Consider the following 111,803-nt stretch of genomic DNA (forward strand, 5'->3'; position numbering starts at 1 on the left):
GAGTAGTTAGGCTCTCTCTGAACATTTTAGGCTCCCAGTATTATTTCTAACACTTGCTTTCACATTTAAGCTATGCCAGTACAAAATCTGACTTCAGACAATCTGATCTATCAAATAATCATTCTCTTTGACTCAATCAATTTACTCTGCCAGTGTATCATATTAATTGCACCTTTACAGATCTATATGGATCTTATCAAACTGAGATGTATCATAGGTGAAAATTTGGTATTGGGAAATAAAAATGTTCAATATTACCAATGAGAAACTTCTAATTCTTTAAAAGTGTGGAGGTGAGGTTTAGCATTGTCTTGAATTTTGAGTGGTTTAGCCCCTTCCCCAGAACCTCCAGGAAATAAAGTTCTCTTAGAGAACGCTTAGAGAAAAAGCTTATGCTTATTTGGTACAACTGTATGGGCTATTAACCCTGTTTCTCCCCTCCCATACTTATCAATTGCTGGCATCTGTTGCTTCTTTCTCTGTATTTGATTATAGTTTTCTTCATGTCTGTTTTCTAGGACCAAATATAGAAACTGCTTTAATTGGCAAATTAACAAGGCTACATGGCAGTTCAAAATTTTGCATGAAATGGGTGAATGCAAGCCTCAAGGTTTTCTATAACTTTTGTTTTCCATACCAATACAGTATTTAGGAGTAAGGCTAATAGCTATTTTTCTATTAAAATGAGATATTATGCCTAATCCCACTGCTCTCTTCATAGACTGGAAGTAAACAGGAAAAGGCAGTGGGGTATTTGCTGACACTCCCCATGGGACACTGAATCCTATTGTGAATTTCTAACACTGTGGCAGATGCCATGTTCATTATAGAACTACCAGTAAATATTGACATCAAAGACCAACTCATCCCACTTCTTCCCCAAGAGTGGGATTCCACAAATATTTTAGAAGTGGCTTAATTGATTTATTTACCAGTTATGTCTCCTATTGATGTAAATTAGGCATCCAGCTCAACTCACATATGCTGAGTAGTATACAAAATTATTTCACACTATAACAGTTTCAGCACTTTCCTTGACTCATCACAGTGGCTAGAATGTTTGAATAATTTCTAGTCTTTTCTGGTAATACTAGTCTTCTAGCTGAATTCTGTTCAGCTGCTAAATGCAGATTTCCAGTCCAGTCCACTCAAGCACACTCTGCTGGTGATATTACCTGGAGCCGTTCTTTGTAAGATGCCTAGCATTGTTTCTGGCACAATTCATACATATGAGGTATAAGGCAGTGAGCCACTCATAGGAGCATCATCTCTACTCTCTTCTTTTGTTTCATTATTTGATTTTAATTGGACTTGTGGCAAAAGAAAACAAAGTACCAATAGTAATAGGCAACTTTGGTGCAATCCGAAAACAACTAGAGCACAAGTTGAACAACTGTCCGCATTGATAAAGTCATCATCAGATAATTGCAAAAAGCAACTTTACTTGGATCAGCTTAGATCCTGTAACAATACCTTTAACACCATCAAACAACACCTGCCTACTCCAGGTCTTTGGGAAGGACTCCACAGGTAGCTAAAAATGACAAATTTGTCTGGTTGACTGTGCGATCAACCATAATAATATCAAAAATATTTTCCACAAAATAAATATCATTTATTGGTCTGATTGTGGTAATAACTGCATGTTTAAAGAACATCTGAAATGCTCTATTTACTGTACAGTAGTGGCCAAAATTGTGGAAACCTTTTGGGAAAAGTGTATTTTCTAAAACTAGCTAATAACACCACTTTTTTTGGGAGTAGTACCAGCAGTGAAATGCACTTACCTTCGCTACCAGTTCGGAAATGTGAGTGCATGCACCTCTTCTGCACATGTGTAGAAGGTAAAAAACAGAACTTAATGATGTCCCGGCGAGTGAGCAGAGCCTCTCGCCGCCAGCTCTACCAGTTCGTGCTAGCCGGATAGATCTGGCCAGATTTCACCATTGAGTAGTACCATAAAATTATATATCAATGGAAAGATAATTTAATAAAGAATGTAATGCAATAACTTTTATGAAGGATTTCCTATTAGAATAGCAGTTACAGTATAAAGAAGAAAAGTGAAACACATAGAAAAAACGAGATATACAAAAATTATAACCACAGAAAAAATTACGTCAGTTAATAGTTGGGTAACATTTAGCATGAATTATGGCCTTACAATGTCTTCCCATGGAGTGAACCAAGTCTTTTAGTCCTGCAGCTGTTATAATGTGAAACCAAGATTGAATGATTACTTCTATTAACTGGGTTTTATTGCTGGGTCGCTTCTGACGAACAAGTTTCTTTAGTCGGCTCCGTAGATTTTCAATTGGGTTAAGGTCTGGGCTATTCCTAGGCCATTTCAGCAGTGGAATATGATTATCTTGAAATTCCCTAAAAAAGTGGTGTTACTAGCCATCAAAACTCAAAAATATACTTTTCCCAAAAGATTTCCACAATTTTGGCCATTACTGTATGTTCTTAATCTTTTGAAGCATATATATTTTAATTCAGCTTGGTTTTCATGAAAGCTGGCTTTGAAAAATTGCATACATTACATGACCAATGTAATAGATTTTTGTTTTAGTGGATTTCTTGCATTTTGAATATTTTACACCCTATTCTGACTTGCACCAAAATGAGAGACTAGGAATACTATAGGAGTGAGCAAAGATGAAGAAATTGACTGTCAAATCCTGGCAGCTCAAATGGCTTTTCTCCACCTCCAGGTGAAGTGTGCTTGGTAGATAATTTAGGGTTCACACTTGTCATTCATGCTCTCTATTCCCTATCCCTGCTTTCCCTGGTGGTCTAATGTCAGCATTTTAAGCCTCACACCTTTTCTTCCTTGAGGAACCAAGGGAAGAAAACCTTGAAGTGTACAGGATAAAGCAGAAGAACTGATGCATAAATCAGAAGGATTTTAGCATCTGATGACAAACCTAATTCCTGTCAGAAAAAAGCTGAGCTGACCCCTCCCAAACTGTCATCAAAGCTAGTCCATAAAAATCATAGCTGTCACCAAAGAATGCCTGGCCGCTCTGCAGCATGCCATCCGGAGGAATCATCTGTTATGTTCATGGCCAAATTCCCAGCCCACAAGCACATTTCTCTTGACATTTTGTCACATCTTTCACTGCTGCATCTGTTCCAGACTCTCTTACGTCCTAAATCACTTATTCTCTTTTTCTTCTAGAAAAAATAAGGACTCACAAGATGAGCCCTTGATTTGAGAAGGCAAGGTAACTCTTGGTTTATCATCTAGTTAATTCCATTCATATTTAGATTTGTGAATCAGCAGGTTTCTGCAGTATCAAACAATTACTAATTGGCCCAACTGAAAGATCTAATTAATTTTAAGGTTTTATTTTGCAATGGTTTCCTTTTTAAAAGATATTAATCAACTTTGACAGTATCACTTTCAATCTTTTGAATGTATAAGGAGCATGGATCATATGGAAATGAGTGCAAAAAAAATCTTCCTAGAGCTTAAAACACCTATACACCCCTCCATCATATAGAAATTATTCTGTTAAAGTGGTTCACAAGTCCCTTTCGGTGAGATGGTAAGTTTTTTTCTTAGAATTTCAGAATTTATGTTGGGGTGAATTCTCATGAACAATAAACTAGTTTGTCTGGGAGTTCAGTCCAGAATCTTCCTTCATTATCTCTAAATTTATATTTTAAAAAATGTTCTATGAAAGATGATTTTTAATATATTTGTTTGAAATTTAAAAGTACAAAGATAAAAAAAATACAAACTAAGAATAAGAAGAAAAAAATAAAATGTGCAAAAAGGAGGGAGGGGAAAGGGGAAAATATGTTAAGTAAAAAATAGAATTAAGTTTCCCCCTTCATCAAGACAAATTTAAACATGTTCAATAGCTTAACACCTTTTCTAATATTTCAGCCAAAACTTTCACCCCATATTTCCTGTTTATCTATTGGCAAATAATAAAACCTCATCTTTCAATCATAAGAAGCGAAAGTCTATGAAGAGCTACCTGAAATAACAAATAACATTAAACAAGTAAATCAGTTTTATAATTCTTTCCTTTACACAACACCTTGTCATTTTGTCAAAAATGCAATGGGAAAAAAACCCAAAACTCTTCTTCCCATGTCTTACCTCATATCTATGAACACATTTTTAAAACCTTATCATTCAGACTTAATTCACTAATCTTCCATTAAGTGTTACTAGAAGCAATAAATTGAAAATTAATATTTTTAATTGGTTGCTACTAATAACACTTAATGGGATAATCCCCTCAAATGTCTCACAAATTATTTTTTTATTATCTTCTCTTCACAGGCGTTCTCTGTGGGTGACCCTACCCTCTGGAACGAGTTACCCACCAAGCTCCGGATGGCGCCTGATCTCCGTTCCTTCCGTCAAGGCCTGAAGACCTGGTTATTTCAACAAATGGGCTGATTCAGATTCTTGGGTTTTATTATTTATTATTATTTGATTTTAACTGGTTTTTATTCGGATTTTTATTGTATGTTTTTGCTTGTGTTCGCCACCCTGAATCCTCTGGGAGAAGGGTGGCATATAAATATGTGCAAATAAATAAATAAATAAATAAATAAATAAATAAATAAATAAATAAATAAATAAATTTCCTCTCGGTTTTAATAACATAGCTTATCACTTTCTCTAAAAATAAAAAAATTCCTGACATGGTCTACCTCAAAGTCAACATTACTGCAAACTCTTCTCAAAAAATAACAAATACTTTCGCTAAATAAAATATTTAAGTTTTACAAAACAAAACATAAAAAAAAAACAAATGGATAGTCTTCCCTTCCTCAGACTTAAAACTTAGTTTCAATATAAGTATATCTCCAGCCTGAAAGCTATTAAGTTTAAAACCCAAATAGTTAGAAAACAGATAACCAGTTCTGCTGCCATTCTTCATCTTGGCTGCATGCTGGTTTCTCCTCCTGGATCTTGTCTAGCAGAGAACAAGAGTAGCGTCATTCCTGAACTCAAGAGCGAGGATGCTGAAAGGGTCTATGGAGAGGAGGCTGGTAGGGAAGCAGGCACGGTTAATGGGAAGCCAAGCAGCATGAATGCTGCTGAAGATTGTGAGCTGTCCACTCAACCTGCACTGGTCTCTTCTTCACATGAAGAGGAAGAATTTAATCAGTTTGTAAGAACTATGCCAAACCAGGTATGTAATACCCTTGTTACTAATTTATTAACATCTCCACATACTGGGGCTTCAAGAACACAGACTAAGGTTGGAATAAACCTGGAATGAAATTTGTTCAGTGCACATTTGCTGTACATCTTTGAACTAATGTGCAAACTGAAATCCAGTTGCCGTTCAAGAGTGTGTAATTCTATGATTTTTTAGCTGAAGTGCAATATTTATATTAATTAAATTGTGTATAAAATTTCAGATGCAGTTTAGGTGGCCATGGATGAATCAAAGTTGCCTTCCCATAGGTTCTGACATTTTTCCATTCCCATCATCTTCCACACTGTGATGCCAGTGGAAAGCAACATTTTCTCGGTCAAATCACCTCACCTTCTTTATGCAAGCAATAGATTTGTTGACAGCCAGCCTCTTGTTCAGGGATGGAGGGTAATGTCTGGAACTGTTATAGATATAGATATAGAGAGATAGCTAGAGATATAGATATAGATAGATAATAGTCACATCCTATCAGAGAATGTTTCTTCAATTTATAATTTAAAGTGAGTTCTTCCCAGGAACTCATTGAATATTTAGAAGATATGTACAAGGTATTTATTAGAATTTGATGCCATGATCTAAAAGCTTAAGATATATTCTCTGCATGGATGTTTATAAGAATCTCATGGTGCCACAGAGGAGTCTAGGACAACTCACTGTGGGACGATTCAGTACTGCATTAATCATTTCAGGTACTTTTATTATTGGTGACCACATTTTTGTCAAAATTAGTGCAACTATTGTATTTCTGGATTGACTTTATTTTATTATTATTGGCCACAGTTCTGTGGAAATTACTTTAACTTGTATTTGTTGAATTGTCCTGCAGCCAGTTGTCCTGTGGCGGGTTGTCCCATGAGGGGTTGGCCATGGCAAGTTGGCTGCCACAAGTTGGTCATGATGAGTTGTCCAATTCCAGCCACAGAGATTGCCAAGAATGAACATCTAATAGTTTCTGTAAACATAACTCCAAGTTTCTTTTGTTTTGTGGTTGATTCACTTCATCTGTTTCCAATGAAATATGATGCTGTATATTCTAGAAATTACACCCTTAGATATAAAATCTGTTGGGAAGAGAAAGGGAAAATTTAGATTTTTATCCCAAGATTCAATATTTTCCAGTAACCAACTGAGCTGCTTGATAGTGAATTTTAAGCAGGGTCTGCCCCATCATCCTTTATTTTGCATAAAATATAGAGTGTTTCTTTTTAATCTCTTTTATATTGATTTTAAAACAAAAATTCTCAGGAATATCTGTCAAAAGAATATAAAATCAATAAATCAGTTTTGGAAGTCTCATCATCTTTATTGCTACTGTAGGAAGTTAGCACCCACCCCTTTCCTAGAAGGAAATATTTTGGGAAATATTAAAAACGCAGAATATTATGTTTCCCTGGATGAGAAATGGAGAAGCATGTTTTAAAGACAAAGCAGCTCCCACCTTCCTGCCCCCACCCTTTTGTTAATGGGCCAGAGGCAGAAACTCAATCTTCGTCAATGGACCTCATCTGCAAGACAATGGTTCCCATCTATAGGACAGAAACTCACCACATGGCACCGGGGAAGATTATATCAACCAGCAGAGCTAGCTAAGACCCCCACCCCCTGGAAGTCTGACAACCAATCAGGATACTCTTTCTGGGCCCCAGGAAGTTCAAAGCCAGAGAGAGCATAAAACCCGGAGACTCGCTGTATCTGCCCCTTTTCTGTTCAGGAACTCAAACCATGTGATCCTGTCCACCATTAAACCATCTTTCCAAGCAGTCTCCATGTTTCCAGTGTCTTTTTCCCCACTTGGAGCAGAACCCAGAAGGATATTTCTTCCTACACTACTATTCAGTTTTATTGGTTCCTTTGATATATCTTATTCAGTGGTGGGTTTCAAATATTTTTACTACCAGTTCTGTGGGCATGGCTTGGTGGGCGTGGCATGGATTGGTGGGCATGGCTTGGTGGGCGTGGCAGGGGAAGCATACTGTAAAATCTCCATTCCCACCCCACTCTAGGGGAAGGATACTGTAAAATCTCCATTCCCTCTCCAATCCAGGGGAAGATTACTTCCTCCTGATCAGCTGGGACTTGGGAGGCAGAGAATAGATGGGGGTGGGGCCAGTCAGAATTTTTATTACTGGTTCTCCGAACTACTCAAAATTTCTGCTACTGGTTCTCCAGAACTGGTCAGAACCTCCTGAAACCCACCTCTGATCTTATTCTACTTCTTCATATAGTTTCATATATTTTTTCCCAAATAGGATAGTAATTATTATTGAATAACCTGTTTATTTACATTCTTTGGTATGTTAATTCTTAAATTTTTAAATATCTCCTAGACTTCTTTGTGGCAGCTGAGAAGAATAGCAAAACAGCCACCCAATCTGGAGGTGGGATCAGTGCAAATGGGATCAGCTGGCACATGCTGATGAGTTAAGTAAGCAAGGTAAAAGTTTATTGGGCTATCTGCCTTCTGCAATTTTTTTAAAGGACATTGTAGTAAAATTAATTTGATGCTTTGAAGCAGTCTAAAACAACTCATTACTTGTGTACGAGTAAACAGGAATTGCAAAAGAATGAATTTTAACTCTAAGAAAATAGTAAAATACATGTTTAAATATTTCATAACTTTTAAATTATAATGTTTGTGAAATTAACATTATGCTGAATGTTTGCAGTAATAGATTTTCAGCTCTTAAAAATACCTCCCACTTTCTATATATATATAGTGCCATTTCTCAGCCTGTTTGCTGTGGGATCAGCAGCTGTCATTTGAAAAAAGAAACTACTTGCTGGTTACATGATCGCAGCTAGTCAGTCAATCCAATGATATCTCATAGCACATTTAACCAATCAGATCTGACAAACTCATCAAGGTAAATCCAAAGGAAGGCAGGGTGGCCAAAAGGGCATTTTTCTTCCAGTTTCAAAAATAATATTCAGTCTTTCAGCTGTAAAAATTCAGATTCCTCCACCCTAATCCTAACCCCAATTGAAATAAGTAAATTGGCAGAGGCTTTCGTGTGTTAGTATTTGAGAAAGAAGTTAGGGAATCCTTCCAGTGGAAGGATGAGAGAGTTCTTTTTCATATGTATTTTAAAAAGAAAGGTTTTTTTTTCTGGGTTAGTGATCCTATTTTTCTCAAATATTAGTTCACTATTTAAATGAACCCAAAATTATATAGTAGTAGTTTTATCAGTCTCATTGTGGCAGCAACTACTGTTTTCCTTATCTATTTTGGCTACCATTGCCTGCCAAATTTCTGCAAAGTGTATAATTTTATAGTTTCTCAAGGAAAGATCAGAAAAAAATATTAAATATTAATTTTAAATATTACTACTGGTACTTTTAAGAAAGAGTTGAAATGAATTCCAGGCACCCTTTGTTTTGTAATCTTCATGAATCCTATAAAAGCAAGTACTTTTTTAGCTGAGGATATTCTGTAATATGGAATTGGCTGAAAAAGTTAGTGCACAATATCATTGATTTCCACTAAAGAGCATAGACAGAGTATGTTGGACTGGAGAACAAATGACAAGTGTTACTGACATGAAATGAGCAGCATGCAAGGTTCCAGCTTCACCAGTCCTGCCTGTTCCTTTAGAGGAAAACATCCTGATTATTCATTGTTTGTCATAAAGATGGGGCGGGGGGGGGGGGGACTAGCTGAATTTTCACTCCATTACAGGATTTACAGTCAAGCTGCATTATAACAGAATACATTTCTCTCAGGAACTTGAAGTGCACTCCTGTCATTTGAGTTCCATTTGCATCCGTATGTTTGAAACTAAAATGATAGATCTTTTTTAAAAAGATCTAAAAAAGATTTGATGTCTTGAATACCATCCAAGCTTTTACTCAGAACTAGTCTTGATTAAAGGTAAAATTTCCTTCCAGATAAGCTTGATTTTGGGTGGACTTCTTGGATACCTCCATGTAGTCTTACACAAGGCAGACTGCAGTTTTTAGTTTTCTCAAATTTTGTGTTTTGAAAGGATAACTGAAAAAATCAGAGCTTGGTGTTTTGAGAGTAGGAATCCTAACCCATCCTCACCCCATCCCATTTGCCCATCATGCTGTCTCCCATAGCTGCACCTCCGGCTCTCCTTCCATTTCCCCTCATCTGGTGGTTTTTGGAATAATCTCATCCACCTGTTAAACCCAGGAATGTCATCTTGAATTTACAGCAGAGACTGGAAACAGGAAACGCCAGAGAAAGAATTTTAATTAAAGTCCTCTAATTGAATACATGTTTCTCCACTGGGGAAAGCAGCTGGTCGGAAAGGGCCCATGGTGGCATCAATTCTCCTCCTGTGTCGGTTTGGAAGAAATGGATGAATATCAGCAATGGGGGGAGGGGGAGCACCCAGAAGCAGTTCCCAGAGAGGACATTGCCTGGATCCACCTCAAGATGGTTAAAAGACCTTGTCCAATTTCAGCCTCACTATGATTTCTATTTGCATAAGTCCTTTCTTCTGCTATGTTTCACTATAACATTGAAACATAGGCCAACATATACTCAGTTGAAAATATTCCAGGATCCTAATAGCAATAACACTTAGACTTATATACCGCTTCACAGTGCTTTACATCCCTCTCTAAGCGCTTTACAGAGTCAGCATATTACCCCCAACAATCTGGGTCCTCAATTTACCCACCTCGGAAGGATGGAAGGCTGAGCCAACCTTGAGCCTAGTGAGATTTGAACTGCCAAATTGCAGGCAGCTGGCAGTCAGCAGACATAGCCTGCAGTACTGCACTCTAACCACTGCGCCACCGTTAATATTAAATAATGTTGGGCTGACAACATGGAGGAATCTTCAAAATGGTTTTTAAACTGGTATATTTCAATTGTGGCCACCAATTCTTAGGTGAAGCCTGCAAAATGTTGAAAAGCAAATCTACCACATGATCCAAGAATGTTTATATTTGACTAAGGAATGTGTTAACAATCATTTGATAAAAAATTGAATCTTCAAGTTAGGAAAAAAGAACATCTCTTTTCAGAGACAATATACACCAGAAGGCTAGATCTGGCTCAGGAAGGTTGTAGTGTTCCTGCCTCTGCCTAGACACAGAAAGGGGAACTAAACGGATCTCATCCAACCCGTAATATTCAACTATTTGTCATTAAATAGCATTGGCTACTGGTCACTATCTAATTGTATTGCTAAATTCTGCAAGGTTCTTAGAGTCCTGTTACATGTAAGCTATGCAATAGCAGCATTTACAGAACCATGCTGGGATCAGTTGGATGAGAAGTAAATCAGTATAATTTTAGTGAAACTTACACTCAGATAAGTATGTGGAGGATTGCTACAACTATTGAATCGTACTTTTTGATGTAAAATCCAATCCAATAAGGAGACTGTAATTATAATGGCTAGTTATAGGATCCAGGGTAATGCTATGTCAGGTTTTTTTTAACTTTCTTCCAACTCTGAGATGGCCATCAAGTGATGCTGGTATCTCTGATGAAGATTGCAATCTCTTTTGGCATGGGATAGGATTCTCCATGTGGTAAAATGGTGTGGAACCAAAAGAGAATTTGGTTCAGTGGTTCTCACATGAGAAAGTTCGTCTGTATCTAGGTCCACACAGTTTGAATGTTTTCAATTCAGAGGCTATAAGCAATCCTACACCACAAAAAAGTACAAGTATTCACATTCTAATGGGAATTGGAGGCATGGAAACTAAGAGCAGCATATTTGTCTGCCTAGAAAGGAAACAGAGAATGAAGGATTTTGACTTCAATCTCTATGACAAGTCCTTACAATCCAGACAGCTTTTGTCTGAACAAAAATGGTTTTTATGGGATTTTTTTCAAAAAACAGGTTGGGGCAGGGAGAAGCAAAAACAAAGAAAATCTAAGTTCAAAAGATCAGGTTTCGTTTTCATTGATGTTAGACTTGTAAGAGGTGCTCCATCAATCACAGTTGCCTAAAAAACCCCGTTAATGGCTCCAAATCTTGGAGTTTTCCATATGGTTTATCTTTGCAACATTTGGGCTTTTTCACTTGAACCAGCATGTGAATCTGTCAGTGTCAGAACCAGATGCTGGGCTTCAGCTCCCCTTCCCATGTTCTTAGCAATCGTCAAAAGAAATTGAGGAAGAAAAGAAGTTCATGGAATTGAGGAAACTGAGAAGTTCATATGATAAACCACTGCTTTATTTAGATGAGTATGTAGCTTATAGAATATCTCCCTTCAGAAGATTCAGCAGGCACAGAGTCCTGCTTAAGAAACTAAACTACAAATCAGTCTTGCCCAGTTAATTGACAATAATCTCACCAAGGTGCAATCAGGATTATTGAGTTAATAATCTTAGTGCTGTTTTCCAAAAAAGAATATGGGGTGTGTTTGGTGTAGTGGTTAAGGCATCAGGTTAGAAACTGGGAGACTGTGAGTTCGAGTCCCACCTTAGCCATGAAAGATAGCTGGGTGATTTTGGGCCAGTCACACTCTCAGCCAAACCCACCTCACTGGGTGGCTGTGGGAAAAAGAAGGGGAGGAAGTGGTGTTGGATATGTTCACTGCCTTCGTTAAAGGCAGGATATAAATTATGTGTGTGTGCGTGTCTCTGTGGGTGTGATGTTTAACATATCCCATATGCATATAACTAATTAGTAACCAGGTTTGAAGCAAAAGTGAAACAAATCTATACTCTATCAATTTTGTTGCCAAATGTGTAAGAAACTGGTGGTGATTCACAGTATTCTCTAACTTGATAGACTTCAATCAATATCTACTGCACTTCGTCCATAGCCTCAGATTTATCATTTCAAGCTTTTTTACCAATTCAGCACTTGTGCACTATTCTGCAATGTCTACCTTTGAGAAGAGAAAATTGAAAAAAGATATAGTAGCTTTTTTTCAAATATCTGAAAGGTTGTCAAACAGAAAAAGCTCAAGTCCTTCTTTCTGGTGTTACGGAGACTGAGTTACAGGATAATGAGTTTCAGAAAAGCAAATTCTGATTTAATACAAAGACAATATTCTATATCAATAAGAGAATTTCTTGTACAAAGAACAAATGAAGTATTTCAGGACATGCTCAGGGATTGATGTGGTATTCTATTTTTTCAAATATCTCTTAATATTTCTTCTAATATGTTTCACCAAAGGCAACAAGAACAAAACTTTCAATGTATTGAAAAAGAAGCTTGTTACGTAGACATGATCATGTTATAAATCAGTCAAGTATTTCTAGAGTCAAATTAAATCAGGCATTATCAGGAGCAACCCTTGACATATGCAACCTGCACTGCAGCCAGCAGAATCTCAGAATGTTCCATATTCATATTGTATGCATTTTTATGATACTTTATGATTTGGATCTTCTATGATTCTATGATCTGGATTTGAATCCTTCACAAGTTCAAACAATGCACAAGAACAACAACATGTTCTTTCTGTGCATGTTAAGAAAGTGTCAATAGAACAAATTATATGGACACTGTATGTCGTTTCCTTGTCAGTGTTGCAGAAATAACAATAATTTATTAAACTTGTACAATATCTGATCATGGTTCAGTTATTATTTCCTTGCAAATTAGAAATTTCTCTACATTTTTTTAAAATGGCCTTTTGATACTTGTTGCATTAATCATAATAAATTAAAAAAACAAATGTCTACAGAGTTTCAAAACAATTAAAGGCTCATGTCTATCTTGTGCTGTTGAACAGGAAGCACTGAAGGCATATATGAAAGAACAATGATTTTGTATATTGCTCATCAGGAAAAAATGGGTCAGTATAAGAAAAAAAAGTTAAACATTTAAAAATATTATTTAACATTTGCTCTTTATTCCCTGCTAGGCTTTCTAAGAAATTGAAAAATAGTAATAACTGTAAGCTTAAATACATTATTTTCTACTAAAGTGAATTTGTATGAATATTTGGCAAAATCCTGGAGAATAACCAGGAAAAGAAATTGGCATTTCAGTTAAAGCTGTAATCTCTTTGTGGTTTTTTGCCCCAGCAATTCAAGATGTTATAACATGTATACAACACCTGAAGACATAAATGTAAGATTTCAAGTGTGTTATTCAAAACTTTAATGGAAAAGCATTAAAAAGTCATTTTTTTCCTTTAAGTGAATGTGTTGTTTGGATAACAAATAAATTCAGTTCCTCAATATGAAAAAAATGCATGTTGTAAATCTATTTTTAAAAAAACCTGTAGGAAGTAAAAATTACCTAGCATACTTACTAAGTGGGCCTGGTGGCTCAGCAGACTAAAGCACTGTTATTAACATCAAGCTGTCTGCAATTACTGTAAGTGCAAATCTCACCAGGCTAAATTCAGTTCCTCAATATGAAAAAAATACATGTTGTAGATCTATTTTTTAAAAAACCTGTAGGTAGTAAAAATTACCTAGCATACTTACTAAGTGGGCCTGGTGGCTCAGCAGACTAAAGCACTGTTATTAACAATTACTGCAAGTTCAAATCTCACCAGGCTCAAGGTTGACTCAGCCTTCCATCCTTTCTAAGGTAGGTAAAATGAGGACCCAGATTGTGGGGGCAATAAGCTGACTTTGTATAAATATACAAAAGTATGAAGGCTATTGCTTAACGCATTGTAAACCACCCTGAGTCTCCGGAGAAGGGCGGCATATAAATCATTTTTTTTAAAAAAAGTGATATGGAAAATGTAGTAAACTTAATACTTCCTAACTAAACAGAATGTACTTATTGCAAGAGGTGACAATTTAAGATTTTTAGTAAACCCTGAAGCTTTAAGTTTTAGTACAGCATAAACTGTACAACATAGAAGCGTATCTCAAGAATATCCTCTTATTGTTTAATTTATATTTGGGATCTTTAGCATGTTAGAGTAGGCAGGTAGGGATATTTGCAATGTTATTCATTAACTCAAGCAGAATAAAACAATTGGTAATTATTGATGGCACACAATCTTCCTTACTCAAATTAACAAAACAAACTTTTGTCTTTGGAGACCTGGCTGAATACAATATACCGTAAATTGCAGTAAAACAGACCTCACCTAAGATGCCAAAATCAACTTTCTCTAGGCAGTTTCATTCCGGTAGAAAGGCAATAATTTGCCTTGGGCTGAGAATACTTAGTGCTGTATCTCAGAGAGATAAATTGTTCTGAATTGTTGGGTCTCACTTCATTGAATACTTAGGATAAAGTTAATGTTTAAAAATGACCATTGATAATGCCTATATTGATAATGCCTAGGATATTTGATTGTATATTCCTAACATTTACTTTTCGGAGGTTGAAGGACTTTCCTCCCATTTTCATATAGAAAGTTTCAGTTAGGAAAGAAGATTTTAATTTTCTAAAGTTAAGTTAATGTTGTAAAGTTTTTTTTAAGAGTAGTGAATGGTAAAGTTTTCCTATTTGTCCTCATGAGACATTTGATCTTTTCCTTTTGAAATTAGCATATTTGGTATACCTTGAGTATTGGATGAGATTAGGCTCCAATTACCTTGACATATATGAAATTTTCCTATCTATTATGGCACCAACAAGGTAGGTGTCGAATCAGATGAAATGTTATTAATGTGACAAAAGATACTCTTTTTTCATCTCTTTGAATAAGTGACAAGGTAGGTGCCAACTCCTGCCTGAACTTTATGATCATTTTAATTGTAAGAATTCCCATATTTTAAGAGTTCCAATATAGAACAGAGTAGCAGTATCTTCAAGTAATGTATCTTTTGACACCTAGATATTTGTCAGTCATCAGTGCTCCAGAACACTCTCAAGTAGTAAGAGATTCAATATGTTCTCTATAAAACAATATTCACAATACTAATATAAAAATGGTTAGGAGAATACACCAAGATAGATGTTTGGGAGCATAGGATGACATGAAATAAAGAACTAGAGTGATTATCACCACAAACATTTCAGAGAAAGACCATTTAGCACCTACTTTTTTAATTGATTTAAAATGTTTTGGTTTTGCTGGAAACTTGTTTTTTTTAAAAAAAGAAATGGGTGGATTTAGCTCATTGTAACTCAGCATGTAATTCCTATGGTGAAGGAGTCATACCCTACAGTTGCTCAGTTTGGGAAATAAATTATTTTTTCTGAAAGACTCATTGATTTTGTGAGTGAGTATGTCCTTATAAGTATATATTTACAGTTTGGAATTGTTGAAATCAACAGAAATGGAGGGAAACATATTTTTTCTCACAATTGTACAATGACATGCAGTCTCACAATGTTACTGTAGGGTCTCATTGATAAGTTTGGAATACATATCTTAATCAAATACATTTATATTACTAAATGCACTCAATAGCAATTTTCTTGTATGTGAGCCATACGCAAAACTAATGTGATTCTCTATATATGTGTTTTGTTTAATATATAGAATAGATTTCTTGTTCTTTTTGCTTTTGGAAAAGATTAAAATAAAATGTTTGTTATGATTTCAAAAGTATATTTGAACAGATAACCACCATCTCTTTCAACAGTGACTCCATAATTGCTATATTTCCAGAGCAGCACAAATTAGAGGATTATTTCCCACTGTGAGACAGTTGGCAGCCCAAACGGGAAACACTTGAGCAGCAGGTGGCTCAGAAATGTTGCCATGATGCCAATAGTGTTAGGAGTTCTAGTGTTGCATCAACACTGCAAAGCAAAGTAGCAAACAGCTGTATGGATTGAGCCCCGGGGGGGGGGAGGCAGTTGCTCTCTCCAACTAGACAGGTCAGCTGGGTTTCATTCTCTCCCGCTCAGTTGTGCTCTGTAAGGCAGAAAGGGGCTTGGGAAACTGAAAGTTCAGCTTTCTACAATATGCACCGCATGGCACTGGCATCTGTATAAAAAATATATACAGCAACAGCAATATATAGCTCAGTTTAGTTTAGTTTAGTTTTATTTGATTTGTATACTGCCCTACTCCCAAAGGATTCAGGACGGTGAACAGCCACAGGGTAAAAAACATAAATACAAAATTTAAAACTGAATAAAATCGAATTAAACAATTTGGCCAAAGACAGATTTAAAACATCCCAATAAATTAAAAACGAATTAAAATTTACATTTTAAAAAGGGAAAAAAGGGAAACAGTTAGGCCAGGCCAGCCTGATGGAATAAAAAGGTCTTGAGAGCGCGGCGGAAGGTGCGTAGATCCAGGATCCTCCGTATCTCCAGAGGGAGCTCATTCCAGATAGTAGGTGCCCCCACAGAGAAGGCTCTCCCCCTGGGGGCCGCCAGTCGACATTGTTTGGCCGACGGCACCCGGAGGAGGCCCTCTCTATGAGAGCGTACCGGCCGGTGGGAGACTACTGGTGGCAGCAGGCGGTCCCGTAAGTAACCAGGTCCTAAGCCATGGAGCGCTCTAAAGGTGGTAACCAAGACCTTAAAGTGCACCCAGAAGACCACCGGGAGCCAACGCAGCTCGCGCAGGAGAGGTGTTACATGGGAACACCATGTCACTCCCATAACCACCCGTGCGGCCGCACTCTGTGCCAGTTGGAGCCTCCGGGTGCTCCTCAAGGGGAGCCCCATGTAGAGAGCGTTGCAGTAGTCCAGGCGGGAAGTGACGAGGGCATGAGTGACTGTGTGTAGGGAGTCCCGATCCAGAAAGGGATGCAACTGGCGAATCAGGCGAACCTGATAAAAAATCTTCCCGGTCACGGCCGTCAAGTGCTCTTCTAAAGACAGCCATGAATCCAGGAGGACGCCCAAGTTGCGAGCCCTCTCCGTGGGGGCCAGCAATAGTCAGTGATGGCACCAACTGACTAAATTGGGACATCGGAAACCACAGCCACTCGGTCTTGGATGGGTTGAGCCTGAGCCTGTTTCTCCCCATCCAGATCCGCACGGCCTCCAGGCACCGAGACATCACTTCAAGGGCATCGTTGGGGTGATCCGGGGTGGAGATGTACAGCTGAGTATCATCAGCATACTGATGGTACTTCACCCTGAAACCACGGATGATCTCGCCCAGCGGCTTTACATAAATGTTGAACAGAAGGGGTGAGAAGACCGACCCTTGTGGCACCCCACATATGAGGCGCCTCGGGGTCGACCTCTGCCCCCCTGCCAACACAGACTGCAACTGGTCGGAGAGAAAGGAGAAGAACCACCGTAATACAGTGCCCCCCACCCCTAACTCTTCCAACCGGTGCAGCATGATACCATGGTCGATGGTATCAAAAGCCGCTGAGAGATCTAATAGGACCAGGACAGATGAGCAACCTCTGTCCCGAGCCCTCCAGAGATCATCAACCAACGCGACCAATGCTGTTTCTGTGCTGTACCCAGGCCTGAAGCCCAACTAGAACAGATCCAGATATACCGTTTCATCTAGGTGCTGGGGGAGCTGTCGCGCAACCACACTCTCAACAACCTTCGCCACAAAGTGAAGGTTGGAAACCAGACGATAATTAGACAACACTGCCGGGTCCAGGGAAGGCTTCTTGAGGAGAGGCCTCACCACCACCTCTTTCAAGGTGGCGGGGAAGTCACCGCTCAGACTAAACCTATGACTTGGCTGTTTCAAAAGCAGTACTGCTGAAGGCAATACAGTCAGCACATCTCAGCATATCTCTAGATGTTTTTAGAACATAGAATAATAATAGGGCTGAAAGTGACCTTGGAGATCTTTTAGTCCAACCCCCTGCCCAAGCAGGAGATACTACACCATTTCAAACAAATGTCTGTCCAGTCGCTTCTTAAAAACTCCAGTTATGAAGCACCCACAACTTCCGGAAGCAAGCTGTTCCACTGATTAATTGTTCTGTCAGGAAATTTCTCCTTAATTCCAGGTTGGATCTCTCTTTAATGATCATCCTCCCATTACTTCTTGTTCTGCCCTTTAAGTTTTCATTAAGAATCCACAGTAACACCTTTTCTTAGTGTTTCATAGATTGAGTGAAGTCCTGCAGACTTAGCCCATCAGAAAAGAAATAGGGAAACATTATTTTTAGGCCTTTAAAAGAAAATAAAAGAACTGGATGCACTTCATATATAGTCAGTCCTCATCTTATGACCATTTGTTTAGCAACTGTCAAAAATTATGACAATGCTGAAAAAAATGACTTACAATCAATTCTCACACTTACAACTGTTGCAGCATCCCCATGGTTATTTGATCAGAATTTGATTTGGCAACCCAGAGTCACATGATCATCATTTGCAACTTTCCCAGCCAGCTTCTAACAAGCAAAGTCAATGGGGGAAGCTGGTATTGACGTAATAATAATGTGATTCACTTAACAACTATGGGGATTCATTTAACGACCATGGTCACAAAGTTCATAAAATTGGGGGTGTCTCATTTAATGACCACCTTACCTAGCAACCAATATCCAGCCCCAATTGTAATAATAAATTGAGGACTACCTGTATATATTCACTCATTTTAAGTTATCTCAAAAGTACAGTTATTAGAAGTTTCCTGTGGAACAACAAGTACAGAATAATGTTTTTCAACCTCCCCTCAAATATTAACTTTGGCGAAGAGATTGTAAAAAAATGCTTTCAAAAGGCTGTGACGATCCCAGCTGAGTTGCCTGATCGGCAGAGTTTTTTTTTTCTTTTAAATGCCTCTGCCGATCAGGCAACTCAGCTTGGATCATCAGAGCCATTTAAAAGAAAAAAAGCCTCTGCTGATCAGGCAATTCAGCTTGGATCGTTTTTTCTTTTAAATGCCTCTGACGATCCAAGCTGAAGAGGTTGTAGAAAAAATGCTTTTAAAAGCCTTTGAGGATCCCAGCTGAGCCGCGCGATCATCAGAGGCTTATTTTTTTTTTACTTTTAAAAGCTTTTTTTTTGGCCAAAGAGGTTGTAGAAAAAATGATTTTAAAAGTAAAAAAAAAAGCCTCTGATGATTGTGCGGCTCACCTGGGGATGCGGGGGTGGCAGGGATTTTTTCTACCAGTTCTCCGAACCATCCGCCTCCATCGCTACTGGATCAGGTGATCCAGTGCGAACTGGGAGCATTTCACCCTTGCTCTAACCCCCACAGCTTCAACCTTAATGTCCACTTGCCACTGCGTTTGGAGCGAACGAGAAGAAAACGCTGGAGACAGCAGTTAGATGCTTTAGTCGTTTAATCTGTTAACGGCAACAACGAGCTGTAACAAGTGGTACGAAATGCGATCAGCATAAAGTCGGCGTTAAGAGCAAGCGTCTCTCCCCGCCTTTTAAATATGCGCGCCAGCCGCTGTAACGCCCTTCCGGTTGTGGTGACAAAGGGCGCATGCGCACAGCATCTCCGCCGCAGCCACAGCCACGGAGGATAGGTGACGAAGACCCTCCCTATGCCGGCCGCTACGTGACCGACCGCCTAAAGAAGAACACCCCCTACCACCAAGGTGCATATACGTTGCCAACCACCCCCCCATCCAGCCCCTATCAAGTCCTTTGGTGTTGTTAGACGTCAGCCAGGGAGTCATGTCTGCCTCTACGGATCCTGATGTCGAGGGGATCTCGACAGGCGGCTCCCCCTACCAAGGCTGCTCCTGGAAGATACAAAGGAACATGTGAATATCTGGTTAAGAGTTCTGACTCCCACCCCAGGAACCAGGCTTCTGTGGATAGCGTTTGTGAAATTGTTTAAGAAGTCGATTAGCATGTACATCTTTAGCTCCCACCCAGGATGCGTCCTCCAATGGGTACCCTTTCCATTTGATTAGATAGCGTAACTTACCCCTGCTAAACCTAGAATCTAATACCTCCTCTATTTCATATTGATCTTCGTGTAGTGGGCCAGGTCTTTTCAATTGTTCACGTACACTCTCCGCTGGTTTTAATAGGCTACTATGGAATACAGGGTGCGTCTTACCTAATAGTGGTGGTAATGTCAACTCCACTGTTACCGGATTAATGACTCTTATCACAGGAAAGGGTCCTATATATTTAGGTCCCAGCTTACGACTAGGAGTTTTCATCTTTAAGTATTTCGTAGACAGATAGACACGATCCCCTACAGCAAAAGGCTTGTGTTCTGCTCTCTTCCTATCAGCTTGCGTCTTATATACCTCGGCTGCTTTTTCTAAAGCTTCCTTTATTCTGGGCCACTGGGTGCCAATACGAAGACCCCATATATCAGGAGACACTGGCTCTTGATCTTGTACATCTAATTCGGGAATAGCAGAAAACTCCTTTCCTGACACGACCTGGAAAGGGGTGTATCCAGTACTACCATGGACCGCATTATTATACGCTACCTCAGCAAACGGGAGTAATTCCGACCAATCGGATTGTTGATACGACACATAACTGCGTAAGTAGCGTTCTATCATGGCATTAGCCCTTTCAGCTGCTCCATTCGTGCTTGGGTGAAAGCCTGAACTCAATCCCTGTGATGACCCTATCATCCGAATAAACTCTCTCCAAAGCTTGGCAGTAAATTGAACCCCCCTGTCAGATATGATACGTCGGGGCACTCCATGTAGGCGATATATATGCCAAATGAACAGCTTTGCCAGCCGTCGAGCCGAGGGTAGGCCGTGACAGGGAATGAAATGAGCCTGTTTAGAAAACAGGTCAACTACGGTCCATATTACCGTATTCCCGTTACTCTCTGGAAGGTCTACAATAAAATCCATACCAATCTCATCCCAGGGCCTTGTTGGGTTTGCAACCGGTTGTAAGAGTCCGAGAGGTTTTCCTGGCCGTGGTTTTGATGTGGCACATATCTTGCAACTGTTCACGTATCTTTCAATTTCTTTCCGCATACACGGCCACCAAAACTGTCGTCGTATGAGATGCAACGTTTTGAGGAAGCCGAAGTGGCCGGCTGTTTTTTCATCATGACATCTAGTCAAGACAGCCTGTCGCAATGACGCGGGAACGTATAATTTATCTCCAACCCAAGCAAACCCGTTACGGTGTGTGACCATAGTTTGATGTTTTGACAGCCACTCATCTGCAGCCAAGGCCCGTTGTAACTCTTCTTTCCACGTAAAGGACGGGTCGGTCTGCGACGTCCGGGCCACTTGTTGCTTTCCTGGTACCATTGCCTGCACTACCTCTTCCCGTTTACTAGCATATTGCGGTAGCCGTGACAGTGCATCGGCCAGAAAGTTCTTCCCTCCCGGCACATATTTTAAATCGAAATCAAAACGTTGAAAGTACTGGGCCCATCGTACTTGTTTAGGTGATAATCGCCTAGGATTTTGGAGAGCTTCTAAATTCTTGTGGTCTGTCCACACCTCAAACCGGATACCGCTACCTTCCAACAGATGCCTCCAGGTAAGTAACGCCCATCGTACCGCGAAAGCCTCCTTTTCCCAGATGGCCCAGCGTCTCTCAGTTACCGTGAACTTACGGGATGTATAAGCACATGGGTATAACGTACCTTCCGAATCTTTTTGCAACAACACTGCACCTACCGCCACGTCGCTAGCATCTGCTTGCACAATGAATGGTAACGTGGAGTCGGGATGTCGCAATATAGGAGCTTGTGAAAACATAATTTTCAAACCGTCGAAAGCCTTTTGACAATCTGGAGTCCAGAGTAGTACCTGGCCTGGTCGTGCCCTTAAGCCCGTTGCCTTTGTACGTAATAATTCGGTTAACGGAAGGGCTATATGGGCAAATGCAGGTATAAATTGACGGTAGAAATTGGCGAAACCGAGAAAACTCTGTAGTTGTTTTCGTGTTTCCGGCGCCTGCCAACTTAATACCGTATCCACCTTCCTCGGGTCCATTCCTATACCAGCCTCGGATATACGATAACCTAAGTAATCTAGTTCGGTACGATGAAACTCACACTTCGAGAGTTTCACGAACAATTTTGCATGGAGTAGTTTGAGTAATACCTGTCTCACCAAACTTATATGTTCTTCCATTGTTTTGGTATAAATCAGAATATCATCTAAATAAACGAGCACACCTCGGTAGAGGTGCTCATGTAACACTTCGTTTATTACTTGCATAAACACGGCCGGGGCGCCCTGTAAGCCAAAGGGCATCACACGAAACTTATAGCTTCCTAAAGGACAGTTGAAAGTGGTTTTCCACTCATCACCGGGCTTTATCCGCACCCTATAATAGGCCTCTCGTAGGTCCAGTTTGGTGAATACTTTCCCAGTTGACAAGGTAGACAACAGGTCTTTCATCAGAGGCAGAGGGTACAAATGCTCGACGCACACAGCGTTCAAGCCCCGGAAGTCCACACACAAACGTAGACCCCCATCCTTCTTTTCCCGAAATAGTACAGGAGCAGCCAGGTGTGAACGACTCGGTTGGATAAAGCCTCTAGCTAGGTTCTTATCAATATACCGTCTGAGTTCCTCCAACTCTGCTCTGGTCATGGCATACATACGTGGCTTGGGCAGTGTGACACCCGGTTTTAGCTCTATTGCACAGTCAGTGGCTCTATGAGGAGGCAACACTTCACATTCCTCCTCTTTAAACACGTCCGCTAAATCTTCATATACATCGGGATACCCTAGTTGGGAAGGCCTATCGGGAACCTCACAGTGTACGGCTGCTTGGTTTACCTGGGCCTCTGGCTCTGGTTCCGGACCAATACTTAGGCGGAGCCGCCTAAAACCCCCCTCCCACCATATCCTAGGTCTCCATTTATCAAGCCACGCTAATCCTAATATCACGGGCTCAACCATATTAGTTACCACCACAAAACGAATGCTTTCCCAATGTTCGCCTATCTCTAACCGCACCAGCTCAGTTACCCGTGTCGCCGGTTTACCCCCCAAGAGGGACCCATCCATCTGTTCAAACCTAATAGAGGTCTGCAACTTCAGTGTTCGCAAACCCAATTCTCTTGCTACTGCTTCCCTGATGAGACAGCGGGTACAGCCCGAATCTATCAATGCATGTTGTTGGACTACCCTCCCTGTTTGGGTATGTCGGAGTACGATGGGGATAACAAAAGGGCGTATCGGATCGCTCACCATAGGGTCTACTGGAGCGTCCTCTCCACTGCTATCGGAAGCCTCCTGTACCACGTCATGCCCAGCAGGCGTCTCAGGCTCCATCCGTGGACCACGGGCCGTCGTTGTCGTCGATGCTCTGGACCACTCCGACGAAGACCGGGCCCTCTCCCGTCCTCTGCCCACCGATGAAGGACCTCGGGATGTGGTGGTAGACGCGACAGCTGGTGCGGTACAGTCAGCTGCTCGATGGCCTAGCTGACTACAGCGGAAGCAACGGATTGCCCCTCTCCCGACAGGTACTAACGAGCGAGGTGGAGATGAGCTCACCCCGCGCTGAGGCACTGGCCTCTCTATGTTACGTCGCGGAGGGGCCGGATAGCTAACCACTCCGCGTGCACGGAACTCTTTCAGACCAACGTCAAGGTCCACTGCGGCACTAAACCACTCTGACAACTTCGGTGGCAAGCCTCTGTATACACAGGCCTGTCTCAGCTCTCTATCCAGCCCCATCCGGAACTGGTGAACTAAGAGGCGTTCAGGCCAAGAACGTAAGCGGCCAGCCACAGTACGGAAATCCTTAACATATTGTCTAGCAGGACGTCCTCCTTGTCTCAATGCTACCAACTCCCCTTCCAGAAGTTGCGTTCTCGACTGGTCCTCGAACCGGGCTCGTAGTGCTTCCAGGAACAGCCCTACATTCGCCAACTCTTTTGCATGATCGCTGTGAAGATCAGCGACCCAATCCGCTGCTTCACCTGTGAGGACAGTAGTGATGGCAACCACAACCGCCCACTGGGATGGGTATAAGTGGCCATAGACGTCCATATAACTCAAAATCTGACTGAGAAACAAGGATACTCTATCTGCGCTGCCGTCAAACGTCGCTTGTATAGGGGGAGGGCCCCAGGCCAGGTGCTGTTGGGCCACCCCGGACAACCCCCACTGCGGTGGCCCCGCCCCCCTAGCATCCGAGACAGTGGTCACCCCACCAGCCGGCGGACCAACACGGTTACGGACAATCGAGGGACCCATAAGGTGGGGCCCCTGCCGGTGCTCGGTCGTGCCATGTAAAGGCGGCCCCCCTGATACGGGGCCCAACCCAACAGGGGGATTATCCCGCCTTCCGGGGCGACTTACTCCCCTCTCAACACGGAGCTTCGGGCTGGCGAGCTGGAACCGGGTCTCCGTACCGCTCCGGGTCTCCCCCAGCCCCTGCCAGGCATCCTGCCCTGGCGCCCACGGTTGCCATGAGGGAGCGTCTTTAAAGCTTGCCTCGCCGAATTTCTCCCGTAGCACGTCCAGGGTGGAGGCTCCCACCCCCGTGGAATAACTCCAGTCATATTCGTCCTCTTCATTCCAACGCCGCTCCCTCCAGCCCCGAAACGAAGAACCGCTAGGCTGGGGAGTCACCTGTTTAGTCCCGTTAATTGCTGGACTCTGCCACCACTCCCCCGCATCAGGCTTCCTCTCGCTGCCCGGTTCAGCCCCTGCGGAGAGGGTCTCCTGCAACGGTGGTGACCGCTCCTTGGGGCGCACCACCTGCAGCTCCGTCTCCCCCGTCGTCTGGACCGGCTCCACCACGCCTTCCTCCGCCGCGGCGTCCTCCAACCCCGGCGTACCGGCCACAGTACCTTCCGCCATACTACTCCTGGCGCCAGTCAAACCGGGTTTCAAAACGCCGACTTTCTGTCCACTTGCCACTGCGTTTGGAGCGAACGAGAAGAAAACGCTGGAGACAGCAGTTAGATGCTTTAGTCGTTTAATCTGTTAACGGCAACAACGAGCTGTAACAAGTGGTACGAAATGCGATCAGCATAAAGTCGGCGTTAAGAGCAAGCGTCTCTCCCCGCCTTTTAAATATGCGCGCCAGCCGCTGTAACGCCCTTCCGGTTGTGGTGACAAAGGGCGCATGCGCACAGCATCTCCGCCGCAGCCACAGCCACGGAGGATAGGTGACGAAGACCCTCCCTATGCCGGCCGCTACGTGACCGACCGCCTAAAGAAGAACACCCCCTACCACCAAGGTGCATATACGTTGCCAACCACCCCCCCATCCAGCCCCTATCAAGTCCTTTGGTGTTGTTAGACGTCAGCCAGGGAGTCATGTCTGCCTCTACGGATCCTGATGTCGAGGGGATCTCGACACTTAAACTGTCTACCGTGGACCTCACCCCATTCCTAAGAGGTCCGTAAAGGGGGCGTGCATAAGCGCACCAGCATGCCTACCGTCCCTGTCCTACTGCCCCCATTTATTTGTACTCATTCCTTGTTCATGTCCATGTTTATACCTATACCTGTTATCTTGTACATATTCGACAAACTAAATAAAATAAAATAAAAAATAAAATGAATGGGCAACATTCAATTGGGAGCAGAGTTGTCTCATTCTGTTATCACTACAGAAATGTACAAGAGTTAATGATGTTTTCTGTTTTTGTTCAGCTTCTGACCATGCTTACAGAAAACTGCAGTGGAGTTGAGAAGCCAACAGAAGATTGAATGCCTGGATGGATTCTATGGTGGGAATGTTATATACAGCTTTGGTTCACTGAAATGTTCATGGCTTCTGTTTCCCTTCTGGACCTGGGAGAAGCATTAGAGCAAGTATTTAGACATCATAAATAACTTTGTTCTATTTGAGCTGTTAAAATGTTGGCAAAAATGAAAAATGGTAGCTGAAAACTGAATTAAAAATCTCCCAGTAGTGCCATTGTGGAAGCAAATGATGAGGGGGAAATTCAGATATTACAGCTGCATATATGGCAAGAATTTCTGGGTGTTATACTCAACTTTAACTGAAGATATACAGTGACATATACAGGAGGCTCAATGGAGTCTTTATTCATCTTGCCATGTCAAGTAAAGAGGGCCCCTTTGCCATTTCCCTGCACATACCAAATTGGTCCCCGAGCACACTTTGCAGGAACTGGAACATCCTATTTTGAAATATCCAATGTAATTAGGAAGCTAAATACCCAGCAAACTAAAAAATGTTGCTGCTAAGGGGTTTTCTCTTGAATTAAGCTTACATCAAGGCTCCATTTTTCGGACAGTTGAAAGCCAAGATCAAAACAGACACTGTGGTCAACAGATCTAGCTGTAAAATCATACTATCTGAAACACACTTTTGTTTCAGAAGCCAATAACGATTGCCCCCATGGCTATGCTACTTCAAGTGTCTGGTTATTCTGATTCTTTGATATTCCTGAGCCAGAAGAAAAAAGATGCCTGATCTGGAGATTGGAACAAAGACTCCAATATATATCAGCTCTCTGGCCGACACCGAGATTTCAGTGAACTAATTCAGGATGTTAGCCTAGTTGTTTTTAGAATACTTACAATAGTTTAACAATTCTACTTCTGTCAAATACTGTATGAATATTTCCTATTTTGCATGTTGGAAAGATGGGGAATGTAACTGAGTAAATGTAGCTTACGACCACCCTGTAAAATAGCATAATGTTCCTGTAGCTTTCATTTCTTTGGCTGCTGTGAAAAAACCCTAAGTAAATGCAGACACCGAAGGCATAATAAGCAGGGACCAAAGTGCTTTCATTGCTTGCAAGGTTACTATAATGTGAAAGAAAAAAGTCACAAGCTTTTTTTTCTTTGTAAATTCTGCTATTTCTAGTTTTTGTTGCTGCCCTGGTCAAAAATTATCAAAGATTCTATGTCCCACCCATCTCACTTAAAGAATTTCTTGGGGGGAAATCAGCCTTATTATTACTTTATTGTTATTATTGCCAAGATCCTCAGCTTCTTTCCAGTTGTTACCTCATTTTTTTAACGGACTGGACTTGGAAACCTACGCATGGAAATCAGGCAAACTTCCACTACTCAGTGGCCTTCCTTAAAACAAGTCATCCAACTGTTAGTGCCAAGATAGATCAGACCAAAAACTACATCTGGACATTCTTTCATAATATTTATTCATCTACCATAGAGACCACTAGTACAGAATGGGCTTCCCTTGCTGGCTTTGAGGATGGGGTTCTTCGCTGTCTATATTGCTTTTTATGTGGTTCTCTCTGAATTTTACTGGGTAAAAATATACAATGCAGATTTTTCTGGTTTTTTGTTTTCATTTAGGAATGTCTTACATTAAAAGGCAAAAATTTAAAATAACCGAAAGTGTCACATCTTTTAATGTGAGAAAACAAATATGGAAAATACCGTAGATAGGATCTATCCGAGGCCCAGTTCTATAATCACATTAAGGCTACTTAAAAAGAAGCAAGTACAATGAATACATAGATTGATATTTCTCAACCTTGGCAACTTTGGAATATATGTAGACTTCAGCTCCCAAAATTCCCCAGGCAGCATGCTACTTGGAAATTCTTGGAGTTGACTCAGCCTTCCATGCTTCTGAAATGGGTAAAATGAGGACCCAGATTTTTGGGGGCAATATGCTAACTCTGTAAACAGTTTAGCGTGGGCTGTAAAGCACTGTAAAGCAGTATATAAGTGCTATTGCTATTGTTATTGAAGTCCACAAATTTTAAAGTTGCCAAGGTTGAGAAACACTGGTATAGATGAACAGGATAAATACTATGCTCTAAAATTTAGTTAGAAACCAGCTAGCCTGCCTAAAGCATGTACCAGTGGTAGCTCTCGGCTATCAGTTAATTTGCAGGCCTGAAGAAAACTGGGCTCATCTCACTGTGAACAGTTATTGCCATTTTGATTTTATAGTACATCAATTTTATTTCCTGACAGACAAAACACAAAAAGGGCAAAAGTTTATTTTGTATAAGATCTGTGCTTGGCACCTAGAAACAGAGTTCTCTGCATAAGGCAAATCTTTATACACTTTCTTTCTTAATATATATTTTACATACACTTTTATCACCCTCTTTAATATTCATAATATTGTACTCCCCTCCCTCCCACAAATGCTAGAAACATATTAAATACATTTATCTACAACACATCAAAACAACCTCTCTACTGCAGTTCCTGTATTCACGTTATTTGGCAATTTCATTTTCACACTTTAACTTAAAAGATCACTTTGCTCTTTTTATTGAGCATCATTTGCTTACTTACTTTCCAACAGATTAAGAAAAAATAATATTAGAAGAGAGAAATATTTGAGAAAGGCACTTATTTCTTGGCCAATTCAGCAGACAGAACAGGCCTTCTGTTGTAACTCTTTGCGACGAGGCTTCTGCCTGTCCACTCAACACAACCCCTGATTAAGAGAAATTCTTCCTTTATAACTACCTCCTGGGGAAGATAAATGTTTTGCACATGGCTTGCCAATTTTTTGCATTTTATATAAGCCCCTGAATGTTCAGTTGAGCACAACTTCCCCTTATTCCTTTTCAAAATGAGATGTGAGCAGCACTCATGCCTGTTTCCAGATAAGCCTGCTATGAAAACAATTCCTTGCCTGCATACATCAAGAAAATCTTTTAGGGTTAATGGGTGTTTCCTCTCCTCTTTGGGCAAAATTTTGTAAAAAGAAAAAAATACTGTTCTCTGGCAAGAGCCACATACCCCCAAAATAGAAAAGGCAAAATTCTCTCAAGAAGAGACATTCCAGTCAAATAAAATATTCACCAAGCTGAGTGAGAGATGGCTATGAACTTGAACTAATAAATGTAGATAACAAGAAGGCATTTTGGCAGTTTTCTATTTCCGATAGTGCAGTTATATAGGACAGCTTGAATCTTCAGGGATTGTTGTGCACATCTGGGAAACTTCAAAAAAAAAAGGCAAAAACACTGGGCTTCTGTTGGGAACAGTTCACACCCAACTCAGAATTATTGCATATACTGTAAAGCACGGCCCCTATTTTTTGTAAACAGTTTTCTCTATTTTTAAAATGCATCCATTGAAAATGGAAGCTATTTAGTTCCACATGGCTTTTGATTCCAGTCTGCACAATTCAGTTCTTTGAAATATAGCTATAATTGGCTTAGGTTCCATTGAGCATTCAAATACAAGTCCAGTTTAAATTTGAAAAGCAACCAGGATGAAACCACCAGTAGATAAAATGAGATATTTGTTCACAATTTGGCCAAGGCGAAGGCTCTGAGCACCATTTAAACCATGTGCATAGACATTTGTGAAGATGATCCTGTGACAGCCCCATACTGCCTGTTCTCACAAGTGCTGGCTGTAGGCTGGCTACTGTTGGGGGGGCTGATCACATGCATGCTGTGATCCATCCCTGTTGAAAGGTATTGCCTTTCTCCAAAGGCCCCGCTGGAAGGAGCAGAACAAAGTAAAGTGCTTTGTGTGGTGGCCAGTTTTTCAGGGCTTCCTGCCAACCTTGGAGAAGCTGAGAAATTGTATCCATACAAATTATAAGGGTTGTGAAGGGAAAAGGCATTGTAGGAACTCTGTTGCATGTGGCCACCGCTAAACATATGGGAAGAAGAAGAGGAAGAAGTGGAGGTGGGGTTGCCAGCTTGCATGACATACTGGAACTGAGATGTTGGGAATGATCCCAGCTGGCCACCATAAGCTTCCATTTTGCCATTAGTGGGCAGGGCAGAAGGAGCAGGCATTCCTGAGATCAGAGTTGGAGTCCGCTGAGGTATGAAGTTTTCCGATGGCTGAGCAGCAGCAGAAGACCCGCTCTGGAGCCGGCTGTATCCACTCTCACTCAAGCCTGGGTAGCTCTGCAGGGCAGCCATGTTGCTTCTTGCACACGGTGGATACTCAGAGAGATTCAGGTTACAAAGCTGGCTCTCTCGGCAGCCAACATTGAAAGTGTTGGGGGTTAAATGAAAGGCTGGAGGAGAACAGGATGGAGACAGGAGGTGGGAAGATGCCGAGGGTGAGGGGGTCCCTGTGCTGGAGGTTGTTGGGGAAGTGCCTGTGCTGCCGCCTAGAAAGACAATAGAAAAGAAAGCAACAACTCAAAATGGACTTATATAATGTAAACAATACTTATTTCATTTTCTGTCTTTTCCTCTAATAATTTGCTCTCTTACTTATCCCAGTGGAAAATATGAAAATTTGGATCTTTTGTCCTAATTTCATATTCATTCCAAAAGTGCTTAGGTAGCCAAAAACTGCCAGCATACTGGAAAGCAAAGAAAAAGCTCCGCTACATTTTTTCCCCAAAAAATGCCTCTGAGCCCCAAATGAGTTCCATAGGCTTTCTAAGAAAATGAAATAATGTCCAACCACGTCCAAGGGCTTGGTCTGAACTTAGTTTTATATATCCAGAAAAAGAACAGAAGCAAGCAGGGATAGTTGAAAGCATCCTATAGAAGAGGGAGATAGTAAACTGCATTTCAGTAATATGGCACTTTCTCATCTAGCCTCCCTTTGCAAACATTTATTGAATAGGTAATGTTTCCATATCCTCCTTTTTCAAAGATTCCTTACAGCATACTTTCAAAATTTGAAGTAGGCTTTTAAAAAACCTCCCTTTTTATGACTCTGTAGCAATCCCTTAATTTAGGATAAAATCAGGGCGACTGGATCAATGAGCATTTACTGCCTACATGCCCTTCCTGATGCCACACAGAGTTCGCAGCAGATATTTTGTCTTTGTGACCTAGGAGAGAAACATCTGCTGCCACCTAGGATTGAACTCTCAACTTCTGGATGGGAGGCAAGCGTTTTCACCACTAGGCCACCACATTGCTCTCTCTGGATCTCTGTCCATAAGGGAAGAATCACTAGGGAGTCTAAAGCATATGGCAAATCATACTTTATCCACCTGATAGATTCTTTGAATGACCCTTCATAAATGTTGCTATTTTGTTTTTCAAACGTCCCCCTCCCCTCAAAAATGTAGTCAAGGATGTCCTCCCATTTTCATTGATGATATCCCAAAAAAAAAACAAGCCCAGATTCTTCTCCTCCCATGAAATCCTGCTTCCCATTGTGAGACTTCAGCTTCTGTTTAAAGTCAAATAGCAGAATCTTCTCAGAGGCTTAATTCTCAACGAACCATTTTGCTTTATGTCCCACTTGTTACAAATATTAAAAATTAGTTTATAATGCAGCTTATAGAAAATAATACCACCTCTATTTTCTAGTTTTGAGAATACCAGGCATGAATGTATCCTTAAGAACTCAGCTTAGATGTATGGATATGAACTTTTATCTGTTTTTCTTATTCAAGGGTATAAGAAACATGTGTCTTTCCTGCTACCCAATATTCTGCTTTCTGTGTCCTGGAAATCCTTATAACTCTCTCACTGCATTTTGGATATGTTTATTTTTAAGGGAAAACTTGTTTGGCACCAATTTTTCTTTGCATAGACTACAATATCAATATAACGTGATAAAAGGAAGCAGAAGTCAGCAGCTAGTGCCTAACATTTCCAGAAAATAAGAATACCAGACAATGTTGATTGATTTCATGTATGTCATCATCTTCCGCAACCTGGACAATGTCTCTGGGCTGAAAGTTGATTCAATTATTTGAAGAATCATCCAGCCCTGATCATTGGAGTCCCACCAGAAAACCACATATGAATTGCCAAAAACATTTATGAAATCACTGAGTACAGCAAGGAAAGCGGCATGCAACAGTACTATTTAACATATTTAATAGGAATGTGTAAGGTAGCAGTATTCAACACTGCAAGGCATTTTATTTCACTGAGGTATTTGTAAACAGGCTGCTACTGAATAATAGTAAAAAATTATCACATTTGTATGTCATCTGACTCTCAATGACTCTGGGCCAGGAGTGGACAATTAATTCTTCCAAGGGGTCACATGAGAAACTGGGACTGTTGTGGAAAGCCGCATCAATAGGCTGAACTTAATTCTGTTCAATATACATTTTATTGCTTCATAAAAAAACTAGTAAATTATATGATTTTGTTTACTGTGAAGGTGCATAGCCACGCCTGCACACACATATGTAAATTAAATATGTATATATCAGTTGCCTTGTATTGCATGCATGGCATACACTTATTTACATTTGACTTCTAATTTCCGATTGGTCTCACGCAGGCTGGAGAGGGACAACTAAAGGGTCAGATGTGGCCTCGGGGCTGTAAAATGCCCAGGTCTGTTCTAGGCAGCTCACAATTATAGAAGAAATTACAATAAAATCAATAAAGTATAAAAATAACCACAGGGCTCTTTAATCTGATGTATTTTCAACAATGATGTACATACCACTTTGACTTTGAAGCAATATTCAATTCACATCATTTTAGAGCATATAGTCATTTTATAATCTTTGTCTTTGTCTTTGCATTCCAATACAGGTAGTTCTTGATTTATGACCACAACTGAGCCCAAATTTTCCGTTGCTAAGCAAGACATTTATTAAATTTGCCCCATTTTATGACATTTCTTGTCACAGTTGTGAATCACTGCATCTCAGGCGTCCGTATGCTGGCTAATCAAATGCAGAATAGCTCCCAGTGCTGACTTTGTAACTGTTATAACTCAGTCATGCCAGACTGCGGCCACATTAAAACCTGCAGCAAGTAACCTTGTTTCCGCATTTGATTAGTACGGACGCCTGAGAGAAAGTCAGTGCTAGGAGCTATCGCCTACCAGCACTGTAAATAACTCTGGATTAATATAGGCATGCCCATGGCCCACCCCCGTAGCCAGCATCCGGCTGTGTTCGTTCATCCTTCCAGGTCTTCCCGACCCACCCTGGCATAGCCGTAGCCGTTAGGAACTGCAGCAACTAGGAAATGGAGGTTCACAGTTCTCCAGCTGTCAGCTGTGCCGCCATCAGCACTGATCAACTGATGGAAATGGGCACACCGGCCGAAGGAGTTGGGAGCACCTGGAATGCCAGCCGCTGAAACCACGCCACTCCTGCAGCCGTCACACTGTCCCTGAAGCAGTTTCCCCATTCCCCCCCAGGTATGGCAAGCCAGGGCTTGACACTGCAATTGTTAAATTAATAACACAGTTGTTAAGTGAATCTGGCTTCCCCATTGGTTTTGCTTGTCAGAAGGTCGCAAAAGGTGATCACATGATTCCCAAGGACACTGCAACATCATAAATATGTGGCAGTTGCCAGGTATCTGAATTTTGATCACATGACCATGGGGATGCTGCCAGGGTCGTAAGTGAGAAAAACAGTCATGTCACTTTTTTTCAGTGCCTTTGTAACTTCAAATGGTCACTAAATGATTGGTTGTAAATCAAGGACTCCGACTACCTGTATATCTTCTGAATGTTTGAGTCTAAATAGCAGCACCAAATATGAATGTGTTAATCATGCTGCTTACTAGCATAGGCCTTTTCTTTTCTTACTGTAGTGTATCTGTGTACAGTACATTATACAGTACATTGTATACAATAGATCTGTATTCATCTGTATATGAATGACACCTGAGGCATTGCCAGAGAGGAGGGTCCTGGAGAGGGAGGCCTGGCCAACTCCTCTCCTTCACTTTCGGAGCCTTCTCCCTCTGATAAGACGGGCTTGGGGGTCGGAGTCACAACAATGTTTTGGAGATTTGATCCATTCAAATCTCTATATATCACTTTTAAACTTAGCCATGCTCTTTTTCAGTTAAATATCTCACCAAATAAAGTTCTTCTAAAGCTGAAATGTGCTGGATATGATTTACCAATATATTTCTAGTGCTTCATTTTCATTACTGTATTTCAAAATACTTTATCCAATTGCTTCAGCTTTAATACTCTTTCCATTAGCAAGATTTTTTTCCCTCAGCCATATAGTGTAAATTATTTAAAGGCAGACCCGTCGGTTGTAATATGATTTACAGCTCATGTCAGTCCATCAGCCTTTTGAAATTTCCAATCCAGTTATTATTGTCTTTATTAGTGCTTGTTGTTTTGTCTTTTTGTCTTTTGTGTTTCCCCAAAAATAAGATCCTGTCTTATATTTTTTTGAACCCTGAAATAAGCAGTTGGCCTTATTGCCATGCACTCAAAAGCCTGATTGGCCTTATTATCAGGAGATGTCTTATTTTGGGGAAAACAGGGTATTTGTAATATTATAAGCAGTTTCTTTTTTATTTTTATTTTCTTTCACAATTTTCTAAAGTTGTGTAGGAGCTCAAACATCCACAAGTTTTCCTTTAATAAATGTTAAAGGGAATTCTACCTACAGCCATGTTTCTAAACATGATTCAGATGGAATACACAAAAGTTAAAACTCTTCCACCTACTTGTAATACAAAGTGAATGTGTTTTTGACTACTTTCAGTCTTTCTTTTCACTGAATACAGTTTTCACAGTTGAGGCTTCTTTTATGTTTTTCATGCAAAACTACTCACAATCCACCTTAGAACACCTGGATCTGTTTTTCCACTTCATATCCATGTGGCCATAGAATTACTTTGTGAGGATGGCAAAATCTTAAAAATTAGCAAACTAAGAATTCACTTATCTACTTTTTATGCTTCATCTTAAATGTTGAAAAAAAGCTGCAGTTATTATGTAACTGTACATATTGTCAAACCTTTGCTTGTAGAACCAACCTGAACATTTCCTATTTATATTGTGTGGGAAAGAGAATTGCATATAGCGCAGAAATCAAGAAAATCTGTTGTGGAAAATGATAGAGTATAGAATTACTGGAACTTTGATTTATTTTTGTTAATAAATTCTCTTCATTAAACAGAATAAAACAAAGCCAAATATTTTTTAACAATGAGAATCTGGATCAGATTCAACATGATTTTTAAAAGTCAGTCTAAATTGTTTAATCAATTTTTGTCTCTCTCTAACCTAACTGAACCCATAAAATCTAATTGCCATCTGTGAGAAATTAATTGTACATCTGTTTTGTCCCAATGTAAAACCAAGTTTGGGGGTGATGATATCATTTTTGAAGAGTTGGTTCTCTAATGCCTGGTATTCTGGAATTTCAGTATAGTTTTTGGTTCCAATTCTGAAAGAAGGTGCTTGAAAAATATTTATTAGTTTAAACCCACTTTTCTTGTAAAACGTTTTTTTCTAAACTAAAGAGATACAGGTAGTTCTCAATTTCCAACCATTCATTTAGTAATTCTTCAAAGTTACAACAGCACTGAAGTACGGTAAATGACTTATGACTGGTCCTCCTCACACTTATGACCATTGTAGTGTCCCCATGATCATGTGATCAAAATTCTGGCATTTGGCAATTAGCATATATTTACAATGGCTGCAGTGTGTTGGGGTTGTATGATAGCCATTTGTGACTTACAAGCAGGCTTCTAGTAAGCAAAGCAATGGAGAGCAGCTGGATTAACTCAAAGACCATGTGATTCACTAAGCAACTGCAGTAGTTGTTCACATAACAACCATGGCTAGAGAAGGTCATGATATTGGTTGCAACTCATTTAACCAACATCTTGCTTAGCAACAAAAACTCTGGTCTCAATTGTCATAAATCGAGGACTACTATAACAGCTTTCAACTGGAAAGGGAAGAAAGAAATCATGACTGTGTCAATCAGTTCTGCTGAGGAGTAATCCATAAACATCAGTGACAATAAAGCCTTGGGACACTGCTTTACTTCTTCGGGAATTTTTTTTTTTAAATTAACAGATTAACAGAATTGGAAGGGGGCTTGTAAATCATCTAATCCAACTCCCTACCCAAGCAGGAGACCTTATTGTTCATGAAAGTTTCAGCAGGAAAAAAAATAATTATGATTTTAGTAGTTTTATAATATTAATTACTTAGAAATAAGATTCTGATTATATTTAGATAGGAAATGTTTCTTGCATTGCATTGCAAAATTCCAATTTAATGAGATTATGTTACTCAAGTTCCATTAATGTCATTAAAATCCTCTGACAGTCTCTATTTTTTTCCAAAAATAAAAATATATTTTAAAAACCAAAATGAATCTTTTTCTCATAGATCCATTATCTACCTTTCCTCCCAAAATACAGCCTCTGGGAAATATCTGGGAAGCTGTAGGTCACTACTGCATAAGTGCAAATATAAAGTCATATTGGTCAATTACTTGGAAAAATTAATTCTATGCTCTTAAAAATGTTCAGGTCCTCTATAGTGTTCTAGAGTCTTGCATCAAGAAAGTAACTTTTAGTGGTAATTTTAATGGAAAAAATAGCATGGGGAAAAAGAATTATTCCCTCTGTGGGATAGCATTTCTGAATCAATGTGGTGCCAATGAAGTAAACAAATGGGATGTTAGTCATGAAATATTTATACCCTATCTAGTTTGGCCTTAACAATCTATGAAGTTTTAAGGATCCTGCTGGGACCTATATTCATTGGATAATAATCCAAAGTATTTCCAAGACCATAAGCAAACAAATATTAACTAACATGTAATGTAATTTCTGTCTGAATTTGTCAAACTGTTGCTTGTGACACCTTCCCAGCTATTTGAAAAGCGAAGATTTTTTCTATAGTAGTCAGTTTTGTGATTTTGGGAGACTACTAATTACAATTTTGTGTCAGACTTCTTATCTCTACCTCTTTCGCAAGGAAAAGAAGATACTTTCATTCCAAAGAGGTTGTATTATGATGTAAAAGATGCAATACAATGTGAAATAAAGTTTTATTGCTGCCATTTTTGATGTATTAACAACTCTTAAATGTCCTGCTATTCTTTTATGAGATTACTATATAATTAGCATACTATATTCTCTTGTATTCATTTAGGCATTACCGTATATTCTATCTGTTATTTTATTATACACCAACCTCAATACTTTTATAGAAGAGAAGCCTATTTGTGCATGAGGGCACAGGTAGTTTGCATAATTCTAAACCAGGAATCTGTATAAGAATTCTACCATTTGATATGAACCTCCATGAATAAAATCTGTGTAATTTACTATTTGGATTATCAAATGGCAAGGCCTCTAATGTCAGAGCCCCTTGATAAAACTGAAGGGCTGAAAGTAAAAAAAGCTCTTCCTAGATTCCCAAGAAAAGGTTGGTCTACTGCAAATATTGACCAAATGATAACCAGGTCTGTGGAGAGCGAATACTCTAGAAGATAGAAATAAAAATAAAAACTACCTACCTGTGACAGAGGAAAGGGTTGAAAATTATAGTGAAATTTAAGAGAAGACAAAGGCAAGTTCTTTGCATAGGTAGTAGAAACCAAATGTACAAGTATAGGTCAGGAAGACCCTTGGTTTAACAATAGTACATAAAAATATACTATAATAGTTGTTGAATATGGATCAAAAGTGTGATCTAGCTGCAAAAAAGACTTGAGCAATCTTAGGCTACAAGAACAGACATATCATTTCCAAATATCAGGCAGAAGTTTCCCTTCATTCTGCATTCTCAAGAGCCACTTACAAAGACAGTATTGTTCAGCTTTGAGTGCCAGACTTTAACAAAGATCCAGAGAAGTTAGACCAGGTCCAAAGAAGAGGTAGGAAGAGGATCAAAAGACTGGAATCTGAGGATGTTTCAATGGGTAAGAGGGAAAGAAGAATGAAAGAGTTTCACATAAAAAGTGGCCAAGTCTGTCACAGCATAATGGAAGGCAAGGTAGTAATACTGCCGAATTATAGGAAGATGGATTCCAATTGAATATTTAAAAAATACTTCCTAACAATAGGAAGAGGCTGATGTGGGGGCTGTCTTTCTCAGGATTCAAGCAAAGGCTACCCAGCTATCTCTTGGGGATAATTTAACTTACATTGTACATAATTCGTACATTGAGCAGACAATAGACCTGGATAACCTAAAAGACCTGAAAGTTTTACTGTTATATGGGGAACAAGAAAGAAAATAATTGTGATAGTTTTTTTTCAATTTTTGAGCCCCATTTGGGTTTAACAAAATGTGTACTTGCAGTTAGAAGCAGCACTTATTTATAAGTCATTTGAAAGATGACTTATTCAGAGCCTATATAGTATTCAGAGCCTATATAAAATATTGCTAAATTCAGTACTCAGCTCAGAATCTGTTCATAATGTAGAAAGGACTGGGAATAAGAGATCATCCAATTTCAATGAAGGGCATTGTCACAAAGGGCTTTTCCTTTTTCCCTCAATGTAGAGATTAGAAGTGGAAATATTGTTTAGAAGCTCAGGCTCATGAAAGCATTTGGCTCTGCAACAGGCACTTCAGGCATCAAGAAGTTGCTCTTTTAACACTAGCAACTTTCTGCTTTTGGATCTACTGGATTGGATCTAAGATTTTGTAGGGAAAAAAGCAAGACATTTGGAGAATCTTTAGATTTCCTCTTTTGCAATTACTCAGCCTTCAATAAAATCGCATGCAAAGTAAAGAGGATCCATTTGGTAAGATTTTAGCAAGCAAGTTCTGTACTGCAAACCACATTTTGTGCATGCCATCTTTGCTTGAGCAGCCAAAAGAACAGTTGCTAGTAGCCTGCAGGGAACTAACTAGTCACATGGTGTTGGCTTCCTTCCTGGTTTTTCAGCTGCCAAATTACATTTAAAGCAGCTAAAAATACATTAAATATTTTCCTTTCCTTATATTACTTGACTATATCAGCAGTTGCTGTAGCTGCTATGAGCATGTTATTTGATAACCAAGAGGAGGACAGAAGGTTATCAGTGCAGATATTAATACAAGGCACATCTAATCAAGTGTGTAAATGCCACAAGTTTCAGGTCCAAGGATACTCACAAAGAAATGAGGAGTTAAAATCTGTTCCACACTCTGATGTATACTCCATAATGCATTGGGATCTCTTATACAATCTTATGGCAAGGAGAAAACAAGCTACCCAAGATGCAAAAGATATATTCCCTTGTTGATTCTTGCTTTAAAATAGCTCTTGGAAAGTTGAGAACAAAGCTACCTTTTAAAAAAAATCTGTGCCATTATCTAGATCTAAATTTCTTCCCTTGCTATTAATTTTAAGAAACTTCTAGAAAACAATGTATACTATAGAAAGCATTTCAACAACAAGAGCAAACTCTTTATTAGTAACCCTCTATTATGACTTTTGACCAGCACTCTTTCAGAAAACCCATTATCAAAAATTATCATAAAAGAAAAGAACAACACATCTAAGTCAAAGTTTGTGCCATTGCATGGCTCAGTGAAGATATTTGGCAATCTGAATTATGAGTCAGTGTCCCTTAAAAAGTCATGTACGAAAAGTTGTATGACCCTCAGTTTTGGAAATAATTGGAAAGAGCACAGCACATCTCAGAATATCTTACAAAAAACACCATAAGTAGATGTGGGCAAGAGTTTTTGTCTCCTTAGAGTCACAGGGACAATGTTTCTGAGAATAAGGAGTCTCATGAAATCTTCCCACCGATAATGAAGAAAGAAAAGCATTAAAACAAATTCTAGGAAAAACCCATGTACATTTACTCAGGGTTAGATTGTGTAAATAGCCTGCAGGAAACAGCTTAGATATGACAATAAATTCCAGGAACAGTAGTGGTGAGACCATTGTCATGATCAGTGTTTTTCATTCATTACTTTACCATTAATTGGCCTATACATTCAAGAGAAAGGCTGAATTATGAGACTATATAATTCCTCCATACATTAACTATATAATTCCTTCATATCAATAAGATTGGATTGGATTGGATTGGATTGGATTGGATTGGATTGGATTGGATTGGATTGGATTGGATTGGATTGGATTGGATTGGATTGGATTGGATAAGGAGCTCTGGTAGCACAGCAGACTAAAGCACTGTTATTAACATCAGCTGCCTGCAATTACTGCAAGTTCAAATCTCACCAGGCTCAAGGTTGACTCAGCCTTCCATCCTTTCTAAGGTAGGTAAAATGAGGACCCAGATTGTGGGGGCAATAAGCTGACTTTGTATAAATATGCAAAAGTCTGAAGGCTATTGCTTAACGCATTGTAAGCCGCCCTGAGTCTTCGGAGAAGGGCGGCATATAAATCAAATTTAAAAAAAATTGATAGCTGTCTATCAATAAGAGAAGCAAAAGTCCTTTAGGATCAAACACGATTCTGAGAAAGGAACACCCACCACATTGGTATCAGCTAAAGGATCACAATACATGGCTTGGAAATAACACAGCCAAGTATTGCAAGGAATGCTGTAATGGAGTTTGGTAGTACTATTATAGGAATAATTTGTTCTAATATGCCAAATCAAGAAGGGATTTGGAGATTTTGTAGCTTTGATTAACCATCATATTTTTTTTCTAATCATTATTTTTTCCTGCTATGCAAGAACATTATTTATTACAGGTTTTTTTTTTTATAAAAAAGGATATAAGGGAGATTCTAGTCTTACAGGGCATGTAACAGCAGAAGGGCATTACTAGGAACAGGCAAAAGTGCCATTGGGTTGGGTGTTAAATTCCTGAAGTAGCTCCATATAATTGAAAGAGAGTTTCCAATTGCACAGCTCACACATGTGTCGTAACTGAGCAATGAGGGACTGACCTTTTCATACATTTGAATAAACTTTGGATTGAAAAAATAGTCTTTGAATAACAGATGGACAGGTCTAGAAAACCCAGCTTGGACTCTACCAATTTTAACTAAATCCTGATCTTTCCTCCTGTGGTTAAGGCCCATCTGATTCAGAATAGAGGCACAGTAGGGGACATGGGACAGGTTAGCAAGGTTCTTTATAAAAGTGCCACTTGTTTCTGTCACTTTTATAAAGAATCTTGCTAACGAAAAGATGACCATTCTGGGTGCAGCAAGGTGCCAATTCAGTTGTACGTACTATACTGTCTTTCAGTCTGCACTGTGTCTGATCATGCCACAAATGTTTTGTAATGGGGTGGGTGGACAAAGGTGAGACTAGGTAAACTTTCTGAATTAATGAAACTAAAAGAGGAGCACCCTAAAAGATGTACACTGTAAATTGAAGATCTAAACTGCAGTCAAACTTGTATGTCTATAGGATGCAAATGTAATATGGTTGTTTTTCTTAATCCCACTTTAGATTCTCTTTAGCCATTACACTACCCTTAAATTGCCATCTCTGCATTTACATTGCTATTAAATAAAAAATCTTTCAAATTCTGCACATGTGCAACAATGTCCTGTATGTTTCTGAGAATTTATTTCTGTTGTTTACAATATAAAATAAATATATTATTATTAAAAATATACAGAAGGAATTCAATAACCTTAATAAAATGAACAATAAAGGAAAAGATAAATGACAGGTGAACTAAAGTGACCAACATAATATGATCACTGATATGTCTAATGGAACCAACGTGTTTGGCTAAGTCAATTCCATAGATGATATTCTGCAATCACACTGGTACCACTGAAGAAGACCCATTTAGAAGTGTTCTTAGCACTTTGTATTCAAAGGCAAAAAGATGCTTTGGAGCACTGAAGTACAAATGTAGCCGCTGACTGCATTGCTTAGGTCAACTGTGCCTTTTCCTGCATGGCTCCACAGCTCACCACCCTAGAAAAAGGCACATTTGATCCAAAATATTTTTTGGTATTTGAATCCACAGCACTGCACAATCATATGTACTCTAAGACAACAAAGTAAGTCTTTCCCACTTCCTTACCTGAACTACAGTAGGCTGAAAGATTTTGTAGAGATTTTGGGGAGGAAAGCAGAACATACTATTCTGCCAGGTGGGATCATATTCCTAAGAGCACTAGATTGCTTTCAGGTCTAATAAATCCTCTCAGAGCCTAAATAGCTTATCTGTGCTACAGATTTCAATTATTTCAATATCATTTTAATTTCCCGGTGACTTCTTTTAAATGTAGAATTTTCTGCAGTAGAGTGTCAAATTACTTCTCACTTGCTTTATCTGATTTTGTATTTTTAATTATTTAATTGCAAATACTAACCTAGATTTCCATTTTTGAGACAGAAAGTCTGGGAAGTTTGTTTTGCAGAAAATTCTTAATACCTGCAGTGGAGTATAATTACTGGATACTTAGGAATAAATCATAATAATCTTAACTAATTGCTGAAATATTCTTAAAAGCAAGGCAAAAGAAAAAAAGTGTAGCTTCTTCCTGCCATCTTATCACTCAGGAGAAGATTTTCCAGTGACCATTTAGAATCTCATCCCTGAATATTATACTATTTAAGAATGTAAATCCTCGAGGGATATTGTGACAAACAGACTGGAAATATCCCCAGTTTTCCCAGGAAATATATCAGCAAAGGTTTATTTCAGAAGTGGCCTTTGCTAAAGTCAGGGATCATCTAACAGTGCTCCATGTTCCTTGGCAGTGACAAGAAGTAGCCAGGCCCAGCAGGGAGGCAAGGTAGAAACCGTAAACATATAAACAAGCAACATCATCAGAGAATTATAGATGGCATGGGATAGGAGGTAGTAATAGCTCAACTACTTGGAAGAGCATCCATTAATCAGCTGAAAAAAACATTATGCACTCAAACTGGTGGTTCATTAAACAGGCTTTTAAAAAGGCATGAATCTCTTCATGAACCAGGTCATATAGGTTCATACTTTTAGCATTGTTGACTCCAACCAACTCTTAAATTTTAGGCAGAGGAAGGCTTTCCTACTTAGGCCAGGTAGAAAAAGTTGTGCCTAACTTTTGAACAAGTCCAGAGCAGGGGTGAAATCTAAATTTTTTTGCTACCGGTTCTGTGGGCGTGGCTTAATTAGTGGGTGGGGCTTGGTGGTAAGGTGACTGGGTGGGCGTGGCCAAGTCAATGTCACTTCTTTGCCCTTTTTTAACCTACAAAACACAACACAATACAACTGGCTCACCCACAATGTAAAAGCAGCTGTGCTAGACCCAAAATGGCCCCTGCAACAAGCAGGAACCTTACACAGCCACAAAAAGCCCAAAAAAACAACTTTCACACTTTACACACACAAAATTCCACATACAGCTTTATGAGATTTTATGTGTTTGTGTAGTTAGAGTGAAACACTACAGAAACACATTAAATCTCAGAAAGCTGCACAAATATTATTTTATTTTAATTTATTTTTATTTTTATATAAAAGCAGCTAAATTTAAAGCTTCCTAAACTTTAAATGGCTAGGTCTAAAAAAAGAACAACTAAAAAAAAGCCCATTTAACTATTATTTTTAAAGCTCCCAAAGAGGAAAAAAACTTACCCAATAGAACAGGGGTCTCCAACCTTGGCAACTTTAAGACTTGTGGACTTCAACTCCCAGAATTCCCCAGCCAGCTTTGCTGGGAGTTGAAGTCCACAAGTCTTAAAGTTGCAGATAGAGCTGCTCACCGATGAGCTTGATTGCAGGCAGAGAGATTCAGTTGCTTGCTGATGCAATGGATTGCAGGTATTACAGCAAGCAAAGCAAGGCAGGCGTTGTGACCAGCAGCTAAAATAAGAAGCTGGAGGCGGGAGGGGGGGAGGGGGGAGAAAAAAAGAACCTTTTTTTCTTTTAAATGGCTCTGGCGATCCAAGCTGAGTTGCCTGATTAGCAGGCAACTTAGCTGGGATCGTCAGAGCTTGGATCGTCAGAGCTTGGCTGGTCAGAGCCATTTAAAAGGAAAAAAAGGCTCTGATGATCGCGTGGCTCAGCTGGGCATGGGGGGCGGGGGCAGGGATTTTTGCTACCAGTTCTCCGAACTGCCTGCCGCCATCGCTACCTACTCACCCGAGCTGGTCCGAACCGGGAGCATTTCACCCCTGGTCCAGAGGTATTTCACGAGAAGAGTACTCCACTCCTCTTCTCGCAATAGAATCCCTTATACCACCAGACTTAAAATTTTGGACCTGGACAACCTAGAACTATACTGCCTACGATCTGACCTAAGTTTAGTACACAAAATTGCCTGCTACAATATCCTACCTGTCAACGATTACTTCAGCTTCAACCGCAATAATACACGGGCAAACAACAGATACAAACTCATAGTAAACGGCTCCAAACTTGATGGCAGAAAATACGACTTCAGCAACAGAGTGGTCAATGCCTGGAATGCACTACCTGACTCTGTTGTTACATCCTCAAACCCCCATAATTTTAACCTTAAACTGTCTACCATGGACCTCACCCCATTCCTAAGAGGTCTGTAAGGGGGCATGCATAAGTGCACCAGCGTGCCTACTGTCCCTGTCCTACTGTTCCCATTTATTTGTACTCATTTCTTATGTTTATACTGTTACCTGTTTATACTTATATGCTTATATGTTATATTTATACTTATACTTATTTTCTCATACATGCTTGATAAATAAATACATAAAATAAATAAAAAATAAATGAAAGTTCGGGTTTAGCTTAGAAACATCTGAATAGAAAGTATGCGAAACAACAGACCTCCCCTCTACCACAAGGGAGGTAGCCCAGATAAGAATAGCCCCTTTGAATGGCTGTAAAAGCTCTATGTTACAAATTTTTTCCCTATTTCTGAAACTAGTAGCTGGACTATTCTGTTTTATATCTTTGCCTGACTGTCAAGAGACTTAGGAGTTTCATGAATTCAGCTGGATGCCAGATGTCTCTTATGACACTCTGAGGCTATTCCATTGCCACCCGTCTGTTGCCTCTTATAAAAGCGGCTCACCTTGCTGTTTTTGCATGGTGGTGAAATCTTCAAAGGTGAGCGTGCGCACAGGGGGCCTCCAAAATGCATATGTTTCCATAATGGCCTCCAGGCCGGTTCTGCAAAATGAAAAAAAAAAAAAAGGAAGAGAAGAGGGAAGGAAGGTTAAAAACATCAATGAAGATGTATTTTCCCCTTAGCAAGTAAGAAAAAGCATGATTTTCTCCAACAACTCGATAACTGTTAATTTTATCGTCCTACATTTCTAATAACACACTATCCATCTTCTAAGTTTCCTCCGGAAAATGAGGGAGAATTGGAGCCAATTCATAAGTGAAATGGCCCCAGAAGATTAGGTCTGAACTAGAGGTCCACCTGAAGCAAGACAAAGAATTCAATGCAGTTTATGGGGAAAAAAGAGGGAGCTGATGACGTCCACAGACAAAATCAAGGGCAGTGATGAACTGGGAATGTGTCCAGGGTTCAGGATGCTAAATAACAGTTGGGAGAAAGAAGTATTAAGAAAAGAGAGAGCAATTCACCTTTTGCTATTACTCAATCATTTGTTGTTTGTTTTCTTTCCTCTCCTCTGTCTTCTTTCTTTTGGTTCATTAACTTTGAGAACTTGCTCACCTTCCATTTCTGGAGTTCAAGGTCCCTAAAGGCCCTTTGCTGATGAAAAGACTGGGGGCGGGGGGGTTGCAGCTAAAAAGGAGTGGAGCTAACATTCCAAAGTCACCCCGGAAGCAAGGATATAGTTGGTCAAACGTAGGATTTTAATAGTTAATTTAGGAGTGGAGAAATCGCCAGGGTGTATTAGCTGCTAAATGTCTGCAAGTAGCAATTGGGAATAAGAGTACAGAACGTTTCATCACAGATATTCTCCCTCAGTAAAATGACCACCCAGAACTCAACAAGAAGTTAAGACAAAAAATGTTTAGATTGCTAAAGATAACAGAAGCCATTATATCCAAAGTTCCCACAGTGGAAAGCAAGAAGTACTACAAATATGGTGATGCAACAAGACTTTAATTCATTTCTTTTCAAATATGATTTATGTGAAATCAGCATAAGCATATTCATATGATGATATAGAGTTTGCCAACATTTCTCCTTTTTTCAGATTGGGGAATTACAGGAGACAGGTATTCGTCCACCTGATCAGAGCCTGCTGGTGTGTATTGTTTAACTTTGCATACAGTGTTTCCACTTTTTGTCTGAAAAAATGCAGCAAAATTTAAATGTAACCCAGATGATTCAGATGTTCACAAAACCCAATTATATCATGTCACTACTAAAACTACAAGAGATGTTCAGTGTCTCCATGGAAATTATTGAATATTTGAGTTACAAACCAAGGACAAACCTCGTTTATATAACTTGGCTCACGTATACTAGTAATTTGTTGATTAAGATACAACACACACTCCAATTCTAGTGCCTATTCTATGACAAATTCTATTTTTCATGCTTTTATTAATGATAGCCTGAGAGGAAGAGAAAAAAAAAAGAGAGAAAAATATGCACAACTCTAGTTTGGTCTCTGTTGTTTGATTTTCATGGAGGATGGGGATGACCACTGCATTGTAATAGCAGGTACTATAAAAGGATCCCGTGGTACAAAAATGGTGAATGATATTTGATATATTTCTTTGTTTCAGTAATGCCTCCCATATGGTCCTCCTTCCCTGTTGCTTACAGCCATCATTGTTCTCTGAAACCTCCTTCTAAGCTCCAAATTGACACTTTCAGACATATCTGATCAGCAATAAATGCAATTTCTCCGATGCATTCAATGGGACTTTCCCCAAGAGACATATATAAATACTGGACCATAAAAAAGTCTTTTTCAGAATAAAATGTCCGATAAACAGCACTTGTACATAGGCACATGTGCCTTTCATTCACTGCACTGCATATATGCGAAGTTATAATTATAACATGTCAGCCCTTCCCAGATAAAAAGGAGTTTCCAACTGTATTTAACAGTTCTTTAGCAGGTGACCAGCATATTGCTTAGAAATAATTTTGGATGCTCCAAAATGAAGCCAAGCCAAATCTTTGCAGAAAGCTCAATAACCAGATATGGGCCATGGATGTTTTTGTACTTGTAAGAAAATCATTTCCCAATACTTTGTAAAGTTTGACCTTGCAAAATGTTAGCAAATGTACATTCAGTATGATACTTTGTCTCGGAAAAGTATTTTCTTTTAATAAATACTTTCCCAGATGTTTATAGCAAAAAAGCAAAGCAAATTCACATTTCATTTACAAACTATAACTATATATGTTCAAAATTATTAAGGTGAATGAGAAATAGAATTGGGGAAATAGATAAAGTGAAGATGAATGAGAAAGAGCTGGTATGGAAAAATGATGTTATCCCCACTGATGAACTACAATATAGCACAATCCAACTCTTACTAAAATGATACGGCTTTAATACAAACAGGCTTTATATCACCAAAGCATTCTTCTGGATGAGCACAGCAGGATGGAAAACTAAGGTCAGGGAGAATTTTTAGCATCAACTCTACATTAATGAGAAAGAAACTGGAAAAGCAATTTTTACATTATATATTAAGGCTACACTGCTCACATAATTTTCATAATTATTTGCCTCACTTATTCTGAACTTTGGATTCATTTCTCTGTATGAGTTTAATGAAATCATTTCACTAAATGAAAAGCCATTGCTCACATATGAAAAGAGGCTGTACAAATAAATGGGAAAGAGTTCCAAACTTTCAAGAGCCATGAGCGATTGTGTAGGAAATTAAGCTGAAATTAAATCCAAGCTAGACAAAGGTGCTGTTAGTAAAGTGAAAACTGAATTCTAAGACTGAATCGAAGCCTGATCTGCATGGAATTGCATTCCCCAAGAAAGCCTATTCAAAATCTAGATTTCTTGACCCATAGGCATCATTTGATTTGCAGATGGCAATGAGAACATTTTCACAATTACAACTAGTGTAGCAATTGCAGCAGTTCCCAAAGTAGATTGGACTTAGTGGTTAGCTGTCCCTTGGCTTGTAACTCAAATGCTGTAGTGCATCTTTTCTGGGGCTTCTCTTGAAAAGTCTCCACAAATTGAGGTGGTGTAAAATATGGCAAGTGGGACGTGGTGGCTCAGTGGCTAAGATGCTGAGTTTGTCGATCAAAAGGTCAGCAGTTCAGCGGTTCGAATCCCTAGTGCTGCGTAACAGGGTGAGCTCCCATTACTTGTTCCAGCTTCTGCCAACCTAGCAGTCTGAAAGCACGTAAAAAATGCAAGTAGAAAAATAGGGACCACCTTTGGTGGGAAGATAATAGTGTTCCGTGCGCCTTTGGCGTTTAGTCATGCAGGCCACATGACCATGGAGATGTCTTCAGACAGCGCTGGCTCTTCGGCTTTGCAACAGAGATGAGCACCGCCCCCCTAGAGTCGGGAATGACTAGCACATATGTGCGATGGGAACCTTTACCTTTAAAGTATGGCAGCCAAGCTCAGGAATGATATGGGTGCCTGCTCTAAAAGCTTTAAACTGACTCCTAATTGCTGGAATAGATTATTGGTTGCCTACTAGGTTCTATATAAGGTTCTAGTTTTGACCTTTAAAGCCCTTAATGGCTTATGTTCTAATTACCTGAACCAACCCAATTACCTAACTCAGCCAGAGAGGGCCCTGAGAAAAAGCCTCTGTTGCTGGAAGTTTGGCTGTTGCTATGCGAGAAAAAAAATATGCACATTTGGCTCTAATTCTCCCAGAATTTAGGAAGAGAACAGTAACGTGTGTCTTTCACCAAACTTTTAATTATTTTAAGGATGGGTTTTGGTTTGGATTTGATTCAATTACATCAATTTTAATCATTATGCTTCATTTTTTAATTCTATATACCTCCTGAAGTATTTGGATAAATATAGTAGAAATTGAGAAATAACTAAATGAATAAAAATTATTCTGTTACCTAACATTCTTTAACATTAGGCAATTACTGATCTGTACATCACTTAGCAATATTATTCTTCAAACAATCAATTGTTTAGAAAGGACAGGATGTAATATTGCAACTCTGCGAAACTGACTTGCCTTCTCTGACTGCCAGAGAAGAAATACCAAGTCTAAATTACATTAGGTCTCTTCTTTGGTCTAGTGCACAATCATACACTTCTTATTTTTTAAAAAAAATTATTTATTTTATTTATTTATTTATTATTTCAATTTGTATACCGCCCTACTCCCGAAGGACTCAGGGCGGTGAACAGCCATGGAATAAAACATATGAATACAAAATTTAAAATAAAGTAAAACGAATTAAATAATTTGGCTGAAAATTTAAAACCCCAATAATTTAAGACCAAATTTAAAATTTCCATTTAAAAGGGGGAAAAAACTTAGGTCAGGCCAACTTGATGAAATAAGAACGTTTTGAGCGCACGACGGAAGGTACGCAGATCCGGGATCCTCCGTATCTCCGGAGGGAGCTCGTTCCAGACAGTAGGTGCCCCCACAGAGAAGGCTCTCCCCCTGGGGGCCGCCAGTCGACATTGTTTGGCCAACGGCACCCGGAGGAGCCCCTCTCTATGGGAGCGTACTGGTCGGTGGGAGGCTATTGGTGGTAGCAAAAAATAGCAAAAAATTGATTTATGTATCTAAATATTTTGTCCTAACAAGTTTTATTTATTTTAGAAACCTATTTGGCCACCTACTTTATGTACCATAACTCACAATGAAAGCAGTAAAAACATTTAAAAAGCATTGACAAATCAATGTCAAAGAATACCTTTCAGTGCCCTAAAAGGAATTGGAAGCTTCAGCCTATTCCAATCCTTGGGGGAAGTATTCAATTTAACAGAGTTGCATGGGATAAGTGGACTATCTAAAGCCATGTCATGAATGCCTATTACACACCTTCCAAATGCTACACTTAGCTAATTAAAATAATAAAACCACACACTGAGAGCAAACAGACCTCAACTCCGTTTCAGCAAAGGAAGAAAAACAGATTACTATATAGAAAAGGTTGATAAAAAAAAGAAAAGGAAAATGCGTTCTCTTTTTGATACAAGCTACTCATATTTCACACTCAGAAAGCATGATCAGAGAAAGAGAGATTTAAAAGGAACAAAACTTGGTAATGGAAGATAAGAGCGTAGTAAATTATCACTATTGTTTTTCATCTTTGTGATCCTTGGTTCCCTCTACATAGTCAAAAGCATTTTTATGGGTCATTTTAAGTTAGGAGCAGCTGTTGTACTTTAAAGCCTCTCCTGACTGCTGCTTCATAGCCACAAAATCTTACTTTTAATGAACAATAAATTAAATGGTGGAACTTCCTTGTGACAACTTCCAAATGTGAGTCTGAGCATATGTAAATACTTCTGTATTGGTAGAAAATTTGCAATTAGGAGAAGAAAAAACTTAGACTTTTAGTGATTTTATAAATGGCCAGCCATAAAATGGTGACAACTGAAAGAAAAGAGAACACTGGCATATCCTGGACAAAGCTATGGTATACTATATGCTTAAATCTGTTGGTTTGCAAACATGGTCCCTTCACTCTTTAAAGAATTCTGTAATTGTAGTTTGCCTCCTGAGAATATCCTCAATTTACGACCATTTATTTTGCAATGTTTCAAACTTATAATGGCCTCAGATAAAATGACTTACAACCAGTCTTCACATTTACAGCTGTTGCACCACCTCCATGGTCATATGATCACAATTTGAGCACGTGGTAACTGAATCACAGCTGCAGCACTTTGCAGTCATATGATCACAATTTGCAACCTTCTCAGCCAACTACCGACAAACTAAGTAGCTAGGGAAGCCAGATTCACTTAACAACCATGTGGTTTGCTTAATGACCATGATAAAAATGGTCATAAAATCATGTCCAGTCATGGGATGACTTTCTTAATTACCATATCACTTAGCAATTGTCAGCCTCTGAGTGCCTGGGCATTGCTGCAGACAGCATCTGATTATTTTGGGAGACCCCTGAAGAGTTACAGGCCTTGGATAAGCCACTCCTCCAGCACCATCTTGATACTTTTTCTTCAAAGAGCCCAAGCCATTTAAATGCTTCTTGTCTGGGACCTGGTTCCATTTGGCTCTCTTTGATAATCTTAAAAAAATTCATTTTGTATCAGCAAAGCATTAAGTTTCAGTTACTTATCCTTTCTAATATGAATGGACCACATTACCAAGATTCCTAGAATTTGTAGAAAAATGTCCAAATGTAATACATTACGACCTTCTGGGGATCTCATTCAACTATGCCTGAATTTAGCCAGTAACCTCTGAATCACTGGTAATTTGCACAAATAATGAAATTAACCCTTCCCAATTTCATGTTTTAACATCCTCAATTCAGAATAATGGCAAATAACCTCTTCAACTTTTAAGAGGCAAGACAGACTTTAATTTAAAAAGGTGCTTGGGAGGATTAAAGCAGGTAAAGTGAGAGGCAGAACAAGGTTTAGCTGTAGTTTATTGATTCTCAGCATAGGTTCAGATGAATTAAATGAGCAAGTCTATTCTGCAAGGCAATGTATTTCAAAATATGAAAACATTCATGCTGATTTCTTTTTTAAAAATGCAATGAGGTTTGCTGTATTAGTTTTTTAGAAGTGTGTGACTGGGAATTGGTTAGCTGTGCAGCCAACCCATACAAACCTACCTGGCTTTATATTTGGCTAGAGAGCAAGAATTTACATTAATATTTATAAAAGATGTATTACACCAAAGATTAATTCCAGTCACAAATGATAACTATATAACTCTGAGAAAACAGTTTTGCAAAAAGCGGTATACCATTTTAAGCATTACATTAAATTTACTACCAACAAATTTAATACAATTTTTTTACAGATCAGCAAATATTAAGTACACCTTGCTTGGCCAAATATTGCATAGAAGCAGAACTCTAAAGTGGGAAGTTTTGATCTAGTTTTCCAGTGGACCCTGGATATTATAATAGCATTGTTGTTCTTAACAGCAATAGCACTTAGCACTTTTATACTACCCAATAGTGCTTTACAGCACTCTGAGCAGTTTAGAAATGTCAGCAGATTGCCCCCAACAATGTGGGTCTTCATTTTGCTGACCACAGAAGGTTGGAAGGCTAAGTCAACCTTGAGCCAGTCAGGATTGAACTGCAGTACTTCATTCCAAATACCACACAGTGGTGAAAATAATTATAACTCATGCTCAAATCATAAAGTGTAAAGTTGCTGGACTGTGTCTGTCCCTATAGGATTCTGGGTTTACTTTATTATTACTTCTAAACTGAGAAAAGTTTTACTGAAAGAGGTATGAACTCCAAAGCAAACATGTTGCCGTAAGAGTTGGGTGCAAGGCATTTTTGCTCTCTATACATTGTACATGGAGATGGAATTACGGGGTTTGAGAAACCTTGGAGATCTCCCAGTCTAATCCCCTGCCCATAGCATCTCTTCCATCCACTAACATTGGCATGCTGAAAGGGGAAGACTTAAAGGAGTTTTCTTACCTGTTTCTTCCAGAATCCCTGAACCCTTTTGCAAATGGATTTCGGTCAATTTTCAACCTGGTAATCTGGGGAACAGAAAATGATTTAGATTCCATAGAGAATATCTTATTCATCATTGTAAACTTTCACCAAACTTTTCTTTCTTATTGCATTGCCTATGAAACAATTAATTTATTCAATCTTATTTGATTTTACAGAACTCCGCTTGCTCCTTACTTTCTCCTTTTACTGTTTCCTTATTGATGAAATTTAGCACCAACTTCTAGGGCAGGGACTTTGAACAGTGCTATGTATATAATAACTACACTGCTATATGAATAACAAATGCAGTTTCAGATGGAATGTTAAAATAAATTTCATCTCCCAAATGAGCATTTGTGATTTTGCATTTCTTGACAGCTGAAAAATTTACAAGTCATCCATGTATTTAAACTGGACCTCAGTCACATCATGAAGAAAGATATAAACTCTCTAGTGCAGATGATTTGTTAATACATATACACAGATGTTTTCCAAGTGAATCAAAAGTGCAGGAGGCAAAGGTCAATACATCTGGGTGTGACAGACAGCAGGGCTAACCCACATGACCCATAACCTCTTTGGTTCCTTTAATGCAAGAAACCCAGAGTGGGAGGGGTGGAGAGATTAACTCAGAACGTTACTAAAATGATATGAAATATATTGTTCCATTCTGAATGAGATATGAAAATATATTCATTCCATTCTTAGACATTTTTATTGTTATCCAAGCATGCAAGACTGCATTCAAACTGCTTTCTTGCCTTGCCAAAATGAAGTTAAACATGTTTTCTAAGTAAATTAAAAACATATTGTCTCTGCTATCAACTAATGTTTCAGAATATAACCAATGGGTTTTTAGTGCTATATTTGCAATACAAGAGATTCATTCCGTAGATCAGGGCAAGCTCATCAGACAATTGCAATCCTTTGTAGTTCTCAACCCTGCAATCTCTTATCCAATGTAGTGATCTCAATATCCATTGAAGTTATAACTTAAAGAAAAAAATATTTTCTTTATATTCTGCAAAAGCCATTCAGTGTTTAAGATGGATGGATGGATGGATGGATGGACGGATGGACGGATGGACGGATGGACGGATGGATGGACAGACAGACAGGTAATCTTGATATTTAGATGTTTTATTTCTGGAGTTCTTCCAAAGAAATGAATTTCCATATTTACAGGTGATTGTCAACTTCAAAACAGATCAGACCTGCCGCAGCCGTCTTTCCGTTTCTCAGTTTGCCACACAGTATGGGAGTGGGGAGAGGTTGGAATGTCAGATCAGACAATAATAACAGATCATCCCATGGGAACCAAGGTCATCTCAACAGGTGCTGGCCAGAGACTGGAAGGAGTTGCCAGGGAGATGCCAGAACACCTAATTGGACAATGTGTCCTGTGACAAGGATGGAGGAAGTTATCTTTCTTTCTTTCTTTCTTTCTTTCTTTCTTTCTTTCTTTCTTCCTTCCTTCCTTCCTTCCTTCCTTCCTTCCTTCCTTCCTTCCTTCCTTTCTTTCTTTTATTAGATTTATATACCGCCCTACTCCTGAAGGACTCAGGGCGGTGAACAGGCACAAAATAAAATACATAAATACAAAAGTTAAAAGATATAATTAAAACCAGATTAAATAATTTAGCCCAAGACAATTAAAAATCTCAAAATTTAAAACAAATTAAAATTTTGATGTAAAAGAATTTTAAAACAGGGGAGAAAATTAGGCCAGGCCAGCTTGCTGGAATAGGAGAATCTTAAGAGCACAGCGGAAAGTGCGTAGATCCGGGATCCTCCGTATCTCTGGGGGGAGCTCGTTTCAGATAGTGGGTGCCCCCACAGAGAAGGCCCTCCCCCTGGGGGCCACCAGTCGACATTGTTTAGCTGACGGCACCCGGAGGAGCCCCTCTCTATGAAAGCATACCGGCCGGTGGGAGACTGCTTGTGGTAGTAGGCGGTCCCGTAAATAACCAGGTCCTAAGCCATGGAGCGTTCTAAAGGTGGTAACCAGAACCTTGAAGTGCACCTGGAAGACCACCAGGAGCCAGTGCAGCTCGCGCAGGAGAGGTGTCACACGGGAGCGCCATGTTGCTCCCATAACCACCCGCGCGGCCGCACTCTGTGCCAGTTGGAGCCTCCGGGTGCTCCTCAAGGGGAGCCCCATGTAGAGAGCGTTGCAGTAGTCCAGGCGGGAAGTGACGAGGGCATGAGTGACTGTGTGTAGGGAGTCCCGATCCAGAAAGGGACACAACTGGTGAATCAGGCGAACCTGATGAAAAATCCTCCCGGTCACGGCCGTCAAGTGCTCTTCTAAAGACAGCCGTGAATCCAGGAGGACATCCAAGTTGCGAGCCCTCTCCGTGGGGGCCAGCAATTCGCCCTCAATAGTCAGCGATGGCATCAACTGACTATATCGGGACGTCGGAAACCACAGCCACTCAGTCTTGGATGGGTTGAGCCTGAGCCTGTTCCTCCCCATCCAGATCCGCACGGCCTCCAGACACCGGGACATCACTTCAAGGGCATCGTTGGGGTGGTCCAGGGTGGAGATGTACAGCTGGGTGTCATCAGCGTACTGATGGTACTTCACCCCGAAACCACGGATGATCTCGCCCAGCGGCTTTACATAAATGTTGAACAAAAGGGGCAAGAGGACCGACCCTTGTGGCACCCCACATATGAGGGGCCTCGGGGTCGACCTCTGCTCCCCTGCCAACACAGACTGCAACCAGTCGGAGAGAAAGGAGGAGAACCACCGTAATACAATGCCCCCCACCCCTAACTCTTCCAACCGGTGCATTAAATGTCTTCTTTAATTATATTAAAACCGCAGGAAATAGTTAGAATTGGTTTTGCTTTCATGTGTGCCAAAATTATATACTCAATAAAGCAGTTCTTTGAGAAAAATGTTCATCTCGGAGTGCTGACTTGGTTGGGCTCATCAGTTGGAACTTTGACAGTGATCTTGTAATTGTCCAATGTTTCTGATTTATAACAAATGTTGTTCTTCTGAGGAATGCAGCCTCAGGAATACAGTGAATTCTTCCCACCTGCCTTTTCTTTTAAGATGTCATCCCCCACTTGCTTTAATATATTATAACTTTAGATGACCAGTCTACTGATCTATTGCAATGGAACTATACTTAGTATTTTCCTCTTTCCAATTTAAAGCAAATTGTTTACATATTTTTTCATCCATGATTCATAATTTATAGATCCATTCCCCAATCTCATTGGTAGGTTCATGGAAGATGCTATCAAAAGTCAAAAACTCAAATTTGATTGATATTGTTTAATAATATTATCTGATATTAAACCACATAAGCCAAAGTGAAATGCAGTTGCAAGCAGACAAGTTGCCAGGAGTTAAAAAATTAAGCAAGAGACGCCCTAAATACATCCAGCTCAGCCAGATTGTAGGGTGAGAAGAGCTTTCCCCTGCTGAAGTACATCTGTATATTATGTCCTACCAGAACAATCATAAAGTTTAAATTACAGTATGTGATATTTAGCCCTAAGGGAAATTAAATCCTAAGTAAACTTGACCTTCTAGAAAGTAAGTAACCTTTCTTTACTTTGTTTCATATGTGAAAGGAATGTTCCTGTGCTAGCAACCTGAAGGTCTTAAAAATATCATGATCTGAACATGTTTCATCTATTCAACAGTGAGATCTGAATATAGAAAAGAGATTTATGCCACCTAAAGTCACAGTTTTCCCTCTGAAACGGTTGAAATATCAATAATACTGCTTGATTTGGCTTCTATTAACTTTCTTTACATTATGCATCATCAAATATACAAATTTGACTTCAATTTTATAGGGAAAAAAAGGAGAAAAAGTTAAAGTTTACCACTGGATTTTATGTTTTCCAGAACATAAATTGGAAAAATCAGTTGTGTCTATGTTTATATAGATAGCCTGTGAGATGGCCTTGAGTTTACCCTCCCAGGAACTTTTGTAGCTGATGGGAATATGTCCATTTGCATGCCTGCAATCTGTTTCCACATTCCAGCTATGTAGATGTAATACCAAAATGACTTCAAGATCAGTTACTTATCTTCCTCTCATCCTTTTCTCTTTTTGGCTTTGCCTGATTCCCTTTTGTTTCTTTACAATCTAATCTTAAATAAACCTTTAATCTGATTCAAACTCATGAAGTTGTAAACTCAGAATGAATAGCATGCTCTTGTGAAGCTTGTCAACCACCCAAGCTGTAAGACTAGGATAAATGAGGAGATGTCTTTTTCCAATCCTGGCTAGGATGATCTTATCATCCTACAAACATCTCTGTTCCTTGGAGGAATGTGATTTGTCAACTAGATACAGAAGAGAGGGAGCTGGTCAGAATGTGGGGCAAACATAGTACAGATCTACTTTTTTATTTTAAAAGATGAGCATATTTTTTAGAAAGATCAATCATTTTTTTTTATTATGGTCAAAGACAGCCATTACAAATAAAAGCATTAAAAACAATAATGATATTAAAAAAATAAAAATCACTTAAATAAAAGGGTGTCAAGGAGCACACCTTCTTGCTGTAAAGGTAGGGTCAAAACTAGTGCTGTGACAGGAAAGGGCTTTTGATTACCTGCTGATTTTGATAAGCAGTAACTGTGGTGAAGACGGTCTCTGGAAAATGGAAGGTTTTCACCCCATCACCTGTGGGGACTGGTTTCGTGGGAGACAAGTCACTGCTGAAGTCTTTGCAAATAACATGGATGCGTGGCTGATACTTATGCATTGAATGCAAGATTATCTTTAAAAAAAACAAGCAAGAAAAGAGAGATTCATTTGAATGCATTATTTTCAAAATAAAGATTGGAACTAAGATTTGGAAATCATTAACTAAGAATGACACTTCAAATCACAGATTACTGATTCATCCTTAACAGGGAGAGCAAAATTTGGAGCCCTGCTTTTTGAACAGTTCATTGCAGGAAGGGATGGGATGAGGCTGCTAATTTGGGCTGACAATATCCACATCTTCTAGAAGGGAAGAGATTCTCTTCCCTTCTAGAGGGCTTTTGAGGGACCCCATCCCCAGTTATATCTAACCACCTCCTCAGCTCTGACATGAGAGGCATATTACAGGTCCTGTCTACAGTGTTCCAGGTGATGGGACCCAGAAGGAGAGCCTTCTTGGCCAGACATCCACCCTGAGGAACATCATCCCCATCAAGGGTTGGCTCCAACACTATTGATTTTCCTTAAATCCCTTAAAACTTGGCTTTGTTGCCAGGCTTGGGGATCCCATGGAAATGGGGATCCCATGAAATGGTTATATTGTATGCAAGACCTTGAATTTACTCTCCTGTGGTTTTGATTGTGTTTTTAATAATAGTGATTTTTAAGATTAATTAAATTGTTTTGTTTGTATTGTATGCCACATTCATAATGTATGTGCTACACATTATTTGACAGATAAATAAATAAATACATTTGATAAATAATCAAATAAACTAGCTAACTAGGTAAGTCAATACTTTATGTGTGTTCGTACGTGCCTTCAAATCAGTGGGCTCTTGGCAATTGCCTGGAGAAGTCCCTGTAGTTTTCTTAGCAAGATTTTAGAGATGGTTCGCCCTTGCCTACTTCCTAGGAGTGAGAGAAAATGACTGGCCCAAAGTCACCCAGTTCACTTTGTGCATAAAGTGGGACCAGAACTCATAGTCTCCCAATTTCTAGCCCAGACCCTTAACCACTACAACAAATTGGTTCTTTGCATGTATAAATTTATACATACAACGGAGAGTGGAAGAGGGGAATACCTCAAGAGAGGTAAGAAAGTGGCACTAATGTTGTGAACAGATGCTGTTTGGAGAATGTAGAAGAGTGAAACAGGCAATACTGAGAACTAGAAAGAGCAAAGCTAAGTGGACATCTACTGAAAATTGAATGCAAACCCTTGTGACTTACATGGCCTTGATCATCTAGCTCATTGTTGGTCAGTTTGAGTTTATCAAAACTGACAATTTGCCGCGTCCACGTGTCTCCAGATGCCAGTGAGTCAGGGTGAATATAGACCCTCGGAGGCACAGGGGAGTCGGCATTTCCCGCTACCATCCACTTGGAGCTGTGATACACATATCTGGGAGAAGTAAAGATGGGAGGGAGAAAGATGTATTACTTAAAGAGCAAATTCCTCCCCCTCTCCTTTATTTTATTTTATTTTTTTCCTTGTCACCCATCAAACAGCATTCAGGATGTCAGATTATTTGCACAGGAAGGAAACAATATCCTCTGTCTGTCTGTAATGGGACCCAGATGATACCTGGAAATACTTCCTCACTTCTGCATCTCTATTAATCCTCTTTTCTGATTACTAACCCCTAAAAACTTTGCACAATTGTGCAGGTTAATTGGTTAACTCTACTAATACCAGATGAAAATCTTTAAACACACTTAGGAAATATTTCATTATTTGCAGACAATTCTTCTTCTTTCCTCTGCAATCCAGGTGCTTATGTTTCTCAGTTTAAATCGTGGAAACCCATGATTTCTGATCTTGTTTCTTCTCTGTTTCTTCTCTAACACACTCAAACACACTCCCCAAACACACTCCCACCACCACAATTCCCCACCCCTAAACCACCCAAACATCCACACAACAGACCAAGTAATACTGCCCAACAGCTCACTCAAGTATTGCTGCTATATTTCTTGTGATCACTGAATTCAGTAAATACTAAGGGCACAACATTCATATCGCCTCCTGCCCAAACTACCAAGTTAGCACAGCTGAACACATAAGCTAAGTATACCTATATTCTGTCAAGGGAGACGTCTGAGGAAGCTGAGTGAAACCCAGATGGACTGGAACAAACAAGGAACAAACTCTAACAATCTGAGTCAAACAAAGTTCCATTAACGGTTCTAGAGCCACAACTAGGAAAGAAAATCCTTGTTTAATCTAGAACATTATTTTGGTAGATGAATTTGTAATCACAGAGAAAGGGAAAAAAAGCCATAATAGTCAGATACATATACACTATATGTTTACTTATTTTAAGAAGCCAGGTTCCAATGAAAATTGCTTCCCTGGTGCTGCTGACATAACATTCATTTTGTTGTTATTAAGAAGTGTGGTAGATTTGTATTTTGCTTTATCATTTCTTCTCCAGCAGTTTTTAATCTAAACTTATATTTTCATTTCATGCTTCAGATGATACATTCTGTAGTGCTTTTTGGACCAAACAAGAAAGATGAGCAGGTAGGAAAGATCAAAAACTCATTCAATCCGTAAAGGTAAAAGGTGAACATTTCCCCTGTACAGTCGAGTCCAACTGTAGGGGGAAGTGCCAAGGGAGCATTGTCATTGCCCAAAAATGCTTCCATGGTCATGTGATCAGCATGACTATACACCGAGGCCAGAGGTGGGCTTCACATAATTTAACAACCGTTTTGCCCCAGCACCGAAAATGTGAGCGCATGCATGCGCACGCTCGCTTCACTTCCACATGTGCCTTCCACACATGTACGTGGTCTTCTGCACATGCGCTTTGCTCATGCGCGTGCTTGCACACATGCGCACGTCTTAAAAAACACAGCTAAATAGGACAGCATAGTGCCAGGGCACAACTACTGGTTCGCCCGAACCAGTCCGAACCGGCTGAATCCCACTCCTGACCGAGGCACATGGAATGCTGTTACCTTCCCACCAAAGTAGTGCCTATTTATCTACTCGCATTTGCATGCTTTCAAACTGCTAGATTGGCAGGAGCTGGGACAAGTAACTCACCCTGTCGTGCAGCACTTGTGTCTTGAATTCAGGCTGTCATCTTTCCAGCTGATAAGCTCAGTGACTGATCAAATACTATATCCTTCCTGATTATGGGTAAGAAGTATGCCATGTTTGGCATGTCTCTCTGGATTGTTTCCCCATTCTTTCTCCAAATTCTTTCTAGCAAATGGGCTCAGCATTGTCTTGTTTGGATTCCTACTCCTCTTTTTTAGAAAGCTATTCAATATAATTTTTTAATCTGCTTTTTTCACTCCTTTTCTCCAAATGTTTATATTGTCTCATTTCCTAAGACTAGCTTTAGAAAATATCAATGTTCTTATTTATATAGTGAATAATAAAATATGTTTAGCAGATATTATAAGGCATAATCTCATGATTAGGTAGCTATTTTTAAGTTAAGCATCAATGACCATTTTGTCCAACACTCAGGAGAAAGATAATTTCTCAGGCAGATGAACATCATATCCATGAAAAAGATCTGAAATAAGATACTATCTTATTATGAATTTTAGAAAATCTTGTTCCAACTTCTAAACATTTCCCAGCTAAGCTAACCTTTACCTGTATCTCTTGTTATCCACAGGTACAATGTCCATGGCTATGTAATACTGCTGGTGAGGGTCCAATCCTGTAATCTTCACTCTCATTGCAGGAAACATTCTCCTGCAAAAAAGAGGGAGGGATGAGCAAAGAAATAGGATTGCAGTAAGAGCTCCCTTTGCTGAGACAGAAATGTCCCAAAATTAAGAAGTTATGTTGTAAGCTGCCCAGAGTCACTTTGAATTGAAATGGGCAGCAAATAAATTTCATCATACATACATACACAAGTAAGTAAGTAATTCATGGAATGTATTAAGTGAAACAACTATATATTGATCTCATTGCTGCATCTTGTCCATTATTTTGTACTACAGTTGTACAAAATAACTGTACAAAAAAAGTTGTACAGTTGTACAGCTTTTGGGTCAGAATCAAGATTTTGGTATAGAGACAGAAGCATGCATATAAGATTTTCATGCTTTTTCTGTACATCTTAGAAGAATGTGGCAAGCCAATGTCACAGAACGAATCAATTTGTTTATTCACACAGTATATTTAATATATTACCTATTAATTGATATTCTGGCTTTTTCTTTATTCTGCCCTTCCATCTTTAATTACATTCTTTTTTCTTTTTCTTTTTTTGATGAAGCCCACTTCTGATGGCCTTGTTGTGGTATCTAAAACTCAATGCAGCCTCAGCCAAAACTGCTTATTTGATCACCCATATTTTAAATAGGTTTGACTATTCAATATGGAACCATTTGATGTCTAGGACATGGTCTCACTTTGATATTTGTACATCTTGAAAAATCTGAAGTCCTAAGGCTAGAACATGATAATTAATCATTAATTAACTTAATATACATGAAAATTAAATTAAAACAAATTTCCCCGCTTCTTGGTCTTGGCCCAAACTATTGTTTAAAGTATAGCCCTGGATATTTTATTCTATGTAAAATCATGTGTACCCCTCAACTTGAAAAAAATAGTTACAATATAGCAATTGTTTGCATTAATTGCTGTTAATGTGCATCAATGTGCTGTTTTAAGGTATTGTCTCACTCTTTTCTCTTTCACAAATGCTCTGTCCATCAGGTATGGGTGATAAACAAATATCTGCCTTGTTTTATCAAAAAGATGCAATTGTACTGTTTCCTAGCTAAAAAACATTGGTCTGTGAGGTCTGTATTGTGCATACACACTGTTTTGATAACTGGGTTTCTGCAATTATCTTAAATCCCTTGTCAGCTTCATGTGTGGTTTTCTTACAAAAAAAGGGAAAGGGAAAAAGAGAGATGCAATTTTTTCCACTCAGTATAGCAATTCTTTTTAAAACATTAGTCCTCCAGGCCTCATTCAGTGAACTTCAGATACAATACATAAAATTGTACTTCAGAGTTTACCTCCAAATAACAGACAATGTTTCTGAAGGAATTCTGACAGCTGAGGTGATATACATCATTTGTATCATCTATCTAATCACATAATATTTTGCATTAAATAATAATTTGCAATGAAGATAGTTTTCAGAAATGATCAGCTATCGTCTTTTCACCTTTAGTCTGCATTTTTCACAAACAAGAGAATAATGAGTGGCTGACAGCTAGATGGAATCTGTCTTCTGCATTTTACTGCTGAATAACAGGGGAATGATCATCACTTTATGTCATATCTTGCAAAAGCCAACTAAAGCCTAAAGCATTATGCTTCCTCAGCAAACCTGTGATAATCTTACGTTCTTTCTGTGTGGTCAGTGTCAGTTTACATGACATAAGCAATTCCTCTTCCCCCAAACAATACCTCAGTGATAGCTATATGAAGAATGAGCCAAATTGCACCCAAATGATGTGACTTTTCTCACAGCCAAAACCCAATAAATATATGACCGGTGTTAATTTTCACCACCCTTTTTGGTGTTGTGACTATTTCTCCTGCAGGATGTGAGGAAGAAATGAATGTATGGTATTTGCAAGCCCTTTGGTTTGACAAACTCCCTCCAATTTTAATTTTACTCCTAGGATCTGCCTGCTCCCCTGTATACATCCCCTCCATCTTAGCTCATTTGCAACTTTAGTCAGTATATTACAGGGCCTTTTTATTATTTTATTTAAATGCCTCCATCCTAGCAACTCTGAGGTCACACTTAGTCGGTTGATTTGATTCATTACTGACAACCCTGTGGGTAAAGAAAGATTATGTACATGTGCCCTTAATAGCTTCATTTGACTTGAAACAAAAATATCACTGTGATATGTGATATGTGAAATATGTGAAATGGGTAAGAAAACAGTGTCATGCTGAGTTTACCTTTATTTCAACACACAACTTCACACTACTCTATCTGTGTTGTGTAATCTGATGGTGCTTGCAGTTATTCCCTCTGCCAAAAGCCTTCATTATGTCAAAAAGAATAGGTTCTTTTTCCTACCCAACAGCGCAGTGCATGTTTATAAATGCATTTGAACAGAATTAAAATTAAGAGGGTTTTTTTTTTAAAAAAAAAAGATGATCTCCCCTCACTCTCCCAACTTCTGATATTGAGATTCAGTTATCTGGTATTAGAACATTTATCTCCCATTGAATATGAGGTCTCAAGGCACTTTGGGGCCTGCTAGATAAAAAAAAGTAACGAGGGATGTCAACAGCTACAGAGTTTACAGGATGAAAAGCCTGTTCTGAATGAACCAATATCATTAAAGAATTTTACCTATGACAAACAGGAAACCTGTTTGAGCTACTAAAAGAAACAAATGCTCTAATTAATAGGTACTCTTCAAAGCTGGAGGTATCCTCTTTTTTCTTCTTCCTTTTTTACTTTGGAATCAGCCTAAAAATATCCCTTTGCAAAGAACCATATTTACTACTAAAAACTGTGCTCAAAATCTCACTATGTTATTTTGGAAAGATTTAACAGGTTAATCTTCCTTTATAAATACCTCTAAGGAACTACAAGCCACCACCCAGAAAACCTTCAGCAGCTCCCAAGTTAGCCAACCTGACTAGGTGGTTCAGTGGCTAAGACACTGAGCTTATTGATCAGAAAGGTCAGCAGTTTGATGGTTTGAATCCCTAATATAGGTCTCCTGTATGAGTAGGGGGTTGGACTAGATGACCTCCAAGGTTCCTTCCAACTCTGTTACTGTTAAATGTCAAATCTAATTGATGACTTGTTTTTATTGAGGGGAGAGTTTCCAGAGGGGAAAAAGTGTCTATCCTAACATTGTTCCCAGATAAGTTCCAATGAGAATTTGACACAGAGTTATTTTTTAAAAAAATTGTACCATAAGTAGAATATAGAACACAGAATGATAGTGTTGGAAAGGAACTTGGAGGTCTTCTGGTACAACCCCCTGCTCAAACTGGAAACTTTATACCATCCTGGACAAATGATTGTCCAATCTTTTCTTGAAAACCTCCAGTGATGGAGCACCCAGAACTTCCAGAAGCAGGTTGTTCCACTGATTAATTGTTGTCACTGTTAGGAAATTTCTCTTTTAATTTACTTTAAGATCTCTCTTTAATGATCTTCCACCCATAACTTCTTGTCTTGCCCTCAGATACTTTGGAGAATAGGAGAATAGAATAGCTCCAGGAAGCCTACAGCATATTAGAACATTCTCTTTATCGCCTCACAAACCATGAAGGTTTTCAAGCTCTCTAAAGCATTACACCAGGCCTTCTTTTCCTTTTTTACAAGCTTGTCTAAAGGAAAAGTTTCAAACAATGCGGAGAGGAACAGAAGTTTGGAAGTGTGCAGCTTTCTGACTTTGAATCTGCTGTAGTAATAAACTGTTCATATTCCAATATTCAGTAGCTGATCACAATGATTGTTTTACTGGATTTAGGTAAACTGAAACTGGTTGAAAAATACATAGTACAGAAAGGTTCTTTTCTGACCACTTTAGGAAGAAATGTAATAAATTTATGATCTCTTGCTCCACCTAGCTGTTGTTTCTTCCATTTCACTCTTTTCTAGTTTGGGCTTTGTGGCAATAGCATGGAGTTTTGATTGATAAATTGCCTCTGTCTTGATTTTTAAGGATCACTTTCAAAAACATTAGAAAATCTGCCTGTTTCCAGGAACATTGGCAGGAAGGGACTTTTAAATCTTCATATTGAGAAAAAGGATTTATATGTCTGAGACTGATTTCTGAACTGAAAATCTGAATGCAACTTTTCAGGGTAAAGAAATCATTTCTACATCGACCTTTATTTATATTGTAGAATGTCATACTGTTTCAGTAGACATTATATAGATCCTCTTGTATATTTATAACAATAAATACACAAACATATAATATCAAACAACCAATATAATAAATGGTACCATATCTTCCTTAGGCAGACAACTATTCCGTTCCATTCCCCAAAAGCTTTTATAACATCTAGGCCAGTGATGGGTTGCTCCTGGTTCTATCCGATTCTTGAGAACCAGTAGTAAAAGCAGTGGGAGGGTCCGCCCTCCCACCCTGACATCATATTTGGTGATCTGTGCATGCAGATCTCCGCAAGCGCACTCCCGTTGCGAACTGGTAATAAAGGTAAGTAGAACCCACCCCTGGTCTAGGCTTTAATAAACTTCCAGAAAACTATGACAGAAAAACTACTCTTGCCTCTGGAGCAAGCTTTTTCAAAGAAAGGGAGGTTCTTCAGAGAAATCCCACTTCCACACCCCCTCCCATTAATTCTTTTGATAGGAGGGGATTTCAGTCAGTCAGTCAGTCAACCAACCAAGTGATTCTGCATGGCTTACAATTCTAAAACAATTTAAAAGAACATTAAAACAATAAAACAATCACAAAATAAATAAGTACAAATAGCAGCCATGATGATTAATCAACAAACAGTAAAGCCAAATAACAGGGCCCTTAACACATCCCAAACCCCAGCCGATAGCCAGGTTTTTAAATCTTTGCAAAAACTAACAGGGTTGGGGCTATTTCCAATTTCCGAGGGGAGAACAGTATTTAATAAGGCAGGGGCTACATAGGACAAACCCATCTTCTAGTTCCCATCAGTTGACAGTCTTTGTCAACTGACCCGATTGGATCTGCAGCAGTGGTGGGTTTCTACCAGTTCTCCCCGGTTCAGGCGAACTGGTAGTGGCGGCGGCAGGAGGCTTCACCCACCCACCAGGACGTCATCACGGACACTCTGCGCATGCACAGAAGCACTGCACACGAGCGAAGCAGTTCCGAATCAGTAGTGAAGGTAAGTGGAACCCACTACTGATCTGCAATATGCCCTATCTGTTGAATTGGATTGGCTGAGTAGAAAATCTTGAAAAAAGACTCAGGTAACTCAGGCCCAAGCCATGTAGGGATTTAAAAGCACCTTGAATTACTCCCAGAAACACACTGGCAGCTACTACAGCTCACGGAGCAATGGTGTTATGTGCTGCGTAGCCAGCACCATTTATTATCTGTGCAGCTGCATTTTGCACCAGTTGAAGTTTCCAAATGCTCTTCAAGGGCAGCCCCATGTAGAGCGCATTCGAGAATCTGACAATCTTTGTTTGCATGTATTGGGTGGGGAGATCCTATTCAGAGCTCTCAATGCTGAAAATACTAAATAGAATAGATTTTTTTTTAATTGGCCAAGTGTGATTGGACACAGAAGGAATTTGTCTTGATGCAAATGCTTTCAGTGTACATAAAAGAAAAGATACGTTCATCAAGAATCATACAGTACAACATTTAATGATAGCCGTAAGTATTGTATATAAAGCTATATACAGTAGAACCTCTGGTCACGATCATAATTTGTTCCATAACTTTGATTGCAAACCGATTTGGTCATGACCCAAACCTAATTTTGGAAATTTGGCGTTTACAAAAAAAATAGCACAGAAAGGGAAATCAACTGCGGGCGGGTGGGGGGGGGAATTGTGAATTTTTTGGTCGGAACCCGATTTGGTCATGGTCAGAAGCGTTCATGACCAGAGGTTCTACTGTAGTTGTTTGATATATTTGCCACTATGAATTTATGACCTAAAGATAATGACAGTATTTTGAATTGATGCCAGTTCCAGAACTATCTTCAAGGACATCCCCATGTACAATGCACTGAATGAATCTAAAGTCAAGGTTGTTCTGGTGTGTGACTCCTGCACAATCACTGTGAAAACTGTATTTATAAGCAAGTCTAAATTGCAAAGTGTAATCCCGAGTAAAACAAGCTAAGCCTTCCTTCTTCCCTTCCATTCTCTTTCATAGGAAAAGGGTATTGCCATGAATACTTGCAGGATTATATCCATTCAGTTTGCATGAAATTGTATAAGAGAAGCTAAATGTGAATATCATGGGACTAAACACAGGTTTCACTCTGTGCCTCTCTTGCTGCTGAAAGGCTCCCAAATTTGCCCACAAAGCAATATTAGTTATGAATCCAATTATGTTGACAAAGCAACAAGTTCTGTGAATCTATCAAACATGCTCTGCGCTATAGTTGATCTAATGCCAAAGAGTACTGGGGATGCTGAAAGCACCAGGTGCAAACAGCCAGCTGGCCCCGAAGCCTGGGATCACCACTGTCCAGAATCTCAAGAGATTACAAAGTACTGCAGAACAGAGGAGGGGGACACATGGAGCCAGCTGCAATCAGCTTAAAGGCTGGGAAAATAGTGCAACAGCCTGACCTAAGTGAAGTCATGGGAGATTTGCTGTAGAAGTCAATTGGTTAAGGTTTTTAAGCTATGGCAAGATGATCTTCATGCAGCTAATATGCTGCATGATAGCAATATACAACTACTATACACTGTGCTAGTAAAAATGCAAGTGCCGTAGCCATGGAATACATAGAGCACTTAAGAGGCCACAGCCCTGAGTGGCTTCAGGCCCCACATCAGAATCTTCAAAACAAACATGTAAAGCTATTCACCCAGCCCCAGTTGTGGAAACTGAACAAAGGGCAACAGCTAGCAATCCTGAATGCGAATGATTTCCTTGCAATGAGCAGCAAACATAAAATTCAATAAATGAGACGTAAATTTCATTTGTGTGATGTAGATTAATTTGCCTACCAGCTTTCCTATTATTTGTAATGGTGCATTCTAACCAAATACTAGTTGCCCAAATCTAAGGAATTTGTTTATGTGTTTAATCCTTCCATATTTTCAAAAAGCAAAGAATAGTGTATCTTCCTGACTGATAGTCAAAATAATCCTGGATGGTAGGTTAAATAGAGATATAAGATCATCATATATCCCTGACAATATTATGACTTGTTGATCATGATAGCATGAAGGCTGTTGAGATAAACAGCAATAAATATAATTTAGGTTTAAAGGCTATCAACTATTTTTTTTTTAAAAAATGTTAATTTAATTTTTAAAAAAATATTTTGAACAGTTTTTCTTGAGGTGATAAAACTTTTGTTAAGATACTTGTTATTGAATTTTACTGTAAAGAGGCAAAGGTAAATAAGTTTTCAAACTGAGCATGTTTCTAGATGATGCAGTGTTGATTCATTCCATGCAACATTATAGTGGTAGTTTGCCATTTCAGGATATTGTGTGTGGGGGGGGCGGTTTATTCCTAAATTCCTAATTCAGCATTTCTTTGTAGTACAGTTTAAGCAACAGATTTTGTTATATGTTTGCTGATTTTAATTGATGCTGAATGCCATTTTAAAGGTCTTTTGAGTTATAAAACTTAACAGCTAAATATGGTTTATATTATAAAATTAAAGTGGTTGGTTCTTTAAATGTGGAAAATGTGGCTAGCTACTTCTATTGTTTGTTTTCAGTAGCATATGTCATTAGGGGATTTTTTTCCCCCATTTTTAAGCATATAACAAAACAAGATTAGTGACAGTTGTTTGAACCCCATTTAAAGGCAACAAAAGGCTTCAAAAGAGAAGACTGGATTTAATAATTTTATGAAGAATTGACTGTCGAAACTTTTCCAAGCACATCTCATTTACTTGAGATTCTTACTACTATGGCAAAGATCATCTCACAAGCCACAGAGACAATCTACAATTGGTCTCACTAGTCAAATTCATGAAGTAAACCAAAAGGGGAAGAAAAATAAAATATTGCGGAGAGGAGGATTTCTATCACTGGGTGTTACTCCAGCAGAATAGCGTTCTTCCTGGTTTTTTCTCTGTCCAAGGTGCTGATTGCTTAGAAAATAAACATTAATTTGCAATTATAAAGGAAGCTGGCTGGAATACACAACTTTATTTGGGAAGATCAGAGACTTTTCTTGAAGAAATTAAAGATTTTTCTCTATTATAGCCTATTATAGTATATTGTAAAATTCCAATTCCTTAAAAGAAACATTGGCAGTGGAATGTGGAATTTGTAGAGGGCTTCTACCCATCAATACTGACACAGCTAGGTGTGGTATGTTGTTCTTACAAAATAACAACAGAGGCAAAAAGCCTATCTAATCCATGAAATCTGAATAGGCTGGATGAAATGAATGTCACTCTTTTTGTCCTCTGAGACATTGTATAGTGCCTGAATCAATGTGAATGGAGGTTGGCCAGCTGTGCATTGCAGGTTTTCCCCTCACTCTGCTATGTGGCACTTTCTTTTTCTCCATATGCAAGAAAATATAGGACTACTGTATAGCTTAAGTGATGTCTAGTTCTGCCTTAAGGAATCCAAATCTGTGGTGTATAGTAAACTATGCCCCTCTCAAGTATAATAAAGGAGAATTTACTGCCACGCACAAAAAAATACTATCCTTTTAAAGCTGAGGCAACTTTATAGAGTATATTACTGCTATATCATTTATTGTGTCAAAAAGTTGTGTTCATAGCAGGAAAGCCATGGAAATTCATGCAGCTAGTTATGATAGAATGATGCAAGTTAGTTAAGGACATAAAAACATAAGCAGTACCCTGCCTGGTCAGATCCAAGGCACATCTTATCCAGTAAGGATAAGGAAACAAGGAAGTTTCCCAGCAGGTGGCCTTCAGAGGCAGTCATGCTCCCATTAAAATTTGAAATAACGACAATTGTGTGTATACGTGTGTGCATGCATGTATATCTAACTGTTTCTCAATCACAGTGGGTGTGACCTGAACCTGATAATTATTTTCATATTGTTGCAACTAGAATTAAGAAATGAATTATAGAAAGTTTACGGCACACAGAGAAGTTAACCTTCCTATCTTTATCTGCTTTGAAACTGCTGGGCAATACAGTCTCTTCACCACTCGCAGGGAAAGATACAGGGCTAAATTATAATAAAGAAGAGCACTCTAATTCTAGGAAAGTAGCGGTAACTCAAGACCCTACAAAAACTGCAGATTTTCTAAGCCAGCTATCAATAAAAAAGCAGATAGGATGCCTTACCTGCCTGCTTTGGTGATGATCATTTCGGTGCCAATATCATGGAATCGCTTCCAGAGATCAGCACATTGCAATTCCACTTGGATCTCCTCCATGGATGAGACAGGCAGAGACTGAGAGAGTGAGTTGCTTGATGTGAGGTCCGGTGGGGAACCGAACGAGCAGGACGTCCGCTCTGCCAGCACTTCAGTTTCGGATCCTGTGCTCTGCTCTGAATCTAAAAGAAGCAGAAGCAGAAAGGAGAGTCAAACCAACTTGAAATGTCTAAAGTTCCTCAAAGTAGGAAGAGATAAAATGAAGCCATTTGAAGGGATCCAGGGAATCAGAGGAATGACATCTTTTTCATTAGAAGAGTGTTGTTGATGTTGTGTTGTAAGTTACAATCCGGCTTCTGGTTTTCAGTTTCCAACATGACATCTGGTACTTTAATTAAATTTTAAAGCTGTTGAATAAAACTGCCCACAGTTAAAAATATAAATAGTAACAAATTAATCTGAATACAGGAAAATGCAGCCTGCAGTTGTAGGCTGAGAAAAATGGGGGACATGGGGGGGGGATCATTCAACACTGGAGAAATAATGTTGTATTTAATTGTATGTTTTACCACATGTGCTGTTTATGTGTTTTGAATAAGGGATTTTTTTTTTCCAGATTTCTAATTTCTTTGTCCTCAAAAATAATAAAAGCTGTCCTTTTGTTTTGGTTTCAAGCAGATATATGTTATTTGTTCCTATGTTATAGTTCTTGAGCAATTATTTTCCCTGAGAAAATAACAATGTTGGGTTATGGATGTAGAATCCCCGTAGAGTTGAAGAAAGCAAGCATATGGAAAAAATTACTGCCAAAGTAATTGTTATTTCAAAGAACACCTAGACTTTTACAGGGTCTTCAGATATAAACATCTGGACCAAAATGAGAGAAAGCCAAAAAGCTGGAACTGAATTAAAGACATTTCTCAGGCTTGAACTTTTTTACTCTGAACTCATTAGTTGAGAGGACCCAAGGGAAGACTTGCCTTGCAGGTCTTGCCATTGGAGGTTCAGTTGATCATCTCCTTCTCATTTTAATGCTGTCTTGATGTAACTGCTATATGGTCCTGTTGGAATTAGGGTATCACTGAGTGTTAGTTATCTTACAGAATAAATGTCATTTATTTATTTATGGTCACCAATCAGTAAAACATGCTCTCTTCCACTCAAGAATATTCTGGGGGCCTTTCTGTATATATATTTTATTTTAATTTGGGGAAAAACATTAAGCTCTGAACCTCTTTAATTGTAGAGATATAAGAGACAATGTCTGTGCAGTATTCAAATCCCCCCCCCCACTTCTTCTAGTGATATGAGCTGATGGTACACAAGATAATTCTCTGAGATCTAATTACAGAATGTCCAACACTGTAGCTTGGGTTTTAGTAACAAATGTTGGAAAAGCTGGAATATTGAGGAAATCAACTCAGCAAGCACTGCTGGCAACAATATAATTGGCTTGGAGAAGATACTGAATTGTAATTCGTGGCATTCATATGAATTATGCCAGAGTCACATGTAAAGGAAATGTAAGCTGTCCAGCACGTTCCTCTTAAAAATATTTAATGTAAGGATTTCAGCAAATCTTATTTCCAAACAATAATGCTTGGCCTTTATTCAGTGTGCTCGAAATGTTTCACATCTGTTATCTAGTTGCAGTTCAGAAAGATAAGGCAGCATTACTCTAGATGGAGTTTAAGGCTCTTCCACATGGCATCCTTCAGTTGTTTGCCTCCCATAAATAAACCAGCTGGAAATGAAGCCAGCTTAAGCAATTTCTTCCCAGATGTCAATCCCTTCCTCCACTTTGGACATGGTGATGGCCAGTTGTTCTGTTGCTGAATAGTGATTAACACAGCTCTTAATTGGTGGATTCTCCTGTTTTTTTATCCCCTCCAGGAGGTAAAGCACCAATTGCTTTCCTTGCCATGGGAGGGTCATGCAGGCCATAGCCTTCAAGCAGGACAGTGGACAGAACATTCAAAAACCCATTCCAGAAATAGCCAACGTTAGCAGTTCACCCTGTAGCAAAGCAACTATTATACTGGCCTGACATGCAAAGTGTCTCTGGTTTGAAGCCGGATAGAAACTACTTTTGTTCCTTACTGTTTTTCCTTCCCTAAACTCTCCACTTATTTGCTGTCATTCTTCTTTACCAGTTCGTAAGTGAATATTTTCACATTTATCAATCTTGCTCCAGTTCCCAAATAGCCCAAATAGATAAGTATTGCAAAAAGGATTATCCTTGAATTTATCTGGGGCTCAAAGAGAGGTAGGCGGGGGCATTGTGGGGTGGAGGAAGGAAGGTTTCAACATTTCAATGGTCTACTAATGAACTGGTCATAAAATAACAAGCAAAAAGTAGATAGAAAAATAATTAAAAAGGGAGGAGATGTTTTCAACCCATTTCATGTTACACTACAGGACTACTGCTATAGCAGCAAATGCAGCAGAGATTAAGAAGCACCCTGGGAAAGCACAAGTCATGGACTTTTATTTAAAGATGCTGGTGGTGAATGCATGAGTGTAGAGCAGCACTTTAACTTTATAAACTGCAGTGCATCTCCCCCCCCCATTGATATGTAAATAAACAAAATCAAAAGTTCATTTTGATGATGAGTAACTACCAAAGTGAATAAGAGGCTCTATTCACACTGCAGATTATGTGGATTCATCCCCTTCAAAGGCATTTACCTACAACACAGAGAGCGCAGCGGATGAACCAGCCAGCAACCCTTTTTCCATCCATACGTGGAAAACACCCATTCTGAAGCAGTCCAGGAAAATATGAGCAGAAGTTACTGTACATTTCCTGCAAGCTGTGGGATGGTTTGAGAACAACCTATTTTGGCCCTCCAGTGGTGGGTGGTTCGTGCTGGGGCAATCTGGACCTGCCTATGAGTTAACCAGCTGGGAGAATGGGATTTTGGATTTGGCATTTCTCTTTTATAGCTGGTATCACCTTATAGCACAATCCTACACAGGGCATGCCTTTTCAGAAGTAGGGCTCTTTCTGACAATCAAAAAACCCACTTCTGTTGTGTTTGCTTGGATGAAACCTATATGGAGCAGATATAACCCTTGAAGAATATTTTTTTGTCTCCACCATTATGATGGTTGGAGACCTAGTCAAAATCCAGGCATCTAGAAACAGAGAGAAAGGGCCTTTTTTCAAGAGTTAAATTGCATTCATTTTATTATTTATTACTTCCATAGTGGACAATAAAAGTGAATTTAAGTACAGAAACAAAGACTGAAAATCCAGGTGCAAGAAGCACATTGCAGAAGCTCTACCTGTTCACCACTTTTTTCCTAGGCTCATGTTAAGGTGCCAATTCCTCATTTAAAAACCTTTATGGGTCTGATGGTCAACATTAAAGGAAGAATCCACTCTTATTCATTCATTCCCATTTCTCCCCTCAAACAGATTCTCAAAGTGTCTCGCTCCTCCTATACAGTATCTCCTCCATATCTCAAAATATATGGCTGCTCCCTCCTTCAGGGACTTTAGCATCCTCAACAAGGGACCATTCTCTGTGGCCCCTTGAATAAATAGAATTGATGTCACCCAGATGTTCCATAATATCTTCTTCTGCAACTATTCACACTTCTGCAACTATTCATTTGAGCCACAAAGATTTAAACAAAATAACAAACACAAAAACCAGGCAGTTCTTACTTTCATAGTTTATGTAGTAGAGTTTGCTTTGTATTCCTTTTACAGTTACTGCTGTTCATTCTTCATATTTTCCTTTGGGTATTTGGAGCTTTATTGTTATTTGCTTGCTTTTTTATATACATATATTGCTCTCCATGAGAAGAATTTGGCTGAGCAGAATTAATTGTAATTTCATTTAATTAAGGTAAGTTTAACTACAATTAAATTAAATTGAATTGAGTTGAGTTGATATCCTGATTCTGTCCAGTTTGGGGTTGGAGAACCTGGGAGCAATTCAGAGAAGTGTGGCCCTTGATTGAGAATGATTGTCCATTGCTGATTTAAGTAAAAACTTAGTATCAGACACCAGTTGGGCATAAGGTTAAGAGGAGAAAAAAGGAGAGGAAACAGTAAAAATAATCTGAAATTTCTCTTCAGAAACACCGAAGGAGGCAGTACAGAGACAGAATATTTTAAATGAATATATTTAAAAACCAAGTTTTTAAACCTTTGAGAAAAGTCAACAAGGTTGCGGCCATTCCAATCTCAGAGAGAACATTCCACAAGGCAGGGGCTACAGCAGAGAAAGCCCATCTTCTAGTTCCCACTAGCTGACAGTCTTTGACTGACAGGATCTGTAGCATGCCCAACCTGTTGGATGGGATTGGACAGGTAAAAACTCTTAGAAAAAGATGGTCCCTCAGGTAACTCAGCCCTGGGCCATGTAGGGATTTAAAAGTGACAACCAGCACCTTGAATTACACCTGGAAACACACCAGCAGCCACCACCGACCTCCATGCCCAGGAAAATACACAGGAGAAAAGAAATGAATCCTGTAGAAAGGGCAACATCCCCATCTCATCAACCTAAGATTGCCAAATTCAGCTAAAACTTAGTTCAGACTCATTGAAATAAGACCATCACTCACTTCCCCACCATACTCAAGATATATTTCCAAGCAACACATTTGCAGGTATATGTATTTAAATGCAGAAGTAAAAGAACTATAGTGGTGCAGTGGTTAGAATGCAGAATGGCAGGCTAACTTTGCCCACAGCCTGGAGTTTGATCCTGACTGGCTCAAGGTTGACTCAACCTTCCATCTATCCGAAGTCAGTAAAATGAGGACCCAGATTGTTGGGGGCAATATGCTGACATTTGTAAACTGCTCAGAAAGCCATCAAAGCACTATGGGGCAGTGTATAAGTCTAAGTGCTACTGCTACTGCTATTGCTATAGACAAGGCACAGAAAAAATAACAATAATAATATATTGAAATAGAATTGCTTCTCAGAACTGTTCATATATACAGCCAAGATATTGCAATGGAGTTTGGACTGGAGAAATGTAACACCCTTGTCATCAACAGGGGGGAAATAGTGAAAACTGAAGGAATCAAAATGAACACAATCACTAAAAATACCTGGGTTTCCTTCCACCTGATAACATCAAACACACTGAAGTCAATAAGAAGCTTAGCCATGAAAACATTATGAGAATGAAGAAGATAGATTTAAAGTTCAAATTTAATGGAATTTAATGGGGAAAATACCATCAAAGAAATTAGTAGCCAGGCATTATATATACAGTTGGAATGTCAGGGTTCCAACAGATGTCCTAATAGTGACTGAACACAAGCAGAACTAAAAGCCCTAGATAAGAAAATGAGAAAAATAATGACAATGAATCACCCTTCATCCATGCAGTGATGTGGACAGATTCTACTTACCAAAGAACATAGATGGGCATGGACTGTTGTAAGTATATTAGACAGCTGAAGAAGAAAAAGAACACTGGAAGAATATCTGAAGGACAGTGAAGATGATGAATTGAAACTATTACACTATGAAAGACAACTAATTCCAAAGAGATCTGGCCTACAAGAAAGACCAAATGAAGGTTAGAAAAGAGATATGGAAATTATTACATGGCAGTACATTAAAAAGTTAGTAGGTAAAGCAGATAACAATAGGACCTGGCAATGGCTAAGAGCAGGAAAGTTGAAGAAAGAGATGGAGGGGCTCATTCTGGCTGCACAAGACCAGGTCTTAAGAAGAAATGCATACAAAGCCAGAATTGAGAAGATAGCAATAGACAGCAAGTGCCACCTCTGCAAAGAAGCTGAAGAAACAGTGGACCACCAGGTTAGGTGATGCAAGATCATATGGAATGACTGTAAACAAAAGCATGACAAAGTAGCAACAATGGTGCATTGGAATATTTATAAGAATATCACTTCCCTGCAAGCAAGAACTGGTGGGACCACAAAATAGAGAAAGTAATGGGTAAATGAAGAGGCTAAACTGCTCCAGGGCTTTAGTATAGAAACAGATCAGCACCTGTCAAATATCACCCCAGACTTAACTATAAATAAGAAAGACAAAAAAGTCTAGACAGTGGACCTGGCTGTACCTGGAGGAAGCAGAGTAGAAAAGAAAGAAGAATATCACAAAATACAAAAAACTTGCAAATAGAAGTAGAACCACTGTGGCAATCAATCAATCAATCAATCAATCAATCAATTAATCATCAGTAGTGATAAACTCATTCAGTACAATCCCCAGGCATCTGGAGTAGCACTTGAACTTCATCAGCATTGACAAAATCACTATTAATCAAAGACGTGCAAAGGATAGCCTTACTTGGAATATCTTACATCCTGCAGTAATATCTTTAAAACCATCAAACTATAACATCTGCATGTTCCAAGCCTTTGAGAAGGACTCCATAGGTGGATAAAAATGTCAAATCCAGTCAAAACATCTGGCTAACTGTGCAACCAACCGTAATAATTGAATAGATAACTATTGGTTAAAAGTAAGCCTCTCTTAAATCAGCTCCTGTTTACAAAATTAATATTCATAACTAGTTGTTCCCTGACAATAGACAAATATCCACACTCTTCAAGAAAGGAAGGAAGGAAGGAAGGAAGGAAGGAAGGAAGGAAGGAAGGAAGGAAGGAAGGAAGGAAGAAGAATTAAGAAGAAATGATAGCTGTATGGGAAAAGAGAAGTGGAGAAACAAGATTAGATGGAGATGAAGGAAGCAGACAGGAAATGAGGGGGAGCGAGTTTTGTTTAGGCATTACAAAAGTGTGCTGGTTAGGGAATTCTGGGATTTGAAGTCCACACGTCATAGTTGTCAAGTTTGAAAAATACTGCTTTATAACAACCAGTGTCTGCATCTACTTGTAGCTCTTGTTGGTACCTTTATTTTCAGCAGCTCTTTCTATTCTAATTGACTCAATATAGACTATAAAATGGATTTCAAGTCACAAGTTGTTATTCGTGAGGAAAACTGGTCTTCCTATAATAGAAATGGGTGCTCTTCTCCCTCTGTTTACTAGGAAAATTTGCAAATTAAATAGCTATCTCATACATATAGTCCTCAACTTATGCCCATTCATTTAGCAACCATTTGAAGTTAAAACGCTGCTGAAAAAGTGACTTATGACTGATGTTTGCAGTTAACGACCATTGCAGCATCCCTGCAGTCACAATCAAAATTCAGGTGCTTGGCAACCAGGGTGTATTTACGACAGTTGCTGTGTCCTGGAATCATGGGAACACCATATGTGACCTTCCCTGTTGGCTTCTGACCCGTAAAGTCAATGGGAAAAACCAGATGTGCTTAACAACCACATGAGTCATTTAATGACCATAGTGATTCACTTAATGACTATGGCAAAAAGGTCAGAAAATCAAGTGTGACTCACTTAACAACCACCTTGCTTAGTGACAGAGGCTCCAGTCCTAATTGTGGTCATAAGTTGAGGACTACCTGTATTATTTTATAAACTCCCTGAGAGTTTATTAAAAATAAAGAAATATACTGTCTATGTTCATGACTGAGCTACCATATTTCTCAGGTAAACATACGAATATGTTTCATGCTGTGGGAAATGTCTGGCATTCCTCCAAAATGTTTAAAAACTCATTATTTCTCGAATGCTTCAAAAAATAATGCATTAAAAATGCCATTGCACAGTCCTCAGTGAAACAATTTCACTGAAACAGATGTAGTCTCTGTAAAGTAGGCACTAGCATTATGTTTACTCTTTATACTTTTTATCTCTAAAAAACATGTCCCTAGGGCAGTATCAAGAGGCTGATCATACTTCTGGACAATTGCTGTCATATTTTTTTGTAATATTTAATCTGCTTTATTCTTGTTTATTAATACTCTTGATTCCAAATGTACTCCCTCCCTAGAACAGTCTTCAGAGCTCAGTTTTCTACATGTTTGTCACTCATTCTTTCTTCGTATTTTCTGCCACAAAAAATGCAGGTACAAGCCAGCTGAAAGACACATCTGCTCAGTTCCCCTGGCCTGCACCACTTCATTTTTTTCTCTGTGAGATTTCAATGGAACTGAAAATATCTCATAGGAGAGATTTTGCAGCATGCTGTCAGCAATTTACAGCTGCCAAAACTATATCAATCAAATCCCACTGGAGACTTTTCTTTCTTCCAATCAAGAGTGGTTAAGAAGAAAAGGTGGGGGCTCATACACACACACACACAGAGAGAGAGAGAGAGAGAGAGATACTCTAGCTTTCTTCAACTGAAATGGCTCCATTAGATGATATTCATAAAAAATCAGTAACATGTTATAGATAAGTTTATTAGAAAATATGCAGCACACATTATAAAAATAATTTAGGATGCTCAGTTAAAAGAGGTATTCCATACAGAATTTTCCATCTGTCTACACAGTATGATCTATATAGATGATCTGATTGCATACAATATGCACACAGAAGTGCAATAAAAGGTGGCTGCCAAATGTGGATTTAAATTAACCGTAATATTTTTGCTTATTTTCAGTGATATAATGTGTGTTTATGTGTCTGTGAACATATGAAGATTATTCAAAGAATTGACTTTGCTATGCAGGCAAACTATTTAATCTCTGGTGGTATGTGGGTAAGTAAATAAAGATGGATGGTTCTTTATAGAAAGCAGCTAATTGCAAAATCCACTTATCCTCTGCCCCAGCAATTAAAGTATTTTTAAAAGTTTCTGAACTCTACTATCAATTGGCCAACTCTCTTCTCAGATTGATCCTCCATCAGGTCATGATTAAATATTCAACGTAATTTCCATTTAAAACAACAACAATTACTTGACAAGTACAGGAAGCACTCTAAAGAAAACCTACTAATGTCAAGATAACATGCAAACTCACCCAAACATGTACTGAATAAATTACACAGACCTACTGTTCAAAATGAAGCTTCACCTGAGTCTAATAAAGCCCCTGAAGTTTTGGGATGACTGGGGAGCTATAACCACAACAAGATCTTTTTCTTTACCCTCACAATGGTTGGAGGCTGCTTCAAACTTTGCAAAATCCAGCCCTACCAGTCTCTTTCAATCTTCATATAAAGTGATCCGTATGCTACTTTGATTCCCCACCTACATCCTGAGATGCTAATAAGAGAAATCTTGTTCAAGTCATTGGCAGTTCCTAAGGCCTTGGAGGTACATACAGTATGGCCAGAACAGAAAGTGATGGTAATGGTGATGAAGTGGCTTGTTATTTTTGTTTTCTTTTGATTTTTATTATTTCCTTCCCATTGGCTGCTATAAATCAGAGCTAACAAAGGCTGATGAACTGCTGGGCATAATAGGAGTGGTGGGATTCTGTGCCAAATTTGTGGAGTAATTAGGTTGATAATTTCTCTGAACTTCTGAGATGAAGGAGAAATTTTCCCATGATTTTTCATCAGTGGGACAGTCTTTTAAAAACGGCAATAAAACCATTCTGGAAAAAGCCCTATAGGAGAAGTTCCACCATGATGTCTCTTCCTTGGGACTTGATTGAAAAATGGAAAGTGAGGGAAAATACAAAATACTGGAGATGTTTATTCAATGGAAAAGATATTCTTACATATATCTCTGCCATTCCATAATTAAATAAGTGCTATAATGTTCTGTATTGCCTACAAGAATTTCTTCAAAATTTTCTTCTTTGGAAGAATTTCTAAGGCATATTCTCTTTCATCGGAATGAATTCATAGCTGCTAGGAAAAACAAACAGAAGAATTTGTCTGGCTAGATTATTGATAGATTTTGTTTGTGTTATGTTATGTTTGGATCAGTTTGGGAGTATGTTGGGTGAATGGAAGGGTTTGGGATCCTGAGGATCCAAAGTTTCCTTAACTGGTTTTCACTGTGCCCATTTACTACTATTACAGTGATTACGTTTCCCATGCTGCAACAAAATGAATTTTGATAACAAACCTTTTCCAATTCCATGTACATCCATCACTGCAGAAAAGACTTTGTACATTTAATTCATACATCCCATATATTATACTTATATATGTATGTACACACACATTCTCAAGCACTAGTGTAGCTCCATATGTAAACATTTTTGATTTAGTAGCTTTATAAGCTCTTCTTTAACACCAGTAGAGTGGTTTGCATATCCAGGTACCTCTTCTTCCAAAGCCAAAAAGACATTCCAAGCTGCACATTTGATCCTTCATTACAGAGGTGGGTTTCAGCAGGTTCTGACCAGTTCTGGAGAACCGGTAGCAGAAATTTTGAGTCGTTCGGAGAACCATTAGTAAAAGTTCTGACTGCCCCCACCCCCATCTTTTCTCTGCCTCCCAAGTCCCAGCTGATTGGGAGGAAATGGGGATTTTGCAGTAACCTTCCCCTGGATTGTGGTGGGAATGGAGATTTTACTTCCCCTGCCATGCCCACCAAGCCATGCCACGCCCACCAAGCCATGTCCACGGAACCGGTAGTAAAAAAATTTGAAACCCAGCACTGCTTCATTAGGTCAAAATCTCCATTCATCTTTTTTGAACTAGAGAAACTATGTTTTGTCTAAATTACATTTCTGCTTGTTTACCTAAATCTATTCTAAGATTGTCTCCAAATATTGGTTACTAATTCGCTGGGATTAGTAAATGAAAACAAAAAGTAGAAATAACACTCAAGAAGAGCCTCTGAATAATTTCCTCAAAGGTTTCTTGTAGATGGTCTTGTAGATTGGTCTTCACAGACCAATGAATAAAATACAGAATATATTACAGAATAAAATACAGAATATCACATTACTTGTGAGGCTGTACCACAAGGAAAAGCTAGAGCCACCTTGCTTCTAAACTGAACCCAAACATATTGCAGATAAGCAGTCCAAAAGATATGATAGAACCATATATCCTGGTATCGCTATCTACCAAGATGGAATAAACCCATGAATATCCAGAGAAGTGTAGGAGAGTTCACAGTGGAAATGGAAAATATTTATATGCAGAATGTCCCAGAATTTAGATTCAACATCTTTGTGTTTTGAAAGGGTACAACAACATAGCAGGAGAGAATCACTGTCACTTTAACTAGATCATGGGTGGACAGTTTGGGGCCTTGACCTTTCTTGCAATCCTCTATAAGAAAGAAGCATCCACTCTCTTTTCCCCACTGCCATCTATTCTGCCACAGAAAGCTCCACTCTCTTTTCCCACTGCCAACCAACAGCACAATCATTTTGTCAGGCAGGAAACAGATCGCTGCTTTCCTGCTGCCATTAAAGAAAGGAAACCAGACAATCTGGTCCCCACCCGCTGCTTGATTACCTGATCAACTGAATGTGGGGACCAGATCAAACATCCGGTTTCCAAGAATGATCCACATATGGGAAGCACTCAAGCTGGGCAGGAGAAAGACAAGAACTTTCTCTTTTGTTTTGTTCTTAGCACCTGGTTGTCGGAGGAATTTGTCCTTGAACTTTCATTTGTATTTCTGAGTAGGTAGCTAATCAAGGCAGCTTCATATGTTTAAGTGTGGGAAATCTGAACCTCTAAGACGATGAGGAAAAACATCTAAGGAACCTATCAAGCTTTCTAAATGGCCAAAAGATAATGTGACAAACAGGGAAAATTTTCCTTTAACATAATGCTATTTTTCATAGCCATGAGACCTCCTGTTTTAATTCAGAGACATTTGACTGTTTGGAGAGCTTCTGCATCCTTTTTAGATGGATTTTGCTGTTCTTGCCTATTCTGCCCTCTCTCCTCCTCCTCCTCCTCCTCCTCCTCGCCCAGATGGATAGACCAGGGAAAACACAGCAGGGTATTCTTCTGATTTTGCATTTGGCTGGTTCGCATCTTGCAGTGTTTATAGGCTTGACGTGACTTTTCCAGCAAAAAATTGACGTGGGCAAGTTCCCCACATTTCTCCCACCCCACCCCTCTTCTCTTTCATCCAAACCATACACCAGACGTTTCTGCTTTCAATATCCTAGTGCATTTTTGCAATGGACTTGCAGGGGGTGGAAAAATCAATACATAGGGAAGTCACACCAACCCACTAGGAGACGCAAAACTTCCCTATTAAATTACAGCATCAGGCTCTGGTGATCAGATACGATTTCCTCTTTGAAGACCTTTTTAGTTCTGAAGATTGCAAACAAGTTTGTGCTACTCTTAACATGCAATTTTTCCAGCTATTAGCAATTTTAAAAACTTGAGGCCCCCAGCTTCTATCCCTTTTTGAAAAGCATTCCCATTCATACTGGGCAAAGTTGGGGAAGCAGAGTTCATGGAACACATGACACATAACACAAGCAGCAGATCTACTATTTCTGCAACAGAGATTTGTCTACTGCTAGGCAGGGTGCCCTTCTATGCCCTGACCAGAGAGAGAACAATGGAAGCCCAACACCAGTGTAAAAAAGAAGAGAAAAGCATGTGATCTCCAAAAATTACAATTCAAAAGCAGTTCCGTAGGGCCATCCAAGTCTTCAGTACCCATTCTATTTTTTGATCCAACCAAATCACCCAGACCCACATTTTAGATTTAGATTTAGATTTCCAAGTGTCTGTTGAAACAATATTGTGCAAAGCATTTAAATTCTTGAAAGTTGCACAATAGCACTACAAGGGAGCCTCAAGTATTTATTGCCAGTTCTGGGCAAATGTCAATTTTGCCAGATCTATAAACAATAAGTGTTTTAAACTGCCAACTTCCTGCCTCTATATTTGTGTACACAAACACACATAAACATACATATTCACACAGAGAGATAAATGTACAACTGGCAAATTTTCTCAATTTAAGGAAAGAAAGCTTATTATTTGCTTACTTTCTGATTAATTGGAAGCTGGAGCTGGAAGCATTTCCCCACATATTGCAAATAACCTGGAGCTCAGCAAGGTGATCCCAATTTATTTTCTGCCACCTTTCATTTAGAGCCTACCTTTCAAAATTAAGGATTGAAGAATTATCATTGAGAAGCCAGTTCAAACCACTGGGAATGCTGAATATCCCTCAAAATGGAAAAGATCTGACTGACCTAATCAGGGTCATTTGGTGGTTACTAAGTCACAACAGCTCTGTGCTATTCCCAGCAACAGAGGCAGCATGGCTCTGAATACCTGCCACTGGGGAACAGTAGCGGAAGACAGCTATCGCCCTGGTGTCCTGCCTGAGAGCTTCCTGGATGCATTCGGTTGGCCACAATGGGAAACAGATGCTGGACGAGGTAAAGCATTGGTCTTATTCAGCAGGATTCTTCTTATATTCATAATTCAATTCATTCAGTAGGAATGATTTTATACAAAAATATTTTATTGTGAAACATTTTAATAATTGTTCTTTAAATCAAGTAATACAATGGTTTCTTCACATATTAGATCAGTGCAGGGAAACAATTATTCTTTTGAGGTTTTAGAGTAGATTAATATTGTTGATGTTTCTATGTGTCTCAGTAAGGAAAGCTTTCTATCTATCTAATCTTTCACCAGCTATTAATATAAGGCTGAACATAGTCACATTTTAACTGGGTAGGCCTTGGAATGAAAATAATCACATGTTTAATACAAATAGAAATGCCCAGTGTTCACTGCTGAGTATAATTTGAATAAAGTCCTGCTTCACTCAAGTATTTGTAAAATGAGAGCCTCAAAGTAAATCAGGTAATAATATTTAAAAGATTCTCAGTGTAATTATGCCTTTAATATATACCCTGAAAAAGAAAAAAATTAGCCCGTAATCCTTATTCTTTGAAGGGATAAAGGGGAAAATAAATGTTTAGAATGCAGTCCTTGCCCAATTGGATATTTTAGAACTTCTAAATGAATACTTTCAGCATTGCTTTGAGATTGGAATTCTGAGGCCTGACCCAATGGGCCCAGTGGAATATAACTTTAGAGGAAAGTGAATGACTAATAAGGACCTTCACATATATTGCAGTAACAAAATTATGTTCATTATTGATGTATATTCAGTAAAATCAATTAGTATTATAAATCTTTGGCATAATTACTTATTACATATATTTTTGGAATGTCTTGTCAGCGAGAAATGCAGAAAACAAGAAATGCAAACATTAGGTGCTTCGGCCATGAAATCCGAGTTAAGAGGCTGTCAATCGTAGGACAGACTGAAAACTCAATGGCAGTAACTAGTGGAATTACAGGCAGAAGAATTAATTTTGTCTTGTCCACCTTCCCAGAAGAGAAGCACAGAAGACGCTGGTAGCATCATTTTAAATGGCTAGTCAGTGCAAAATCATGATGGTATTTTTTTTCCTATCATCTCAGTCATTATCCATTTATTGATTCTATACAATTTCCAAATTTATCTAAGACAATTGTTCCACAAGTCAACATCTCACTCAGTCAGCAATGTGACTGAGATTAGTTATCAAACTTGTAAAGACCAAATTCCCTGAGCATTCTCCTATGTAAGGGTTGCAGAAATCAGTGATTACTATAGATGGTTACTACATAATGTTGATTTAATGTTTGACGTAGAGAACTAAGATCTTTCCTTGAAAAACAGATTAAAGCATTTTTTTTGTTTGAAGGAAATGTGGGTACAAAAGGAAGGAATTTTTTTAAAAAATACCTTGGAGATATTCCTATTACCAGGAGGGAAAGTGTACTACTTTGAGTTGCAAAAGAGCCCAGGTGGTGCAGTGGTTAGAGTGCAGTACTGCAGGCTACTTCAGCTGACTGCTAGCTGCAGTTCAGCAGATTGAATCTCACCAGGCTCAAGGCTGACTCAGCCTCCATTCTTCCGAGGTGGGTAAAATGAGAGCCCAGGTTGTTGGCGGCAATATGCTGACTCTGTAAACAGTTTAGAGAGGGCTGTAAAAGCACTGTGAAGCTTTACTTAGACTATAAGTCTAAGTAAAAAAACAAACAAACATCTGAGACCTTTTAAAAGACGAAGGAAGATACACATTTAGGATATGTATTTAGTAGATCAAAGATCACCTCTTCAGAGGCAAGCAATCTCAATGAGCAGGCATAGATATATTATGAATATGTATTAGAGAAGGAAACAAACAATAATGTATACACACACACACATACTATGTAAGATAATGCTATTGATCTGTAACAAAATATTATTGATGTGAATACAACCTGCATTAATCTATATAACACTACAGTGTTTATTTGTTTGCCTGTTTGTACCCTCAAAAGTTAGCCCAAACATTGCATTATACCAAAATTTGAATCAAGCTTGAATCTAACTTAAAGAACGCATAAAGATTCCAAAACCCATTACCCTTTGTGAAATTGAAACTACCTTGATTTGCAAAGTCATGACCATTTTAGAATGCCTGCACTCATGTGAGTGCGATTTCCAACGCTCCATGCCAGCTTCCCACAAGCAAAGTCAATGGGGAAACCAGGAGGAAGTTAGAAGTTTCTCCTGCTGCCTCTGGGTTTTTTTGTTTTTTGTTTTTTTGTTTTTTTGTTTTTGTTTTTGCCCTACTGTGGTCTGTTTAGATAAGTAAATTTTGCATTATTATTGAAGTTCATTTGCCACTAGAATTATTTCTCTATTTATGATTATGGTACCATCCAGCATTGGATTTTTTTAAAATGGTCAACCGAAAATTTAATATTAATTCTGGTCACATCAGACTGCACTTTTTTCTCAAAGGATGACCCAATGGGTCACAAGGTTGTCAAATAGACTAATAACAATCTTCATGTTTTGTATCATAATTTTAAAGGTTGGAGAGATATCATTTGCACTTCTAAAAAGTTGTTCACAAAGCTTGCAGATTGTAATCCCTGGAAAAACTAAAGTGGTGAACACAGGAGCCATTGAACCAAAAATATAAAAAAAATTTTGCCACAAAACAATTTTTCCTTGAAAATACAGCCCTTAATTAAATTCAACAGATTAGTCCATCCTATCTGAGTGTTGGCATTTTAAAATTCAGGGGCTTTTTAGCCAGCCTGAAAGAGGAGGTGCAAGAGCCATTGTCCAAAATATGCAAGGAAATATAGTGTAATAATATATTCTACTACCACAAAATCAAAACATTTTGACTTGTTATTTATTAAGAAAAAAGAAGCAATACAAGGGTAATTCATAATATGCAATACATAGTGGATAAACTTCAAAGTCGCAAGCTAGGAGACAGCACAGCAGGGAAAGGAAAAGAGAAAAAAAATCTATTAAACACCAACTTCCATGTGAAAGAGGAAACTGTGATTTCATTCAGACCAACAGTAAACATATGTGTGCACACATATACATGCACTTGCATGCGTGTGTGCACGTGCACATACACTTATAAACACATTACATCTATTGGAGCCAATCTGAATGAATGAATACCTTCTCCCACCAAAATAAAATTTCTTGTCTAACTCTGGTTGCCTGGTCTTATGCAATATGACAGTGATCTAATACCCATAAAAGGAAAGATAACCAAAATGTAACCCAAATGTTTGGTGTTTGATGTATTAGTTAGATTACATTACTTTGATGTATTACATGGTTGTGTGCTCTTCATGGCAGAATTTAAAACATAATTTAAGCATTTTCCTCAATCCTTTGGGTATATTAACTCAATGCATACTAATTCTGTAATAAACAAAAAACTGTATAAGCTAGAAACCAGATCTTTTAATAGAGGAAAACATGGTTCATCTAACACCATTTCTGGAACACAAAAAGGGCACAGGAAAAATTGTTGTAGATGGAACAAAATATCCTACCCCTTTAGTTACAGTTCCAAATTCCTGCTGCAGCCCCCTAAGCAAAAGAGACATTGATGCCTGAGTAAACAATGCTCCCTGTTGATATAAAAATACCTCCATATTTGACCACTTTCCAACTTTGACCACCTTCCTAAGTTGACCTCTCTATATCGACCACCTCTGTAAGTTATATCTTGACCAACTGGACCTTGACACAGTGTAGGGCGTGTCAAATTTTTCAACTTTCAATCTCCAAATATTAGGGGTGCTTAAAAGTTATGACATGCCTTGGGGATTGTAAACATATTTTGGTTATTTTAATATAATTTAGAAGTGCTTGGTAAGTAACTACATAAATATGATAACTTTTCAACATTTTGTTTGTTTCATTAATTTACTTTCTATAACTTGATCAGTTGAGTCCAGTCTGCACCAAAGACAAGAAAAGTGAAATGCAGAATTGGTAGCAATGAATTTATTTCATCAAATATCAAAGAATATCAAAGAATACAATATTTTTGACTTCAGCAGAAAAGATGATAACGAGTGTGGAGTCTTTTTCAAGGCGATGCCTGAAAGGAGCCTCGTTATGAGGGGTGTTAAATGTAAGGGTGGAAAACTTTCTAAAGAACATTTCACAGTTCTGCTGGGCACTAGCTTAACTGGAGGGAAGCTAAAACTTTTGGTGATTGGTAAATCAGCAAAGCCACACTCATTCAAGAACCTGCAGCTCAAAGACCTTCCCGTCACCTGGAAATCTAACAAATCTGCATGGATGACTGGTGCCCTATTTGAGGAGTGGATAAGAGGTACTGACCGAAAAATGAAGAAGAAGAAATGGTCCATTCTCCTTGTAGTGGAGAATTGTCCTAGCCATCCCCAAGTGAATCATCTTACAAACATGAAAAAGAAATGTTTGCCTCCAAACACTATACCAAAAGTTCAACATCTTGACCAAGGCATAACTAAAACACTCAAAATGCAATACTGAGCCCAGTTTCTGCAGTGAGTTATTGCTAAAATATAAACCTAGGGTCCATCTGCGGAAATAAAACCCTAACCCTAACCCTGACTAGAAGCAATTTTCCAATCAGTATTGACTGAGGTACAACCCAGCGGAAAAGTGCTGGAAGCAACTGATGAAGCAGAAGAATTAAGTGAAGAGAACACAGAAATTGCAGATTGTCATCAGCCATTGAAAAATGCCCAGGTATGCTAAGTGGTATAGCCAGTATTCTGAGTGCTTTCTCACACTTACCTTCATAAAAAGAATAAGAAACAGACTAAAATTGACTCTCTCTTTTTTCAGAAAGAATGATCGAATGATGAGAAAGCAATACATACATAAATGTATTGATTTTGTATTATATAGTAGTGTATGAATGATTTCCCTGTGCTTCCACTCTGTTTTTGTATGACATTCTCTAATAAAAGCTGTACAATAAAATGAGGCTATGTACATATAAGCACAGTTGTTCCATATGTTGACCATCTCCGTATGTTGACCACTTTCACTCAGTCCCTTGGGTGGTCAACTTTCAGAGGTTTTACTGTATAATAAAATAATAATTGATTGCTGTTTAACAGTACCTTAAGTCTGCTGCCTGAGGCAGTCTGTCATATGCCTAAGAGGAAGACTAGCTGTGTTGCAGCCCAATGAGCAACACAGGTGAAGCAGAAATGCCAGAACATTGTTAGAAGCCATTTTAGGAGAGATGTCACCTACAAAATCACCGAGTAAAACCTTCACTATGCAAAGTCTTCTCAGAATACTTAAAAGGGTGCCAGACAGTACGGTACACACACATACACACACCAACAAATTTTGTACTACCCTTTCAACATGGATAAGTTTAGCTAATATTTTCCTCCACTACTGTACAGCTTCTCCCAGATTTCACTACTTGCACACGTTAGTGGACTAGTATGTCTGAATTAGTTCACATTATTAAATGTTTCTGCACTTTTAATATATTTGTGAACACATAGGGTCTCAGGAAAAGCCGTGCTAAAAATTCTATCCCTGTCATCCAGTTCAGATCCAATCTTACCCCAATCACAATCATCACTAGGAATAAATAGCAACTTTAGGGAAATCATTTCAGTAAGAAAAATTATGGAGTACACTGTGATTGACTTTCTCCCTATGCCAAAAGTCTGGTCCCCAGAAACTCATCCTATGAGGCTCTTTTTAAAATATGGAAATTTATTCAGGAACTTCACTCAGACTACCCCTCCCTCTAATGATGTCAGGCCTAAAAAAACATACTAGACTAAGAACCAAACACTGTGCAGACCTAAAGCTACTTTCCTTAGAACAGCTATAGAAACAGAATCTTGCAAGTAAATGTGCTATTTCTCCTCCCTCTTTTATTCTCATGATAATTGCAGGAAGATGTTCCTTCTGTCCTTCGAGGCTTTATTCAAACATTGGCAGATACTTGTCCAACTGCAAAGGAAAAAGCAGCTATGAGCGAACATAGCTGCAAGTGCAAATCTCCCACCCCACCCCTCTGACTGTTTTGCCTGGAAGAATCGGTCAAAAATTCCAGGATTCTCAATTGATAGTGATTTTTAAATGAACCAATGAGAGAATTTATTACTGCAGATTGTAGTCTTGACTTCCCATATAAATTATGTTCTAGCTGCAGATATCCTTTTTAAAAATATTCCCAGCCTCCATACTCTTGAGGGGCAGGGGAGGTGCATAGCTTAGCTTTTTCTGGATGAACTCCCTCATAAAGTAATGGAAGCCTTTTAGTAGTCATAACAGCACTGTTTGGCCGTTTTCCTGGCCATTTCTCATAATGCAGAAATGGTCTTAGCAGTTCAAAGACATTAAATAGCTAGTTCACCCAATTCAGAGAAAATTGCAAAGCATCATTGAGTAAAAAAATATCTATTATTCAATTTGCAGTGCTTTACCCTTTTTGTCCTTTGGTCATTGCCAACAAAAATAGCCATTTTTAAAAAGAACATTTTGTTTTAACTTGTAGAAAGCAGCTAAAACCTAGCTTGTTGCATTTTTAAACACTTCAGTCATGATTATATTAATTAATATGATTGTGCATATATATGTGCTTATGTGGAACATTTCAAGCCCTATGAATTTATACCCTCTGAATATAAAACTGCCTAATTTCTTTCTTCCCAATCTTTTCAGCATATGCACAAGGGGAAGAAAAATTATTATCCTAATAACTAATGCCCAAATCAAATATGAAAACTTAACAAATCACTGAAATGACACAATCCACTGATATATAAGACTTTTCTTAACTGTACAAAAGTAACCCATGTGCTAGAATCATTATGGACAGGGAAAGGTTGTCCTTCCAAGATTAAAACAAGGATTAAATGCATGAAAAGGTCTGATGTCTCATCTTGTAACTTTACATCTTTCTTTTACTACCATGTTTCCCTGAAAATAAGACCCTGTCTTATATTTTTTTGAACCCTGAAATAAGCATTTGGCCTTATTGCCATGCGCTCAAAAGCCCGATTGGGCTTATTATCAGAGGATGTCTTATTTTGGGGGAAACAGGGTAGTTCAATTTTAGTAGGGAAGTCGTGTAAATTGCCTGGTCATAGTGTTGTCTAGGAGGGGGTGAGAAAACAGAACAGGAAAAACAAGAAATATTTTTATTAATTATTATGTCATCATCCTATATAAGTAGTGCATAATCTGAACTGTTACCCCTCCAACTACTTTGAAAGTGAATTGTAAATATAAATGTGCCAAAAGGGGAAATGATTATTTCCCACGTCCTTTGTCATATTAGCTATATCTGTTTAATACAATTTTATATAATTGCAATACAATTTTATATAATTGCAATATAGAAATCAGCTTAATTTTTGGCCCAGCCTTCTTTGATTTTTGGCCTAGCCTGTAATACTTACTTTTGGAATATAAACTTAGCACACCATCTTCAAATCAAAGAATAGTTTTCTGCATAAACATGTTGAATAAAAACTATAATTTTATGGTCCAATATATCTAAAGTGGGACGAGCCAGGTCTAAAATGCCAACAATCTATTCAATCCAACCTAATTTCATTCCATTCAATCTTTATCTTAAAAGTTAAATTCGGCATTGCATTGCTACTGAGTATACTTGCTATTGAGTATACCTTAGTATTCATTAGAGAATCAAAGAAATTCCCGCTGAGATATTTTGAGATTATTATTATTATTTGTATTTCTGAAGATTTCCTTGAGTCTCTTCTTCTTGGCTTGATGCCTCTAGAAGTCTGGCCTTTAATTTCCCTCATTCACATTTTACTGAGAATTCTACAAGGTTGGTTCAACCTATTTAAACAGTATTAATTTAATGAAACTAACCTTAACATATGCTGACACCTCCTTGTTCTTCAAGGCCACTTTGTGGCTCCCATCTTTTCAACGTTCACCAATATTTACTATTAGAAGGTGTGATATTTTATGCATCATCCAAGTATTTATTACTGTATCTTGCTACAGTGGTAAAATTTGTCTACATTCTCACAAGTATATTTAAAGTGATTGCAGAGAGGTACACCTGCTAGGAAGTTATTCTTGTAACTCTATTATTTATCCAAATATTTTAAATGTTTTTAACATTTAACATTAATTAAATATTAAATTAATAAAAGGATGCAAGAAATGTAGAATCCAAAAACTGAACAGATGATGGAACCAAAATTCACTGAAGGGAACCCAATATTGATTTTGTACATTTAAGGCACATAATATGGATACCAACTGCAGTTATAATCAGATTTTGCCTCTTTTATCTCTGCTGCAGATTGTCCTTGAACTGTAGTCTTAGGAAATCTATATCATAAATTTTACAACACTGTTTTTTTTTTAAAGGGACACCACAGATTCCTCCAAATGAAGAAGTCCATGCAGGATTATTTGCATTACGTATTAGGCATTGATTAGCATAGACTTCTTAACCTGTAGCCTTAACAGGCCCTGGAGAGATGAAAGAATAAATGGGCTAGTTGAGCTTCTGCAGACTTAAAACACAAATTTCATCTCTTTTCTTCTTCTAAGGTCCTTTTTAAAGAAAAATAAATCTATGAAATTCAGCCACATTCTCCTTAGTTAACTTCACACCATCCCTGATAATGGCCTCTGTGGCCCTCACCAGGCCAAACAAAGCAAACAAAGGAAGCCAAAACAAAGCTCATGCCCCATTTTATAGGGAACTACACTACATCTCATATTGCTTTGTGTTCCTGTGTTTTCATCTTATGGACAAATTCATTCTTACGGAAGGAGATGAATTCCAAAATAATGGCAATGAGGGACAATTCATTTTACTCTTTAATAATTGTTCAGGATCAATTTTTCATTTCATTTAATACCATATACTTGTCTCAAATATCAACAACAAAAAGAAGGGTAAATTAAATTGCAGGCTTAACTTGCTTAACATGAATTCCCTTATCTGGTAGTCTTATCTGGAGAGCAATCTAGAAGTGTAGATGAAATCCTTTCCCAACTCTTAAGTGGGCTTTTTCAAACAGTAAAATATAAATATTCACCAAGAAATTCCATTTTTATTTTGACAACTGTATTTCTGATTTAGTTTATTTAAAAAAAAAAAGTCTTAAAAGGAAACATTAACTAAGAGCAAAATAGTTGCAAATGTGCTACTTCTGCATTACAGATGTATCAAAAGTAAAACTCCCATTTCTGGCTCCAGATGGAGCCTTCCATTTTCTTAAGCTATGGCAAACCCCCCCCCCCCCAAAGTCTTGCTGACATTAGTAGAACTTCACTGGTGTGGTTAAATGCAGTATTAGCAGAAGAGCAAAGGATGACAGAGCGAGAAAAATATGCTTGAAGTTACTTAAAAGTCTGCATCTATATTTAATGCAGAATGCTGTCAAAGCCTTTTTAATTATGCCTGCACTGGAAACTTAAATGGATTCAAAAAGATGCATTAAAGACAAGCTGTGATCGTTAATTTTCACTGCAGGCTGCCTCATACCCCCAAGTTCCAGTTGAAGACCTAAACAAATCAAGTAATATAAAAATGTAATCTTGAACCAGTTTTTGGATGGAGGCATTATTAAATATGCAAAGCCCTAAACAAAACCATCCCAAATGGTTAAGTTGTCTGGAGTGTATCTTTACTCATTGAAGCCCTCCCTGGAGTTTAATAAAGTTAGGTAACGAGCCTTCTGTTTATGGTTGGGTGAGGCTACCTTGCTAAGCTATGAAGTATTTTCTGAAGCTTAAAGGCTACCCTTCCTTTTCTCCCTTTTCTCCCATTTGAAAGGGGGAGGGCGGGGAAACTTTCTCTGAAGAGAACTACCAGTGAAGACTGAGTGATGCTGCTGGGAGGAGGCTGAGTTAAGCTGATGTAATATGAAAACTCACACCCAAATGTGAAAAGAGAATCATGGTAGACCATTTGGATCTCATGTTCTGAATCTTGCTTACAATGAGATCTCTTTGGAATAGCCTAAAATCCCAGTCCAGACAGTGTGTTGAATCCTGCTTCTTTCTCCTGCTACATATGTAAGACAATCATATTATATGGAAATGGGTGATTATTTAAAGTAATCTCTTTAAATGAAGACATTAGTCAACACATACCAAGCTCTTTTTCTGCACCTCTTACAGCCTTGAGTGCATTTGCAGGAAGCTATTAATTTTACCCACCCCAAAACGCAACTCTGCTATATTTTTATGGCAGTGTAAAAAGGTTGGCCTATTATAGAATGACATCATGGAAATGCTCATGTGGAGGAATAGGCTGGAAGAATGCTGGGTATGTGTGGCATATTTTAAATATTTTGTAGAAAAAAATTAACTCAATAAACAATGGTAGATCTCAACACCTTTTTTCATGGGTGTTTTTGCTGTTTGTGGGGGCCAATTCCCACCCCTCCTCCAAGAGAGACCATTTTAAAAAGGCACTTTTTATTCACAATCTCATTTGATTCACATCCAATGCAGCCTTATTCTGTTGCAAGTGTACAGTATCTCCATTTCTTCTTTCTGCAGGAAAAATGTGGAAGACATTTCTAGTCATAGGAATTTTTCTTTAAAATGAGATACAGATTCCTAAAGACAAATCTGCTCCCAAACAGAGCTAAATACCATCTTTTCTAAAGAATGGGTGACCAAATCCAGAGTTTATACCTAGTGGCTTGAGTGTTTCACATTAGGACCTTTCCAGTATAAGTTACCAATGGGTTTCTGGGAAAATTAAAATTGGAAAAAAAAAATTGTGCCATTAGGCTGTTTTTAAGGCATGGACAAAGGCCAGGGCACACTTATAATTTATGCATACTAATATTTAGAATGTGAACTAAGTAAATTCAGATATATTTCAGAGTATTCTAGCGGAAAATAAAATTGACTATAACTGAGGTATATTTTAAATGCTATGAACACTATTCATATATTATAAGTTGAATTCTGACATATTTATACTTAGAAACCGAATGATATCAAACGAATTTAAGTGAATTATATTAAATAACATATTTTTCAATAGTGCTCTTTTCTATCCCTTTCTTTTGTTTTCCTTTGATAATCTCAGCTGATCTTTTTCTCTTTCAGGGGAGAGAGCATTTTGAAATTATACATATATTCATATCCACTTGATAAAAAGCATCCACAAAAGAGACCTAAAACAAGGTGGATCAATGACATCAGCAAGTATTGAGGGCCCAATTGGCACAAGAAAGCTCAGGACCGTATTGTTTGGAAACATGTGGAAGAGGCCTTCATCCTACAGTGGATGGACAATGACTAAAACGATGATGATGGAGAGAGAGGGGGGGATGGTGGAAAATGGGTTAGTTAATTAGTTAGTGAAACTAATTTCACAATTTCACACTATTAGCTTGAGTGAGGCTAGACTTTTAATTTTCTAAAGAAAATAAAAGCTTTTTAAAGTATTTAGAATAAGATACTATTTTGATAGAACAGAACCTCATGATCATAAATGTTCATCTCAGATAATGATGAGCTGTACTGCTCCTCTAATATGTGCAATCATTGAGTTATTCCTCTTTTATTAAATATTCTACTTCATCAAGGGCTCTATAAATAGTTCCTTGAATCCAAAGAGTGTATTGGGTTAATTAATCCTTCTCTTTATGTTTTAAATTCTTATTCTCAGGTTTCTTTCCTAAGGAGGCATACAGGGCATTCCTTCTCCAATTTTTCTCAGAACTGCAGCCCTCTGAGGTTGGTTGAGCTGTAAGATAGGGACTAGCTCAAAGGGGGGAAGGTAGATTTGAAGTTGAGTTTCCTTAGTTCTCAGCCAACTTCTTAACCTGTAGCCTTTCAATATTAAGTAAACATTTTAAAAGTTTATGTATTGGTGATCTACACAATCTACACACCAAGATTTATTTGCTATCCATTTCAAAAATATTTTCTCCTGAACATGAATTGGCCCGAGAAGACTATTTTTACCGTTATTGTTGGTGGGTAAAAATTCAAAAGGCCTCAAGTTTGTTCTTGGAAATTTCCACGTTAGGCTGCAAAAACCATGTCTCTAGTCTGACACTTTGGAGAGCTAACGCTGTCAGCAAGCAGATGAACTGGTCTGATTTGATCCAGGTCAGCTTTCTGTCCAATGATTTCCATCCATGGAAGTGTCTCTGCCAACACAGCATGACTTCCCTCTGCAGCCCATGACGTAGCCCATGAAATATTGCCTAGAGAGGTGGACAACCTCCAAAGAAGACCAAGGGGGTCTGGGAGGCTGCAGGGAGGAGAGCAGATGTTCACTTATACTACGTAGGATGTGGTCTGCAATTTCCTATACTGATGGTTAACTCTTGTTTGTTAGAACTACCTCAAAATGTTGCAGCAAGTAATTGAGGAAAACATATAATAAAGTGATCTTCTGTGAGCAAGACACACTGGTATAGTATACTCAGGGCCGGATTTTCCTATAGGCTAACTAGGCTTCAGCCTAGGGCCTCAAGATCAAGAGGGGCTCAAGATCAAGAGGGGCCTACATTCAAATTGTTAGCAAAATTAAAATTACACTTTCACTATAGGTGAAAGGGCCTCATAAGTGGAATAGCCTAGGGCCTCTTTTCATCTAAATCCGGCCCTGAGTATACTAATACCAGTGGTATACTTACACATTCTTCAGGTGTTGTGTTTGTGAGAAGGAAAGTTATTCATACTTGTCACACCCTGATAGTTTGCCCTTCTGTGTCATGCTCTTTTTGGATCTATGGGCTACATCCAAAGTCAAAGAAGCACTCTTCCACTTGCATCACACAACTTCTTATTCTCCTCCACCATCTCCAAAAGTTCTGCATCTTTTGCAAAGTTTCTTTCAACCCTCAAAGCAAATTGGGAAGAATGTGGGCATGGATTTTCTGAAATGCTGCCAATAAAACAAGTTGTGTTGAATGCAACTGATAAAAGTCACTGCATTTCAAACACCTTTTCAAAGAACATAATATTCTTATATGCCCACAATATTCGTGGGCATAAAATTAAAATGCAAAATGAATTAAACTTGAGAAAGGGCGAAACATAAGAAATAAGCCGAAGAGCAATTTATATGAATTAAGGAAAGCAAGGATGTTGCCTTATTTCCTAAAATGTGAGGGTGTGCTGGGGACTTGATAGTGTTAGAAGACATTAGGACTATTTTTGTTGTTTCAAGACCACATATCCAAAGAATGGTACTGTGTGAAAATAAATGACAAATTGAATTTTTAAAATGACTGAATAATATGCACAACAACAACAAAAAGCACTTTGGGTGCAACCCCAAAGCGCCTGTTGGATACCATTGGCATTGTTAAAATCCCCATCAGATAACATCTACCTATCCCAAGTCCTTGGGAAAGACTCAATAGATCGATAAAAATGCCAAATCTAGTCTGACTTGCAACCAACCATAATAACAATACTCTGTTCAAATAAGCTTCTGAAAAAATAAAGCAAATGTTAAGCTATTTTAAACTTTTTCAGTTTTGCATTTCAACCAATGCCACATATTCTTTGAGGATCAATGTTATCAAATTAATGTGCGCTAGGCAGCTAACGCACACTGCCCAAGTAAAACCTAATTTAGAAAGTGAGGTTCCAGGGCTCTTGGGGCAATTGACAATTTTGAAAGCATGATTTCTGCAATAAGAATACAACCAGAGAAAGGTTATCAAGCCCTCATTGCAAAGCAGTAATCAGAGGGGATGCGCCAATTAAACGCCGTCCTCCTTGATCTGCAGCTAATGAACGACTTGGTTGATCTGCTGAACCACCGGAGAATGGCCCCAGGTTCCTCCTCTAGCAGCCTGGTGGGCAGGGAGTCCAGGTCCAGGTCCACTGAGCGCAGAAGTGTCTTGCCAGCAGGCTCCCTTTGGAATGCTTCCTTGTTCCCCTTCCCCATGGGAGCAATAAACAAACAGAAAAATAGGCTCTGAGTGCTTTTCGGCAACTGCCCGGGCCACCTGCTACTCCCCAAGCAGCCTCTAGCCCGGGATCATGGGGAAGAGTCAGAGGCCAGGCTGAATGGTCATCAGCTTTATAAATATCCCTTCCACAGCTGCTGAAGCGGAGGTGTCAGGCTGACAAGCAAGAGAGAGAAATGCGGGCACATCTTGTAATATTATGGAGACTGCTTAGATCGCTGTCTAGGATTACACACATGCATGCACACTATATTTTACAACTTTCCTCTCGGGGCTGTGAAGGCTTTTCAGATGTTTGAGGACAATTTGTCATAGACAGCCATTATGCATTCATCAGGGGTTAACAAAACTGGCTGTTTATAAAGATCAAACCGCAGGCCACAAAAAGAAAAAAGAAAAGGAAAAAAAAAGGACGGCACGGTCTAACTACTGAGCCAGCTCACCGTTCCAATTATTTAATGGTTAAAATTGCCCCCCTCCTGACCAGTAATGGAACAACCAAGCTCAGCTAAAAAGCATTCTGTCCTCACAGCAGTTATTGCATTTGGCTGGGGAGGGGAAAGTGGCTGACCACTCCACCCATTCCCAAGAACCTACAGAGAAAAAAAGATTCTTCTCCTTCAACAAATCATAAAAGGCAAAGTTCTGGAGCTTGGTTGAGCCCAAGCAGTTTGCAAAGTTTGCAAGCCATCTTCCAAAGAGCCCTATTGTGGCTCTGCCTGAAATGCTAACTCCACTGGAAGAACAGATTTTGCCTGTGAGATTTTGTTTCTGTTTTTTCTTATTGTCTCAACAGAAACATCAACTATTCTATGGGTGGAGGGGAAATCCTGAAATAAATACGACTAGAAGGGCATCCTAAAAAAAAAAAGACAAAGATCCAATCCACAATAACTGTGTAAAAAGTGAGGTCATCAGTATTAAGCAGGATAATAGAATAAAGTTAGTTCAATTTTGGTTAAAAAAAAATACATTAAAATGTTATCTTTCCATTTTCCATATGTGGAGACATCCCAAAATATCACTATCCATCAAGATGCACAGATCTCCTTAGCAATTTGACAGTCTTTTCCTATTAATAATTTCTTTGTATTAAAGTTCCAGATAAAACCTAGAATATTGTTATCAGAAAATAAGAAATTTGCTTAGATCGCTTTTGAGTGGGATAAAAAAAATGGAAACTATTTGTTAGAGTATGCTCCTTAGTATTATTAATTGAAAATATATTGGATTCTATTCGTTATCTATACTGAATCTGTTTCCTGTCAAATTAGGATATATTAAATGGTGTGATGAACGTTTTGCTGCCTTAATTGCAGAGGAAGTGTAATTAAGAAAATATTTTTTTTAAAAAAACATACTCAAATGCAGCTGCAATCTAACAAAAATATAGAGATATTTTTGCTGCTGTTTCTGAAAGAGTGTGATACATTTCCCAAACTATCTGTATGCATGTATTTATAACCCTCTGTGTGTGTGTGGTGTGTGTGTGTGTGTGTGTGTGTGTGTGTGTGTGTGTGTACACAGGCATACATGCATACATGCTGATAGATTAGGAAATTTATCACAGTCCCTCAGAAACCTCAGCAAAAAGATCTCTATATTTTTGTTACCAGTAGATTGCAGCTGCATTTGCGTATGTTCTTTTCCTTTAATTCTTTTCTTAATTACACTTCCTCCGCAATTAAGGCAGCAAAACGCGTTCATCACGCTGTTTAATTAATAAATACAATTCTAATGTGAAGTAAATCGAGATAAGGTAAAGCAAGGAGGAGCGAATAAAGAAGGCCTCTGTATTGCTCCACAGTCGAATCTTTCTTCCATTCGGCTGCGGCGCTCTAAGAACTAAATCCAAAGAGCTCTTTATGCCGGGTTGAATCTGTTTCAGTGGAGGGGAAAGCGGAGGGGAAAAGAGGGAGCCCCGCCGAGGGACCCTTTCCAGAGGAATCGGTCCTTCTTTCTTCTCTACGGGTGTCTGTTGGAAGAACGGCTCGCAAAGATTCATGGCTTGAGACCGGGCCCAGATACACTGGAGTCTCGGGGTGCAGACTTCTCAGCTAAACTTGGGGGCTCATGGAAAGCAAGGGCTGGGGGGGCACACTTAATGGAATCCTGCAATGAGTCTCAGCACCTTAGAAAAGATCAAAGGGCGCCCTCCCCCGATTTAAAGGATCTGGCTGTGCGGCTAAGAGTAATGAAGGCAGGCTTTGCAGCACTCCAGCGATGGCTGGGAGATGTGTTGAAACGCGATAAATCAGGAGAGCGGAGGTGTCGGATGTCCCCCACCCCCAGAACAGGGAGCCCTTTTCTTGCGAGGAGACCTCTACGAGAGCGCTGCTCTTCAAGTTTTTCCTACTCGAGTCCGTAGCATCGCAGCCTATGCTCGTAGTCTGAACGGAAGGAAATGGCCCGATTTTTTTAAAAATCAAAATTTCAGTACGCGTCTACTGAAGACTGGGAAACGGCTCTCGTAAACCCTAGGAATTCAGTTGCGCATTGGGAGGGATGCGATTCACGGCTACTCTAAAAGGGGCAGCGGTGACGTTTCTTCCCTTGCATTTAGAAAATGTATTTAGAAATGTTATGGGCTATGGCCGCCAATCTTACATAAGTAACTCTCTAGACGACCAACAGTAGTCAATAATAATAATAATAATAATAATAATAATAATAATAATAATAATAATAATAATAATAATAATAAGTCTACAAAAAACCACCTTACTCGGAACAGCTTACATCCTCCGACGATACCTTAACAGTTCCTAGGTCCTTGGTTAGGACTCGAGCTGCTGAGCTATTAACCAGCCTCAAAGGCTGTGAATCTCACTAAAGATTAAATAATAATAATAATAATAAGTCTAAACATCCGGCCGTCTATGCGATCAACCATAATAATAATGATCTCTGTAAACAAAACAAATGTTGATAAGACAACTGCCAGCTCTGCGCGTCGAAATGTTCCCGCCTGAAGCAAAAATCACGGCCTTTTGTTCGGCGCTCGAGGCCGGCCAGCGTTTCTGACTAGAGCGAGCCCTCCTGGGCAGGAGCAGGCAAGCTGAAGGCTCCTCGCTTTTGGAAGAGCTTCCGGCGCTTCCATTCCACTTAACGCAGCCGCCGGTCAGTCAACGTCTCCGGGGAGATGCAGAGCATCAGAACCCGGGAAAAGCTGTCTTTTGTCCAGCCAGCCTGATTCCAAAAGTGCGATGGATCTGAAAAGAAACCAGAAGAACCAACCAAGGGATCTTCGGGGAAAGAGGGTTTGTAGCCCCCCAAGTCGAAAATCCCTGCCAGGATGTCCTTCTAGGGTGGAGAACAGTACTGAGTTATGGAGGGCCAACTCATCACCCTGGCGGGTTCTGCTTCAAATAATTGATTCAGTTGGAATCCGACTACGGAGTTAGAAATCCTCTTATATGCGAAGAGTTTGGACATGTAGATCGCGATGAAAAGGCCTGGAGGTGCAGGGAAATCCATAGAGTAGGCAACTATTAGAGACCGTCAGGCAATAGGAATGAGGGTCTAATATAGAATAACAGTCCCTGGCTGGAACACAAGAGAAATCGGTTGCATCAAGACGAAAGGAAAGGAAAGGAAAGGAAAGTAAAGGAAAGGAAAGGAAAGGAAAGGAAAGGAAAGGAAAGGAAAGGAAAGGAAAGGAAAGGAAAGGAAAGGAACAAAGTTCAACTTCCTACCTTTATATGGGTTCGGTAAATTTCTATTCAATCTCTGAACATTCATAGAATCCCAGATCATTCATGAATATTCAGTGACATTCTATTTATTCTATACTATTCTAAGGTAATAATTGACACAAGAAAAATCTAGATTACTTTTTTTTCCCCTCTAGGGAAGGCGGGCTTTTCCACCTCAGATTGAAACGAGACTCAAGGACCCCGACGGCTAACTCTAGTAGACCTTCTAGCGCAGAGCAAAGGACTTTCGTCCCGTCGACCAGGGAAAGAGTCGCTGATTGGGCTTCTGCGCAAGCCAAGAAGAACCTGTTTTCTTTTGGAGGAGAAACGGAGAATTCTGGAAACTCCGGACGGTCTCGGAAAATACCTCGCCCCAAAGGCCACTCTCTGGAGACTCGGACGCCTGGCCCTCGGGCCTCGCTCACCTGCCAGATGCTGCAGAGTCAGGAAGGAAGGCCGTACTGAGGACTAGAACCTTGCTATTGCCCGGATTAGTCCTCGTTATTCCCGTAGAGGAAGCAAGACCAACCTGCCCGTCACCATCCTCTGGAGGCCTTCAAAGAACTCAATCTCTGGAGTAATAAATCATAAACAAGCGCAAGCGCGCCCACACACACACACACACACACTCGCCAGGCCTGGCTGCTAGGCTTTAGAACCCAACCCACTCAACTAGTAGAAGTTTTGGACACGGGGCCATCAGGGATTGCTTTAAAGGAAGAACGGCGAGGCAGACAGACTGCAGCGGCGGAATCAATTGCTCAAGAGCAGCGCACTGTCAGGAGTGATAGGAGAGGCCAGACTGCGCGCTCCCTCCGAAGCCCAAAGGCGAACAAGCCGACGGAATGGCTCTCAGGTCGAACTTCTGAGGCGCCTTCGCTTATTAGACCCCCCCCCCCTCCCCAGCATGAAGCTGGAGAAGAGCGTGCAAATTGCCTGCCCAGGCCTTTGGCTCTAATTTAATTTCTAAGAAGCATTTTTTAGAATGTGTGTATTTGTATGTGTGTGTCTTAAACCTGTCCTCATGAAAATTAGAGATGGTGAAAACCACAGGTTAACCTGCTTAAAACTGAAAGTGAAACACGTAAGCAGATGCTTAGCCAACAAACTTTTCAAAGCGGACGGTTCTTCTATCCTTTGAACGCCTTTTATAGAAAGAACGGCTTGCACTCCCAATTCAGTGAATCCTAAGAAACCTGCTTCCGGGAGGGATCTGTGCATTTTCATTTCGATAAGAATCTCGAGATCGCCAATAAAAGTTAGTTGGTGAGGGGGAGAAAAGGGAGAGTTCGGCCTTGGCAAAGTCCCGCGACCCATTGCCCCCACGGGCCTTGCCCGTTGCCAGCTTTGAGGTGTTCGATCCTGCTGGACGCCGCTTTGGCGACCCAACGATGGCCCCGAAAATGGCCCCGAGGTTTGACTGCCACTCTTGGGCGCCTCCTCAGCTCTTGCAATTCAGCGAACCCTGGCAGACTTGGACAACTGCTGGGCACCGCCGTGTCCCCGGCTGAACCTTACAAAAGCTGTAAACGCCCGCCTTGTGGGGCGCTCTCCCCAGAGATAATGTCCTGGCCTAGGACATTTCTCTGTGCCTCTTCTTTCCCCTTCCTGCCTTCCCAGGCACACAGTACTGGGGGAAGTGGCCGGCGGCCTTCCCCGAGGTGGGCCCCTTTTAATTCCAGGTGAGGTTTGCCTTGGTGCTGGGCTATTCATAGCTAGGAGCAGAGCTATTCCTGTCCAGCGGGCGAGCAGGGGCTGCTGTTGGACGCGCCCGGAAGGAGCAAGCAAAGGGAAAGGCGCCTCTTTAGAAAACCTTTCTGCGAGGGGGCCAAGCAGTCTTCGCACAAGCCCCCCACAACCCGCTCAATCGATCTGACCTCCATTCATGTGAAAGTGCCCCGTAACTGGCGGGGAGGGGTGGGGAGGGAGGGACTTGGAGGTCTGGAAAAGGCCGCTGCTGCCTGGACCACTTTCGCGGCTGAGGCTCCACTTCAATAGCTAGTCCTCCCCCCCCCCCCCCCCCGGCTCGCCCCAGCTGTCAGTGGAAGGGTAACCTCCCGGGTAGCTGACCTTTAGCTCTCCCAGATCCAGTATCTAGGGCAACTAGGGCCCTAAGGGCCGGCCACTCGCCGCCTCCCGTCCCGCCTTGCGCCACGCTCACCGGGGTTCAGGTCCAGGCACTGGGCAGGGTCGTCGGCGTCTGGCAGCTGCCCGTCGGGGCTGAGGCTCTCCATGGACAAATCCAGGCCTTTGCCGTCCCAGTCGCGGAGCTTCCTCTTCTTGTGTGAGCCGATCAGGGCCTCCACCGAGAAGGCGTGCGCTCGCGAGCTGAGGGCCACAGCCGAGCGCCTCCTTTCGCTCATCTTAGCCGCCCGGCGGGGGTGCCGAAGCCAGACGGCCGCCGCGCCACCGGCCGCCGAGCTGGCAGAGGACGGGTCGGGGCTGGCGGGCCGGACCGAGACCCAAGCAGAGCGGAGAGGCCGTTCCGACGTGAGAATCCGGCGGCCGCCTGGGCGCTACATGGGTCCCGAGTTGTTGGCTGGCCGAAAGGCACCGCTCAGAGTCAGGCTCTCGGGCTGCGCTTCATCTCTCCCCCCTCCCTCCCTCCCTCCCTCCCTCCGATTCTTCCCTCTCTCCCTCTGATTGATCCAAACTCCTGGGGAAGTTTCCCCTCTTTCCTCCCTCGCCTGGTCCCGGCTGCGAGCGCCCGTCAAGAGTCGCTGCCCAATGGGAAGGTGGCGAATCCGGAGACCGCGGTCGCCGGAGCCAATGAGGAAGGGGCGGGCCAAGCGCCCGGGCTTCCCGGCCGCCCGCGGCCTTAACTCTTGCAGAGCGGGGAGCCGGGCGCCCCCTCCCCTCTAAAAAAAGCGGCCAGCGGGCGCCCAGCCTCCTCTCAGGCCCAGATGCCTCCTGGCAGCTCGCATAAACCCCCTCCCAAATATGCGAGGCTGCGGGGAGTGAACTCTGCAGCGTCTGTGATCGTAAGCAGAAAAGATTAACAATGTTATACTAGCCTTCTGCTCTCTCTCCCCCCCCCCCCCCAGTTTATATGTCGGTCACACATGTAAGGAAGAACAGCGTCTTCTCCAAGAAAATTCTTGGAGGAAAAAAAAGTACCTTTTCTAAAGTCCCACTGATAAGTGGGAGTTGGCACAATCAGTGCCCTATAATTTAAATCCGTAAATTGAGTTTTATGTGTATACATACTGCACTCCTTTGGTCAAAAGAGCAATTTTGTTAAAATCCAGGCAAACTTCGATTTAGCAGTCTGGAGGATGGAATCTGAAAAGAAGCATGAAGCATATTTACTCTTAGGAAATACTATAAACGTTTGACTATACTCCGATACATTTCCTAGCTATGAGCCTTGTGCGATCACGGCAATAAATTTTAAAAAGCATATATACTGCATGTATAATATTGTATGACCCTATAGCGACTTTAACGGGACCATGTCTCGGATTGTACCATAGTAGGACTTCCCTTATTTTATATAACGCAGTATATAAAATGCGGGAAATGCTTCACGCCCGTAGTCCTATCGATCGAGCCACATCCATAAAAGCGATTTATAATGGCAGACAACACAAATTAACCATGGAACAAACTAGCAACTTGGACATGTTACCGATTATAGCGGGAGATGGAGACGCACAGTTGGGGCTGCCATTTAGCTCCGCTGCAGTCTTTCCGCCGGCTCTGCTTTAGACCCTGCTCGCTAAGAAAAAAGGGTTTAAGTCTGAAATCCTAAAATCAAGTCCAACTAAGCAAATTATTTATCTGTCAAGCTGTGCAGGACTGAGGGGTGAATTCATCACGGCTTGGCTTCTGTCTTGCAGTTGAAGGGCATTGCTTTTTGTCCAGATTCACCCTAAGGCAAAAGGGCTTCCAGTTGTGATTTTCAGTGTATGTTGCGACTATAGAAGGCTCCTCCGGAACAGAGTGTATAATTTCTAATCCTGATTATCTTTACTTTGGCGTTTTATTCATATACTCTGGGCATTCGTTGACTCCCAGAAATAAAAAAACAAGGAAGCAACAAAAGCAGGCGGTTAGTTTTTGCACAGAAAGTGAACAAGCAGATGAAGCGGATGTAAAGGGGAATGGCCCGCAAGCCGCAAAGTGAAGCGGATACCCAGCGCCGACACGGCAAAATGTAAGTGGCGCGACCAAGGGGCCGCTGGCGACGCGGCTCAGGGGCCTGAGTGCAGGAGGAAAGAAGCCCCCTTCGCCTCCTCTTCTGCGAACCTCCAAAGGCACCGGAGAACGCGCGTCGCCCTTTCGCTACAGGATCTACTCACGCACATAAATAACACACATCAAATGCGCGGGTCCGTTCAAACAGGCAAAAGCCCGGTCGAAGACCAGGCAGGACATTCCCCGGTTCTGGAGCGGTGCGCCGTATTGAACAACCCGAATGCCTCCAAGTTTTCTCGTGTTTGCCTCGCTGATTTTGCCTCTGCTGTGTTTCCCAGCATGGCTTCTCCCTCTTCCTACCTTGGCGATGCCTAAAAGATGCCGATGGAGGCTGAAGAAGCGTTCAAGAGGCTTCCAAAGACCCCCCTTGGCTCAGCCAAAATGGTGCTGGGTTTTGTTCTCGTGACGGAAAGAAACGGACTCACCAAAAAAATACAGGTTTTTTCAAAGATTTTACTTCCCATTTTGTTTAATTTTAAAAGCCCGTTTAAGCTCCAGTTCTCCCATCCAGGCTTTCTTTCCTTTAAAATCGTTTGATATTGTCCTCTTTATTAAAATAGAATATTAATTTCAGGACAATGTTAAATGGTTCCATCAAAGAACAAAAACAGCAAGCACGCTTTGAATGTTTTGGGGTTTTTTGGGTTGGATCTTGGTTTAATGTTTTGAATACTTTAGGAGTAAATCCTATGGAGTTCAATGAAGCTTGGTTTTAATAATGAATATATTCATCAAGGGAATTCCCCCCATTATGCATGAAAGCTATTAACCAATGGAGTGGCTTCCGTGGAACGTCCAATGGAGCTACAGGAGGTAGGTAGAGCGATGGTAGCAGAGGAGGGCTGAAGGGACTGATGCTCCGGCCTGCAATTCTCTTTGCACTGCACCCTGTTACCTTAAGGCAAAAACATAAGGTCTGTGTACTTGGGCATCTGTGGCCAAAGGTCTATGTACCTTGCAAAACTGCTTCCAAGGAGATGATAGGCACCTGGCCACCTACCTTTAGAAGAAAGTAGGAAGAGGTCAGATTTTGAGAGAGACAGAGAGCTCTTGTTTGACACTTAAAGGGAATAAAGCACCCCCAAATTCTCCAGAACTCCAGGGAACATTCCTCTCCCTATTCTCCCTTTCATTTAAGTGCCTTGGACTTGGTTTATTTATTTATTGGTTCGATTTATATGCCGCCCTTCTCCGGAGACTCAGGGCAGCTTACAATGCGTTAAGCAATAGCCTTCATACTTTTGTATATACCTACTTAGTAGGGCTTTTGACACCTCCCCCCCCAAGCAGTGTTCTTTTTTTATACAAAGTCAGCTTATTGCCCCCACAATCCGGGCCCTCATTGAGTTTCATTTGTTTGCAGACCTCATTTAAAATACATGGAAGATCCTTCCCTCCCCCCCCCAATCTACTATTTACCTACCCCTCCTCCTGCTTCAAGGCAAAAGGTTATCTCACCTCAGGTATCTAATGAAAGTTATGCTATTTAGCCAGGTTTATCCTTCAGAGAAGGTGCCAGGGCTACTGATACCCAGGATCAGAGGGCAACCAGCCACACCATTTGCCTCTGACCTTCTCTGAAGCCTCACTGTGGTTAATTTCCCATCTGAAGCTCTGCTTAATTACTATAAAGCCAGGCAATGTGAATACTGTAAGGACCTCCATTCACTCTGCGGGTGTCCTGTTAGAGATTGTCCCCAGATTGGGACAGGGCATTAAACCCAGCTCCAATAGATGGCAGCCTGTAGTCAGACTGGATTACATGTCATTGCTCCTCCCACTGTTGCAAAGGGTCGCAACCACACAGGTGTGACCCTTCGCAAACAGAAGGAACCTTTTTGACCCTGATCTGTCACTGATGCCTGCCACTCAAGTATTTCTTCGTCCTAGCTCAGCAACTCCTACACATGCTTCTGCGTTTCTGTCCAGTGCAGCTCTGAGAGACTGAGATCCCAGACCTTTCCTTGAATTCTTCAAGGCCTGACTGATGGCCCATATGAGCATATTGGCCTATCCAGCCCCTGCTTTGCCCTGGCCCAGGAGCTGTGCTTTCCATAATGGGTTGGTGTGTAGATTGTGGACCTCCTAGAGGACAGGAAAGATCCACTCCTAGAGCCCTGGGGACTTGAGGCAGCTATTTGACCAGGTTCAGCCTCTGGGATTAGCTGGAACTCCACTGATGTCTGGTGTATTATTGCCTTTAAATGGCCATTAAAGAGGTTGGAAGAGCCAAGCCCAGCATTAGTTCAAGAGAGATTAATTTCTATCTCTGGGGAATGGCAGGTCAGTTTCCCCCTGCTGGCTGGCGAAAGGGGGCATTCATGAAAACTGGCATAGCTTTAGGAAACACCATTCACTGACACCCCCCCCCCCCGCTCAACTCCACCCCCTCAGCACAGGTATTATTGGCTATCTCCTCCTAACACCTGAGTGAGTAATGTTGGTCTCTGGAAGAGTCCAGCACTCTTGCTGTTCAAATGGGTTGCTGGGTGGGTCTGGGGAGATGCCTGGAAGCAAAGGGGGAAAGGCTTAGCAGGGGTCTCCAAGGGCTGTTCGGAATATAAAGTGGTGGTGGTGAGAGCTCCTTTTGCTTGAGGATGTGGATCCCAGATCCCTCTAAGGTTCCTGAGGCTAGGAACCTGGTCTGAAGGTTTCCTTTCAGCAGAAACATCCTTTGGCTACCTAAAGCGTTCCTCAGTTTGGTGTATCATTAGGACAGAAGCTTTTTTGCAGTTTGTAGTAACCAACTGCAAAATGGAGCTATTCAGTCTACCAGGCTCTGCACCCCCACCCCACACACAGCTTGTACAGCCCCAGTTTCTTCCCAAAAGATTCACACACGAAAATTTCTTGGAGCCTTTTTTCTAATTTTGTAATGACAGCATTACAAAATGCTGTCATTTTGTAAGCCGCCTTGAGTCCCTAGGGAGAAAGGCGGCATATAAATTGCAATAAATAAATAAATAAATAAATAAATAAATAAATAAATAAATAAATAATTTCTTCGGACAAGATGAGATTGGGGGGGGTCTCTTCTCTTGCTCTTTTGCCCAAATTAAACCTTGTAGTTTTAACCCAACCCCATGACACTCTCCTTAAAACTGCCAGATGTTTGCAATAACGTGAGCTTTTGCCTCTAGGGACATGATAGAAAATGTAATGGCCTTTCCCTATTTCCCTATTATTCTTTTAGCTAATTATTCATAAATATATGGGTTTTCTTCTCGCAAAAGGAAAAAAATTCAATTGTATACAAATCCAGTCACCAGAGTTCTCTAATTTTTATCAATCTCATGCTGTGATTCAGCATCAAGCCTGCATAAGCAAAGTCTGCATTTTACCTCTGAGACAACCCGAATCTCCAAAATGAGAAGCTGAGAAAATACTTGAAGATGATTTTTCTCAAGGGCTCCATATTTTCGTTTCTGCAAATTCAGAGGAGAACCTTCCAACAATTGTCCAAAGTATGATTATGCTGGAATTGATAAAAGGACATGGATATCTATAGGAGACGAGGATTCAGGGACCCAGTCACTCAGACACTCTTCATTAATGTAGCCTCTGTCAATCAAAGGTTACATTTTCTATGGAGCCAACATGATCTTCAGTTTCATCTCAGGAAATTGTGTTCAATGCAATCCTTTGCTTCAGCAGCTCTGCATTTTTCCTTGGAAACTGGTCACCTAGTCTCAAAAACTGGCCAATTAGCTACAAGTTATGACTCAAACCCAGGCACTTTCACTTAGCAGGTTATGTTCTCTGGTGAAAGATGCTTCCAGTACTTGACCCTAACTTTTTAGCTTTTTAATCAATATGGGAGGAAATTTAAGATTGTTCTTGTCTCCCACTGGAGAACAAGACCTCTGGAGCAGTGGTGAAATCCAAATTTTTTTATTACTGGCTCTGTGGGCGTGGCTTGGTGGGCGTGGCAGGGGAAGGATACTGCAAAATCCCCATTCCCTCCCCACTCTTGGGGGAAGGATATTGCAAAATCTACATTCCCTCCACACTCCAGGGGATGGATACTGCAAAGTCCCCATTACCACCCCACTCTGGGGCCAGCCAGAGGTGGTATTTGCTGGTTCTCCGAACTACTCAAAATTTCCACTACCGGTTCTCCAGAACCTATCAAAACCTACTGGATTTCACCCCTGCTCTGGAGCTTGCATTCCTTTCCAGATCTGTCTCAGTGAAATGTCACAAGGCCACATCATTCCACTTTCAGCAACTTCCCGTGCAGGTATTTGTATTGCTCCGAGTATGACAGAGGCACAAGTAGCCTAATTGAACTCTCCCCCCCCCCCGCCCACCTCCAGTTCAGATCCTTCCCTGGGACTCTCTTTATCTTCACCATTGAATCTTAATAGCAGTGCAACCCATACAAAAGGTGTTTCTGTTCTGTCCGGCAAATCTCTTGAAACTTAGATCACCGCAGCAGCTCCCCGTGTTTCGAGAGCAGGGCGGAGGGTCAGTGGCCTCTCAGTTCTTCTTGAACCGACTAGCTAGCCCACCATCCCTAGAAGCGATAAGCACTTTTCGCGATAAATGAACGTTCCGGTTCTGTACGAGCCAGTGCGACTTCGCTCCAGTCCCGGCATTTGCTGCCTCCAAGTTTGGTCCGATTTCTACATTGCTCATTCGGCAGACGCGCGGCTTCCCCTACAGCTCTCCCTTCTCCCCGCCTCTCGCCGAGCAAGAAATAGCGCGGAGCGTCTCTATCAATTTAACTCCGGTGCTCACCGGCCCTGTGCTAGCTGACGCCATTCACCACGGGGGGAGAGGCCGAAATCAGTTACATCTGCAGCGCTGCCCCCTCCTCTCCGGGTCAAGACCTCTGGCTGTTCCTCGGGTGGCAAAGAGAACCAGGGTCGGCCACGCTTTAATTCGGACGCCCGACAAGAGGAGCAAAGGTGGGAAACGAGGGGCCGGGCCAGAACCCGGGCAGACACGGCGTTTGCGCTTCCTCGGGTGCTTTTTACTGCCAGGAAGCAGGGGAAGAGACGGTGGGGCCGGGATGGGAGAGGCGGGAGACACCGAGGAAAAATTCTACTTTGCAGCAGGACTCGGAAGATATTTGGACGCGCTGAAGTTTGGTGCTCTTCGAGGCTCCCGAGCGGCGTCGGGAAAAGAAAAGGCGGTCTCTTAAATGCTGAAGGAAGGGAAGTGGGTCAGACTTCCCGGGCCAGAGCTTTAGGCCGGAAATTTTCCCGACACAACGCAGATCAGAACACCCGCCTCGGGCCTTCCTTCTTCACGTTGGGGAACAAGCTGACTGAGAGTATTAGAAAGGTCCGACATAAATCTACCGCTGCTGTGAGGATTTCGCTGTTTTTCGGAGACAAGCGCCGTGCTGGAGCGTATATAGGGCAACTCCGGCCGGAGGGGGGGGAAAATCTTTCCGACTGAGCCAAACTGCGCCCTGTACTAATGTGCCCCGTTCCCTCTCTCTCAGGGCTCTGCTGCCCTCGTGCGGCAGGCCGGTGTTTTGACTTCCGAAGCGGCGTTGACCGTCGCCTAAATAGACTTCTTGCTTCTGGCAGTGCCAGAACCAATACGGAGCGGGGCGGCGTTACCAAATACTTCAGCTGAAACTCAAGATTTTAAGGTGGTCTGCATCTTTCCAAGAAGATGTTTCGAAATTGAGCGGAAACGGAGCCAGGAGCTCTTGTTCGGCCTTTTCCAGCCAGAGTTTGGGGTCCAATTTCAAAATTTGTCTGCCAAGCTTCTTGTCCCTCTTCAGGTCAGCCTGTCGGAAAGAAAGGCAACAAAGGAGTTAGCCCATTTCACTGGCTGATTTCGGCCAGCCTACTCAATCCTTTGTCCCTACAGTTTATCCCAGAATAACCTCAAGGAGTTTAACAGAAGGATCTTGGCTTCAACTCCATAAAGTAACAGGGAAACTAAACTTGTTAACAGCATCTCCATCGCTAAATTAATGAAAGCCACTTTCGGTAAAATTCCAGCTGAAATTCCGGTTCTGAAATTTTTAAAAATCTATTTTCCTCCACTGCACCTTCGCGTTCTAGCAAGAAAAGATGTGTGGGGTGTAAAAGTGTGCCATCTATGAATGTAAACCATGCACAGTTTTAGATGGGCTGGTCAGATGGTGGGGGTTTACATACTGAGAAAAACCTGCTGCTGGGAAGACGAGAGCATAAGATGCTAAGGAACAGAGGCACTTCTCTTCTAGTTTTATTAAGTAAAATATTTATCCAGAATGGAAAGCTGAAGGAAAAAAAAAATCGGTGTAGGCTTTTGAGTGTAATGTGGATGTTAACAGAGATTGGTTTTTAAAATCCAATTTAGTCTCAGGTATCCAAGTATTCTCTATGCTTCTGAATACTAAAGGTACTATTTCTGTGTAGGTATGAATGTGATTCCGGGGGAGGAAGATTATTTAAAGAAACCCACAGATGTATATTCTTGCAAATACAGGCTTCGTTTTCTTTACAGCCTTAGTTTTTTTTTAAAGAAATGTTTTGCAGATTTTGTTCTACTGTTGTAGAAAACGGGAGGTCCTTCTTGCCCTCCTCCCAATTATTTCCCCTGCAGTAAACACCGAATTTGGGCTGGGATCTCTGTAATCCTAAACACCTGAAAACGCGGATTCCCCCCGTATTGCTTGATTTCCCGATTGCTAGATCAATCCAGCACCCTGCCGGCTTGAGCCAGTGGCTTTTCTGACTGTCCCAGCAAGGCGTCATCTGGGACGCGAGGTCTGTGTGCGTGTGTGTGGGGGGGGGGGGAAACAGCCTTCGATGCGGCCTTTCAGGGAGAGCAGACGCCGGGCCGAGCGAATATAGCAGTTGAGAGACGGAGGAACGCGAGCGCTGCCTTATTTCCCCGAAGGCGGAGGAATCTTTGAGAGATGCTCTTTTCCATCTCCAGCATAGCGGTGGCCTGCCCGGTGGGCGCGCTCCAAGGTTCGCCTCTACAGATCGGTCCCAAGAGGGCGGGAAGATGGGGGTGAAATCGCCGCCGCCTTGAGCGCGATGGCCTTTTAACAGCTCGCCCCCGTGGACCTTCGATCTTGGTTAATCGCCTTTCCGGCTGCCAAACATAAATTGGACTGAAAGCCAAACCAGGATCTCCGGCATTTTTGCCTATTTGAACCAAGTCCGCCGGTTCTCATGAAACCGCTTGGCAGAGTTTCCCCTGGAGACCCAGGAGCCAAAGGCGGCGAGTATCTCTTGGCTCGCTTTCAAGGGAGATCAGACAGGAGACTGAACGGTGCGATGGAAACACTGCGCAGGGGGGGGCGGGGGGGGACTTCGATCACACACTTCGATCACACTCAGGTTACCATCTTGACTTTTTTGCCCGTCGACCGCGGATACTTCTGTTCTCTTTATTTCAGTATAGGGAGGCTCGGGCCAGCTTTCCCCGTTCTTGATTCAGGCGCCAGATTGCACCGGCCTGCT

General features: G+C 40.0%; 1 protein-coding gene across 2 annotated transcripts; it reads right to left on the reverse strand.

Moving 5' to 3' along the window:
- Nucleotides 1-26,955: 26,955 nt before the first annotated feature.
- On the reverse strand, nt 26,956-102,769 carry TBX15 (T-box transcription factor 15). 2 transcript variants are annotated; one of them, XM_070938401.1, is made up of 8 exons: nt 102,347-102,769; nt 69,438-69,651; nt 60,149-60,250; nt 57,763-57,934; nt 56,435-56,602; nt 51,827-51,891; nt 44,354-44,451; nt 26,956-29,866 (listed from the first exon to the last, which is right to left on the reverse strand). In XM_070938401.1, exons 1-8 carry the CDS (start codon nt 102,546-102,548, stop codon nt 29,076-29,078), a joined length of 1,812 nt encoding a protein of 603 aa, XP_070794502.1. In that variant the 5' UTR covers nt 102,549-102,769; the 3' UTR covers nt 26,956-29,075. The 2 variants fall into 2 exon arrangements, with proteins under 2 accessions (XP_070794502.1, XP_070794503.1); XM_070938402.1 differs by lacking the exon at nt 102,347-102,769 and adding an exon at nt 100,611-100,689.
- Between the last annotated feature and the right edge of the window lie 9,034 nt (nt 102,770-111,803).

The sequence above is a fragment of the Pituophis catenifer genome, unplaced genomic scaffold, assembly GCF_029215685.1.
Source record: "Pituophis catenifer annectens isolate HBS135680 unplaced genomic scaffold, rPitCat1.0.hap2 SCAF_2, whole genome shotgun sequence".
NCBI lineage: Eukaryota > Metazoa > Chordata > Lepidosauria > Squamata > Colubridae > Pituophis > Pituophis catenifer.

Bases quoted from the DNA above. Each gene is read 5' to 3' on its own strand.
- TBX15 (XM_070938401.1), bottom strand. From the start codon at position 102,548: ATGAGCGAAAGGAGGCGCTCGGCTGTGGCCCTCAGCTCGCGAGCGCAC. The intron at 57,935-60,148 runs GTAAAGGTTAGC...TACTTCTCCCAG, and splicing joins GTGGATAACAAGAGATACAG to ATATGTGTATCACAGCTCCA. The intron at 56,603-57,762 runs GTAAGTCACAAG...TTTTTTTTAAAG, and splicing joins AGCTAGATGATCAAGGCCAT to ATAATCTTGCATTCAATGCA.